The following is a 144,179-nucleotide window of genomic DNA, read 5'->3' on the forward strand; positions in this document are numbered from 1 at the left end:
AGAATCTTTACCATCCATGAAACATTTTCATTCCACTTTTAATTTCCACTTCATTTGGACAAAAAAAATCCCCTTTTGGAACCTTTATTTTTAAGAGTGCAGTCAGTCTCAGCACATCACAACAGGGGCGGTCACCAAAGGAATGACTGTTTGCTATTGGCTGAGGACAGCTGCTAGCTGCTTAATTATTTATTGAGGGAAGGGCCAATTAGGAACCTATCTTGGTAACTGAGTTAATTATTCATGATGTTTGTAGTGACCAGGGCAGGACTCTGACAAAAAAAAAAAAATCGGCCCTAGGATGATGTATTTCACTAGTTACATTCAAGAAGTGAAACTTGTATATTATAATTATCCATTACACACAGACTGATATATTTCAAGTGTTTATTTCTTTTAATTTTGATAATTATATTTGACAACTAAGTAAAATCCCAAATTCAGTATCTCAGAAAATTAGAATATTACTTAAGACCAAAACAAAGAAAGGATTTTTAGAAATCTTGGCCAACTGAAAAGTATGAACATGAAAAGTATGAGCATGTACAGCACTCAATACTTAGTTGGGGCTTCTTTTGCCTGAATTACTGCAGCGATGCGGCGTGGCATGGAGTCGATCAGTCTGTGGCACTGCTCAGGTGTTATGAGAGCCCAGGTTCCTCTTCACAATACTCCATATTTTCCATAGGATTAAGGTCAGGCAAGTTTGCTGGCCAATTAAAAACAGGGATACCATGGTCCTTAAACCAGGTAATGTTTGCTTTGGCAATGTGTGCAGGTACCAAGTCCTGCTGGAAAATGATATCTACATCTCCATTATGTTGGTCAGCAGCGGGAAGTATGAAGTGCTCTAAAACATCCTGGTATACGGCTGCGTTGACCTTGGACCTCAGAAAACACAGCAGATGGCATGGCTCCCCAAACCATCACTGACTGTGGAAACTTTACACAGGACCTCAAGCAACGTGGATTGTGTGCCTCTCCTCTCTTCCTCCAGACTCTGGGACCCTGATTTCCAAAGGAAATGCTAAATTTACTTTCATCAGAGAACATAACTGTGGACCAATCAGCAGCAGTCCAGTCCATTTTGTCTTTAGAAGCTTCTGATGCGGTCTGTTATTCAAGAGTGGCTTGACACAAGGAATGCGACAGCTGAAACCCATGTCTTGTATACGTCTGTGCGCAGTGTTTCCTGAAGCACTGACTCCAGCTGAAGTCCACTCTTTGTGAATCTCCCCCACATTTTTGAATGGGTTTTGTTTCACAATCCTCTCCAGGGTGTGGTTGTCCCTATTGCTTTTACACTTTTTTCTACCACATCTTTTCCTTCCCTTCGTCTCTCTATTAATGTGCTTGGACACAGAGCTCTGTGAACAGCCAGCCTCTTTTGCAATGACATTTTGTGTCTTTCCCTCCTTATTTAAGATGTCAGTGGTCGTCTTTTGGACAACTGTCAAGTCAGCAGTCTTCCCCATGATTGTGTAGCCTACAGAACTAGACTGAGAGACCATTTAAAGGCCTTTGCAGGTGTTTTGAGTTAATTAGCTGGTTAGAGTGTGGCACCAGGTGTCTTCAATATTGAACCTCTTCACAATATTCAAATTTTCTGAGATAGTGAATTTGGCATTTGTCAGTTATAATAATCAAATTGAAAAGAAATAAACATTTGAAATATATCTGACTATGTGTAATACATGAATATAATATACAACTTTCACTTCTTGAATGGAATTAGTGAAATAAATCAGCTTTTTGATGATATTCTAATTATATGACCAGCACCACACACACACACACACACACACACTATACTAGTCTTGAACAATAATATTTTTTTAAGAATTCTCTTCTGCTCACCGAGCCTGCATTTATTTGATCCAAAATACAGCAAAAACAGTTATTTTGTGAAAAATGTACAATATTTAAAATAACTGTTTTCTACTTGAATATATTTTAAAATTTAATTTATTCCTGCGATTTCAAAGCTGAAACTCAGAAGTGTGAAGGAGGAAGGATGCTAAACTGCTGCACTGGCTTAACATGTAATCAGAAATAGATTTACAGTAGTCAGCATTTTTCTTTTCTTCTTATTCATACACATATCTCATAATTAAGAGCACACAAATAGGTCAACACATCAGAGACCGTTTTCAGCGAACCAAATTTTAATCATCAGACCTCCGAAACCAATCCATATGTAATGCTGAATCATAATGCAGTATCTGTTGAAATATTGTATTTACTCATTTTAGTATCATACTCTTAAAACCATAATTAGTCCATGCCAAGTTCACAGGAAAAATGTTGTGCTTCTCTTTTAATGTCGCTTGAGTTTATTTATAGTTTCTTAAAAGAGTAGCATTATGCGCAAATTATCAATACTGGTGACTTTATGAGAAAAGCTTGACTGCTAAACTTGTCTTGTTTACAAATTAAATCTGGGAAAATAGTACAAATGGGACAATCAAAATAGGAAAATAGGAGTGATCCACCTATAAAGAATAAAGGCATTGAAATTCATTAAAATAACATTAAAAAAAATAATCATAATGCAAAACACATCCCTTATAAAATCTTATAAAAACACACACACAAACAAATAATTTAAGGAAATATGTTTGTACATAAAAACTTGCCAAAGAACAGTCATCACTTAACGGTATGCAGCTGACACTGACATTCAATTTACAAAACAAAACACTGAATCTGTATTACTGTTAATTATGTGAGAACATAAAAAAGTGAGGCTGTATGTCATTTGAAACTCAGACATTAGTTAACACACCATCCACCATTTAAGCTTTATTGCACACAAAAGGCAATCACTTGCCACACTCTCTGAGAAAAGATATATATATATATATATATATATTGTACCTTTAGGAGTATAATGGTTTGTCACTGAGGCAGTACCTTAAAAGGCAAACTTCTGCAACTTCTTTACCCCTAAAGGATTCATAATAGTACCATAAGTGTACATATTCCTATATTAAGGGTACGTTACTACTCTAAGATACTGCACAATTTAGGGGCATCTTTACCCCTGAAGGGTGCATGTTAGCACAAGTATGGTACAAAGGTATCCTTTTGAGGGTTCTGTCCCATTGAAAAACCATTGTACCCCCAAAAGTACAAATTTAGCAAAAAAGTTTCTGACAGTTTGAAACAGCAAGCTCTAATCTTTATTGGCTGGCTTGATACACCGTATGAGATTGCAGCTACACATTTGGAATCAGAAATCATGTTTACAAAGTAAGCCACTACAATAAAGGTTCCCACTCTTTCATGAACACCAGATTCAAGGACTTTTTAAGGCACCATTTATTTTATAATCAAGCACCTATTCAAATTTACACCCCAGCATACAGTATGTAGCATCATGAAAGACCTCTTACTCAACATTTAACTAACACTTAAAATTTACATGAAAAAAAATCAGAGTTTTCATAAATTTAGACCATTCTGAGCAGTCGTGTTCAAAGGAATTTAATGAAATCCACTGAAGTCAATGGAGTTCACACTGGTAATATTTAAATACAAGTTCTCAAATATTGATAAATATATATATATATTCTTGAATCAAACTGGTTTTTGCTGTAAGTCTTGTCAAATATGTAAATTTGAAAGAATTTCTAAATTTTTTGAATTAATAAAAAGGGATTAAACAGCGCTCTAACATTTACTTTTCTTTTAAAATGTAGAAAAAATGTGAAACACAGTCAAAAATTTCAGGAGCACCTTCTAATCAATAATCAAAAATCCTGATCAAATATTAGCCTTCGCATTACGATATGATATTTGACTCAAAGTTATTTACAGGAAATTTAGTTTTTTTATTAAAAGTATGTAATCTTTTCTGTCAAAAAAATTTTTTTTTAAGTAAAACTTCCAGTAGATGGCAGCGAATGATTGAGTGTATCGCTGAATCATTAATTTAATTGATTTGTTCAAATGATTAATTCATTCAGGAATGAAACAAGTGATTGGCTTTATGAATGGGTAATTGATTCAGATTTGTTTAAAAACTCAGGTGTTTGAGCAGTGAGTGGAATTTGATTAACACTGTGTTCAACGAATCAATAGATTTGTCTGTGATGCATTACAGATGCAATGCAGCAAAAACACGTTGTAAATAAGTTAAAAACCTTTGAAGCTCCCCTGTGTGCAAACACAAATATGCTGATCGGGTCAGTCGCTGGTGCTCCTAAAAATGTTTTTTTTTCATAGTTGCATGCAGTAGTTTTCAGTAACAAATACACTGCATCTCCATAGGTTAATCCAGTGCAGTTTTTGTCTCGTGATAACCCCATCTCAACCCCAAATCATTAGCGCTGTTTCGTTTTGACTTTGACAGCGCATATAGGACTATTTTTGGAAATAGCACCCTTCTACTAAACAAATTTAATTCAAGCACTTTCAAGAACTTGTATTTGCTTTCAAGTACTTTCCAGGCCTTGAATTCATGTGTCTGATATTCAAGTACTATCAAGAAGCGAGGGAACCCTGTTTGTAGAACTTAATCTGAGATCAGTTCTGAGGCACTTAGAAGCAAGTAAATAGAATGTCATCCCACATTATGTCTGAAGTTCTGGGGAGAGATTCTGAGAATTATCCTCAATCTCATCTTATATTTTGTTTTGTGAACTTCTTTCATGCACAGTGACAGTTATTTTGGTATGACTGATTTTAGACAAAAGCCATGCAAAAACAAAACGTGAAGTGAATCATTTTAAAAGTGGGTCAGATTTCCTCTTCCTGTCTGTTGAGTTTGTGCTTATCAACACAATCTTGAGAAAATGCTCTGTAGATAGGAGTCCAAGGTATTCTGAAGCTGCAGCTCAGACTGGGTGTTATAGAAACATTATGTGACGGAAGTAGATTCGGAGGTGTGAAGTGATCATAATGAAAACAGGAAATTCACTTTTTTGTTGTTTATTGCAAGATCTGTCGAACTTCGAGCTGTTGTTGTATTGATCATTCAACAACTTTGATTAGTCTTTATTCAAAGTCATAAGCAAAAAATATCCAATGCATCTTAGCTTGCAGAGGGACAAGTTGTACTCATTTGACCATCCTTTGTTGGGACGGGGTCTGAATTGCTTTTAGAGCTGTGCATGTTGTGCTGGCTGCTGTGCGTGGAGCGCCGACTCAAGCTGACTTTGTTGCACAGTGACGCCATGCTTTTTCTGATCTCCTGACGGATATTGTTGCTGGAGAACACGTAGAGAATGGGGTTGACGGCGCTGTTGAATGTTGACAATCCTAAAGAGATTTTGTAGGCCATGTAGATGTGCTGTTTAAAGTAACAATCCTCATGCAGCTTGGAGAAGTGGAAGTTGATGGCGCGCAGCAGCAAGATAATGTGGTATGGAGCAAAACAGATCAAAAACAACGCCACCACAGTCACCGCCAGGTAGCGCACCTTCTCTTTCTGATGAGGATTGAGGCCCGTGCTGGCCTGAACGTTGGCAAGAATGGCTCTATTGGTGAAGATCAGGATGGCGAGGGGGATGAAGAAGCCAATGCAAACGCGAGCGAAGCTGAATCCCATTACTATCGCTGATCCCTGGCTGGGCTCAAAGCAACGGCGATTTCCTTCGGCAGCATTGCCTTCGGACATGATGAAGACGGGCACGTGAGCCAAGCCCACCACCATGTAGGTCGAAAACGCCACAAGAGCTGCGACCCTTTTCTGGCGAAGGCCGCGAGACTCAATGGCATAGACCACTGCCACATAGCGGTCTATAGACACACAGCACAGCAGGAAGATGCTGATGTACATGTTGTTGAAGAACACGAAGCCAGTCACTCTGCAGGCCATGGAGCTCCAGGGCCACACGTGGTTTCTACTGACGTACACCGTCCATAAAGGCAGCGTGAAGAGGTAGGTGAGGTCACACACGGACAGACTGAGCAGGTAGATGCCGAGGACGTTGTTACGACACACCTGGTGGAGGGTGAGGTAGACCGTGGCCAGGTTGGCTGGCAAGCCGATGATAAAAACCACAATGTAGAGGACCATAAGAGGAACGCGGTCATCTTCATAAGATATTTCACAGGTCACATTCATACTCTCATTCATGGTCATCAAGATGCTCCGTGCCATAGTGGATGCATTCATCATATCTGGGGGGAAAATAAAGAAAAAAATGAGAATGAGGGGTGAAACACAATTGTGGGAGGTAGAATTCAAATAATAATAATAAAAACTGTGCACATTTTAAAACTTTAAAATAATACCATTTAAATAAGTAAAACAAAAATAACAGAAACAAAAGGTAAATGCCTGTTTCTACACAGTTAAATAGAGTATGTTTTGATTTTTTTTCTAAATTCTAATTCTAATAGTTCCAGGGATGTTCATGTTAAAGCTCAAAGTCACTTTTCTCCACTTTTTCCATTGCTTCTGTTTATTTCAGCACATCCTGATTTTGCCAAGTTCGATGTGTTCCCAGGTCAACATATTTTGTTGACCCTGGAACAACATTTTACTCCAAAAATAGATTCTTGACCATATCCCTACACCTAAACCTAACCTTAACCATGAATAATTCCTAAAATCAGAGGAAATGATAGATGAATGACACTGATGTACAAGCACCAAACACTGATTTTAAGCGTAAACTTCACAAAATCTATAAACTGGTTCTTCAAATCTGATTGGTTAATCACAATGTTGTTTCAGGTACAACAACGATGTTGTCCCAGGAACATGTCTCACTTGGTAAAATCAGGTTAGGCGTTTATTTCACACGTGGATTTTGACAAAAAGGTGATATCTGTCAAAGATCTGACTTTAAATAACATCCACATTCAAAACCATTTTTTTTTTCTACAATAATTTTCTTGGTTTTGGACCTAAAATCTGTATTTGACTTTTGAGGCATCCAACATACACATAATCACAGAATTATACAAAGCTGATAATTTGCCACAGATAAAAGTAATTTCTCTTTGACCTGATCACTGATAAGTAGCAAAAGACTAAAACTTTCCAGTCTAACCACATTACACTGTCTGTGGTGTTTCAGTGATCCTGCCATGTCTTAACCGCAGTAAAACATCCTGTTCCCCTTCATCTCCACACAGCACGTTGTCACACTCCCTACATGTGCCCCAACCAGACAAGACCGCTTCAGAGGGGAAAAACTAGTGCATCAGAATGAAAACATGCTAGTGGAAACCACATTTGTTGCTAAATGAATTATATGAATGACAGTCTCGCACTAGACAAGATGTTTTTAACGTTTAGGGTAAAATAACAGTTAAACCACCCATAGGTTATGCAAACTACAGACTAGCTGACTAACAGTCACTCCCTTTTTTACACTGGGAAAAAACCCTGACCTTGCATTTGAACTCTACAGAGAATTGGTGCAAGTCCTCAATTTGACCTAATGATGCTAACAAGAACAGTTCTGGCATAATGGCATTGATGGAAAGACACAAAGAAGAATACAAACTGTGGGCTCCTTTTAGTCATTAAATCCCTGTACTGGTGTTAAGACAGACACTGTGACTTTTGGATCAGATGAAACCTTTTATTTGCTCGTCCCATATCATTAGTGTCAAGACACTGGCGATGCTCAGTCAAGTGCATGAGACCTTTATTTTCAGACGCTCCAGGCAGATTCAGGGAAACATGATGCTCTACAGCAAGAAGATGCCAGACATACCAATATGTATTATCTGAAATCTATTTTAGTTATTACTAATGCACTCCAAATGTATCAGAACCGAAACATGCGATATTTTTTTGAGTCTAAATCAAACTGACACTTCATTAAATATTCATGACTCCTTTGTTTAATGCTGACACTGAGATCAAACTATACCAGACCTCTCAAGTTAAAAAATTATGTTTGTTAAATATGACATTTAACACTTCAGATCTATGTTTTTAAAACCTCATAAGGTTCCTCGAAGATAGGGTTGAGAGAAGAAATCAACTGATATTTTAATCTCATCTATCAGCCAACTTTCGAACTAACGATCTGCTAAGGATTATCTTTAGTTATTAATATCGTAAGCTATATTAAAGTGTTTCAGTTAAAATTGAACATTCCTGCTTTAGATAATTAAAACACATGGCCAGTGAGGTTACATAGAATGTTACATGTGAAAACACACATCCTGTTTTTAATTGTGCTGCATCTTTAAAAAAAAAAAACAACACTGGTGCATCTCAATATGTAAAAGCATATATTACATTTTCTATTAATCTAACGTATAAAATGGCGTGTCTCTTACCTCTAAATTGTGTTAAGAATGTGTCCACACTTCAGCCATAACCGTTTAAATTACAGTGGAGTAGCGCAGCGCGTGTAATGATGAGGGGCAGCGCGCGCACGCTCACCTCTACCCCACACACGATCATGTGATCACCAAACTTCTGCTTTCTGTGGGAAATAAGGTGTTTTAACTGAACGCAAAAAAAGAAACTATGACGCAAAGAGAGTCGCTTATAGAACGCTTATTTTAGCATCATGGGCGCGGTGTGGGTTTGTGTACGTGAGAGAATCGATGGCACTCAGAGAACACGCATGACGCTCAAAAGATATAATTAAAATTTGAAACAGTCTGGAAACAGTTTCAAAAAATTTCAGACCCACCATCATACTTTGAATTATTGGACATATATTAAATATGTGTATATTAGACCTACAGCTTCGTGTGATAGTAGCTAACTACCTGTATATGAAATTATATAAAAAATTATATAGATCTATACATTTTCTGAATTTAAATTCTGTATTTAATAGAACCCACTGCAAATCATCATAGTGGTGGGCCACCCCTTGTCAGGATTAAATAAAAATATTAGTTTTCTTGTATCACATTAACACAGTATTCAATTCAAGTTTATTTGTATAGCGCTTTTTACAGTACAAATCGTTACAAAGCAACTTTACAGAAAATTATGTTTCTACAATATTTAGTAATAGCTTATAAGTGGTGACTGTCAGTTTGTGCACGTATGACAGAATTTGTAGAAAAATTCATGCAAGACGTAGTCAGCCAGATGATGAACATTATTAATATTATCAATAATTATTATATGATGCAGTCACACTTGTAGCAATATTTGTTAGTTCTGTTTGTTGACTCAGGGTTAGCATCATCTGAGGTCCTCTGAGGGTCAGCATCATCTCTTCTGTGTTCTGGATCCAGACTGCAGCTTGTGTAAATCCTAGTAAACATGGGATGTAAATCCTGTGGCATAACATAGAAACAAAATAGAGACATCATTAGCATAGCTGCTGATCCAACAAAGTAAAATTAATTACTTTAACCCAAGCTAAAGAATAAAAATGCACATTCGATCAGATGCAACTACACTCACAATTTAAGAGATACATTATTCGAATGCTTGGTGAAAGAGAAGTGTTTTTAATCTAGATTTAAACAGAGAGATTGTGTCTGAACCGCGAACATAATCAGGAAGGCTATTCCAGAGTTTGGGAGCCAAATGTGAAAAAGCTCTCCTAGCTATCCTAGGAACTTCCAAAACTCAAGCGTTTTGTGACCTTAGGGAGCGTGATGGATTGTAGCGTGGTAGAAGGCTAGTTAAGTAAGCAGGAGTTAAACCATTTAGGGCCTTAAGTAATGATAATTTGTAACTGATATCACTGATACCTGATAACTTAATAGGTAGCCAGTGCAGAGACTGTAAAATTGGGGTAATATTATCATATTTTCTTGACCATGTAAGGACTCTAGCTGCTGCATCTGGACTACCTGTAGCTTGTTTATTGAAGAAGCAGGACAACCACCTAGAAGTGCATTTCAATAGTCCAGTCTAGAGGTCATAAATGCATGAAATAGCTTTTCTGCATCAGAAACAGATAACATGTTTCGTAGCTTGGCAATGTTTCTAAGATGGAAGAATGCAGTTTTTGTAACATGGGAAATATGATTTTCAAAAGACAAGTTGCTGTCTAATATAACACCCAGATTTTTGACTGTAAAAGAACTAACAGTACACCTGTCTAGTTACAGATTGTAATCTACAAAATTTTTTTAGTGTTTTTTGGTCCAATAATTAATATCTCTGGCTTATCCGAATTTAATTGGAGAAAATTATTGGTCATCCTTTTACAATTTTAACACACTCTGTTAGCTTAGACAATTTAGACGTTTCATCTGGTCTCATTGAGATATATAGCTGAGTATCATCAGCATAACAGTGGAAGCTAATTCCGTATTTTCTAATAATATTACCAAGGGGCAACATGTACAGTATATTGAAAATAGAAGGGGACCTAGGACGGATCCTTGTGGCACTCCATATTTTACTGATGATAAATGAGATGACTCCCCATTTAAGTAAACAAAATGGTAGCGATCGGACAGGTAGGATCTTAACCAACTTAGAGCCTGCCCTTGAATACCTGTATAGTTTTGTAATCGATCTATGAGTATGTCATGATCTATGGTGTCGAATGCAGCACTAAGATCAAGTAAGACTAGAAATGAGATGCAGCCTTGATCTGACGCAAGGAGCAGGTCATTTGTAATTTTAAAAAGTGCAGTTTCTGTGCTATGGTGGGGCCTGAAACCTGACTGAAATTCTTCATACAGATCTTTTTGTGCAGGAAGGTGCTAAATTGAGAAGACACAACTTTTTCTAACATTTTAGACATAAATGGAAGATTTGAAATGGGCCTATAATTTACCAGTTCACTAGGAGCTAGTTTTGGTTTCTTAATAAGAGGCTTGATAACCGCCAGCTTGAATGGTTTTGAGACGTGACCTAAAGATAACAACGAGTTAATAATATCGAGAAGCTCTTCTTCGGCTACAGGTAACAGCTCTTTCAGTAATTTAGTGGGTACAGGATCTGATAAACATGTTGTTGGTTTAGATACAGTGATAAGTTTATTTAGCTCTTCCTGTCCTATGGTTGCACTGCAGTTTATCTTTGGGTGCGATGGATAAAACTGAAGTGTTAGACGCTGTAGAATCTACATTCGCTATTGTATTTCTAATATGATCTATTTTATCAGTGAAGAAATTCATAAAGTCATTACTATTAAATGTTGGTGGAATATTTGAATCAGGTGGCGTCTGGTAATTTGTTAACTTAGCCACTGTGCTAAATAAAAACCTTGGATTGTTTTGGTTTTCTATGAGTTTGTGGATATGCTCTGCCCAAGCAGTTTTTAGAGCCTGTCTATAGCTGGACATACTTCAAGTTAGTTTTTCTCCATTAGCGTTCAAGACTTTGAGTTACTTTCTTGAGAGAGTGAGTATTACTGTTATACCATGGCACAGTACGTTTTTCTCTAACCTTTTTAAATTTGAATGGGGGAACAGCTTCTAATGTATTAGAGAAAATAGTGCTCATGTTGTCAGTCATTTCGTCTAATTCATGTGTATTTTTGGGTACAGATAGCAGTTGAGATAGATCAGGCAGGTTATTTGCTAATCTTTCTTTGGTGGCTGAAACAATAGTTCTGCCCAGACGGTATCGCTGCGACATATAGTTAATATCAGTGATACGCAGCATGCACGATACAAGGAAATGGTCTGTAATATCATTACTTTGAGGTACAATATCTATAGCAGTAAGATCGATTCCATGAGATATAATTAAATCTAGTGTATGATTAAAACGATGAGTGGGCCCGATGACATTTTGCTTGACTCCAAAAGAGTTTATTAGGTCAGTAAACGCAAGTCCTAATGCATCATTTGTATCATCAACGTGAATATTAAAATCTCCCATGATTAGCACCTTATCAACTATAACTAGAAGGTCTGAGAGGAAATCTGTACATTCTTTTAGGAATTCTATATACGGCCCTGGTGGTCTATACACAGTAGCCATAGCAAGAGATACATTAGATTTCTTTTGCATGTCTGACAGTGTAACATTTAGCCGAAGTATTTCGAATGAGTTAAACTTGTATCCTGTTTTCTGGGTAACATTGAGAATATCACTATATATTGTTGCAACACCTCCGCCACGACCAGACGAAATTTATATGAAGAATATTTCAGCTGGTCTAAAAAAAAAATCAGCATTAACACATATACATATTGAAAACAGACAAAACAAACACAGGCCTGATGTTCTAAAAAAGGAAACACGAAGAAAACGAGCCTTGCCCAAATACCCACACGCACCTGACCACTTCTATGACATAAGCTATTTCCTGTATCTGGTTCAAGCAGAGGTGTAGAAGTACTCACAATTTTTCTCAAGTGAAAGTACAGATACTTAGCACATTTTTTATCTGGCCAAAAACATACTTCAATAAAATCTAGGGCACTGCGCATTGGCGGTTGTAAGATTTGGACAGTCTTGTGCACATTCTTCCTGTCGGGGGCACGCGGCCTCAAGTGGCAAAAAAAAAAAAGTAGGTGTGGGTGTTTGGACAAGGCAATAAAGATTAAACCGAACAGCATACTATGAACATTGCCATGAAATGTCTGTGTGTACGGATTTCTAGTAAACGAAAAGTGATCATTATTAATTATTATTAATTATTTTTTTTTCATGATCCCACATTGTTGTAGAAAGACATCTCCACCTTTTCTGGGCACCTTAGTCTATATGAAATTTGTAAGAGTTGTAATTTCATAACCTGATACAAAGGTTTAGAATCTTTAAATACATATTTTTTTTACTATTATTATCAAATGATATTTTTGGATTTAGCTAATAATTTAAAAAGACAATATATAAACATAATGAAATTAAAATGCATTTTGATGAAAAAAAAGAAGTACAAATCAAATAAAATGCATTTTGTTGCAATAAATTGTGCAAAATTGTCTATTTTTGAGACAGGTTTGTACCTGGACAAGTCTTGGGCTGGATCTGGACCTAGTCTTGGTGTTTATAAGAAATATACACTATACCAAGAAAAAGTTTGGGCTTTGTAATTGATTTAATTTTTTTATTGATTTCTTTTTGGAAGAAGTTTAATTTGCTCATCAACTATTTCATCAAAAAATACTGTGAAACATTACCATTTTTAATGAAATTGTGATAATTTGAATATATTTTAAAATGGCGTTTTCTTTTTCTCTTGTGTTTTAAAGCTGTATTTTCAGCATCATTACTGCAGTCTTCTGTGTCACATGATCCTTCAGAAATCAGTCTTATATGCTGATTTGCTGCTCAGGAAACATTTCTTGCCATTAGTAATGTAAAAAAACAGTTGTGCTGCTTAATATTTCTGTGAAAACCTTTTTTTTTTTTCAAGATTCTCTGACATATTTTTTGTAACATTATAAATGTCTTGCAAATGAACTGAAAGTAAGTGTGAATTTGGTAGCGCCAACTTAAAAATGTATAATGGGATGTCAAATCTACTATATTGGTTCATAAATATGACACTTTGACTTCAGTTTCTAAACGTGTTTTCTACTGTTTTTCATTAATACGAGTTTATAGATTTTTTCTGGAAACCATTAATGGCTTCACAAATAGCTCTGAATTTAAGATGTATAGAGTACACACAACGATTCTAGAAGAACCAAAACTTGTGGAAATCCAATGAAAAAGGTTATGTGATGCACAGTTTACATCATGGTTCAAAACGACACAGTGTGGGAACTTCCTGGCTCATTCTGCGGCTGTGCACTCGTTTGTGGTTATTAATCTGCCTCCACTTACAGAAACTGTGAGTTTACCCTGTAATTGTGTCAAATTCTGTACTGTTGAAACAACTTTCACAGCTTTTATCTTCTTCATATCTACAGTCAGATATTTACCAGAAAACCGGTATGCTAATATAAACAGTATTACTGTTATAAACAGTTCAGTATCATATTATTTTTAAACTAAAATAAAAAGAGTGTCAGAAATTTTAAAAATTTCATACACGTGCTAACATAAAGATGTGAGTGGTGAAATAGTACGCTCTTCACGTCAGCCACCAGTAAAAGCCTTCCTTTAGAAATGTTCAGCTGTAGAGTTGGCAGTTTGATCATACAGAACAGATGCATTTGTGAAAGAATCACTCTGAATGACTCGCTCCACTGGTTCTTTGAATTGTTCAATGGCTGTGAGGATCTCATTCCTGTTTGTTCAGGATTAACTCCATATTAAGCAGCTTTCTAGTGTTTTTTGTGTAAGACTGTCAATGAAAGAGCTCTGACACACATCTGCCCACCACTGCCTCGTGTCACTCTTTCCAACTGTCAGTTTTTCCATCTGATTGCTGAAAAAATAAAATAAAGAAAATAAAAAATATTACTTCACACAAGCACAATATTGCATTGCAACAGATGAAGTGACCTGTAGAAGACACTGATAAATTACTGTAAGATGTTTCTCAAGATTTCTCCTCAAACGTACGCATGCAACAATGTGATTCATTCAGAAAATGACTCAAGAGCAGAGGCTCACTTCCTCTTACCGTGTAATTGAGGAGTTCCTGGACCTTCCTGTATTCAGACGAGTCTGGTTCCAGCTTCTCTCTGTACACAACAAGCTGCTGCCGGTCCTTCAGGTCTCTGTATGTCTGAATGAGCAAAACAAATGAGAAACTGAGAAACACTGGCAGAGTGACTGGAGAATGAACTCACATTGATGACGATGTCATGACATTTCTATTTCAGAGCCACGCTGAGCTTGAGCTCTGGGTCATCGATGAGGTTCACGTACTCCTGCAGCACCTGCAGATCATGGGACAAGCACGTGTGAGGAGAATGAGCAGGTTTATTACATCATGGAAACTGGTGTATGTTTACAGGTGCGCTGTTCTTCTGCAGAATGTCCACCACTCTGTGAAAGCCAATGAGATCTTTTCTTGGTGTATCCTAGCCAGTTCTTGGTGTTGAACAGACTATCCACATCAAACCAGGATTTCAACGTGAGAATATACTGCTTTTCTGAAATCTTCCAACATGCAAACGTGAATGGTTTAGAAACTCTTTCCCATAGACTGTCATTACAAACCTGCACACATGCTGTGTAGACACTACTGGTCTAGACACACTTGAATGAATTTGTGTTTCTAATGACTGATGTAGGTGTTTGCACGCAAATATGAAAACTACATGATAAAAGTTATAATCAAGATGAATTTGAAGAATCCAAAATATATGATAGTCCTGTCAGTTGACAATTCCCACATTTCTATTTGTGTTATTATATAGTTTTGATAATTTTATTATTGAAAGAAGTAATATTACAGAATGAGCAAGTGTGTCCAGACTTTTCATGGTGCTTTCATATATATATATATATATATATATATATATATATATATATATATATATATATATATATATATATATATATATAAATAAAATATTTTAATAATATTACTACAATATACATGCATTTTAAATATACAGTGTACACAACAATTGTATGAATTGATTGACAGACCCTAGAATTAGGATATTTTCTTCAGAAAGTCAGTTTTTCATGTCTGATTGAGTACTTAGTCTTGAGGCCTGCTTCACACATCCTGTGGTTGTGCCACACATTCATCTCAGCACTCATAATAAAAGATTTTGAAATTCACACTGCACATGTGAGAGGCGATGCACTGTGTCCCAGATGCAACAAGTCACGTGTCTGAGCTCAGCTTATTGCCAAATATTATAAACAGCAGAAAACACAGTGAAAATTTTCCATTGTTAGAAAAAAAAAATTATAGTCAGTAAACCAGTACATTTTATTATCTACCGAGTGATTAAAACAATCTTTCAATGCAGTAACCTAGAAATCACATTATTTCCTGCACTACACACTACACATCAAGAGTAAAGACCTTGCCTTCTAACAAAATCATATTCACATTATACAGCTGACCGATACAAACTGAAACTCACTTGTTCATGTATGCTATTGAGCTGTAAGAATAAAGTGAGAACAACCTTTGTTTTTTGTTTCATAATAAAGGAAACATCTGCCATGTAACCCAGTTTGAGAGAAGCCCCTCTGTACCAGACCACCCTCAGGAAAGAGGAAGAGGAAGAGTGCGGAGGTGCAGAGGAACAGCATGGTAAGGTGACGAAGAAATCAGCAACCTTTGTGTCATTTTTTGATGTTTAAACAATCTTTGTTTAATATACAGAGAAAAGAAGTCTTTTTCCTTAAGGTGAAATTTGGGATGGGGTCTGGCAATATGTTTCCAATTCCATTTGCTAGCAGTACATAAATTATTGTTCTCCGTTATATTACATATTTTTATTATTTAGTTGTAGAAGATTACAGTGCTACATTAACCAGTAAAGTATTTCAGTTATGCATATACTTACACTTCGAATCAAAGGTTTTCCACACCTTTTGGTTTTCATATTCTCAAAAAACAAACTAAAGCGTCTTGTTCTTTTTTTTTCGGTGATCACTACATCATTTTCATACTTTTATTCAGGGGCACAACTGCAAGTTTGCCGAGGGGTATGCAAGATCAGTATTGGCGCACCTCTGAGTTCTAGTAGCATTTAATAAATCACCAACAAACTCATCAGGAGTGAAAAAAGTGCAAAGGTTTTATATATATATATAAGTACTAGACAGTTTTAGGGCCTAAAACCCTGTGTAAGCACAGTTTCTAGTGCGGTTTATTTAGGAAGTGAACATTTAGATAAAAATGTTACATTACATTATGTTTAATAATTAAGCTTTTGATTATTTATAACGTTTAATTGAAGATTTTCACAGAATGATTTCGGAAAATGGCGCCCCCTCTATATATATATATATATATATATATATATATATATATATAAATATATATATATATATATATATATATATATATATATATATATATATATACTGCATACCCCGTTTTTGCAGCAATGCTTTTATTAGTGCTCTTTCATAATTATTCTAAAATGTGGTAAACATTAGTAAACATTAAACCAGTAAACATTAGTAACATTAGTTAGACTCCCTCACCTCCATGATTATTTGTCTCTCGAGGAGTGTATAGTCAGTGATCTTGAACATGAGAGGCATCATCTTGTGAGAAAGGAAGGCTGAGAACAAACAGAGAGGTCATTAAAGGTCAGCAGCAGATGATTCTGAACTCTCTACTGAATTCCTCTGAAAGATCTGAGGGAACTTTTGAGGAAGTCTCTTCTTCGGCCTTCATCTTTAATATTCAAGTGTTCTTTGTATTGCATCAACTATTTAAAATACAGAAGAAGCCAGTTTAGCATATGTGTGATCAAACAGAAACATTACTACAACTTACAGATTAAAAACAATTGGTAATCTTTTGCATTAACGTTCCACCAGTTAACATTAGTTAACTACTTTAGTTCAAGTGAAAACAATGAAAAATACTTTTAAAGCATTTATTAATCTTGGTAAATGTTAATTCCAACATTTACTAACACGTTACTGAAATCAAAAGCTGCATCTGCTAATATTAATGAATCTGAGCCAACATGAACAGTTGAATTTTATTAACATTAACGAAGATGCATAAATACTATAACTAACCTATTTTTTGTAAATCTAATTATCGTAATGTGTTACCAAATTTTTTTTTTTTTTACTACAAATGTTCAACATCCTCTCTTTTCACTTTCATTTAAGCAGAAAGCTGAAAAGTGTTCATTTGGTAAAGGCTAAGTGAAAATAAAACATTTTCTTAGCGGTAGATACAATTTACAAATGTAATGTTATCTTAATCTACTTTTTTTTTTATGTAGATGAAAAATGTTTGGAACGTCGGTTACAGGTTTACTGTTCACAAGAAAAAATATGGTACTGCTGGACACGTGAACCAGCAAATAGGAAGTGTTTGCATTTCTTTTTGTTAATTCTGGGCTCTCCCCTCCTCTTTTAGAAAGCACTCATGAATTGGGAGGTGCATTTTGTTGGAGCAAGACAAATGTAGTCATATGACCTGGAGATGACATTGCTATAGAGGGTTAATATATATGGTCATGTGTGCACCAGCTGTGAGTATAATGACAGTTGAGTGTCTAAGTGCATTTAGTACCTACCGCCATATCTTCTGTCCTGCCAAGAGCCCTAAAATATAGTCAGGTGACCAACGTGATAAAGACAGTTATTCAAATGAAACACACACAAGCCAACTCTTCAAATCAAATAAGCAATGCTAATATATGGAGAGATGCCAACCGCCTTCAAACAAAGAGACCGTAGACAACTATTTTAACATGTTTTCACTAAAAGAGGAAGTTATATATATATAAATAAACAGCAAACTTACTTCAGCAACTCAACCAAAAGCTTTTGTTGTCCCATTTCTTTTAAATAATGCACGCAATGATGCAAAGCCACATCTCTCGCCATTAACTCTCGAAAGAGAATTTCTGCAAAAATAAAAATACTTTCTAAAAAATATTGTACTTATTGTGAAAACAAGAGAAGGAGAAGGAACTGGTGAGCAATGACAGATCACAGTAAATCTCACTTTTTTAAATATATCAAGACCTGCAGTAGGAAAATGTTAAATGTCAGTTAGTAAGCACAAGCTGTTCCTACTGATATGAACCCTCATAAAGTCATAGCAGTGGCTCAATATAGGGTGTGAGAGAGATGTGCGGCTCACAGCAGTTATGAGGGTGCCATCATAAACTGCCACGGCTTCATCTAGCAGCAGAAGTTTTCTAGAGAACAAAACCTGTGAAAGAATCATTTTAATTAGATGAGAAAAGCATATTTTACCATTTACAGCCATTCAAATGTAGCCATATATTATGACGGAATCCTTTTTGTAAGCAAAATAAAATTATGTGACTGATATTTTGCTATATGACAGCAGATATATTTTAAAAATATAAAATGAAAAAGAAAGGGGCCTGCACCTACTGAAACTGAGAATTAACTAAATGGCTTTATTCAAAGATATTAGATCTCCTGACTTCACCTTTACACTGACCTTCTAGTGTTGTACATCTTGTATTTACAGTATCAGTACTCTCTATATAAAGCTCTTTGCTGCCCCCTACCCGTCCTTTCTGCATTCTTCTCAGGTCACTGACAAGATCCTATGGCATTTAGAAAACAAATAAATAGAAAAAATCTTAAATTACACAGTGGAAACTTTTGGCCAAACACACACACTATCATTCAAAAGTCTGGGCTCAGGAAGTTTATTTTTCTGGGAGAAAATACTTTAATTCACCAAGGATGCATGCAGCTGATAAAAGTGCAATTAAATAATTTTATAATGTTGTACTGTCAAATAAATGCAGTTCTTTTGAACATTCTATACATCAAAGCTTTCTGAATTTTTATTTTTATTTTTTAACTAAGCAGCACACTGTTTTTAACATTGATAATGATAAATGCTCCTTAACAACCAAATCAGGACATTACACTGATTGGATGGATCATGTGACACTGGATACTGGAGTAATGATGCTGAAAATTCAGCTTTGCCATGCCACACAAAACAGTTATTTTAAATAGTAAAAATATTTCACAATATTACTATTCTACTGTACTTTTGCTAAAAAAAAAAAAAAGATTTGAAGAACAAACACATTTAGTCATTTAGCAGATGCTTTCCAAAGTGACTTACAAATGAGGACAATGGTAGCAATCAAAATCAACAAAAGAGCAATGATATGAAAGTGCTATATCAAGTCAACGCAGTACACATAGCAAGGTTTTTTGTTGTTATGTTTTTTTTATTATATAATACATAAAAAATGTAATCAGTATAATAGATAAAGAATAGAGCAGGTTAGTGTTAGAGGTAAATTTGTCTTTTGAAAACATTTTCAGTCATGGGACATTTTTCAAATCAAAGTAAGTGTATGAGTCTCACTAGCGTTTAACAGGCTGGTGTTCTGTGTCTTTCTTCAACATTAGAAATCTTATCCCCAGATGTTTGAATAGTGGCCAATGTGTGTTACCTGTCCATCTGACTTGGGCTTTCTCAACTCAGGTGCATATGTTCTAACAGATGTGTCACTAAAAGCTAGAAAACGGTGAACAAAACACACTTCAATCAAACACGTGAGAAGCATAAATCATTCTAAATGACTTGGACTAACACTCGGAGAAGGACTGGAAACTCTTTGCTGAAGGAATATAAACAGAGTCAGATTGGTGAGTCTAATATGACTGAACTAAAACATACACAAACTCTTCACTGTAGATTACCTTTAAACAGGGAGCTCAGGGAGTATCCAGACCCTGTTTAGACAATGACAGAGAGGTGTCTATTTTGGGAAAGCTCAGCTCGCTGCCTGAGCGGATACTGGAGGCGGTTTCCTTCACCGACCAAGAGATGCCTACACACAAACAAAAACTGATGAGCATCCAGATGAAGGACAGGCAGTAAAGACAGAGAGAGAGAGAGAGAGAGAGAGAGAGAGAGAGAGAGAGAGAGAGAGAGAGAGGAAAGGACTGCATACTTCCAGCAGGTTCCCCACTCCAGCTGACTCTCTCATCATCATCTTCATTATCATTCACCAGGATGCTGTTCACAGCCCGCTTCGACTCTTTCAGCTGGGAAATTAAACTGAGCGCCACAGAGTGGTTCTAGAGAAAATGGCCAGACAATGTGAGATATATATAATAAATATTATACAAAGAATATCGACTGTAAGAATAGGTCTCTAATCTTTCCTTTCTTACTATATAGTGTACATAAAGAAGGTTTAAAATCAGACCTCTGTGAGAGTTTTTCTTTGCCAACGTCTCCTTTAATTTAGACAGTTTAATATACTTCCTTTTATTTACTATTTTCTTTGAAGCTCCCACTTAAAAACATAGAAAAAAAAAAAAACCTGACGTGATTTAAAGAAAAAAAAAAAAAACGTCCCTTATGTTCGAATACAATGTTATTCTCCACTGTCACACTCCTGTCATACTCATCCTCCTCCGGTTTGGCCCGTGACTTCTGAAAAACATAAACGATTTAGACTGATCCCTCAGTGTGATCCATCTGACCAGATCCCTCGGATCCAGGACACTTCTTTTAGGTGAATCTTTATCTACTAATGTGCTGCTGTCATCTTAAACTGCCACTATGGCATTTGAGATTCGCTAAGATTGTCATTTGTAAGAAGTATATATTTCATATGCATTGATTTTATTTTGCTACTTGGACCATGACAAACAAAAACAGCAATAACGTTACTATGGAAATACTACAGGGGAAATCGTCCCATGAAACGTCAGAGTTCTTTTCTACCAACTTACTTCCTGTTTTTAACATGTCGCCAAAATAAAAGTCCTACAAACGTGATATTTCTTTCCTGTTGTATTTTAGATGTGTTATATAGTAATACTAGTATGCATACAAATAGCGAGTTGGTTACATGATAAGTTTTAAAACTAAAGTAAAAACGCAACTTCATGAACAAATATGGTCTATTACATTACACACCATTTTACAGGTATTGTTGCCTGTTTTCTGTCAGCAATTCATGCTCTGTCTTTAAAATTAAATCATTATTCTTTATTTTTAAGTTAATATTTATATAATTTTAAATATACAACTGTATATACGTTATGTGGCACTCCACATTATTTTCCACCCTCTGCATCTGTCTCTATTTTGTATATTCAAATCTAATCTTAATTAAGTATTGTATAGCATTAGATGTTAGTAATTAACTAGACTTTGTATTTGCAGTTAAACTCATACCAATGCATCAAATAGTCATATACTCAAATTCTTGACCAATAATAAAAAGTTATAGCAGTTAGAAAATAAACAGAAGCAGCGTTTTGCATTCTTTAAGAGTTTTTTTAAAACTCTTAATCATTCTCAAATGACTACTTACACAAATTACTTGTATTTAGAATAGAAACTGTCCAAAAATGCAATTGAACAAAGATTTATGAAACCGTTCAGACCACTTAAATCTAACAATGAATAATAATAATAAATAAAAAAAACTGCCAAAAGAAAATTTAAAAAACACAAGTATTTAGCCTTAAGTGTCAGCATTTTCAGTAGTTATACCCCTTAGAAAGTATACACAGCTAATATATTTATATGTATTAATTTAAACTCAATGTCAAAAAAAAAAAAAAAACTTTCCATGTAGATATAAAAGAGCATTTTCCCAAAACACACAAATTCAACAAAAAAGCACAACAGGTACTCTTTTATTGTTCAAATTTATGTGGCTAACAAGTCAATAATTACAAAGATTTTAACCTGTGACTTTTTTTTTCTTTTAAAGTAAAAGCAGTAGTGTTCCGAGGATAAACTTTTGTCTGATGAAGCGGACAAGTGAAGTATGGGGGAGAAAAAGGAGGTACAGGAAAAACCATTCACGCAGAATTATTTCCTCAGACTAAAAACGTGTGCAAGTGTCTTACAGTGTTTCAGAAAGGTCGGGGGGAAACATAATACATTACTGTCAGCCTGGTCTAAACCACTGAAATACTTTAGCGGACAGTTTATGACTGAAACGACAGTTGGCACTGAAGGCACACTCGAGTGATAATGGATATGCCGGCCATGCCTGCGGATCTTAAGCATGTCAACAAACAAACTCACATCAGAGTCCCACAAGGCTGCTCGCATGTGTCAAACATCAGAAACCAGAATCAGAGCATGGCTATGGTGATAACCTTATAACATATATAGATTTTCTTAGCTTTCATTTTTAAATAGAGCACACAACGCAGCAGCAGCAGCAGCAGCATCTTAAGAGGAACTACTGAAATCCTATGAATAGTTGTAGCTGTGTGCCGTTCTCCTTTGTATTTTTATTAAAACACTTATCTATATGTAGTCTTCCTTTGTGTTGCTGTCTTTTTTGTGATAAGATGAACTAGATATCTTTGTGGGGAACATCTAAGTTAAAACATGAATATTATAAAGGCTGGTTTAAATGCAGAACTTAAGAGAGAAAGAGAAATTACATAATAAAAGTGCCCTCTGGTTTGGCTTTAAACCCCCGAAAGTCTCACATCACCGATATATTGCTCATATGAGACGTCTTCACCGGTCCGTGATGAATCGTGTTACTGGTCCAAGAATGTTCTGTATGTTCTCTATATGTTCAAAGTTCTATATCGTCTTCGGTTTCGTTCTTCGGACCCCTTGATGAGTGTTCCTGATAATATACATTTAAAATCAGCATGAGAAGTCTCTTTTCCCATCAATTCAGTACTTTGAAGGGTTGCTAAGAATCCAGAAGCAATTCTGACACAGCAGATGTAATGCATGTTCATTTACTAAAGTAAATATTAATAATTAAAAAAAAAAAAAACTTGCAGGAGCATGGCATGATATTCGGATTTAAAATAAAATAAAAGTCCATCATACTGCTAATCTGACCCAGTTAGTGTAATACCATAACATCTCCACCAGGGGACAGGCTTTTATCTTGTTTTTTGTTTTCTTTTGGTGGCTCGCCCGTGCCGGTCAGCACACACCCTGCACGATGCTCTTGTGGCGATCGAGGTGTCGACCCATAAGCAGGATTTTGGGTAAACCTTTGGCTCTGGTGGTGGATGAGCAGGTGACTTTTTGTAAGAGTCTTGGCACTTCTTATTGAGTTCTAGCAGAGCGGATGGATATGGGAGGGTGTGTCTAAGGTGTGCGCGGGGTGAAAAGAAAGGGAGCTGTCCGTTTTCAGCCGTCCAGGGATTGATCCAGGCTGTCCAGAGTGAGCTGACTGCGGTGGGGAGAGTTGGGGCTCGGGGGGCTGCTGGGGTTCGAGCTGTTGGAGGGGGTGGAATGTTTGGTCGAATCAGAGTCGGGCTGCAAGGATAAAAAAAGAAACAATTAACAGATCATTTGCTTGTTGCACATCATTTTGCACAGTATAAATACATTTGGGCCCAAGTGAATGTTTACAACAGTATTATAGTTAAAACTAAACTGAAATAAAAATTTTATATTGTAAATATTACTGAAAAACTTAGTTTTTAGAAATAGTAAAGCTGAATACTAAGGTAAATACAAAAAATGAGAAGCATATAAAATTATTACATTTTAAACTAAAATTAAGTTTTAGTATTAATATTACTAAAACTGAAAATTTAAAAAGTTACATTAAATAAACATTATATATTAAAATGAACACTAAAAAAACTAAGAAAAGCTCATTTAAAATATTAATACATACAATAATATCATATAAATAAAAAATGAAAGCTAAATAGAAAAATGAAAAACATTAAGCACAAAGTTACCAAATCTTATACCAAACTTCAAATGAAAAAATCTTATAATAGTATAATAAAAAATAACTAGAACATACAATTACTAATGTTATATTAAAATGAAAACTGATATAATTTATACATATTAATAAATGATATCATATACTATGAAATACTAAAATAATAATTTTTATACAACTGAAGTAGCAGGTTTTACTGTGAGATCTGGGGCAGTTCTTACAGACCACAAAATCAGGACACAAGAAAACTCACTGAGCAGCCAAAAGCACCTCAAACCTCCTTAAACCATCCATCATGCACCTCGAGCAGCTTTCAAAATGTGGGGTGAATGAAATAAAAGCATATTTGACATCCCGGGGGAGGTCATTAAGGTATATGATGGATGTATTTACCTCTCTCTCAAAGTCTTGATCTTGATCAGAAATACTGCGAGATGACCCTGCTCCTCCAAAATCCCCTCCTCCTTAAATAAGAAATACATTTCAGGCATTTTGACAGTTTTAGGTGTGTATCAGCTTGTCTGCGTGTACAAGGAGCGGCACCCACCTGAGGCAGTGCGGGTGATGTGGGTCTTACTCCTCTGTTGCCGTGAGATGCTGGACAGAGGCCGGGGCTTGTCTTTAGACAGGTCGTCCTGAGAAGAGGGCATCACACTCTACAGCACAGGAACAAGAAGTCAGACACATATAGAGCACAACAGCTGTGTAATAAGAGGCATGTACACACGAGTTTCTTTTAAACTATTGTTTGAACAAACATTTGGTTTGGGTAATATGTTTCATGCACAAATTATTCATTTATTTGCTTGGTATAAACCTGAGAATACACAACAATACGTCTTTCTTTTCCAAGGAATGTTTTGGATTAATTACATGTCAACCTCAATCAACAGCATTTTAAAGCATTATTTGGAATAGAGATGTCACAATATACTGGTATTGACAATGATCGTGAAGTAAAAAAAAATAATAATAATATATGTATGAGAGTATCACGCAAATAACACACCCGAGAGAAAAAAAAAAAGGACAATGATAAAGTGATTATTGTTAACCTCAAGTAATTTATTAATTTAAATGGGATAAAATACAAATAAAAAATGTGATGTACGAGTTAAAGTACTAAAATGACTACATAAAATTGAAATTTAAAAAGTAAATAAATATAAAAAAACTAAAACAAGTAAAATGACAAAAGCACAAAATTACTAAAATCTCAAATAAAATGATAAATGAAATTTAAAGTATACAAATAAACACAAATTAAACAATATGAATAAATGTGGTAGTATATAGTATATGAACAAAACTAAAATAACACTGTACACACACAATTATGGTTCTCCGCCTCCCTATAATCTTTTGTGTGTGTGTGTGTGTGTGTGTAATTCAGTCAAAAAAAGAAAAAACTAAAGAGTTAGAAATTAATTTTCTGAAATTTTCAATAGATATAATATATAGTTACTGTAAATTATTTTAAACAAAAGAAATGTGTAGTGAAACTCTGATATTGTGACAGCCCTAATATCACACTAGTCTCATGCTGAAGTATGAAGTTTCAGTTTAGTGGCGTATATTTTCATGTTTATTATCATGCCTTACTTTCATGGAAAGAGCCTTGCTAGTTTACTTCAACAGTGTTTGACATTACAACAAGCATAAAATTCAAATCACAACACACAAACATTAGTAAAACTGTTGATGTTACTTGTTTAACATTAAACACTGCATTTATTTTAATATGATCATTTATTTTCAAACAGATTTTAAAAGTTCACCCGAAAATGAGAATTCTGTCATCATTTACATGCCCTCATGTTGTTCCAAACCTGTACGAGATTATTTCTTCTGTTAAAGAGGACAACACAACAGACAATATTTTGACCAATGTAAAGAACAGTCCAATTGGACTTCCAAACTTTTTTTGTTTCTACTAAGGAAGAAAATGGCTACGGCTAAATGATGACACAATTTTCATTCATTCAGTTCATTAATCATTCATTAAATCATTCATTAATATGTTCATCCCCCCCCCCCCTCCACCCAAAAAAAAAAAAAAAAAAAAAAAAAAAGAGTCACTTCACTCAAGCATGAACAAAGAGTTCAGCAGGACAGGGATGGTATAACACAGGGAGGAAAGGAAGTGGAGGGCCTGGAGGGTGTGGTGGGGGAGGGATGGGGAACGGGGAGGAAGTGGGGTGGGGTGTTGCGAGCCTACCCTTCCCAGGGAGGATGTGGAAGGAGAGGAGGAGGAAGAGGAGAACTGAAGTAGGCTCTGCTGGGAGGAAGGCTCTTTCTGCAGATAGAGCCCGGCAGAGACGGGACTCATGTGATAGACGTGCTCAAAGTTGATCGGAGGGGAGATCAGGGCATGGTGGCGAGAGGATGAGGGGGAGGGAGTCTCGCTCTGCTGCTGCCACGACCAGAGGACAGAGCGAATCCACAACCAGAGCGAAAACAGAAGGAGCGACGGGAAGAGGAAAGAGAGACAGAGAAAAGGGTGTGAGGGTGGAAGAGTGGAGCTGGCTGGCTTTGAAGAAGAAGAAACATGCAGAAAGAAGGGAAAGACTTGGCGCTGTGCAGTAAAATGAAAGAAAAGGATGTTAGGATGAGTAATAAAGTCCCGGGAGTCAATCAGTTATTGGAGAGTCCAAACAACACTTCCATAAACCATCCCAAACCCGCATTCAAGACCCAATCTGATTTTAATATCACTCAAGTTGTCAGACTCAGGATTTAAACTGCTCATTTAGCATCTCTTATACAAATCTGAGGGACTAGATTGGATTTAGGTGAAGGACTAAATCTAAATCGATCTAGTTTACCTGGTTTTGCCATTTTGTGCAACAACAGCATAACCAATCTTCCTGGAAATTGTGATATTACATCATTTTGAATTTCAAGGTTTTAGGTGTATTATTTGGTCTTAATTAATACTGAATAATTAATACTACTAAATAATGCTTATCTTAATACAGACAGATAGAGAGACAGGCAGACAGATCAATGGAGATAAACAGAGAGATAGACTGACAGATAGAGACAGACAGACAGACAGAGACATACAGAGAGATAGATAGATAGATAGATAGATAGATAGATAGACAAATAGATATAAACATACAGAAAGACAGATAGAGACAGAGATATAGATAGACAGACAGATAGATATAGATAGACAGACAGACATACAGGCAGAGACAGACAAACAGGCAGGCAGGCATATAGATAGATAGAGACAGAGACAAACAGATAGACAGACGATAGATGATAGACAGACTAATAAGAGCTGACTCATAAGACTTTTTTTTTTTTTTAAATCAGGATTTAGATTGTAATCCTGTATGTCTTATGTTTAATATTTATAACTGTTAAAAAAAGAAGCAAATTAAAATGATGTTCTGTTCCACGGTATGTAAAAAATGAAAAAGGTCTGAATAAAAAGCGGTTCTCGGATCCCTTCCCGTAATTAGACCAGTGTTTCTCAAATTTCTTTTAGAGAGTCTTTTAGTGGATACACCTGCTTCAATAACTGGTTTATTAGTAGCAGCTTTGCGACCTGAATTGGATGTTACAGATTAGTCAGATACTTCCAGTGTGTGGACTGAACTGAGGCAGCAGAGTTCAGAAACACAGCCTTTCTGAAACTCAGGGTCAAGGGTCACAATAGGGACACTGCTATTGGCATGATGGGGATTTCAGAAAAAATCTTCAGCTGATGGGTCGTCCCATCCAGATTTTAAAATGGCAACTGTATGTTACCAAGGTAGGGCCCTTAGCTTTTAGCACCAAGTGTGTGTTTACACATTTAGATAATCTCAAAATAGCTGAAGCTAATCTCCCAATGTCCAGCTCTTAGACATTACCAGAGGAAGATCCATGAGGACCTGCATGCCATCGCCTGGGCCCATGTGAGCCACATGGTTGAAGTTAGTGGGGTTGGAGATCAGCTTGGATCTCATTTCAGGATCCTTCAGCATCTCCCTATTGAAGAAAAGGGAAAGGTCGTCACATGGATTAGGAGCAGCGCAGGAGTGCAGCAGTGTGAGAGATCTACTCCTGAAGCCACCTGACCTTCTCTGCTGCAGCCGCTCCTCCTCTGGTACTTTAAAAAGGAACTTCCTCTTGCTGCGGGTCCTAACCATCAGCTTCTTGCTGTTGTCTGAGGTCTCAGGGATGGCCAGATCATAGCCGTCTGTGGAAACAAGAGTGTGAATGAGGTTGAGAAAGATGGTTGTGGCTCAAACTATGGCAGTCCTGGGTTTATGAGCTCTAAAGCCGCTGTTTCTAAACGTACTGAGGAACTTGTTGGCAGCAGGCCTAGAGGAGGTGTGACAAATGAGCTCATTCCAGTTTAGCAAACAAAAGCATCTTTATCAAGAGGGCAATCTGCCAAAGTGGGCAGGAAGTTAATTGTAAATGGACAACAAGGGTGGAGCTGTACATTTCATTACCTGGGCTGATCTCTAATGAGAGTGGTGTTTTGTCTGTGAACAAATCAGAGCTTTTGAACAAATCCTATAAAATGAACCAATCGTGCACTTTCACTTCTGTGTACTGATTCATTCAGTGCTTTTGAACAAATATTAGTGAACAATTAGTCTTTCCTTTCCATCTACTGACTCATATTTAGTGTTTTTAAACTATTCTTATAAATGTGAAACTGATTCTCACTCACTGATTCATTTCGGGTTTTTGAACAAATCCAATAACTGAACTAGAATATCTTATTTACTTCTGTGTACTGACTCGTATACAAGGTTTCTAAATAAATCTTGCAAATAAAATTTTTACCACTATGCACTGATTCAGTGTTACTGAATAAATCTGGTTTATTAACAGTTATTTCTTATTCATTTCTATCTACTGACTCACATCATTTTCATCCATTTCAATCAACTAACCCATATTTAGTGTTTTTAAACAACTCATTCCCACTCATTGATTCATCTGTTGTGTTTTTGAACAAAGCCCATAAGTGAACAAATAGTTCATTTACTTCTATGCACTGACTTGTATACAATGTTTCTAAACAAATCTTGTAAATGAATCAATTCTCATTTATTATTATACACTGATTGAGTGTTACTGAATTAATCTTGTTATTAATTCCTATCTACTGACTCATTTTCAAACAAATCGTATAAATAAATCATTTTGATTCACTCTTATGCACAGATTCTTTCAGTGTTTTTGAATAAATCTGGTCAATAATTAGTCCCCATTCATTTCCTTCTAATGAATCATATTCAGTGTTTTGAAACAAATCTTGTACATGAACAAATTCTCATTTACTTATTCACACCGACTCATTCAGTGTTTTTGAAGAAAAAAATCTTCCAAGTAATAGGACAGTTTTTCACTGAAGGCAGAAAAATAAGCATGTGAGAGGAGAGATATCAAAATATGACTTTAAAAAGAGCATTCAAGAGCGTGCTGTCAAGAAGCACTGAACGCACTGAACAAATACAACCACTTGCTCAGCTTCGAATAAGAACAGCATACGTCAAATAAAAAAAACATGATCCTTAATACTTTTTAAGAGTTATTCAGTCACGAACAGTGTTTTATAAAAAAATTGTTTTTGAGTGAATAATTAAGTGACTCGTAACATTCATAGTTAACTGTCATCACATACTGGCATAATGATGCAATCTGCCGCAAGGGCCACTGAACGAATCATTGAACGAATCATTCTAGTGAACCGATTCAAAATAAATTCAAGTTGCTGAGATGAATCAAAATCTCCACCATTGCTGAGCTCTTAGCATGTAGGGGCTTGTCTGTATATATATTCACATGTGTGCGTCAGTGTCTGTGTAGCTGCAAGGAAGAAATAATCAGTGCGGTTCAGTGTGTGGGAGATGTGTGTGTTCACATGGTGAAGTGTGTGTGGGCTGCGACCAGACCTGAGGAGTTGTTGCTGAAGTAGATGAGACGGGGCTGCTCGGAGCCAAACAGGTTCAGACTGCCCTCTACATTCAGAGGCCGAATCTACAGACACAGGTGATCAGTTTTAATCATTAATACAAACAGTTAAATATGAAACCGCTTTCAGAAACCCTAAAATTATAATCCTTCACTCACTCCTCTTAATGAGATGGTCTGGACCCATTCTGTGGTGTGGACGTCAAACACATCTACTCCATAATCACTGTACAGCGTCAGGTAGTTCGAGTTTGAGCCTGGAAAGAACGAATATGGCTTTGAGATCTCATGTTCATGATCAGAAGAATGCAGCAGGCAAATCATTCAAGATGCTGTTCTCAAAGGACTGCCTGACGTGCCTTGAAACTGGGTCAGATGCTGGAGAGCTGCTCACTATTCTGACTGAAACATCTGGGGCCCGATTCCCAAAATAGTGCTGAGAAGAATATTCTTCAAGTACTTTTCTTATTGTCTTTCTTGAGAAAAAAGTGAAATAATATCAAATGTTGTTGAAAAGATTTAAGAATAATTGTATTATATTTAATTAACACCGTTTTTTTATATATATAAGTTAGGGGGGCCTCACGCTTGTCTTAAATATCAAGATGTTTCATGCATTGATTGGACTGTTTTATGTATTACACATTACATCATAATAGCTACATTTTCCAATACTGCCCTTATCTGCTCCCTTGACCTTTCTGCTTTGGTTTGTTTACTGCCGCCCATTTGTTCCACTCACAGCCCTAATGGAGCTGGCCACCGCTCTCCCATGGTGGCCTCTTATTTTCCAGCTTGATAAAGCCTTGCCCTAATTTTCTTAATGAGAACAGCAACATTTGCCTACTCAAGTTTTCTTTTCCTCCATGTCAAATTACAAGCTGAAATGGTTACCATCAAATAAATGCACTTATTAAGGCTAAACTCATATTACATCTGTTTTTATATTTTTAGCTCTCTTATCTGTCACTCAAAATTAACCTAAAAAAACACTAATAAATGGAATAACCCTGTTAAATGTAATTCATAAATATCAATTTTCTTAGTGTACATTACAATGATGTGACACCTACATTCACTTGTAGCATTTTAAATCATTGATTTTCCTTTGTTAGCTTTATTACTATTATTATTATTTTTTTTCCTACAAAGCAGTAAAGACCATTTATGGGTCACAACATGAAACTAATTATTGGCTTATCAGTATAGACCAGAATCAATGGATTGCTTCCTGTCATTTAACTTGTAAGATTTTGTAAAGAAACTTGACACTATTAAAAACAATTCAGCAACTACACTTGAAAACACTTTTTTTGGTTGCACCTCTTTTAAACTTCTAGTTCTCATCAGTCTTCTCTACCTCCTCCTTGCTTTGCTATCTCTCCTCTATTCTTTCCTACTCCTCCCTTCCTCCAAGTCCACACATGAAAAACACTGGAATTTCAGGAGGGCTGAAAACATGGAAACACACCGTTGCTTGGATACTTTCGCCAATTATGTGTTACTTCCCACGCAAGCTCTTTAGAGACACTTACTGCAGGCGAGCGGTACGGTGGGCCACATCAGCTCCTGCGTTCGAGAGCGCCGTCCCGTCATGTCCACGTACACCCCCAGCTGACTGAAGCACAGCAGCAGTTCATTGGCCCCCACCTCCATAGCGTGCAGCGCATCCAGTGACAGCTGGGCCAAAAAGGCTAGCGAGGGATCTCCCGGGCTCACCAGACTCACCGGTGATGACTCTCCCTGCATGGCCAGCAGAGCAAAGCCTGACGGGTAACCCACGCACAGCCGATCACGAATAATACCCAGCCACTGGGCGATACCAGGCGCCTGCACCTCCCACATCTTACGGTGATGGGGCTTTACGCGAGTGATTTCGTAGCAGATGACCTGCCGCTTCACACCTGCTAGGAGACACGCTGGACCACCGGGGCGTAAGGAACCTATGGTCATAGTCTGGCAGCCTTTTGTCTCCGTCAACTTGGCCTCGCAATTTACATCGGCACCCTCCAGTCCCGCCCAGGGGTATAAATGGACATGGCGGTTACGGCCAGAAAGAAGGGCCACCATCTTCTCTTTGGGCATGAGCTCAATCTGGCAAACTCTTTTACAGTCAGCAGCACGAACAATAACTGAAAAAAAAAAGGGTCATGGGAAATGAATAATAGTGAAGATTATGCTGAAGAACTGAATCTGTGCTATACGGATTACTCATACCATCTCTGGTGATCTCGACTACAAACAGCCCCTCTTCTGTCCCCAATGCAATGCGTTCTCGATCTGTAGAGACAAAAACAGAACAGATATGATTTGTGAATGGAATATTTGTGAATACAATGCGTGATAGTTCAACCACTAACTTCAAGGTCAGAATTAAACAAGAACTAGAAAAGGTCTTTAAAATATTTTAACTAAATAAAACCGTTTTAAACAATAAATCAAATGTAAGATGAAAATAAAATGTCAAATGTGTAAAGAAATGTTTGTTGCTCTGTTGAAAATGGGGGAAAGTGAATACATATTGATTTGTTTTAATTGACTGATTACTATCAATCTCAGAGAATAAGATCACTGTACTCACCTAAGATGACAGCAGAGAGTGTCGTTTTGATGGCAGGCAGGCTGCTGTCGTAGGCCTCATGCAGGACATGCACCACACGGTTCTTCAGGCAGTTCTTGGCCAGGATGTTCTGCAGGCCCTCTAGGATGCCCACCCACTTCCTCTTCTCTGCCTCACTCTCAGCTAACACCAGCAGAGGCACCGGCCGGACTGGAGAGTTCGAAGCGGATGATGTTACCTGTGCAGTTCAGGGCAAAAATAGTTAATTATCGGGATGCATGATTAGGCAAATGTATATACTATTTAAGGAATATTTTGGAACATACCCTAAATATGCAGGGAATGTCTTTACGACTGGCATGGATCACGTCAGATGCCAACACGGAGCTTACAGAGAACTCTTCATCTCTGAGAGGAAAAGAAGGAAACAATGTCACAAAAATGTAAAATGCCGCTTAATACTTTATTCACCCTGTTTGGGTTGATTTTGAAATACTGACTGTCTGATTGTACATAGTGTATTTACACTAGACGTTTGGGGTAGGTTCAAGTTTATTCTTTTATTTGGCAAGGATGGGTTAAACTGATCAAAAGTGACTGTGAAAAATATGTACATGTTTCAAAAGATTTTGATTTCAAATCAGAGTATCCTGAAAAAAAAAAAATGTTTGTTTGTTTTTTGTTTTTTTTTACATTGACAATGTTTCTTGAGCATCAAATCAGCATCTTCTGAAGAAACGTGTGAGACTGAAGACTAGAGTAATCGCACCTGGAAACTCAGTTTTGCCATCATTTTAAAATGTATTCAAATAGAAAATGGTTGTTTGAAATTATAAGAATATTTCACTATATTACTGATTTCGCTATATTTTTGATCAAATAAATGTAGCCTTGGTGAGCATTATATTTCTTAAACATTTACAGAACCCAAACCTTTGAATAGCATTGTAGCAGATGACATCAATCGATGACTATACATGATTTGAGAATGTGACTAATCCTGACCTCAAGTCGAGGACCTGACTGGCCATCACACCAGGCTGAGTGGACTTCCCTTCTGCCACCTCATAGAGGAAGAGCTTACAGTCACACACTACAGCATATGCCCTCTGCCAGCCCTTCTTCACTCCTGTGGGCTTCGGGATCTGAAAGAGGAGCAAATCAATACTGCAATTCAATGTATATTTATTAAACATCCAATAGGAAATGCAATCAATTTCAATGCAAGTGTTAAAGGGAGATAAAAATAACGGTTGTCCATTTTTGGCTACATTATCATTCTCACCCTGACAAAACCTTTGTACGCTGTGCCAATGCCCCTCTGCACATCAATACCCAGAGGCCTCTTGGCCTGCTCTGGAGGAATGGGGCAAACCTGTGGCGCGTTGTCTTTACAGGACACGTGGCAGATGAAAGAGCATACTAAAAGAGATTCAGGGAGGGAGAGGGAATTACCAAACATTCAGTGAAACTGGCATCAAGAGATCAAAAGCTCCTTATCATTTCCCCAAGCGGATGTCTCTGATCTCATTTATCATTAATACTCCGCTCACCCTCGCAGGCATAACCCTGTCGGATCTGGCCCACCATCAGGGAGGTACAGTGAGTGCACTGGGTCGGGCTGGAGAAAGTCTTAATACTCAGCTGATGAGCTTTAGGCTGTTGATATAAACAAAATATGAAAAGTCATGTTGATGTTAAAAAGCCAATAATGATATGCTGAAAGAACTAAAGGAAACAGGCTAATTATGAGTCAGACACATCAAATGGTGGTTTTACCTTCGGGGCAGTGAGCATGGGCTGATAGACTGGAGAAGGGGCAGCAGGGGTGGTCGCTTGAGGCTTGAGTGGTTCCTAAAGCAGTAATACAACAGTTCCAGAAATAAAAGCTACATAAATTCTATAATAATAATATTTATATATCAAATGTGTAATAGCAGACAAGTATATCTGAGTACTTGTATCTGGGTTTTAATTTTAAGCTTTGTCCTATCCATTACTATTCAGGAAATGACTAAATCAACGGCCAATGTATCAGACAGGAAGTCTGACAGCAGCAGAATGTAGTAGGAAGTGTTAGGTGGACACTCACGTCCTGTTCTAAAGCCGCTGATGGGGAGGAAGTAGGGATGTCTGTCTTCTGGGGTGTGGCGTCCACATCACCGACGGAGCTTGTCTGAGGGAAAAGACCACAGCTGTGGAACAGCTCAAAATGTGTACGCATCATTTGCGGGGGGTTCTTTTTATTCCACTTACATGGTATCTTTATGAGCAGCAGATATACTAACAGATTCAAGTGAGGCAAACCTTGTCACAATGTGACTGAGATGACATTTATGAAATGCATAATAAGTCATAACTACTAAGCATTCACAAGTCATGTGCTCACTCATGAAAGTCATGATCATGAGGTTTATACCTATTAATAAAATGATACATTAACATGGCAAAGCTGAATTTGGTTCTCAAGAAACGTTTCTTATCATCAATGATAAAACGGTGCTGCCTAATATTACTATTGTGAAAACCATGATTCATTTTTTTCAAGATTCTTTCAAATTTATATAAAGTGTGTGTGTGAAAAATCCGAATGAATCCTATGCCAACTATAATTTATCTCAGGAAGCATTTGTAAACTGATACACCATCGTTAGCTAACATTACTTGCAATTAAGCCCAAATTATGCACAAATAATATTACTTACCAAGCATAATACAATACTGTTAAACAAAGTATAATGGTCTAACTGTGTATCTATGCAATATGTGAATGCACAACGCAATCAATTAAGGGTGATAAAAATAAAAATAAAATAAATGCACAAAGACCGGGAGGTAATTAAAAACCATTAAGGAATCAACTGACATCACTTTTTTCTCAGAGAATTAATTTCATGTTCAATTAGCCGACAAACAGATACTTACCATCATCACCTATATTGGTAGGCTATAAATATTCACAAAACAACCCCCACAATGTAATCATCTCTAGTTCATTTTATTTCATTCAATTCATTTTATGGCTGGTTGCCTTAGTCATTCAGTTTAAATTATTGATGTTTATTGCCCTAGCGGGCTCTTAGAGTTAACTAACAGCTTAGTGCATTTGCAGACTTGACACATGGAGAGTGACGTTATTCACATTAGCCGTTTAAGAGGTTAGAAGGAAGTTGGGAGGTGGTTAATACTAACTGCTGGATGCTAAACGTGAGTCTCTAACCTTTAGCACCTACAATTAGACTTAATTGGATCTAGGGTCTGGTTGCAATATGGCAGAGGAACACGGTCAGCAGACAAAATAGATGTAACAAACTGAGGGGCATGCTGGTTAGGCTGAATATAAGTCGTAAGGTCAATGTCTGGCCTTAAATGGTGAGTCAGGCACGATTAACATACAGTAAGTAATGTGAGTGCCATTTTATTTTGGCAAACAAAGCACAAGATGAACTACAATGTGACTTGAGACACTTTGTCTGCTGACAGATCACTCCTGCCAAGGTTAAAGTTCAGAGAAGGAGGAGCTTTGTTCAGCAAACTTACTTCATCCCAAAATGCAAGCAGAGAAGATGCGGATGAGGAGGAGACAGAGTCCTTTTTTTTGATGGGGACAAAAATAAGATGACAGGTAACACAGCTTTCGTTTTTATGAACTTAATTTAGGTCATTCCCTATATTCCCACGAGTCTCGGAAACACAGACTGGCTACATGTGTCAACCTGATCGGACTTTAAAGCACTGCAATAAGGAAGTGGTTTCATTAAACTGAAAGATTTGCAAAATTGTACAGTTGCCTTGGTCTCTGATGAGGCAATCAAAGCATGATGGACCATTTGGCCATGGACTGAACTGACTCAGTGACTGTAGCAAATCCATCGCTCAAGTCTTAGTCGTGAGCTACTGTTCCAAAGTAAGTTGTGATTGAAAGCTACAAACTAACTGTTTGGATTCAGCGATTTCAGGATGAGGCAGGGCAGGAAGACTCCTATCAAACATCTACACCGATAGGATAAAGGGGGGGCTGGTCAACATGAGACTCACTCTTGAGCTCAAATGCAGCAGGAACTGACTGCAGTCAACTTGATATGTAGTTTTTGAGCTTGATACAAAATTTGAAATCAAACCTGGAAACTCCAGATGGGAACAAAAGGAAAACTATTTGTATTTAATAAAACCCATCAATACTCTTTAAATAAAAAAATAAAAAAATGGAATCAACAGCAGCAATAAAGAAAATTCTTAAATAAGAATAGAACTATGTAATATAGCTTTGACAATAACAATGTCTACAGTAACATCCTAAACCATAAAATGACGTAAAAATCTAAAATTTCGGCAATTTCACATTTCAAATAAAACCTTCAGATAATTAAGAAGTCAGAAGTCAAAATGCTAAATTATTATACATTATATTAATCACAATACTTATTTTTCATATTGGTCTGAACTAAAGTGGCAGACGGGCAGAATGAAAACACAAATTCTCTTTCTGACAGTAGGTGGCGCTTGAGAAAAATCAGAGATACATTCATATAATAAAAGAAAACTCTCCTAGGATTTGCACAAACCGCATGAATGGCCCATTTCAACATCAGAGCAGTACATTTTGCTAAGATGACTTTCAATTGAGTTTGTAGGTATGGAAGGCAGCACTCATGGCGAGATGCTGAAAAAAACTGTTTTTGCATTTCAACCCCTTCCAACAAAATAACAATCAAAAAGAAAAAGGAAAAAGTGTAAGAATACAGATGCCTGAGGCAAATGAGTAGATCAGGGACATCAGAACCAGTCTCCAGTATCTGCTAGACATTCATAAACGTGTATATACTCTAATGTTTCAATTTGGACACTACTGACTCCCCTTTTCGCTTTGATAAACCATTAGGTCTATCAGGTCTCTGATTTTCTGAGGCAGAAAGTCATTAGGATGATGAAATGAATGGAGAGAGGCTTGTTAATGCATGTGATGTAGTAGCAGATGGCTAGACACCATCAGAAACACTTACTCTGAATGTCAGGTCATGGGCGAGGGGAGAGGTATTGAAGTACTCAAAGATGGAGTCTTGGAAGTCAGGCAGTTTGAGGCCTACAGTTGAGTAAAAAAAATGGTCAGGAGTAATACATAATTACCGGAAAATCTATTCATTTAACAACTGGCAGAAATTATATAAGGTTCTCTTCAGATGTTCCTTAAAAAGATGCGATAATATGTAACCTCTTGGTTTATAGATGCATCATATAAAGTAAGTCTCGCATATAAAGGGCAAAGTCAAAGTTTATCATCATCATTTTCACCTTTGTCTGATCGTGAACGGCTCTCTTCCATCTCCTTCTTCATATTCTCGAGTTGTTCCTCCAACTCTTTGTTCTTGGCTTCTGTATCCTTCAGTTTGCTGTAAAAAGTGAGAAAGTCCAAAAAGTATGATCATTTTAACAAATAACGTATCCTTTTGTAATGTGCAAAAAAGACTGAACCAGTCCCATGCAACACACACATCGCGCACCAGGCTACCTGCTATTGCCCCCAAAAGCATTAGCTCAGTTTATTTAAATAGAAGAGACTTTGAACAATAAACTAAATAAATAAAAAGGTCACTTATTATATATATATATATATATATATATATATATATATATATATATATATATATATATATATATATATATATATATATATATATATATATATATATATATATATATATATATATATATATTTTTTTTTTTTAAATCAAAGACTTACCTCTCAAAAGAGATGTTGGTAGCCTTGACCTTGCGCAGCTCATCCTGAACCAGTTGCTTGGCCCGGATTTCAGCTTCCAAGGCTGACTGCAGCTCCAGACGGGCAGACATGTCCAACTTTTGACTGCGGCGCACCTTCCATAAAGGATCCTGCCAAGGAAAAGAGATGCGCGTTTTGAAAAGAAGCCAGAATAAGGAGACTTTGCACATTCAATTATGATGCAGCAGGTCTTAAAACTACTTTTGCGATCAATCAAGTGTACTCCATTTTAATTGAAAGCTTTCAAGATAGATCATGTGTTTGTTTAGGGACTTCTGTAGTTGTAGGTGAATATAAAATCCTACCTCTACAATGTCAACAAGCAGTGCAATGACGTATTAACTCAATGTTTTGTGATGATCATAAAAACAAGATGCTCTTCAAAAGCACAGAGAAAGCATCATGCATGGAAAAAATGCACTGCATCACATGACAGATACTGTAAATCCTCTCTAGCACAGGAATGGAATCCCTTAAGATGCATTTCCCATAAATCCGATGGCTCTTGAGGGCTTATCTTAGATCTCCAACAGTTTAATAGCTATTGATCTCAGCTGTCGCCAATGGTCCACTATTTACACGTGTGGCTACAAGACAACATTTGTCTCCATGAGCTATGTGGCGACGAGACAGTGATTTACAAAAAAATAGGCAGTGAATGGCTGAAGGACAGCTGAATATTGAGGAATGAAAGAAGAGGATTACATCCATTTCACTGATTAAGCCCATGAAGTGACTGCACTCCCACAGCTGATGGGAAGTGAGCGGCCGTGAAGGGCATTCATGGGAGTGTTCCTGGCAGAACTCATCAGCTTTACATTTGAGCTGCGTGTATTTTCCAGTGCGGCTCTCAAACACGCTCACAATTAGACCTAATACTGCAGCACTCGCTCTATTGTTTAAGCTTATCGAGTTAATGACTTCTCAGCATGACTGATTTGATGTCATCCAATAGCGTGCAAGCGGAAAGTTAAGGGGTATACACACTTGACCTCATAAGAACAATGGAAGTGAGCTTATCCGAAATGTTTTCCATGTTATATGAATTATGATCAGCAGTGAAGAGAGCTGATGCAGCGTTTTCATTCATCTGTCCTTTGAAATTTCAGATGTAAAAAAAATCTGCTAACCCTATCCTTTAAGTCATCTGGACAGATGAATGACAGATTGAAAACAATCTCTTTGGAACTTCTCCACACTGATTGGAGGTTTGATGGATACACTCACCCGCTTGGTGACCCGAGGTGCCACCATTGACCTCTGGGTTGGCATGCTTACTCCAGGGCCTTGCTGATATAGTCATTCAAATTTACACAAAAGTATATTAATACAGATATATATTGAACTCGCTATATAAAATTTTATAATAAATACTGATTTTAATGTATAATACTCATACATATTTAAATGGATACACTAACAAAGTTTGGGGAAAGTACTTTTTTTATGTTTTTATAAAAGATTATGTTTTTGAAAGAACAAAGTTGCATTTGTAAAATCATAAATGCGCAGTAAATATTGTAAAGTATATAATACTTATATTTAGTATTATTACAAATTTTTGTAATAATTTTCTAGTTGAATTTCATATGTAATTCACTCCTGTAATGCAAAGTTGTATTTTCAGCACCATTACTCCAGTCATCGGTGTCAAATTATCTTTCAGCCATCATTTTAATATGCTGATTTGCTGCTCAAGAAACATTTTGAAACGTACAGAATTATATTGAAAATCAACAAAACCACAACTAAAAACATGGCGTTCTAATGAATTCAATCTGTAAATTTGTTAACTCCATAACCCAAACACAGGACGTTTGTGGCAAACTCCTCCAATAGCCAGAGTCTATTGACTTCTATTTGTACCAGATCCCTCAGCAACCCTGCAATTAAGCCAATTAGTTCAATCTGAGAATAAGCAACGTTGACCACATCTTTGGACAGTGGCTTCAACCCAAAACTTCAGGGTCGTGAATTAATAGTTCTCATCAGCAGATTCCACTACTGCTCTAACAAACAGCACTTTCAAGAGGGAAAGGCACTAATGCCAGTCAGTCTTTAACCTTCTTAGAAAAGGATATTAAATCAAATGTGACCTCCTACACCTACAACATTAACATGTCACTTCCCTTCAATCAATTTCTATTAGATTTGCTATTTAAAGCAAATCTAATGTTACTGTGCTACGACTCCAAGGAGTTCGAGAGAGAACGAGAGCGAGAGCTTTCCACTCACTGACAAAATTAGAAGTCTCACTCCATCATACCAGATGCCCTATAAATCCCTATAAACTAAAACTGGAGCAGCACAGCAAATCAGCTGTTTGACTGGGAGTTCTGTGGAGAAAGCTTGATCATGCAGCTCTGGGAAATATTCCCGATAGCAACGTAACTTCCCTTCTTTAAATATAGAAATTGTAATGTTTACCAGTGTTCTGGATCCCAGACTTGAGCTACGCAGAGACTCCAGCTCTTCCGTCATCTTGGAGGCCAGAGCCTGAAGGTAGCCGCGTGCATCTTTCTCATCGCTCACCCTACAGAATATATACGGTCATAAATTTGGCCACAATCCCACTAATCCAAGACATACACATTTTATTGCTATTCAAGATGTAATTCAGGCAAAAATCTTTTTGTGTACCACTGAAGAGACACAAGAAGGTTTATTTTGGCATTTGTAGTTTTTGATAGCTACAGATGAGCCACATATAAATGAATATGAGGGAGGTCTTTCTCACCATTGGATGATCTCCGCGATCTGTGCTTCCCAGTGTGCTACACTCTCTTTCTTCGAGGCCAGATCCTGGAGCTCATCCTCCAGCTGCCTGTTCTGAGCCGTCAGCTTGTCCACAAAGTTGCAGAGCTGCAGAGGAGGAGATTTCACGATCAGTGTCAAGGACTGAGTATTACTCCAAAACCTGATACTCAAGGTGGCCTCTTGCAATATGAAAGAAGGTGTCCTACCCTGTCTATTTCTGCAGTGAGTTTACGGTTTTCTTCACTCAGAAGGTTGCGTTCCCGATCAAGCTTCTCCTTCAGTGTAGCCATGGCCTCATCCAGCTCGGTTCGCCTGTGTGATGGAAATAGTAATAATATTATTTTTACAGTTTTACAGTATTTTTGCTCAAATAAATGCTGCCTCGATTAGCGTAAGAGACTTCTTTAAAATCTTCGTTTTTTGTTGCATACAATTTCTTCTTAGATTTAAGCCAATGCTGACAACCTTATTGTCATCTATCACTAGCTGGAATCAAATCTTTTGGTGTCAACCCACACCCTGGACAGGTGACAGTGCAGCGTACCGCTCTCTCTTGGTCTTTTCCAGTTTGTCTTTGAGCACCAGCAGCTCTTTGTGCAGTGACAGCTGTTGACCCTCAGAGTCATGGAGCTCCTTCCTCATGTTCTTCAGCTCCGTAGTGTGGCTGGCATCACGTCTCACCAGCTCCTCCTCATAGAACAGCACCTTCTTATCCAGCTCGGACTTCAGCTTGTTGAGCTCCTGCTGGGTCTCTGAACTGGAACCTGAGGCGCGACCCGTTCCCTGCTTGACCTGAAAGAAGAAACAATCTGAGTGAGAGATATCCTAAAACAAAAGAGATTTACAAATACAGTTGAGCTATTAACACTTTCAATTCATTCATCAATTCATTGCTGCAATAAACACAGTCACAGTGAGTAATTTTAAATCAACATCCAGTCCTACAACTAAACACAAACATACACATAATCGAGAGCACAGGAAGAAGAGTGAGCAAGGAGGCAAAGGGGTCTTCTTGATTTTCATGCAAATGAAAAAAAACAAAAAAAAACAAAGAAGGATCATCCTGCTAAAAATAACTCAAGAGGATATCCCACACAAGGCCGGAGGAAAAAGACAGGAGGGAACTCAAGGTGACGTATGAGGTTAACAGGGGGGAAGATAACGGATAAGGAACCTGTCAAGAACATGCCATACTTTGTCCAAAAGGCAGACATAATCATATTCTGCTTGAAATTAGGCATGCATATATCTGCACCATATGGGTTATCTGGGTGATATTGTAGAGTTTTTTTTTTTTTGTAATAGTCGATATCATAAATGTTTCCTTTAATTTTAAATGTAGTTTACCTTTGTTGTCATCTGCCCATTAAAATTAAAACACTAATACTTTAATAACACTATTAAATGTAACTATTTTTTATACCGTAAATAATGATGTGCAGCCTATATATATAAAATAAAAACATTTTAGTATTTAATATTTATAATAAATTATTTATCTTAATTTAAACTGTGTATTTTTTGTTGCAAATTTGTGGTTAAATATGACCCAGATGTGTTATCGTGAGATTCACCCATAAAAAAAATTCATAAGTTGTCTGAAGTCAGCAAAAAGGCAGTGTATGAATGAGTGACCTCTGACCTTGAGCGTCTCCAGCTCGCTCTCCAGTTGTTTAGAGTAGACTTCACTGTGCTCTCTGAGCTTACGCTCCTTAGAGGCTTCGGCACGCGCATCCTCCAGCTGAGACTCCAGCTATCACACACACACATAAGAAAAAAAATCAATATGAAAAAAAAAAAAAAACTTTTTTATAGACATTCTCATAAACCCTTCAATCTTGGCCTAATTTCAACTGCACACACCCCGCGAGACGTTATGTCTTTGAACGCTAAAAACATCCTGACATCTAGAACAACGATTTTGTTCGCCCCGAGATGCTTCCGCCTTGTACATGAGCAAGAAAAAAAACAAAAGAAAGGCGCGTATAAATGGGGAAGAGCCTCAATCCAGCTGCAGTCAGCACTGCGGTCAGTGTCGTCCATCTGGCTCGAGTTAGTCACTGAGGTCCAGAAGAGGTCACTGGGTCCGTGTGGCTGGTCTGCAGGGACGAGAGGGGGCGTGAAGGGGTGTGAAGACATTCCTGCTGTCGTCTAGGGAGATTTGGAGCTGTTGAGTCCGTCTCTCTCTGGAGCGTGACTGATGAACTTCAAAAATGTGGTGCATTCCAAGGCCTTGTTTAACATGATGACGCAGAGTAATAAACACAGCACGGCACCGGTTTGGAATACCAGGATGACTGGTGAATACATCTTCCTGATTGAAAGCCCCTGACAATTCATGTCCATTTACTTAAAAAGCAGACCCAAAGCAGTCATAACATTACAAGAGGAGCTTCGTGACCCCCTTCAATCATGCTGCTCACCTCTTTGCGGGCCTTCTCGGTTTTGCGGATGTCCTGGCGCATGACGTCAATCTTCTGCATCACCACCTCCATCTCCTCCTCTTTGTCCCGCAGCTGCCTCGACAGACGCTGCTTCTGCGAGCGCAGCTCGGCCATGCGCTCGTTCAGCTCCGAGAACTCCTGCATGGCCAGCTTCCTCTGCTGGTGGGCGTCCTTCAGCTCCTTGGTCTGAGACTTCAGGCGATCCAGAGACTCCACCAGTTGCTGCAAAGGGAGAGCAAGAGAAACGGATGAAATGGGATGGAGGGGTGAGATCAGAAGGTGTGAAAACGATAGCACTGAAAGAGTGAGCGCGAAGAGCAGTGGAAGGAGAGAAAGAGGAAAGAGCAGCCGCACCAGGAGAGAAAGGACTGAAAAGAGGCTGAGTGAGAAATAGAAATCATCAAGAGAATTGGGAGTTGTGTGCTAAAAGAATGAGACACACGTTCGTAAGGAGGATATCAACTGGCACACGTGAAATTAACAGAGAGAAATCTTACTGGAAGTATTTTAAATAAACTTAAATAAACAGGCTGGAGTGGTTCTCATCCACCAGCCGTGCAGAGCTTTGGTGGGTACGAGCCAGGTCTCTGGGTCAAGAGTCAAGTGGAAAAGTCCGACAAATTCGATTAGTTAAAAATGTGATACGCGGTGAGAATCTTGACCTGCCCTGTGTGAGGGGTGATGACATTAATCTTAATGAAGAAGGCCAGTGTTTATGAACTTCCTGATTGAATAAAGCTGATGTAGAGGACAAGTAATCTCCAGCACGAGGACAGGAGAACGGTTCTCCTGCAGTTATGTCTGCAGTCACGTAATCTGTTACAGCACGTAACGCGTTTCATGCACAGTATATAACGAAACTTATTCTGAAGGTGCTCAAGAGATTTTTACACCTTGTATCTCTTTTACAACTGTTAGCCTGTTCTTGTTCTGAAAAGCATTCGTTTACTTTTTTCAAATACATTTATTTTAGTGAATTTAAACCATACAGCATGTTCTTTTGCAGTGAAACAAACAAACAAAAGCAGCAAATATTTTCTTTCTTATGGCGACCTACACCTGAGTGTAATGGGTTATTGACAAAACAATAACAGAGTGCACACTTAAATCCAATAGTTAATGACTGGATTTTAAAATCTTAAAAATCCCAAGGTCCAAAAAAAAAAAAAAAAAAAAAAATGCACGAATGCATAATACAAAATTAGATTCAAAATTAGACACATATAATAAGTTGAATAAGGTGCATTTTCATTTCTTTTTAAGGCTTGTGTGACTTAAGTCAGTGTAGTTACTGGATGGTTGTTAATATGTAATATATGTGCATGTACTGCGTATATTAAGTATATTAAGTAAACATACATGTATATACTTATAAAAAATTGTATCTTTATATACTAAATATATTTATATATAAATTATATGAATAAATTGATTAATGTAAATATTTTCTAAATATATACTGCATGTGTGTTTTTATATAAACAAAATAAATATATCAACATAGTACACATATTAAACAAACAAAAAACTTGATTTGAATGCACATAATCATGATTAATCGTTTCTGACGGTACTATTAAAAATGTATTTCAAATGATGTGTGTAAATAACTTTTCCAAGAGTAAATGCATCTCATTTACCAATGAATGACTTTTTCTTCCCAAATATCTGTTCTTCATCATACAGAAACAAACATCAAATGTAACTTTTCAGAAACTAAAACTGTAAACTAAAATCAGAAATTCCTTTCGCTTCCCATGCAGGACTAAAAATGTTTAGGAATATTTACATTTGTGGGGATAATTTCTCATACTACAAGAAAGCAGTTCTTGCATTCAGGAATGACTGGGAACCCAACTCTCCAGTCACTCGTACCTTATGGATATCCTCCTTCTCCTGCTTGAGAGCTTTGACTTGCTTGTCCAGGGCCTTTAGTTTGGTGGAGGAGCTTTCAAAGTCCTGTCTCAGAGTCACCGCCTCCTCCAGCTGGTGCTCCAGCCTATCAGAGTCTGAGGAGAGACAAGTTACTCAGAGTTACCTTGGATGTGACTTATTAGCTGACACAAATGTACAGCCAAATAATCAAATCAAGACCTTCTGACAAGAGGAAGTGGCACTGTCTCGCAATCTTGACACAAAGACTTTTTTCTATGAATGTGTGATCATAGTTAATCTATAATTTAGGCGTGTGTGTGGCGCTTTGACAAGACTCATAACAGACTTTATCATATCATACAGATAAGGATTGGGAGACCCATTACCTGCCAGTTTCTTTTTCAGCCGATCGATTTCCTCATTGAGTTTTTTTATCTCTTTATCACGACCAAGTGTGCCAGCCACTGACAGAACAGCCTGAGTGGATTCTAGGAAATCAAGGGCGGAACAAACCATCAGTATATTCTCAGAATACTTTTCACTGATGGATTTACAAAATGAAACAAAACTACTACACCAGATAGATGATATAATAATGGCTTAGTGATGATTCAACCAAAAATTATTCTTTTGGCAAACGATTCTGCCATCAAAACCACTTTCAGGACAAATGAAGATGTTTTATGAAACCTGAGAGATTTCTGTTTTTGTAGATTCAAAAAGTTCATAAAGAGATTGCTAAAGTAATTCCTATGAACAAAGCAGTTTAATCCAAGTCACTTTATAAGGAACAGACTAATTCAGGCTTTATTCACATATAATTATTTTATATCTATTAGTTACGTTAAAACGCCTTCATTTGTGTTTCAAAGATGAACAAAAGTCTTCTAAGTAACTGATAGCAATTAAAATTTCTGGATGAACCAATCCTGTGAATGCATTCTTCAGATATCAGATGGCGTTTATATTTATTACCCTGCAGCTTGCGGTTGAGCTCCTGTTTCTCCTGTTCCAGACAGCGAATCCTCTTCTCAAAGGCTTCCACCTGCAGACCCCCATCCTGGAGATCCTCCCCGGCGCCTCCATCCACCAGCGCCACCCTCCTCACGCTGCTGCGGTCTGAGAAACAGCTGTCTGTGGTGTAGGTGAAGCCCACGAAGGGCAAGTGCTGGCCGGTGAAACCTGTGTGAGATACTGGCGGAGCGATGTCCTGCAGGGGGAAACAGAAAGAGTCAAAAGTTAAATACAAATGGCACTCCAGAATACTTAAGGTTTTTTTTTTCTCTCCATCAAATGAGTTAAACCTACCGGGTTTTTCAGCACATCGTCGTCTACATCAAAGTTGGAGGTGTCTGAGGGGGAGCTGACGTCAGGGATGTACGGTGCCTCTGTGTTGCGGATGTTCTCCCAGTCAATGCCGGAGAAGAAGGGGTGCTTCTTGAACTCCTCGATGCCCTGCTGACCCAACCGACGCTCTCTACTGCAGATCAGCCGCTGGATCAGATCTTTAGCATCCTCCGACACATCCGTGATGTGAGAGGGGAACTGGAAACGCTCCTAAATAGAGCAAATCAGACCAGATTTTCAACACTGAACCACAACTCGGGGTTAACCAGATATGCCGATAAAATTAGGGCAGTCCTGATTTTATGAACCATGTTATGTATCCCAAAGGAGTTATAGCCGGAACGTTATTTGTCACGATAATTAGCTTACACTTTATTTTTACAGGCTATAAATAAACATTATTGATGGATTCACTGTGGTTCATGCAATTTCTAATTTCTCAAGATGCAAATGTGAGACTGTTAATGTGTGTTTGCTTTTTCAGTAGTGGGGAACATGTAAACTGGACAAACACCAAAAACAAAATGATAGATCATCTCACCTCGTGGTTCATGATCTTCCCGTAGGTCTCCACCAAGGATTCAGCGTAGAAGGGCGTCTCGCCGTAGAGCATCTCATACATGCAGACGCCTAGAGACCACCAGTCACACTCCGGCCCGTACTTCCCCATGCCGTCCTCCATGGCCTGCAGGATCTCAGGGGAGATGTAGTCTGGGGTGCCCACAGCCACTGATGACTGGACCTGCACAGGAGACAACAGGAAGTGAGGTCACAAACAAGGCTGAAGAGCTCTTCATTTCAATTCAAAATTTAAAATGAATGCTTTTCAAAGTGACCAGAAAGATTTCTATAATGTTATAAGATTTAGTTCAAATCACTGCTGTTCTTTTGAACTTTCAATTCAAAGAATCCTGAAAATTATTTCATAGTTTGTTTCCACACAAATATGGAGCAGCATAACTGTTTTCAACATTGATGATAATAATAAGTAATATTTTTCTGAGAAGCAAATCAGCATATTAGAAATGCTTTTTAATGGATCATGTGACACTAAAGACTGGAGTAATAATCCTGGAAATTCAGCTTTGCCATTATAGGGACAAATACAATTTTATTTTAAATTAAGATTTCATTAAAAAAAAAAAAATCTTACAGAGCCTGAACTTCTTGATGCCTTTAAATAAGTGACAACAACTATAGACACATTAACCAGTAGTGCACAAAAACACTACTATCAAGACGTAGATGCATGATATTCACCATGCCAAGTCTTGCTCAGTCTTGCCCATAAAACACGTACCAAACATGTCTTGACCTCCGGTTATTTTTCTAGAATGTTTAATTGCAGTGAAGACGTAAAGACTGTCTAAGATAACACTGAAAGATGTTGAGAAACGCATAAAGATGCCTTCAAGCAACATTACAGACACCATGACAAAAAAAAAATGAAGGCTTTGTGGCTTTTACTTTAATGTTTGCAAAAACTCACCTTTATGTAAGTTTGACTACAATCAGGCAAAATTGACTTCTAGCAGGTACACACATTTAAACTACAGCAGTAAAAAATGGAACAAAACATTGATGACTTGTCCAATACAATGATCTCAAGACCACAATCTTCTATGGCTGAATTATTTGTAAAAAAAAAAATCAAAATTTAATTTTTCTAAAAAAATAAATTGAGTATTATTATTATTTTTTAAAGCCCCAGGTGTCCTGTGCTTATTTTTAGGGCTGCACAATGTAAACAAACATATATGTTACTACTACTAATAATTACTATTATTCGTTTCTAAATTCATTTAAATAATAATATATAATAATAAAAGAAAGAATAATAATTCTTCATTTATATTAAATTTATATATTTTTCTAAAAACAAAAATATTACCAATGCAATATTTTACTATGAAATGAGAAAAAATATATATATATAAAATAACAACAACACCACTAATATTTATTACATGATTTAATGTAATTCATTACATGATTTATTTTTAATTTCTTCATTTTCATGTTCAACCAGCAAGATTTTATTTCCTGTTGAAAACTGTTGGAAGCCTTTAAAGCTTCTCTTATGCTGACAACAGCTGGTTTAGAAGCACTCCTCAAGTTCACATAAGTTTGAATGATCATGATTTTGCTTTTGTTTTGAATAACTGCAAAGATCTCTTGTACTCAACATCTAAATATAGCTGTAACATCTACAAATATGCAGGGATCTGCTCAGTTGAAAACTAAAGTCCCGCTCTGCCCTTCTACATGCTGCTGGCACAGAGAACACACACACACAGAGCAGGAGATGAAAGCTGTTTTGGCCTTGGTCTTATCAGTGCACTATGGTGACTCAGAGGAGTGGGCAGCGATGGGCCTTTCTACTTAGCCCTCCCCTTCTAGAGCAGCAGGGCCAAACGCAGCTCTATGAATGTCAGGAGCAGAAAGAGAAAAGAGGGCAGGGCAGTGCTTTCACCAAACAGATGGAGACCACCCTGTAAGGATGACAAACTGACTCTGGTTTTAGATCGACATTTGAGTTCAAAGTTGAGCCCGTCATCACATACTCACCGTGCCATCTTGCATCATCTTCAGACACGAGCCGAAGTCAGCGAGACGGATGTGACCATTCATGTCCAGTAGCACGTTGTCTGGTTTTATGTCCCTGTTGGAACAGGAAACACGGCATTTAAGCATGAAATAACTCAAGCAGTGGTTCTTAACCGGCTTTGCTTCAGGACTTTACTTTGGACATCAAGTGGTGACCTAAATCCAAATTGTTTAGCACAATTTAATGAGGTAACTATGAATATTAAAATGGACAGCATGGGCCCAATAATATGTAGAATTACTAACATCACTTTGAATGACCAGGAAAATCAACAACTTTGGTTTGTAAATGTCTCTCAAATTTCAGCGGTTTCATGCTCTCAGTATTTAAACACAATGTGGTCAGTGAAACCATGTTTACCCTCATTGCATGTTAACTTGCAATTAATGACGTCTAGGTAGTATCATTATCTTTTTAACCATCTGCAGTTTTGGTTTTTGAGGATGAGGGTATATCACGCAACCACTCCAGGTTGGCATCCACCTTATTTGGCTAGATATAATAAATGGCTGATAAATCTCTTTTTTCACTTTACAAAAGGTTTCATTTGTCTATGTTTATTTGTTTGTAATTTCAACCGATACATTTAAAATAAATCAAATATGTTGGTAACATTTGTTAATATGCTGTGAACAAACAATGAATCGTATTTTATTTACTTACATTAACAAAGACTATAAATGCTAAAGAATCAAAAACAGTGGAAAATTGTGAAAGCTTTTGATCATATTGCCCACCCCAGTAGGTTGCATATTATTATTCACATTTAGCACAGACCTGTGGCTCATTCTTGGGACATGAGCCATCAGTTAAGAACCATCTCTCTAAAGATGGCTTTGACAGAGGCACTCAGCGCCGTTCATCACACAGCTGACGCTGCCCTGCGCTGTGAGGTGTTATTACTCCAGTGGGCAACCCACCCTGCGTCTGCTCTCCAGGGTGGCTGTTTCTCCATGCCCAGCCATGCCTTGCTCTCCATGTAAACAGCCTGCCTTTGTTCACCCTCCCCCATTCACACACACTCAGTCGCTGTCTCTCGACGTCTGGGCCACACACACAGTGCCCTCTGATTCACAGCCCTGGCACCATGGCAAGCACAGCGGGTACAGAGTAAACATGGTATCAAAACTCATCTCACACACACACACCACACCATTCACAACCTCACTGGGTGTCAGTATAAGCACGAAGGGATGTATCCGTGGACACACGCATGTTTATGAGCGCTAGCATGACTTTAGTCAGCGGCTTTGGGCCGGCAAGCTGTTTAACTATAAGTGAGAATGATGCAATGTGTTTAAGAGAACTGTTATTATTGGTTGGGGAATTTTTTATTTTTTATTATTTACCCTCATATCAATACAAACATGTATGACTAATTAAGTTAATGCTGATCTTTTCCGTTAAATGACAACTGATGTTGTTAATCTAAAAAAAAAAAAAGAACCATAGGAACATCAGTTTAAATAATTAATTTTTTTGTTAAATTAATGCACTACAATCCAAATCTTCTGAAGTAATGATAGTTTTTTTGAGAGAAAAAGACTGAAATCCAGGCTGTTATTCGCAAAAAATATTGCTTGACAGCAGTGGCCATTCAAATCCAAAAGCAGTGTGAACATTTTGCTAAGGTCTTAAAAAAAAAAAAAAAAAGATATTGAGTTTTTCTACTAGGACTTGATTTCAATAACATATATTTACTCAACATTATAAATATTGATAGTAGTAGTAGAAGTATTATTACTAATAAAGTAAAATACACAAAATAAGAAATACTCATATCGTAATTTCACTGATTAAAAATGTCGAGAATACGAAAAAAAAAAAATCACAGTAAATTGCGGTAAAATACTTCTATTTTTATCTTAATTTTGCAAATTTTCTAAAATAAGGTGCATTGAGCTTTTATTGGCACATGTTGCATTTTCAAACTGTAAGCTGTTTCCCAAATGTAGAGTTTGTTTGGAGCAGCATTTACTTGTGAAAAAAGTACAACACTGAAAATAGGGGCTCATAAGGTGCTTGTGTGTAAAAGTGCTGTGCCTCGCTATGAAACAAGCAGCGCATGTATTCATTTAATTAAATAACACCTTTTGCAATTCCATAATCACATGCTTACATGCTGCTAAACACCTCTTTATAGGTTGCAAATAAGGTGAAGGTTAGTAAATGTAATTTTTTTTGGCAAACTACCATTTGAATATTGCTACTGCATTAGAGGTGACGCTTCCAAGGAAGGAAGGAAGAGGGGGCTCTGCTGGAACGGATGGCAGTCCAGGACAAGCAGCCAGGAAGAGGCCCCTGAACCTGAACAGATCCACAGCCACCTGCGGTCATTTCATTAAATGCTTCATGTGGGAGTGTACATATAGGTGAGGTGCTGTTGATCTCCAGTGTGCACATTACTCACACAGGGACAATGACCACTCTGCTATGCTTGTGAGTACATGTTCAAACACTTACATTGGGTAAATTCGCAGGGGCATATCGTTTTGTCTGGATCTAGTCTTTAGTGATTAAAAACTTGACTATCAGCATAAAGTTCGGCCCACATTGCAGCATATTCGGGCTTAAAATGGCTCACTTGGACAGGAAGGGGTTATATGATATTTAAAGTGATCAACCACAATTTGCTTTTTACATAAATTTAAGGGAATGGTATAAAACGGCTAGAACAAAGCAAAAACCCTACTGAGAAGACCAGCATGAATGCCCCAGGTTTATATCCTAGTATCCCAACTCCTACGTCATTGGTTCAATTACCAGGAAATGTGTGAGGAGACACTTTGGGTAAAAGTGTACGCTAAATGTATATGTCTGGGCTGGTTTGTGCTAGTTAGGTGCCAGTCTACCAGCATGATCTTTGTGATAAACTAAGTCTTGCTGGTTAAAGCGAACTAAGAATCAAGTCTGCATCTGATTCTCACTTGTGTCACACAGAAACACACGATCATGTCACCTGTGTACGTAGCGCTGCTGATGGATGGAGTGGATAGCGAGCACCATCTCTGCCACATAGAACTTGGCCATGTCCTCCGGGAGTCGGTCCTCGAATTTACTAAGCAAAGTCAGCAGGTCGCCTCCCACGTAATAATCCATCACCAAGTACTGCAGGAGGAGAACATTATCATCCCTTATCACATAACACCATTCAATTACACAAACACTGACTCGGCACTTCATAATATCAACTCAACGACATCAAAGAGTAGTATGATTAACAAATATTTATCACACAACCACAAAGATTGCCCTGTGCCCTAAGCTCCAGTACTCGGTGTTAGCGTGTTTGAGGGCTGCGCTATCAGAGTTTGCTACAAATAATCATCAGTCACTCTGATAAACATGACATTTTCATCATGGCCATCATTACACTGATAATTATTTAAACATCATATAATTACAGATTAATTACCTTAACTAAATATGGCTTTGAGGTTTTATCTAGATAGCTTACACTAAATACACCCAGAATGGGTGCTATGCATTCAGTTTTGTTATTGTTAACTAAAACTATTCAAAATAGCTTTCTTTAATTAAACTAATGCTAAAATAAAGATAAAAATACATAAGTGATTTCAAATTTTTGTTTAAGATATTTAAATGGATAAAACTGAATTAAGATGAAAGCGAAATAGAATTATTAAAAATAATAATAATAAATTATTGAATCATGTAAAGTCACAAACTAACATTTAAAATGAAAGCATTTATTTTTTAAATATTATGTTAACTTTAGTATATAAATAACATAATAACATTGCATTAATGCTAATAATTTAGATTTATATAATGTTCAAGATGTGTAGGTCTAAAAAGATTGCGAGTGTTGAGGTTTTACAACTCACTAAATGACATCAAACATTCAGTTACGTCTTATGAGAATGAGTGTATGCAGAGATGGAGACACACACCAGGTAGTTGTCATCCTGGAAAGCATAATGCAGGGTAGTGATCCACTGGCAGTCTCCGTTCACCAGGACGTTCCTCTCTTCCCGGAAACACGCCGTCTACATTAGATGTGAAGAGACTTCTTACATCAAAACATTCCAAGACTTTTTTTTTTCTACACCTTGCTTTGTCAACCTTATATAAAAAAAAAAACCTGAAACACATTTTCAATTAATTGTGCAGCCCTAGTTTTTGGAGATCAAGAATTGATTAACTCATTCAATACATTAAAGTACATCCACCTGCAGTGATGACTTTCCCATTCTAGATGTTATTCTTGGATCTCATATCTGTTTGAATTGGGACTCTGGACATGTGAGGAGGAATAAAAGGAGCCCAGTGAAGCTCAAAGAGGATTACTGACAAGCCCAAGCGACAAAAGTTCTCCTGACATGCCTCTGGGAGGCACGTGGGCACCGTCAGGACTGATCAGGCTGAAACCGGGGCAAGAAAGAGCTGGAGTAGAAAGGAAAAGGACCTTGCACTTCTATTCACTTCAGTTGAGAGGGTTTGATAGCAGTCATCGAGCCATTAGGAAGAGGCTATTTACTGACTATATGGGAAAATGCTATGGAGATCTTATGGAAAAAACAGGACTAGCAACTCACTGGTTCTTGCAAATAATGCAGCTTTAGTTGCCAAATTACAGAATTGCTCAATTCAGATGGATATTTTTGGCCGTCCAGTTTAGATCATTTCACATTGTCAGATGAACAATAAGTAATATGACTAATATTAAGTCTGACACACCTGAAGTACACAACTATTCATGGTTCATTTTAAGGTTACAGTAATGGATCTAAAATATTCACTGAGTGAGTGAGTCTAATTCAAAGTGCCTTTGAAGTATGACTGTGAATCATTTGGACTAATTCATTAAAGAGAGTCATTTGTTTGTGATTCACATGTCACAGATGGCACAATAGTCATATTTGCTTTCATCTGATGAAACCATTTATGAATGGCAACTTCTTGTTTAAATGCTAGATATATATACTCCAGCCTTCAGTGTCACATGTAACATCCAGTCTATCACATGATCATTTAGAAATCATTCTAATATTCTGATTTATTATGAGTGTTGGAAACAGTTCTGCTGCCTAATATATTTGATGAATAAAAGGTTAAAAAGAACTGCATTTATTCAAAATAAAAATAACAATTCTTAAAATAAATATTCTAATAATATATTTTCTTTACTATCACTTTATCAATTTAACACATCCTTGCTGAATAAAAGTACTGCTTTTATTTAAAAAGAAGAAAAAAAAAATACTGACCCCAAATTACTGACCAGAAGGTTATATTGTTATTACAAAATATTTATATTTTAAAAACATAGCTTTTTTTTTTTTCATCAAAGTATCCTAAAAAAGTATTCCATGTTCTGAAAAAATATTAAATAGCAGAACTTTTTCCAACTTTGATAATGAATCATCATATTAGAATGATTTCTAAAGGATCATGTGATAATGATCCTAAAAATTCAGCTTTGCATCACAGAAATAAATGATAATTTAAAAAGTATAATAAATTTAAAAACAATTATTTTAAATTGTAATGATATTTCACAAGATCACATTTTTTTTCTGTATTTTTGATTAAATAAATGCAGGCTTGATGAGAAGAAACTTCTTTCAAAAACATTAAAAATAGTAATCTTTCCAAACACTAACAAATGATGATGCCATAAACAAAAAATGGTTTACCTCGGCCCTCTTCAGCATCTCCCACTTGTTGAGAATCTTCATGGCGTAAACACGCTCGGTGTGTTTCATCTTCACCACAGCAACCTAGACCGATGAGATGAGGATTTAGCCAATGCATACAAACAATTAAAATCTCAGCATGATTTAGAGGCTGTGGTTTTGAATTTGAGCATTTTTATTTCCCTCATTTATTCATTGCTTGCACTTGCGGCCCACTTAGACCGAAACCCCACTGGGGAAAGAAACTCTCTGAATGAGATGCTTTAGATCTATGATGCCTCTGAAAATCAGAAAAAGGAAAAGCTGAGACATAAGGCTGCTGACTTTATGCATAAAAAAAGAAGAGATGGCATTCAAGAACCAGTTAATGTAGGCCATCCGACTGCAGCACATCAAAAAATGTCAAGGGTGACTAGGATCTTCCCTGCAGGGGGAGTGACTCAATATTAGGACAAGGACAGGTTGGAAAGGAGTGTCTTGTTGGAAGTTCTTCATGTGGGGTGGGGACAGCAAACACCCTGCCTGAAGTAAGACACACCAGTCAAGGAGAATGCAGTAAAAATGCAGTGAGAGTCTGTGAAATTAGGGAATGACATTAGTAAACAACTAACTTGTTACCAAAGATCCGAAACCTAAGCTTTAAATACAGACAGGAGCAATTCATGTTTAAGGACAAGGTCTAGGCTCGTTTAGGAACAGTTTAATCAAAAATGAATTATGATATTGTGTATCTGAGATTTTACAGGCTGAAGATAGGTTGATATGACTATGGAGCATTTCGCCCAACACTATTAGATCTCTTTTGCACACAACACTTATTTCCACACACTGAATATTAGTGACTAAATTACTGTTGTGTCCAATAAAAAAAATTCTAAGACCGTCAATCCAGATGTCTCAAAATGTTTTTGTCTCTTCTGTTCACCAAGACTCAATGTACTAGAAAAAAAAACAGTAAAAACGTGAATTTTGTGAAAGATGAGAATTTTAAATAACTGTTTTCCATTCTTAAAAGGCTGAAATTTCAGCCGTCACTACTCCAGTCTTCACTGTCCCATGATCTTTCAGAAATCATTCGAACATGCTGATTTGCTACTTAATTCTTAAAGTTAATCACAGTTAATATTTCCTGCTTAATATTTTTGTAGAAACTTGTATACATTAGTTTTTAGGAGTCTTAAAGTTCAAAAGAACAGCATTTATTTGAAATAGAATCATCCACAACATGATAAAATCTCTTTGCTGACAATTTCAATCAATTTATTGCATCCTTGTTGTGGAACAGTAGTGTACATGTGGGCCATTTTTATAATAACAACCCCCCCCTCCCCATAAGAGGCCTTACAGCCACTATAAAAAATAAAAACAAATAAATAGCTGCATGAACATTCCTCAAAACATTTTCTTTTAAACAAGTCAAGTTATACGAGTTTGGAACAGAGAATATTTTTTTTTTAAGAAAACAAGCCTTTAAACCAGGCTTCATAAATCTACAATATAAACATCTCTGTGAGATTTCATTGTTTCCCCTATGACTTTCAAACATAAACCTCTGTGCGTGACCAATGTTATTCAGCTATCTTCTGTCCACTGGCTATCTGTGACCGTCCAGTCGGTTAATGTTAAGTGGAATCATGAATTTCCCTGTACTTTGCTGCCCGGGACACATCACATGATGTGTGTTTACCCTCAGCGGAGGAACAGTGTTCCCCCTCACGTGGACCCACACCCGCATACCTGCCCACAGCACAATGTGCTGCATCAGCAAAGAACACGCTGCTAACTTTGCATACTCTAAGGGCAAATTATGAGCCTTGCTGCTGTTTTCTGCTTTTCGACCCCCTTTGATGTCCTTTTGATTGTGTTTTTGCCTGAATCAAAGTATCTGAAAGGTTCACTTTGACGACAAACTCAAACAGAGGCTTAATCACACACATACTTCTTATCTGTAAGGCTCCAAACCGCAGCAGATAACTGACCTCATTACAAAAACAAACCGAACCCTGAGTGCTCAGAAAACCCCCAATTCCTCTTCCCTCGGTCTCCTGTCCTCTTTTCCCCTCTCCTTTTTTTAGACACACATTTTCACAAAGGCAGTCGGCTTGACCTGATTGAAAATGCAGGGGAGGTACATGGAGAATGAGAGGAGTGGGTGACCAAAGTGGACACTGCAATGCAATTGTCACCAAGGCACTCGAGTCCAAAGGAGAGATCATGTACGCAAGCGCTAAGGTCCTAGGGGATCAAAAGGTCAGAGTTCACAGAGAGATTCTGACGGACAGATCTATACAGTGAAACAGGTGCTGAGCAACCGTGAAACCCTGAGGACAAGGAAGGGGTTGCATCACTCTGAACATGCAATGTAAAATTTAAAACTGGCTTTGGGCCTTAATTGTGCAACACAGAGTGTGATACTGGGCTCAATAACACAAATTCAGGATACTGGTCCAGTCGACTGAATAGTTCAGATTTTTACTGGTCACATTTTCACTTAACTGAATGATTAAAATAATAAATAAATAAATAAATAAATAAATAATAACAATTAAAATAATATATAATTATAAAATCAAAACAAAAACCTTTACCAGAAAATTACTGCATATGGGGAAGATGATCATTAAATTGGTTTCAAATTTTCTATTCTATCAGATAATTCTGCTAGATAACTTTACTCACCATCAGTAAAATTCAATCAATGAATAAAAGAAAGAAAGAATAAATGTTAGATGTTTAAAAAAATGAATACAACATCTTTAAAATAAGTGTAAACGATGACACAATAAGGCAAGTGAGAGTCCTATGAATCATACCAAGACCCTCTTAAACCAGTCCTGAGCCATCAGACCATCCCAACCAAACAATGCTGGCAGCCATCGACTTATAGTATGAAAGAAAAAAGAAAGAAAAAAAACTATGGAAGTCAATGACAAAAGTTCAGTTACCAACATGCTTCAAAGTATCATCTTGTGTTTTCAACAATACTCATGCACATTTTTTATAATATTAGGGTGAGTAAATGACAGAATTAAAATTTTTTTGGTGAACTGTCAGCCCTTTGAAAGCCAGAAAACACTGATATAAACAATCTCATAGCTTTCAACTAGAGATGCACGATATTGGATTTTTGCCGATATTTGATTAGGGCTGAACGATATATCTTACGATATGATACGCAATATCGGGTTCGTTATCAATGGCGATTCATCTACGATAGTGTACGCGATATTGCGTAGCTTGTCAGTGATCTACGGCTCTGTCTATTAAATGCCTCTCCATTTAAAAGCAGGTGATGGCAATTTAGCGGTAATCACGGAACTGGATTTACTGACTAGGTGCGCATGATCATGTCGTTAGATATATCGCCTATCCCCCTATATTTGATATGGCATTATTTTTCAACTCATTTTCGTCAATACTGATATATTTCCTTTAAATCGGAAACAACACCAATTCTCTCCTGTGGAGAAATATTTTACAATTTTCGTTCATTTTTAACAAGAACTTAATTGTTAGAATTAAACAATAATGAAGGTTTTTTTTGACTGTACATGGAAGCTTTGAAAATAACAATAAATTAACTATATATTAAATCACTATTTTTTTCCCCCAGAAAAGTGTTATCCCTAACATTTTATTTTAAGACTTAACATTTGTAGAAGGTCTAAAGCAAAAGAGTTGTACAAATTCTGAAAATCTTTTAGAGCTTATGTTAGAATATATTACACATGAATACATTAGTATATATAAAATTATTTAGTTGACAAGTGTCATGTTTGTAATTTTTTTCCATGTAAGCTGTAGATTCTGACCTGTTTATTTATTTATTTATTTTATTTATTAAATTATTTTAGGACATCAATAACTGACTATGTAAAGCCATTATCGGCTGATTCCGATATCAGTCCGATAATATTGTGCAACCCTACTTTCAATCCAATAAAAGTTCAGAATCAGTATCCATAGACTCTTTGAGATAAATACATTTCTCTTTGTGTAATATATACCAGATTTGATACTGGCCAAGCCAATGCCAAATAATAACACTATTCAATATGTTTTAGGAACATCAGAAGCCCTGCAACAATAAAACACTAGACTTCTGCCAGATAAATACCAGCGTGTGGAGCTGAATCTTAATTAACAATCCTAATTTTGTTAGTATACCTTTAGAGAACAGAAGCCACTGTCTTCTCTAAATCAACACTGAGGACAGGGTTTGTCATGTACTTTGACCTAATCATTCTTTACATGAGTGATTCAATCAATACAACAGATAAAGAGATCAGCACTCATACTCACGTAGAACTCTCACTCTGTAGCAGTTATTACAGGTGGTTATGTCTGGACTGTAGTGACTCAATGTGAAATTATATATAAAAAAGTCTGCTTCAATCTAGTTCTCCTTGATTCTCCTTGTTCCATGTTTTTCTTTCGTTTTCTATTTAACAGAATAATTATTTAGAGTCTCAGGTGAGGCACAAAGGAGTGCCATTTAAGAATGCGTCAAACACTAGACTCTTTCAAGGGACAGTCAAAATAAAAATGCAGTCATCTAATACACTCAAACATGTCATTACAAACCCAGATATTTACTTTTCCAAGATGACCAGTCAAGCTAAAAGTAGTAACAAAAGTAGCTATATGACTTAAGAGCTTTATTTACAGTCTCTTAAAAATCAAACATTATCAAATCTCCTACACTCAAGAACACATTAGATTCTTAAATGTAGCACTTAATTCAGTTTTCCTTGGTTTCAATTATTTAGAAAACATTTAAAAAATGCCGCTTATGCTACAAGTCATCTGCTGGAATGGCACTCTCTCTACAACAATAGTAACGCTCTACATTGCGATAAAATCATTTGAATATGCGACTAAATCTTCACTGTCTAATATTAGCCAATGGCTAATAAATTCTCAGATTTCACCTGCCAGTGTGTGAGTTGGAGGCTAAGTATAAGTTTAGCACACATATTTTTTCAAACACTCTGACTGAGCACTCAAACGATCTGTGCTATTTTTTTATTCATTTTAGGCCGTGTCCCAAATGGAACACTTCTTATGCACTTGTGGTCTTATGGACTTACAATGGCTGCCACGTGTGTGTGTCCGTTGAGTCCACGAGACTAGAGGTCGACCGGTATATCGGGCCGATATTTGTAATTTTTTAATATATCGGCATTGGCCGATATCAGTGTTTAGTAGCGCCGATTTAAAGTCAGGCACGTCGGCGGGCAGCCCCGCGTTATTGGCGCGGTGGAAAGTGCTGCTGCTGCCACTGCATGTGAAGCACCCCAAGCCAAAACTTTTGGAAGATTCAACAACAGACCTGGGAGATAAAGGTAGTCAGAGAATTTCACTCTGTAAATGGGGTGGAGAAGTTGGCAGCTCTCACAAACACTGCAGCATAAATGAGGGCTCCGTTACTCCGCCCCGCTCACAGACAGCACCGTGCTCTGAGAGACAGCTGTCCTGGAGCTGCCCAGAATGGTGAATGACATTTGTTCGGAAGCATGGTTTGATGCAGACAATAACCAGTTTTCCATCCAACTCATTTGTATTTAGGGATGTCAATATTTGATAATTTCCATGATCATCGTTTAAATTAACGATCAATTAATAACCTTAATGCTGCAAAATGCGTCTGCAGTGGTATTATTCTTGTGCAAAAGCCACTTGGAAAAAAAGCGTTCTCACCCGAATTAAAGGGGTTTAGTATGAATAAAATGCTAGTAGCAGGACTGTAAAATGAATAAATGTGATTATGATCATTTGATAAAATGAAGAGAGCGCGCCATACGTTAGAGATCATTTTACTTTGCTGAATGTTTCCTGTCAAGGAGACCGCTGAATGCGCCTCTTTAAATGGTGTCGTGGTGCTCATTGTTGTATTTTAAAACACAACTGCAATGTTTTCAAATGACACTATAGTAGTGGTGCAACGGATCATCATTGATCCGTGATCCGTTCGGATCAATATCTTCAGTTCGGCACACACGTGATCCGCGGATTGATTTATGATAAGAAAAAAAAAAGTTGCGCATGTTCAGTCCACACTCAGTGATAATGCCGAGCGGAGGAGCTTGAACGCCCCGCGCATTTTGGCTTCCCTGTCAGATAAAATGATGAAGGAAAGAGGTTAGAGTGAAAAGATTGTGCCAGATCTTTGGAGGTTATTGCTCACGTCTTGTTCTGCACACGTCTTGTTTCCATATTCGCAATGTATCTGAATGTTAAACTATAATATTTTTTATTTTATGTAAATAGACGGAAAAAATCATCCTCTTCACATGAGCAAAAACGTCCTTGGCATAACAGCAGAGAGGACCGGTATACGGTGTATTTAAACTGACCAGTGTAACTTTTTAAAATGTTTGGTTGACTGTACTTTATTTTAATAATGAACAGACTGCGATACAAGTTTGAAATTAGAATGCACTTTAGATGTTCTGTGTCAAATGTTGCTAGTGTGTTTGCAGCACTACTGTTATTTATTTTTTATATATTTATTTTTATATATTTTTCAGTTTAATTGATTTTTATTTCTAAAATTGTATTTATTTAAATGTATATTTAAATTGACATTAATGTTCCAACAAACTTGAAAAATTCTACTGGATAAATGTAAACGCTCTAAAACTTTTATGTAAATGATTGACATACATATATACACATACACACATACACATATATACGCTAAACCCGTTTTATATATTTAATACTTGGTCAGTTTATTGATTTGTTTGGTTAACTTTGGATAATTTTTTTTATTTTAATACAGTGCAGTGCACTAAATTAAGATGAATGAAGAGATGGTTCAAGTCAGTGCTCAATAAATGATGATAGGTTTAGAAAAAATGTGTTGTTCCCACGTTGCATCCACTTATTATTAGGGTGACATTTATGCATGCAAATCAAGGGGAAAACTCCAAGATATCGGCCCTAAAAATCGGCAGCGCATATCGGCCATCGGCTGACCCTGACCTCTAAACATCGGCAATAGAAAACCCATATCAGTCGATCTCTACATGAGACCATACATGCAGAATTGACGCGCTACATGTAAATTATATTCTTTGTTGTATTTTCCTCTTAAAATAATGGAGTTCCTTCGGATTTTTTTTTTTTTCAGCTTTAAAGAACTGCCGGGTTTTCCGGTAGTGGTGCACAAACGGCAATCTCACTGGCTGGAAATCAGTTCGAGCAAACACACACAACCTGATTAATATACAGTACAGACCAAAAGTTTAGACACACCTTCTCATCCAAAGAGTTTTCTTTATTTTCATGACTATGAAAATTGTAGAGTCACACTGAAGGCATCAAGGGCTATTTAACCAAGAAAGAGAGTGATGGGGTGCTGCGCCAGATGACCTGGCCTCCACAGTCACCGGACCTGAACCCAATTGAGATGGTTTAGGTGTGAGCTGGACCGCAGACAGAAGGCAAAAGGGCCAACAAGTGCCTTCAAGGGAACTCCTTCAAGACAGTTGGAAGACCTTTTCAGGTGACTACCTCTTGAAGCTCATCAAGAGAATGCCAAGAGTGTGCAAAGCAGTAATCAAAGCAAAAGGTGGCTACTTTGAAGAACCTAGAATATTACATATTTTCAGTTGTTTCACACTTTTTTGTTATGTACATAATTCCATATATAATTCCACATGTGTTAATTCATAGTTTTGATGCCTTCAGTGTGAAACTACAATTTTCATAGTCATGAAAATAAAGAAAACTCTCTGAATGATAAGTTGTGTCCAAACTTTTGGTCTGTACTGCAAGTAATTAATATTAAAATTATTAGAGTAATATAATATTAATAGATTAATTTGTAGAGTTCATATTATTATCATCATCATCATCTTATCAGTATTATTGCTAGTGCCCCCCCCCCCTTTTTTTACAGAAACACTAAATGACCAACAAAGCACCATTACCAGTCCTAAATTCAGTTAAAATGTCTATGCATTCATACATGGTTACAAAGTTTTTATTATAATTAATAAAGATCTATTATTAAATAATACTTGATTATCCAGATATCATATTTTAATGCTTGACTGACTGATGTTAAGAGTGTACTTTCAGGTATTTAAAAAGTGGTGTCATTTTAAAAACATACAGTATTTGATGAGTAGACAGGATGTGAAGAGATTTCGTGGTACGAGAACTCTCGAGATCCGGTGTGTCTCACGATATCGCACCGGTCTCACGAAAATGTGCCGATATCCTTTCTAAACAATTAGCAGTTTACATTAGAGCGGAACTCATGTCCTTACAGGAAATCCCTTATATGGACAAAGGCATTGCTATAACAGCTGTAACGGAGTAAACAGAACATATAAACGTTTTGAATGATAAAACAAAGACAAACCCTTGACTGAGACAATATAGTTTGACTGTTTTTCAAGTCATCTTTGGTATTTTCATAATTATCGAGTATATTTATAATCTGTTGCTAATTGATGTATTCTTTTTAAAGTAGCCTATGGAACATATTTTCTGCCTCATTCTGTGACAACTCACATCAGATCACAAAAGGAAGCATATGACTGGTGTTAGAGTAAAAAGGTTATAATTTTCTCTTATGTTGGACAACAGGTTTAGAAATGTGAAAACAAGCTTGTTTAGCAAGTGTAAATACTGCATTCAAGCAGTCCACAGATGCTCTCATTTCCCAAGTTGGAATGTGAAAACAACATGGACACTCTTTACTACAAAGATTTGTTGGATTTGTATTATCAGAGTTTTCCGACTTGAGTTCACATGCAATTTCTCAGTTGGGAAATTATTTTTCACGTGCGGTGCCAGAGATGATGCTTCTTGGGCTCAGGGTATCGGCCGATACAGAGTACTGATCTGATACCTGGGTGTGTATCTGTTCAGCTGTATATACTACAAGCCCTGTATAAATTGCTAGAATTATTTTATGGTGTGCTTCAGACTGATCCCTTAATAAAACATGAACAAATACATGGTGAACTACTGTATTCATTACAGTATTTTTATTATCTGACATGAATTTGACAGTATTTATTTTCTTAAGCGAAAAAGAACTTCAGATGCAGCCAAAAATTTAACACCGCAAACTAAAAAAGGTATTTTAGTTTTACAATATAACTGTGTAAAAAATTTGCAACAAATAAGTCTAGGAATATATATAAAAAAAGATATATTAATCAGATAATCTCTTGACAATAAAACAAGTAAAAAAACAAGCAACCGTCTAGGCATAATTATTATTATTAATACATAGAGACATAGCTAAATCTACTGTAGGCTACAACAGTAGCTTAATATATTGTCAATTTACCCATGTTAAACCAAACATTTATTTTAATGGGCTGCCATGAAGATCTTTGATTGTCTGGGTTTATGATATGACGTGTCCTCATATGGTGACACACGGCAGAGTTTACAAAACAGCGAGCTCCCGCGCATCTGCGCCCGTCACCCACAGAAATGTAGAATTTGCAGGAGTAATATTTAAATAGTATTTTGCAGTTTAATATTCACAGACACTAGTATATATTCGGCTACTGTCTGGAGCCCTGCGCTTTGACTAACATGGGAGCTACTGAACGCAGCTGCGGGTACCGAATATACTCAGGAGTCGGTAACTACCGGTACTACAGAGACATACTGCTAACCACTGATCTATAATATAGAAGCGGCTTCATTGTCTGTTGGCAGTTTAGAATGCGACGAGCGATACAGTCATATATAGATCAGTGCTGCTAAAGCGTCTTCATTTCTTCTTCTCTGATCTAAACAGGGGTTGCTTGTGGCAACACAGCACAACTTCCTGTGTTTGCAATGCATTCTGAGCAGTGAAGAAGAACCGTGCAGCGGTTAGGCAAAGCTAGCGGTCATAACTAGGTCTTGTTTAAGAAAATGGTATCGGATCGGTATATGGGTTCACGTACTCACCGATGCCAGAATTTGTTGTGGTATCAGAGATATTTCCTATAGCAGTATCGGAATCGGAACAACTCTAATATCCATATTGAAAATTTTATAAACCATAATCTCTAGTTTCCACTAATTGTTGTGTACCGCAACCCAGTACAGTTAGTGGAAACTAGAGATTATGGTTTATAAAATTTTCTATATGGATATTGTTCTTACACAAATGCATCGATCTGCTTCAAAAGGTCTTTATTAACCTGCCGGAGCTGTGCAGAGCACTTTTTATGATTGATGGATGGATGCACTTTTTTGGGCTTCAATAATCTCAGCCCCCATTATAAAGCTTGGAAGAGCCATGGCATTTTTTTTATATTAGTTTGCTTGTATTCATCTGAAAGAAGAAAGTCATATACACCTAGCATGGCTTAAGGATGTGTAAATCATGGGGTAATTTTTTTTTTGGGTGAACTATACCTTTAAAAATTTTCAGCTATTCATCAACAGCTATTTTATGGCTTCAGTAAACTTGGAATATAGTGTAAGAGTTGTACGGACCAGTTTGTACTTTTATGGTCAGAAAATAATGCTTGTATACACAAGAGCAGCCTGGACACTGTGCTGAGCATCTGATTTGCCATTTCCCAGAAGTTAGAAAGTCAAGCTTGCAGTGACATTATATTTTTTTCTAGATTTTTTTTTTGAGTTAACTATTCCTTTAAGTAGTCCCAAATTTCAGCCTTTAAGCTGGGATCATGCCATCAATCATAAACAGGAAATGCAAGAGATTTATCTGGAAGAACATCCTGTAACGTTAGAACCACAGGAAACGGCTGGGAGAGGGAACAAAACAGCAGCACCATGTGTCCGAGTGCTCTGAAACCGACACAAGCAGCAGCACACTAACAATAGCCTGGCTTGATGATAACAGAAAGACTGCAAAACCCCCCAAAGAACTGACTCATCATAAGAACCACGTGACGCTCACAAAAAAAAAGCCAAGGGACTGAGAAGGAAGGGTTATTGAGGTCTCATGGCTGAGGAAGGGACAATGAACAACACAAATTGCATGCGGAGTGAAACACTATTTTTACGAAAGTCACTCCTTGGAGAAGGTTCTGGTTTCCTGAGCCTTTCCTGGAAGCTGCACCGTCCTGCCCTGCTTCCTGTGCCACAAGTGACATTCCTGACAGGAATCTATGGTAAGGAGGAGAACTTGGTTGTACAGAGCATTTAGACGAACACTTCATCTGTTCCCATGCACATCCTCTTCACTGTTTTTGTCATCAACTAAGAGACTGTAAGCATTAAGTGGTATCCAAGCAAAACCTAATGATAAACAAGCAGTTTAACCACAGACCTCAAAAGTGATGCATCCTATATTCTTTTGTTTAAGCCGAGTTAACTTCCTTTGATTTGAAGAAAAAGCAGAAGTTTTACTTTGGATGCATTTTCCCAGGGAAATGAGTCAAAGACACAACATACATTTACGAAAGAGGTATAACGAAACATCAGAAATATGTGACACAGCAAAATTTTCTCTCATAATTGAGAAATATCTGATAATCTGTCTATTTTCCACACAATAGTTTATCTTACTGTGAATTTCAGAAATTTGAGTTTCATGCTAAATCTATAATTGATCTTTATAAAATGAATAATTGGTCATTTTAAAGCCGAAATTGTCCTTTTTTTGTTAAGTCAGACTTACAGACCTATATAATGTGAGTTTGGCTTCATTTAGCAAGTACACTCATTAATCCGACTATATCTAGCTAAGCATTGTGTGATTAATGTAGTATACATTTCATTCTTCAAATATCTGACCACACATGGTGTTATACATAATCGGACAGTCAGATGGAGATTGTAGAGTGCAACAGAATAACCGTCCACTTCTTTAGCAGTCTTGATTCCACGAGTCCTTTCCCCTTTAATTTCCAATAGGGATGTTTCTAAGTCATTTACGAGTTACAAACCATGAACCAAACCAACCAGCTATGAGGTAAATCACAACTAATAACTTGGTTTTGAGGCAAAAAAGTATTTGAAAAGACAAAAGGTAAAAGACTGTATTTAAAAGGACAATTCAAAAAAATTAAATAATGCAATTTAATTAGCCTAATTACTCATCCTCATGTCATTACAAAGCTGTAAGATATTTATCTTCGGAACACAAATTCAGAAATTTTTGATGAAATCCAAGAGTTTTCTGAACCTGCATAGGCAGCAACAAAAACGACCATGTTTAAGGCCCAGAAAGGTAGTAAGGAAATCTTTAAAATAGACCATGTGACATCAGTGGTTTAATCTTCATGGAGCTACGAGAATACTTTTTGCGCACAAAGAAAACAAAAATAATTACTTTATTCAACAATTTATTCTCTTCTGCATCAGTCTTAGATGCACGTAAGGGGTGCACAATATATCTCCATTGTTAACTGACAAGCTGCGCAAATCCAAGCTTATAATGAACGTGGATTTGCGCAGATTGTCAGTTAACAACGGCTCTTTGTAGTAACAGCTGCTCTATGTGAAATCACACACCTGATAGAAATTTACTGGCTTTACTGACGAGATGCGCATTAATCATCGGCTGATATATATTGTGCACACCTAATGCACGTTTAAGAAAGTATCATAACGCATGGGTGTGATGCTGCTGATGCAGAAACTGGCATTCTGACATAGAAACCGGATGTAAATGCGCATGCTATACAGTATTCGTAAACATCATAAGCAGCACCACGCACGTGTCGAAAAAAAGGCCCACGGTAGTAGAGGCGTGGTTGTCTGCTTTGAGAGTTGGCGTGCTAACGCGCCTGAGGGTTCAGTGGCAGGTCACAGCCTCACAGGAGTCGCACTCTCTGGCACAGCATCACTGCTGAAAGTTGACGCGTCTTCATGGAAGATGCCAGCAAGTGCAGAGCCCAACTCGACCGCAGCAGAGAAAATGAGGTAAAATTGTGTGAGGTAAAATACCATTCGACCAATAGCAACATGAGGTCACATCCCAAAAATGTGCACCCAAATGAGCATGGCATAATGTGTGGAACTCCAGCTAAACAGTCACGTCTTTACACTTAACGTTACTTTGCATCGCCTGCCGCAAGCTCTTTGTCTGCAACACGACAAGAGGCCATAACATTCATTTGTAAGGACATGAGACCAATCAGTATCGCGGAGTTCTGTCAAGCAATGGATCCGAGGTTTGATTATTTATCATTTCATGTCAAGGAATATTTCATGTTTACCACAGCACAGCTCGCTCTGAGCATTCAATGTCAGTTCTATATGCTGTAAAACTTCAATTAATATTAATAATATTTGTTTCGATCACTGAATGAAGCCTACTATATTTGGGACAACAGTCACAACCTTAAATTGCTTGCACAAAAATTAGTTTGTTCATTTAAACCGTTATGCGCAGAGAACGTGAGGGTGAGAGAGCGTAAGGTCTGCAGTCTTGGACAGTTGATTTCCTTGTTTTTGTGTAGTTAATACGTTGTCATATATGTTTAAACTTAAATAGACCATCTATACAAGTAGTTATGTCTCTTTGTATTATTTTGGCCTGTTATTGACGTAATGCATTGTAACGCATTGACAACATGTGCAACCAGATGTTCGAATAGTTTGAATATTCGTGTATTTTTTAGAGGGAATATTCGAACGTCATTTTTGAGCAATTTTGACAGCCCTAGTCCTTACTACCTTTTCTGGGCCTTGAACGTGGTAAATGCATTGCTGTCTATGCAGAGTCAGAAAGCTCTCGTATTTCATCATATTAAAAATATCTTCAATATATTCAAAATATCTTCATTTGTGTTTTGAAGATGAAGAAAGGTCTTACAGGTTTGGAATGACATGAGGATGAATAATTGATTACAGAATTGTAATTTAGGGGTAAACTATCCCTTTAATGTATTTAACGGCAGCAAGAACTACAATTCCTTGAAGTATTGTGAATGACTACTGATTTGAAAACAACAGAGAAAACAAAACAAATGATTTAAAGATATCCATTATATATTGTGACTACGACTGAAACGATTAGTCTGCATCATCGACAATAAAAAATTGACGACAAATATTTTTGTTGTGGAGTAGTCGTTTGATCTCATATGACCTAAAGGCGCTGTAATGCAAGACTGTAAATCAGCCCTCCCAGATGTAATTCAAGAGTAGACAGCGCTTCAGTTCAGAGTAAATGCAGCCTAACCTGAAGCTGCTGAGCGGCGTTTGGATGAATTTGTTAATATATGCTGCGTGAGTTCCTCTCAATAACAAAATAAACAACAGAAACTGACCATGGTGTGAAAGCAGCACTCAAGAACACATTTGATTACAGCAATGTGGATGTAACTTAGGCACTCTAGTAAAGTCCAGTCACATCTCGTTTATTTATATAACAGTACTTCATGCAATAGATAGCCTTAAATCAAGCAACTTTACAGTACTGAACATGAGAAACCAGATTCAATGTCATTAGAATCACAACTTGATTTTCTGTTATAAAGCAGAAATCTCCAGTGTGGAGCTAGCTAATCCTTAAATCTTCATTTTTTGTGGGTTTTTTTTCATTAAAGTTTTAGTTTGGTTTGATCTAGCTCAGGACTTTTGTTTTGATTACCATAACCCTTTGAGGTATTTTAAGAGAGATTATGTTACGAGATTATGCTAATTAAATAGTTCCTCCACAAAGAAAACGTCCTTTCACTTACCTTTATTGTTTTTTTAAAATATGACTTACAAAAAGAGATGCTAGGCAGAATGAAGCGCATTTAGTTACTTTTTCATATAGCTGATTAAATGGTGAATAAGAGAGTCATCAATTTCTCGGTCATCTCATTTTATGTGCCAAATATATTTGTATAAATTAACAGTAAAAACTTAATACGACTTTCAAAAGCTCAATTAATTAACCTTAATTTATTTGTTAGAATGTGTGTAAATATTTTAATTGCAAAAGCTGAATAATCAATAAATGTCTAATAACTAATCAGTTAAATAATCGATGATTAGTCGATTAATCGTTCTAATAATCATTAGATTAATCAAATATCAAAATAAACGTTTGTTGCAGCCCTAATAAGCCCCTTTCACACTGCCATTCCAGCAAATACAGGGGTAAAGTGTTCCTGTAATTGTTCCCTGGTCACTCGATTTGGCACTTTCACACTGCCAGTGATGACCCGGTATATGTGCGTGCTTTCACACACAACCCTTGAAGATCCCGTAACGACACGTGACATCAGCGCGTGACATGTAATGCACGAGTTGACAATGCTTGGCACGTTATACTTTAACTGAAGCAAGCAAACGATCTCTGAGTCAGCGCGGAAAGTGAGGAACTAACTGATCTCTGCTTCATTACAGTTTGCACATATGTTTTCGTCGCGAATGTTGATCTTCCTTAAAAACAGCCGGTAAAAGAGTCGCGCGATAACGCACGTCATCACTTCGATACGGAATTAGATCTGGCTTTTGTTCACACAGCGCACGTTCCGGATCGATTACCGCAATGTTACTATGTCCCCGACCCGGGTTCGATTCGGTAATCAATTCCGGGACGTGGTTGCTTTCACGCAGAAGGCGACCAGGCAATGTTACGGGAATATTGCGGGTCTGACGTGCAGTGTGAAAGGGGCTATAGTGACTCAGTTATGTCATCTGCAGTGCTTCACAGAAGTGGATGGCACTAAAGAGCTGATTTGCATGTCTCTGATTGGTGGTGATTTGGGAGAATCATGAGGAACAGACTGTCACCAGGAAATCCAGTGTTAAACAAATATATACCATCAATTCAAACCAAGTAGTTCACAGTAGATTTTTTTTAACCGTTTATAAGTTCTCTTTAAAAATTAATATACCTACGGAGACAATTCATAGAATTTTTACTTCCAGAGCCCGACTGTTGCACTCTGTACTTCAATTATAACCATACATGTAAACATACTTAATGATGCAAAAAAATACAAGTGGAATAGTATTAAAATGTTGGTTTTGAGTGTACTGAAGCTTAAAAACACTACATAAGGGACTAAATAACATGTTTTTTCATAACACGGGACAGGTTTTTCCACTGAGAGCAATCTAATTCCATTGTGGTGAAAAGGAGGAAGAGGAAAAAGCAAAAAAGGAAAATGTAGCAGTGATAGAAGACAGAGTGGTAGGGGAAAAGAAAAGTGCAGTGTGTGAAAAGGGAATAGTCCAAGTGTTTTACTGCAGGAACGAGTAGCACATTCCCCTGTAAAACAAACGAGCAGTCTAAAATGCCTAGATTTGTGCCGGCCCAAGAATAGCAGTCCAACGCCAGGCCGAGATCCCCAGGGAGTTGTCAGGGGGAGAGAAGGGAAACTCGGATGAGATGAAGGGGTTTGGTTTGTGGCTGCTGATAAGATGCTTGAGGGGGACATGAATACTATGCTGATAGTTTGGGGTTTTCATTGGACACACAAAATGGGTCATGAAAACAAAGCTTTGAAATAACGAAATACACACAATATGGCAAAGGCTGCCATGATTCAGAGGGGATTTCCCTGCAATTTTACACATGCCATAATAGCAGCGAGGGTTCGCAGAGTACCTTACCTCTCCGAAGGCTCCCCTGCCGATCACTTTGAGCATCTCGAAGTCGTCTCTGTGAAGACGCATCTCCTTCACAGTGGTTGTGAATGGCTTCACTGTGAAGAGAGATGGAGAGAATTAGTTATGATTAATGGTTGGAAATAAATAAATAAAAAACTTTGAAATGGCCAATAGAGAAAGATCCTGAAATTGATCCTTGAAATTGATGCACCAATATTAAAACTTTGGCAGATACAAATAAGCCGATAATGATAATATATAATTACGATTTAGAGTTATGGCCAAATAGTGCTGTCAAATGATTAAATCACATCCAAGATAAAATTTTAGGCTATATAATATAAATGTGTAATGTTTATATTTGTTACACACACACACACACACACACACACAGTCTGGTCAGCTATCCTTGTGGGGACTCTCCATAGGCGTAATAGTTTTTTTACTGTACAGACCATAATTTCTATCGCCCTACACCAACCCTACCCCTAAACCTAACCCTCACAGGAAACTTTCTGCATTTTTAGATTTTCAAGAAACTTCATTCTGTGTTATTAGCTTGTTTACCCGTGGGGACCTCAATTTAGGTCCCCACCGTGACACAAGTCCCCATGAGTCTGTGTGTATTCAGGTTTAAGTCCCCACCAGAATAGAAAAACAAGTACATATATACACACACAAAACACACACACAAGTACATATACACACATACATACATATTTATGTTTAATGTCTGTATTCATGTATGAAAAACTGAAATGATGTATTTTGATCTAAATGTCACCACAATCTGTATACAGGCGGAGCTCCAACAAAGTGAATCGGAGTGAATCCATCAAATGCAGCCGTCAGGAGATTAAAGAAACAATGTAACCTAAACAGTGTGCGTTAAATTTCATGTTGTCAGACTGTCAACCCTTCTGCTTTACGAGGCACCGCTGGGGGCCTGGCAAGCACCCAAGACACAGCTAAGTCAGCCCGAACGCCTCGCCATATGAGGACATACGCTGAGTCTCATGTAGTTACAAAAGACATTTATCACTCATAAGAGTTTTAAACTCTAAACACACGGCAGGCCTGCGCCTCAGCCGTTCAGACAGAGCCACATGCTTGGAGCTGCATGGAAAGAACATCATCTGCTGCAGGGCTTGAATTTCGGTGCGGGAATGCGGGGATTGCGCATAATTTAAACCATTCCCGCAAGGTTAGCTTTTATAGTGCGAGAAATTCCCGCACAAATATATTTGCTTCATCTCAGAGCAAATTATTAAAAAATAAATTCACAGATGCGAGAAACAATATGTCAAATTGTCTAGTCAAATTGTCTTTTATTTTCGAATTTAATTCCTCAATCAGCGCTGGACCGGCATTTTCTGTCTCAGCGCTGAGCTCATAGACAGTAAACGGCGGAGCCCTGGCTGCTGTAGACAGATCATGTTTCACGCTGTCAATACAGCGGTCTGCGTTGCGCTGATCTTATTCACACTATCAAGTGTAGGAGCAGCATTCTAACATTTTGAGTCAAAATGAGCTGTTTGTGAAGAAATTATCCGCTTCCAAATTGTCGTTGTAATAACGAAACTGAAACATTAAAAAACATTTTGCTCTTTATGGTGTGCGAGTGATAGAGCGCAGCAGCAACGAACCAACTGATCAGCTTACAGCGTCAGAACATTGAATGCTCGGCCGAACAGCTGATCATAGCTGTACAGGGCGCCTTTATTATTTTTCATCTCCATAAATATATCTATAAATATATCTAGTAATAAAGTTAACGCAAGGGCTAGAAATCAATTAATATTTTGCTGATCCTTCTTGTCATCATGGAGAGCGCAGTTGGTTGCATGGCAACGACAGACGCCACGAGAGTGCAAGCGCTTGTGGAAATGAGACTGCGGCGCGCGCGCCCGAGCTTTCCACTTGTTTGAGCATGTGACTGTGCGTTTCCCCTTGTTTTCTATTCATTATGCGCAGCATATTTCCCGCGCGCACAAACACGGCCACAGACAATGAATTGTTTGGTTAGCGTAGCGTAGTTTAAATATGGACCGTTGGCTGAAGCGAAAGACAAGTTCGGATGATGCAGATCACGATCCAAAGAAAAAAGTGCTTACACATATAGTGCTTCTTTCTAAGCATTTTCAAAGGGAAGACTTGGACTTTTCCACCGTCCAACCAATGACCCAGGGTACCAAAGAAGCACTGAGACAATTAATAGCTCATCCTGGTCCAGCAGAACAAGAATTCTTCAGCTGTCTTGAGGGAAACAAATTTAAAGGAGACAAACTTTTTGAATTCCATACTCAAAAGCCAGCCTTTGATAACTTGAAGAGCAGGTATGTTGGATCCTTGATTGATGAAATCGACAGAATATTCCCTGCTGACACAATCAGTCTTCTTTCATGGTTCACCATTTTGGAGCCAAAAAAAGGCCACCGCTGCCAAACAGTCTTCAGAGAATTTCAGTCTCTATGGTGTTGAGAAATTAAACAATCTGCTGAAACACTTCTCGTCCAATGTGAAAATGCAAGAAGCTCATCAGGAGTTCACAAACCTGAAGCAAGTCATGGTCTCCTGTGATTCATATTCTTCATTGTCCTTTCAGCAGTTTGCAGAGACTGTGTTAAGTGAACATAGTCAGGTTTTCACTGAAATGGAGAAACTCATTCAGACAGCCATGGTCATACCAGTAACGAGTGTGTCGTGTGAATGTGGATTCAGCACACAAAACAGGATCAAAACTAAATTCAGAAATTCACTAAATAATACAAGTCTCACAAATCTAATGATCATTTCAGAGCTTGGACCTTCCCTTGAGCAGTTTGACTTCAACAGAGCCATCATCAAATGGAAAGAAATGAAGATGAGGAGACAGATGAGAAACTTAGAATAAGTCACATGAAAAAAAGAAATGGAAAAAAATGACTGAAATAGAACTGAAATGTATGAAAGACATAAATACTTATAGTTTAAACTGAGTTCTTAATATCAATTTACGATATCAATATCAAAAGTAAAAAAAAAAAGCAAAGAATTGAACTGAACTGAAACACATGAACTGAAATAGACATTAATATATAGCATAGGCCTAGTTTAAACAGAGGTCTTAATGTCAATTTGAAGAGAATGATGTATTTTGTATAGTTTTTTTTTGTTTTTTTGTTAACTGATTTGAGAACTGGAAATGCACAATTCATGCATACAAATCTGTAGATATTAATAAATTAACATGATTAAATTAGACCGATGTATCAAAAGTTATTCTCCCCCCCATAATCTTTAGATCCCCCCCATGTGACCCATGTAAGGGGGGAATTCCCCCCCAGTTTAAAAAACGAAATTCAGGCCCTGTGCTTTTAATGAGGAGATCCCTCAAAGTGGCCCAGCATCTACAGACAGCTGTAAAGCCCAGCACGCACGAGGCCAGCGAACTGGTATGTCACTCCCAAGACAGCAGCAACAAAAAGAAAAGTAGTATGATATTATCGTTCATTTAGGAAGCTTCTAGTATTAACAGCACCACTGACAACATAAGTTTATAATGTTGAGTCATAAACTGGTGGTGCACCACTGTGTATCTTAAGCCACTGATCACGCAAAGCGGTTCTTCCTGTCACCTACTCTCAGCCTCAGACGGGACGACGTGGGCCATTCAGGGAATGTGTGATGCAAGTTATGTCGTCTTCTGAGAATTAGGATGCATAACTTCCCAGCTTACGGAAATAGGAACCATGATGCATTTCGCTGTTGATTACTAATCTTAGAGGAGTTTGACACAACTCCATTTAACTTTCAACCACTGCAACCATTAAATCCTCAGGGGCACCCACAAATCTGAAAAATCATTTATGTTCCAGAAAAAAACTTAATAATACATTAAGTTGAAATAAAACTATGTGTGTTAATAATAATAAAAATTACCTACACAGGCCCCAAAAAACAATAGACTAGCATACACACAGTACTTTTAATATAACTCCTTGGGGACAAAAACTGCCTTTCATATTTAAAATTGCATGTTTTTTTTTGTTTGTTTGTTTTTGCCATGCATGTAATATGAAAATCCTCTCAGCCCCTAAATATAATGAGGCATTTCTCTAAGTCTCCAGGATCATATTCTCAATTACAATAAACTCTCATCGCTCACATACTAAACGATTATGGCAACATCAGAACACCAGCTGCAGGACTGAAAATATGAAAACAAGCTGCTAGAAAAGTTCCTGCGGCCAACAGAAACAAAAGGCAAAAGTGAAACTCCAAAGTCTGGAGTCGTTTTAATTAATACTTGTATTCAGCAAGGACACATTACATTGATCTACAGGGACGGCAGAGACATTTATAATGTTACACAAGATTTCTATTTCAAATAAATGCTGTTCTTTTAAACTTTCGATTCAGCAAAGCATCCTGAAAAAAAGAATCTATCACGGTTTCCACAAAAATATTTTACATTGATAAGAAGAAATATTACTTGAGCAGCAAATCAACATTTTAGAATGATTTCTTAAGTATCGTGTGACACTGAAGACTGGAGTAATGGCTGCTGAAAATACAGCTTTGACACAGAAATAGATTATATTAGAATTATATATATACATAAATGTAAATATAAATATATATATATTTAAATAGAAAAATATATTAGAGATGAAAGACAGCAAAATATATAAATGACTATTTTGGCCCATCCCTAAGTGTCTCTCTGCCTGACACGCTGCATCACTTCTGCATCAAGCTGAGTTTTGCGGTTAGCATGCACGCTCCATTAGACATGACACTGGAGCCCTGTGCACAAAGATTAGACTGTAGGCATGGGCTGGTATGAGATTTTGACAGTATGACAACCTTCAGCAAAAATACCACTTTGTATTGTTACAGCTCTAAAATGTGTTAATTAATTAATTAAATAAAAAATCCACTGAACACATGTCCTGAAATATAAAAGCTCCAGCTTAAAAATGAGTTTAAAATATACTGCATTATTCCATGAGTGTCAGTACAGAGCATCTCCAATCAATATTACACAATTAAATATTTAACAAGGATGATGGGTCACAGCAAATCTAAAGCAAAATGAAAATGCTCTGCCCTATTTTGTCAAGTTTCTATTGGTAACTACATTAGTTAACATGACAACAAAGAATACTTCTAAGGTATTTAGTAACCTTAGTTTGTTTGTTTAAAAATTTACTAATACAATATTACCAGATGTCGACTGATAAGTGGATTTCGCCGATATCGATAGATAGGTTGGACCACACAGGCCAATACAGATTAATTAACCGATAGTTGTTAAAATGCATACTGAACAAAAAGTAAAATAATACTTTATAAAAAAAAAAAAAATTTGTTTTTAAAGAATTAATTTTTTTTAGAGTTGTTCCGATTCCGATACTAGTATCGGAAATATCTCCGATACCACAAGAAATTGTGACATCGGTGAGTACATGAACCCATATACCGATTTGATACCATTTTCTTAAACAAGACCTAGTTATGACCGCTAGCTTTGCCTAACCGCTGCACGGTTCTTCGCTGCTCAGAATGCATTGCAAACACAGGAAGTTGCAAACACAGAAACTGCAAAATACTGTTTAAATATTACTCCTGCAAATTCTACACCTCTGTGGGTGACGGGCGCAGATGTGCGGGAGCTCGCTGTTTTGTATTCTCTGCCGTGTGTCACTATATGAGGACACGAACGCATAAACCGTCACTTCATGAGAATTTACCGTTTCAGTTAAGAAAACTGTCATATCATAAACACAGACACTCAAAGATCTTCATGGCAGCCCATTAAAATAAATGTTTGGTTTAACATGAGTAAATTGACAATATATTAAGCTACTGTTGTAGCCTAATTTAGCTATGTCTCTATGTAGTAATAATAATACGTCTATTAATAATAATAATTTTGTCTAGACGGTTGATTGTTTTTTACTTGTTTTGTTGTAAAGAGATGATCATTTTTTATATTATTTATATTATATTATTTTATATATTGTTGCAGTTTTTTTATACAGTTATATTGTAAAACTAAAATACCTTTTTTAGTTTGCGGTGTTCGATTTTTGGCTGCATTTGAAGTTCTTTTTCGCTTAAGAAAATAAATAATACTGTCAAATTCATGTCAGATAATAAAAATACTGTAATGAATACAGTAGTTCACCATGTATTTGTTCATGTTTTATTAAGGGATCAGTCTGAAGCACACCATAAAATAATTCTAGCAATTTACACAGGGCTTGTAGTATATACAGCTGTATATACAGATACACACCCAGGTATCGGATCAGTACTCCGTATCGGCCGATACCCTGAGCCCAGGTATCGTATCGGGAAGAGAAAAAGGGTATTGGAAAATCTCTTAAAAAAATTCACTCATAAATTGTGTTCCTGTAGCTCAACTGGTAGAGCACTGCGCTAGCAAGCAGGCAAGCACAAGGTTGGGGGTTCGATTCCCCGGGAACACATGATATGTAAAAATTGATAGACTGAATGCACTGTAAGTCGCTTTGGATAAAAGCGTATGCTAAATGCATAAATTTAAATTTAATTTTTAATTTAAATTGCTACATAATTTCACAATTACAAAGAAATGGCAATAACACATTGCGAAATGTGAAATTTTAAATTAGAAAACCTGAAATAGAAGTATTTTCTTGCAAAACATACTGAAATAATATGCTTTATTTACAACTTTTTTTCCTCACATGTACAATTACTTGTTTTAAGTTAGGTTTTACTGTCATTAAAGTATCACACTTTTCTCCTCCTACAAATAACAGCAATAGTTTCCACAAAAAGATGCTTCTAGCACCAAGGACCACTCAATGTTGGCGTACTGTAGAGCCACTAGCCTCCAAACAAACAGCAATTTGAATGACTGTGGCTCTCTGAATGGAAATTTACCCAACAGCACGCCTCTGTAAGCCTATAAACGTATGATTCCATCGGAACAGATGACCAACAGGACAATATTAGTTTTACATTCATCCTAACGGAGTCATTCATCGAAGTGATTTTTTGCAACTGACAAGATGAGAAGGCTATTGTTCAGAGTGAGCCATAGGGAGTGGGACGCTTTCCTCCAGTTTGGGATAACACAGCCCACACTGTTCTGCCCTGCCCACCAGGTCACAACACAGAGCTAGAGAGGCCACACTACGATCAGGGGATGAGAAAATGTTTATTACCAAGCCGTTTGTTTGTAGTCATGAAAAATGCCATTATGTATCAAATAAGTGCATCAGGATGAGAGAGAAGAGAAAACGGCAGAATCAAGAATAAATTGCATGAAATAAATTGAGTTCTTGGATGCAATGAAAGAGATATTTTCTACATGTGTTCAGAGATATAAAATAATGAATGCTTTGTAAAGTGAAGATGCTTTCAGTCTATATTTGGGTTTCATTTACCTGGTTTTAAACATCCACACACTCTTCACTGAACCAGACACTTGAAAATGACAGACTCTGAGACCCTGATCAGCTCTGGAGCTCAAAGTGCTGCTCTAGACATGGATTCTCCCTAGTAACACATCTTTTATTTATTAATTAGCCTGGTGAGCAAGCGTGCTATAGATTAGCATACATAAAACATGGTTAGATCGAAGATGCTCACCAATACTGCAAATTATAACTAATATCTATAGGTTGGTGTTCAAATAAAATAATCCAGCATCTCATTTAAATGTCAGATCGGGTATTTCTAAGCAGGTGGGTAGCATTTAAAAGCAGTGCACCAGTCTGTGAGCATGCATAATGCATTCCATACAACCCCTAAGCCTATACACCACAGCACTGCTGGGCATCCAGTGGCTGCTTAAGATGAAACTTTATCCAGTGAGTAACAAGCATATTCACCCAGAGACCGCAGACAGGAGCTGGGGAGCAGAAAATGGAGGCTGCCAATGCCATCATCGTGAGGCACAAGTCCACAAGAACACAGCTCTTCTGAGCTACAGCCATAGCTACAGATGATCAGTGCTAAGCGAACTCATCTTTCAGTCAAAGAAAATCTAGGTCGAATACTTAAAATGCAAGAGCAAGTCTGTGCCGTAGCTTTGACCAAGCATTTAAGGAATGATCACCGGGGGACACATTAAAAATCCAAACTAGACTTTAATGGAACACAATTACAGCCTGGAAGGGAGAAAAACCACTGGCACAACAGGGATTTTTCAAGTGGGTTCATGACTTTAACCCTGATCAATTGGACTGAATGAGAGACATTAGCAGTAATCTTCTGCTCAAGTCACTTAGCCAAGGATAAGTCTGAACTTCAAAGACCTTTCCTGGATCGTGCTCTGGCATAATCAAGAAACCACCAGTTAAAAAGGCACTGAAAAATCATGGAAAGTAATGTGTATGGGACACTAGGGAATGGGATGCCAAATATTACAGAGAAGACAAAATAATTATTTTCATATCATAGCTGATTAATGGCTGACATTAAAATGCTGTAGTTTTTAAACAAATTAAAAAAAATACTAAAAGCTAAAATAAAGTGAATTTTTTCGTGACATGCGAGTTGCTATTAGACATAACTATCACTATCATATAGAAGTCTCATGCTCACCAAGTCATTGTATTTTTTAAAGATAAATCAGTAATACAATTTGAAGTATTATAGCTATTATCTATTTTAATATAACAAATGCCATTTATTCCTGTGCTTTTCGGCATCATTACTCCAGTCTTCAGTGTCACATGATCATTCAGAAATCATTCCAAGATCCAGATTTTCTGCTCAAGAAACATTAATCTATGTTTCAATCCACCTATTTTTATGTGCATTTTGGGATATTGGATAAAGAAATGCTAGATGGAAACGCAAAGATTTGCATAAATTCTAAATATGCACATTAAAGAAACGTATTTCCTCAACTAAGTCAAATAAAGAAAAAATTATCCAGTAAGAAACCATACTCAAACTACACTGTAAACACTTTTACTGAAATAAAATTCATTAATGCACATCAAAAAAGACAAGACTTTGCAATGGGACACAATAAAACTAGACCAACCAAATGACCCATGTCATGGCGCAGCATCCGAAATGCTAGTTTTGTCATTATAAATTGCTTGAGCAAGGTCCCATCAAAGAGCTTCGTTATAATTAACTCCCAGAACTATGTTGACAAACACTGGCTCCTAAAATAAGATAACATGACCGCATTTTTGTTGTCTTCCAACTCGCTGGATTGAAACAGTGCTTTATTCGCAAATGTTTTATGCAATACTCCAATTTTGCAACAAGTGCATTTCGTAACTTTGAATGGAAACATGGCTAATGTTGAATACAGTTGTGCTGCTTAACATTTGTGGGAATTGTGATACATTTTCACAAGAATTCTTTGAAATCTTTTGCCGCATTATGTACATGTTTACTGGAGCTTTACATTTACGTAACGTGATAAGTCAAATAAAAATGGTGTAAAAGTCCAATAAGAGCTTGATCAAAAACACATCTTAACTTTTCACTAAAAGCACAAAGTCTGAAGACATAACGAACCACACGAAGACCAACAAATGATCTCAGACAATTCTTGGAGAACTGGCTGTGGTATGGTCAATATCATGAAGAGTGCCCTATTGATGGGCTCATTCAGTGAGCAAGCCTGACCGCCACTAAATGGCCTATTAAACATTGATGAGGAAGTCATCCTGAGACAGTCGCAGAGGGACTGATGGCTGCTGGACAGTTTGGCTGGTTGCAGGAGGTAAAAGCATCAGGGCCTCGCCCCGGGATAATCCATTATCCCGCACCAGCTGCCACACACTCCCAGCCCCCACCATAACAGCCATTTACTGGCAGCTTCCTGCTGAGAGACTCACCGCCCTGGCCGGCCGCACAGACCGGTGCCGGCTCACCTAGCTTTGAGGTGGGCTGGGGTGATGTTTCACATCTAGATATGGAGTTAGACGGCAGAGAGGTTAACATGAGTTTACCATCAACATCTCCTTCAAGACTCCTTCAGGGGAATCATATTCCTCATATAATAACATCTGAAAAAACACTTAATATTAGACTTGTCTTTCAGGTTCAGATTTTCTCTGAAAATGACACAAAAACACGTTCAGAGTAGAGGTTTCCAGCAGAAGCCTTTCACTAAGACCGCCTGTCTTTTATCCCACATTGTTCTGTAGTTTGAGATAAAACAAGGGAGGAAAGGTTTAGAAAACAGTTTTAATAATTTCATTTAAAAAAATCTAAGAGATAAGTAATTTCTTTTCACCAAATCATTTAAAAACAGTAAAATATATGCAAGCATTTCCTTAATTTAACCCAAACAGGCAGGAAGACTTAAGTGTTTAGAAAATGCTTGTATAGCCGTTTAAAATATGTATATTTCTATATGAGTATTTATATTTTTTATGGTTCACACAGATTTGTGTTTTTTACCCATCATATGCTTCCTCCAGTAAAGCGGAGTGAAATCTTACTTTTGTGGTAACAGGTTGATGTTTATCCAAAATTCACACTTGATCTGAAACATTTAACATCTCTGTCTTCAGCTCAGCTCAGATTTCTGCAGGACCAACCCCAAAATAACTTCCCCTTATCATGACCCTGTCCACAACTTCTCCTTTTGTGGGTTAAAATAAGCTAATATGACCCTGAGAAAGCTCAATATAACAACGCTTCCCATCATCCTTCCTCAGAGGAGCTGCCAGATGCGTGTACACTACAGTACAAAGAGTCATAAAGCTAAAAGAGTAACTTTAACCAGATGTATTGATGTCACTGTAGGGTGTATTGAATATACATTAAAGACAGATTTATTCAGTGCAGATGTGTGAATCACAGCAATAAGACAAAGCATTTTGATCCAAAAGTTCATAATGCATATATTATCAATTAATGTATTATCAATTAATGAAAGCACATTTTACACTGTATACTTTATATTTTAATATATTTTTTAAAAATATAACATTATGTAGACTTCGTTATGCACAAATATAATGATTTTAAATTTGAAGTTTTTGGATGGCAAAATAAAAAGCATCACAAATGCATAGTGAATTCTAAAAAATAATTGTAGTTTTCTTCAACAGTCATTATTAATGGATTATGTAATAATTACACCAGGCCTAGCACTACTATTAATACAAAAGGTAGAGATTTATCAGGATTACACAATACAGCTCTTGATTTAATCAGTGTGAACTGAGGGCAAATAACTACCCACAAACATTATCATCATCCAACAGAAGAAAACCAGAATAGCTGATGATACTAAGATTGTTTGATGCAAAGTTATTTATTTTAGCACTACTGAAAGTTAAAACAACACTGTCATTGAGATTACAACATTTATTGTCGTAACTGATCCAGCAAAAGCCGCTGAAATCCTTATATGGACATTGAACCAGAATTCAGCTGGTGTTACACAATAATAAAGATGTTGAAGGGGGGGAAAAAATGTGGCCTCCCACCACAATTGGACTGATGGTAACAGTCACCACCATTGGCATGAATGGGTCAGTGACTTTCCAAACAGACAATGCAGTGCATCTCAGGGACGGAGCCTCTGTGTCATTCTTTACTTGCGTCTTCAGCTGTTGAGCCAGACATTTACACAAGTCACATCCATCAAGCAAGACTAGGTGCGTTGCTTGAAAGTCTTGCCCAGACTTTATGGTGTATGTATGCAAATTTCCAATGGACAAATCAATTAAATATTCTCTTCAGTCTTAGCAAAACTCTACCGTAAAAACTGATCAAACAGTCTAAACTGAAAACTGATACAGAGAGGTGAAACCTGAGAATGAGGGAACGATGACTGTATTGAAACATTTTGAGGTCAAGTTTTCAATGGAGCAGCTCTTATTCTCCTGAAACGCAACGCTGACAGGAACAGTGCATCTGCAACATGTCAGAAAGAGCAGGAATAGAAGACAAACATTCATCTGGAGGATGTCCTCAGGAGGTTGGCACTTCAACTGATGAGGATCCTGTCCATGCCATATTATTGCGAAATTCGGAGAGAGAGTGCGAGAATGCACTTTGAGGTTACGACAAAAACAGCCCATCGTCTCTCTGGGCGGGTCAAAAAACCTTGAAGGAGGTGACAAGGAGAAAACATTTATTGGAGTTGTTCGGGCATGACAGATCTATTTCTGGAAAAAGAGAAAACCGTGCCTTCTATTCACCTTCACCCTAAATCAGAAAGCAAAAAAAGGAAAAAATCAGCTGATGTTCCAGAAAAGTTTGTGCCACTCTTCCAATAAATGCAATTGTACGGTATGTCACAACATGACGTAAAGGCCTCGTGCCTATAGACCAGGCTTTACAGGCTAATCTGTGTCATGCTTGCGCCCCTCAGCCCAAAAGCGGAGGAGGGGGAGGGGAGATCGCCCACACATGCCTTGTGTTGGGGGAGGATATTAGCAGGAATGACTGGAATTCTCTTCAGTCCAGCCACTGCTTTGGGTCAGGTGACTTCAAGTCCTAAGGGGACAGCGATGATGTACCACCCTTTAAAATGTTCCTCCTGCAGTCAGTGAGGTGGATTATGATGCGTTCAAATCCCTGGCGTCACGGTCTACACATCTATAAAGATCAGGAGGCATTCCTGACACAAGCCCTGTCCTGACTCTGCCGAGTGTTGTGCAGTGATTCAGGGTGGCCTGTGCTGTGAAAAGAGAGATGCCTCACACAGTAAAGACCATTTGGCCAGTTCACAGGCGGCAAAAGGACTCGTTCTGGACAGGAGACATTCCAGACATTTCCAATGTAATGGGAGTTGCAGCTTGCTCATTTCCTCCTGTTAAGAGTGAAGCAGATCCCAGGGCTGGACGAACTTGTCCGTTTGACCCAATTAATGAGGTTGTGTCTTTACAGAATTCAAGAGGGTGAAATCCACTGAGATGCCTCACAGACAGAGTAAGAAACTGGACCATGAAAGGGTTACCTTTTGCTTTCCCGTGTCAGTGCGTTTAGCCTTTTTAAATGAAAACCAGACTGGTGATTTCAAATATACACTACTGTTCAAAAGTTTCGGTACTCTAAATTAATACTTCTATTCAGCAAGGACAAATAAATTTGACCAAAAGGAAGAGTAAAGCCATTTACGATGTTACAAAATATTTCTATTTCATATAAATGCTGTTCAAATGTTGCTACTTTTGACTTTTCTAATCAAAAGAGAAAAAAAAATGTGCATCCCAGTTTCCACAAATATATTAAGCATCACAACGGTTTAACATTGATAATATAAAATGATTGAGCAACAAATCATCTTATTAGAATAAATTCTGAAGGATCATGTGACATTAAATTCAGCTTTACCGTCACTGTAAGAAGTTACGTTTTACAATATGTTCAAATAATAAACATTTAATTTTAATGCTCACAAAATGTTAACTATTTTTCCTTAAGTATTAAATCTTACCAAAAGCAAACTTTTCAGTAGCATTGTTTGAAAGACACATAAAATGTGTGATTTAAATGTGCACTTCGTTTCAGCAACCTCCTGTGAACATCTGTGAGCATGAACAATAAAATTAACCATCTCAAACGATGAACAGTTTACTAGTCTGCCTAATTAGCATATAATTTCTAATCTTGCTGTGAAGAGTAGCAGTTTAATGTTCGACATTATGAGGGTCTAAATTAGGCAACACTATAGAGAGTACCAAAAAAAGATCAACAAACTTTACAGTTGAGCTCCACTCGAGGATATTTCCATTAATGAGGGCGATAATGATAATTAACATATAATAAAAGCAAAGAAAAATGCATGGCAAGGCCTTTAAAATGGTGTGTGTGTCAGGACGGCAACCAGGAATGAGGCAGAGAGAAAATCTCAGCAGGTGCAAGACTTAAAGCATTGCAAAGCTGCAGAGAGCGCCTGTAAACAGAGCACAGGGCCAGAACCCAAGCTTACACGGCTCGATCCATGCTTAAATGACAGGGTCCACAGCTTTCCACCTTCTCTCTTGCTAGCAGTTTCAAACGGTCTCTCCAGTCACAGTTTTTTATTAGGTTATTTGCTGCTTGCTGTGAAAGTAGGCTAGTCAAAAACCTGCGGGAATAAGAGGCAGCAGCTGCTGTAAATAAGAACAAGTGCACGTCTGCTGAACACAGCAACAAACAAGACGATTCCTTCACAAGAGGGCACAATTAGCCCTGGTGCCATGATGAAGACACTTTTGATGAAGACCCTCTTTTTGAAACCCAGACTCATGAGGGGAATATCGTCTGTTTAAAGCCCCTGTTGGGACATAGTATACTTGACTTCAAGAGTCTATGATGCTTGAGGCGAGAGGAACAGTGCTGATCCCACGAGCAGATGCCATTAGTGAAGCCAGTACCGTTTACAAGCCCCACTCCCTATTTTAAAGAGGTGAAATACAATAGAGAGGCATAACCTGCTCTGCAGCTTGATTTTAGGACAGTAGGGTGAACACGCAGGGCTGTTTGTGTACAAACACTGGGAGTAGACACAGGCTCTGGGCGTTTCCTGTAGCTCAACTACAGCATTACTGGCATTGCCAAGGCCACAAGTTCATCTCCCAGACAGCACAGTGAGCACACAGATACATTTTTTCTGTAATATTGGTAGGTATGCTGGTAATTATTTTTATTGTACAACAGATAAACATTAAATGGTTGATATTAAAATGTAAAATTTTTCCACATATTTAGACAAAATAAAAAGCTAAAAACGAATATCAACACACTCATAAGTAGGAATAATTTTGCATTTATGTATTTGGCAGATTTTTTTTATTCAAAGCAATGGGAGATATTAAAATTCAGTACTTTTTGTCTGATGAATGAAAAATATATATAAAAAATTAAAACCAATCATTTAAATTCCACAAGTGAATTTCAACTAGGGCTTGACGATATGGCCAAAATTTATATCACAATATATATTTCTTAATTTCAGTCGATACGATACAATTCCGAGATCCAATATATGAACACTATTTTAAAAAGCCTCATAAAAACTGCCAGGAATGCCCACAAAAGATGACTGTGCATACAAACTTATGAAAAATTTATTTGCCAAGTCCATGACATCTCAAATATAACCTTATAATATTTTTGAAAAAAAAAAAAACCTAACACTACAAGTTAAAAGATTGGTAATGTTTTTAAAGATTTCTCTTCTGCCCACCAAGCCTGCATTTATTTGTTCCAAAATACTGCAAAAATAGTAACATTCTAGGGCTGTGCATAAAATCGAATGCGATTTTCATGCACAACTCGTCAGTAAAGGCACTCCTGTGATTAGGAGTATATCTCCAGCAGGCGCGTTCAGATCAGGGTTGCCAGGTTTTCAAAACAAATCCTGCCCATTTGCTTCTCAAAACTAGTCCAAAAATAGCCTAATCGTGTTTCCAGTAGGTTCCCTGATAAAAATTGCCTCTCGGGGTTAAAATACACGTTTTTTTGGCACCTATGCCTTGGTAAAATTTGCATTTTAGGGGCTAAAGATCACATTATTGGTATTTGGGTTTATCCAGTAACAGCTGTAATCAAAGCGGCTCCATTCATGAATGCTTCTTTATCAGATAAAATCAAAACGCTATCAAACATTTTTCTGAAGACAATCCTTTCCCTTCAGAGTTACATTCACATATAAATCACCCACGACTGGTTTTGATTTTGAAACGTGCAGTGCATATGTATATTCAACCAAGTGAAACGGCACAAATAAATCAATGAATGGGAAACACTGGTAATGTATATCGAAATTCCGGAAACGTGTTTAAAAATCATATCACCGTTATTGAAAAAAAAAAATCATATCACCGTTATTGAAAAAAAAAAATCATATCACGATACATATTGATATTGAATTATTGTCCAGCCCTAATTTCAACATTATAATGTACTGTTTATGGAAATCGATATTCATTGTGAGATTTCCTAAATAGCCTACTTATGTTATAGATTGTGTTATAATGCAATTTTTGGCAGCAATTGTAATTCTAATATAGAAATTATATATACAATACAAGTCAATTAACTCATTGCATTTAAACAAATGATTTAAGCTTTTATTTTTCATTTATTAAGATTAATTAGTATTTAATTTTGAAAAACATTCATAACTTTAGATCAGTGCATTCCTACTTTACATAAAAGCATTTTCTTTAATTTAGAAAATTACACTTCAAATTTGTGCTCTTCCAAATTTGGCCCAAATTTTGGCCCTTTTTATGTGCCTCAAGCATACATGTCTTTCATTTGTAACAAAGCAGGCAAATACAATACAGAATATCAAATTGCATGCTAGCAACACTGTGGGAGTTGGAGCAGTGCAAGCCTGTGCATCTACCAACAGCAGCAACATTGAAACTTCATGCCAAAACCTGCCAAGGAGGGTAAATACTAGCCAATGTGTTTATTCTGCTTAATCCTCTCCTTTAATTAGTCTTCAGTCTGCTGTCAAGGAGGAAGTCAGGCATAAACACCTGCATACCGCTCTCTGTCACCACTGACCTTGGTAAGCCAGCTCATAGTGCTGCGCTGCATTGGAGAGCTCTCATGCACAGGAATCGAGCAATGGAGAAAGACATCGAAAAGATTAATAAGTGCTCTGCTGCTCATATGTCTGGCAAGAGACTTATAAACTAGGAGAATGCGATAAATTCAAGAACTAGCCAGGCTTGACTTCCTGTCAGGCTCTTACCAAAATGGATTCATATGCATTAATTCAGGTTCATTAGCATTTCTTGTGCAACACTGAGGAGGAATTTCTCCAGTAAGAGTTCGTCCTCTCTTGGAAAAGTGCCCCAGTGAGACAAGATGGACTGTGAACTAACAGATCCGGTCAATAGCAGAATGTGAGGCGCGGTCAATATGTCTGTCAGCGATAATGAGGTGCGGATCCTGTAGGGATCCCGGACACAAAAATGTTGTGGAAGTTATAAGCATGCTACTTATTCTGGGGGGTGGGGTTTACGCCTGTGAAACGCTGCCTAAACGCTTTCAAGAGAGTGATGAATAATATTCATATTCATAATCCGCTTTCGCGGCTTCAAATTATTTGTTGTTGGTTAAGTATGCCATGACTCCAAGCTGGCATAAAGCGCAAACTGTCATCTTTTCTTTCCAATTGTAACTATTTCTGAGTGAAACAACTTCTCGGCTGAGAAAATAAAGTAGTGCATGACTATTTAATCCAGCGGTAATTGATTGTATGGTTGTAGTTTGCGAATTGAGTGCATTATAAAAAAATGTTTTTTTAAAAAGAGCGATGCACATGGATGAGTCATTGATAATAAACACTGCAATATTCTGACTTCATGGTGTTTTGAACCGCAAATATTCTCAAAATGGCTAAATATTGTCTTATCACTAATAATACCTAAAGAAAGATTCTGTATTCAAGCTACAAATGACAAATTCTGTAAGCAGCCATAAAATGATGCATTCGAGCACAAATAAGGTCAGGACACTCTTAAACAAGCAGTCTGAAGTCAGAGCGTTTCAGTCAATCAGAAAGTTTTGAAGGAGCTGATGCAATTACACTATTTTGGCAGAAGTTTAAAAAAAAACTTGATTGTGTTAATGCCACCAAATTGGATGCTGAAATTAAGCTTCTCTCGATCAGCGGATGATGAACTCAGTCAACAGACTACAGTTAAAGCTTCTCTTATCGTACTATATATTTCCAACAAAGCTGTTTATCATTCACTTCCAGCAAACAACATCAGAGATTTAACACTATTTCGGAGTTGACATGTCAGCAGTAGAAATACAAAGCCGATAAAAGTTAAAAGACAGAAAACCATGTGCGGAAGGCAGATATGGTACATCTACCAGAAAAGGTCAACTCCACAGCAATTCCACATTTAAAAGTGCCTGCTAAGATCTTCACTTGAGCAGCACTTTATTAAATGGAAAGCACGTATAGAGAGCTACCACTCTGCCAGTATTGTACTTTCCAATGACGTTAGTGCACTGCTCGTGTTTAACCGGCGCCAGCATAACATCCGCCACGTAAATCATTAACCTCCACAATCAAGGGCGCCATAAGAAAGCAAGTGGCCAGCCAGTGTTAAAGTAAGACAAGAACGGAGGAGTTCATGACTCCTGTAAATTGGGTCATACTATGGTTCACTCACAGTGATGGGATGTGAGGTGGCACCTGCTAGTGACGGGTTGCACGAGGACAGTGGCGCTCTTTAGAGGAGCAGACACACTGGGGTGTAATCTCATTACTGACGTCAACCCAACACCAAGAACAGAGAATCCACTCACTGTGAAGGCCAACCTTAATCAACAGGACCAGGAAGAGCCCAAAAGGGGCATCCCACCCACTGCTGTCCTGTTTAAATTTTAAACTGAACTCTACTAGAAAGCAACAGACTCTTAAAGATCACACTGACTCAAAGACAATCCTGTCAGACTGATTAATGAGCATCACCCACATGCAAACGGTAATGGAAATAGCAAAAGCTAATGTAGCATGAATGCAAGAACATCAACAGGAATCAACGTCCCCAGACTTTATGAAGGGAAACATTTACACTGCCCTTGAAAACAAAGTCCAACTTGTTTGACATTTATCAGCAATATCTGATTAACTCTATAAAGCCTACTGGGTCACACTTGATGAATTTCTATAGTCTCTTTATCATCAACATGACCAAAACTTGTTGTACACAATCTGCTACAAGTCTTTCATTGTCTGATTAATAGTTACTAAAAGGTATAATGCCTTTCAGTATAATGGTAATGAAAATATTATTGTAAAAATTTTAAAAACTGGTTGTGCTTCATATCTTTCTGCTGTGAAACCTTTTTTTAATGAAGTAAACATAAGAATAATAACCTATACTGATACGAATACATTTTAAGATGAACATTTACTGGACTGAAGCAATTTAGGTTTACTTGTTTATCAGTAGTTTTTTTTTTAGAAAAGTAATTGTAAAATGTATGTATGTATCAAATGTGATACATCGGGCATTTGAGGAACATTAATTTTTACATCTCTCAATCATCGTTGTATTGCAGTGCGTTGTTTTATGTTCTGCCTCATACTTTTAATAATGGAACTGAGCATTAACATATCTTATTAATTCATATTTTTCGAAGATATATTGTAACAACAGATATTTAAATGCATTTATGTAAGCAGTAATTACAAGTAGCCTACATTTCAAGCTATCAGAATTTCATCTTATTTTTTGACTACAAAAAAAAAAAAATCAGCAAAAATCTGCATATTTATTCTCGGTTTGGGCTTAAAATCGAATAAAATTTATGCACGATTTTCCACTTTAAGGGTGACCTCCATGCTCTCACTATATCATACTATGTAGGCCATGAATGTATTAAATATGTATAAACTAAATCTGATGCAACACGTAATTTTCTGATTATCTATCTATCTATCTGTATTCGTCTAAAAAGTTAGAGCTGAATAGAACTCAAAAGCAGCATCAACTGTGCACTATTTTCCCTATACTATCTATAAACATGTATAAATAAATATTAAAGATGAAACAACTACATGACAAGGCGTATTGTCCAAACAACGATGCCAGGAATCCTAAGACAAATATCACGGCAGCAATTTTGACAATAGCCTGAAGTCATCTGGGTGATTAAGGCAAATGTAATAACAGACAGACAGGTCTTAAAGGGACACGCACTGATTTATATTCCCTAAAGCAGCCAGTACACTCAAAAACATCAACTTACCCCATTCCAAAAAGTCCGTCACGTGTTTTTCCCGTTTTAAGGGCGAGTTGCTGCACTCGTTGTATAAACATATGAGGATATCCAGCAGCGTCTCCACACTCAATGACTTGTCGTTTTTTTGATGGCCATCCAGCAGCAACTGCTCCAACTTCTTCAGGCGCACCTTCGCAGACATCTTCTACCAGTTTAGCGGCCTGGCTACCACTCCCAGAGCCAGAGAGGATAAAACAACTTTTGTCGAAATTAATAAAACGGGGAATGGCGTTATAAATGTATACAAATAGTATTTATCTGACTTATATGTGTGGAGCTCGGAAGTCCCAGACTCCAACTGCTAGCCAGCCATCCAGCTAGCCAGCTAGCAAAATGTGCCCAACATTGTGCTCTGATAAACGCAGCCCTAATGCGCCTAACCCCGTTGTTGTCCGCTGGCTTCCAGCGCCTCCACCCCCTCCTCACTCCCGAGGCCCTGTCGGCTCCATTTGCCTTAATCCGGGCAAATCTGTACTTTCCACTTTGCGGGATGTGTCGGTCTTTTTCTCCCTCCCGTCGAATCTCAGGATGACCGGACGCTCATTCCGCTCAACAGGAAATCTTCAGTTATAAACTCCCAGATGAACTACACACGCGTTTAATAACTACATATGCCCTCCAAAAGCCGGGGCTGGGCGCTTTTTCTGAGTAGGCGAATCGTTACGTGTAAGCCTGCGCTACCGGTGTGCTTCTCGGTGAAGCCGAATATGGCTGCATTCGCGTTCAACTCGTCTCGCGCTCCCGAGTGAAGAATCCAGACCGGGATCGCGGAGCCCCGCCCACTGGCACCGGAAGCGCTGGGGATATATGACGCCATTGTTTGATTGACATCGGGAGGCAGCTAGCGCTGACCTCATCAGGAGTTTTATGTAGTTTATTTTAAGTAAAGTTGTTTTCAGATGATAATGTCAAATTTCATGGCAGGATATACAGACGTGTTTAATTTAACATTAGGATTACTAATAATATTTATTTGAATATGGTATACATTCTACAATATTTTAACATTGTTACCTGTTGAAATATATAATATTTATAATATTTTGTTATATTTTATTGTTCCATAAATGTAACTGCTGTTCTCACGTAGCATTCTTGTGTATTGTATTTTTTTTTCTTCTTCATAACTTTCATAACTTTTTATTAATGAACATGTTTGCAATATAATTTCATTTTTGTGTGTGTGTATATATATATATGTGTGTGTGTATGTGTGTATATATATATGTGTGTATATATATATATATATATACACACACACACACACACACACATATATATACACACACACACATATATATATATATATATATATATATATATATATATATATATATATATATTTATGCAGTTGTATATTGTGTATAAATATATTTATTATTTAAAAAAATCCTAAATAATTTCACAACTTTATCATTTCAACAAAGTCGTTTGCACTGTGGTCTTCCATCACTAATATTATGTTTTGGTGTGTCGATCTATAAGATTACTTAGCACATGAGACCATGATCTGCAAACTATTATTCATTTTGACATTTATTTTACATTCAGCACCCATGTCAATTGTTTGATTTATAGTTACGATCGTTCTGACATTGATGATGAATTTAAAATAATAATAAATATATAAATACAATAATAACAAATTGCATTAGGTGCTCATATCTGGATATACTACAGAGAATGCAAATAACTCTCACCTTGATTTACAAATATATTCACAATTAGGACTTTCTTAGAGATAGTTTCTTGATGCCTAACTTCTGAAGCTCAAGTACCTTTTTTCACCTACAGTACAAGTTGGTGTCATCTCATAGAAATATATGCCAAATTCAACTTTTCAAAAACAAAGCACTGTAAAAGTCAACTGGGGTTAAATGAAACAAAAAGGGCAAAAAGTGGTGGATTGGTTATGCAAATAACGCATTCAAACCCAGCTGTTGCAGATCCATCACATGTGAATGCTTTGAAAGCATTGACCTCTGCTGGTGAGAACGAGTAGACATTTTATCATTCCCTGCAGTCTTTGCACCCCCTGTTGGGCTTTTTTTTCCTGAGATGAATTGCAGACATCTCTGGGAGACAGAATTGTGTTAGTAGCTGTTCAATATTTTATAAGCTGAGAGATTCAAATCTCTGTGGGAGCGTGTAAGTGTCAGGAGGGATTATTTTTACCGCCTCAACCGTAATTTCTGCCTTTTACCTACATTTTGGTGCCCTGGGGTGTTTTTGGGGACACATGAATTAGGAGAAAAGGACACCCTGTAGAGTTTATTTGAACACTGCATTTTTCACTTTTCTGGTGCAATGTTTTCCCAATCCGTTCTGACTGATGGAAGGTGGGGGGAACGGAATCATTCACTGCTTCTTGAAAGTCACGCTTTACCTTTGCGTTCCTCTCCTCCAATCACCCTCAAGCCTAACAGCTTCTGTTGCCAAGCGATAAGGATTCACAGAGGAAAGCCCTTCTAATATATAAATGCATCAGACAGCCGAAGTAAGTTGCAGTTGTTTTTGTGTCACACTGGAACTCTGGATCTGTATGTCTGAGGGTTATATAAAAAAGGCCCGTTCATGTTTAGAATATCACATTAAACTCTTGTCATATTGCATTTCACATTCAAGTCAAGCATACATTCTTTTTTATGTTTCTATACATGTATTGTGCAGCAGAGGGAGCACCAGGCCTTCATCTGCTTCTGCACAAGCAGTGTGACAGATTCATTTACGATTCATGTACGCATGTCGTGGGATTGCCCACTGCTGCTGAGTAAGTTTGGGAAACATTAAAAAATGCTAGAAACTTGCTTTTAAAATCATGAGATGATTTAATGCTTTAGATATTTACCATCACTTTTTCTCCTAAACAGTGTAAACTGCATTTGTGAGCATGGATTCATTATAAAAGCACGATTATTGATAAAATCAAGAATTCAGTAAAGTAACTGTTTTCTATTTCAATATATTTTATTGAATGTAATTTATTCCTGTGATGCAAAGCTGAATGAATACATTTAAGTGTCACATGATCCTTCAGAAATCATTCTAATAGGCTAATTTGATCTTGATGATCTTGGCACAATGTTCTATCTGTTGAACTACAGGAAAACCAGTGTTGGCAAATAATTTTCAGGGGAAGTTGCTAAAGGGAGATCGATTTGTTGCTAAAAGTTGCTAAATGACGTTGTGATGTCATTGCGTGATGACGTCATTGCATTACCATGACACAAAACAGCTTTTTTACATAGAACACTGTGACGAGTGGGGCGGGGCCGAGAGCCGTGGGAACGGTGCGAGGCCAGTGGAGTGATTGGAAATCAGCGACACCTGCTACACTCACCGGTCTCGAGACCCACGGAGGAGATAAAACAGGAGCGACGACAGTGAAGAACGAGAGAAGACCAGGCTTGGATTTATTTTGTGTTTTGGTTTTGTTTGTGCGCGGCAGTCGTCCATGAGGGGCTGCCGCGCTGTTTTTGTCTTTACTTTATTATTAAAGTGATTTGATTGTCCGCCGGTTCCCGCCTCCTTCTTCCCACGAAAGAACATTGTTACAAACACACAATGAGATTACTCAGATCTCAGCAAAACAATATATTTTTAAAAATGTTATTTGTTCATAAAAATATTATAAACATAAAATATTTTAATTTGTAAAAGTAACATAAGTCGCTTTTTCTTTTTGGCTTTTTCTTTATGATTGGAAAGTGTGCTACACAAAAGTCTGTACAAATAGGGCACAATGTGCTGTTTATTTGAAGGAAACAATACATATTTATTTTTCACAGATGTTTTACCTGTGTTTTAAATTCCGCATTGCATTTTGTGTTTTAAAGTTACAGGGTTACAGCGTAACATCCTGGCAGTCATAAGTCTTTCTACATATTTTTTCTTGCAGTATACCTAACTGAACAACAATTATATATACAAGCTAATAACATGCTATATCATAAATGTGCATTTATTATTGACAAAAGGAACTAGCAACTTAATGCACACTTGATGTCTGTACTGTTGATGTACTGCTTGGATGCCTAGCTGTTCAATGGTTTCCCCTTTTTGTGTAATTTAGATGAAAATATGTGCCTTTTTATCATTTGAGTAACTTTATAAAAGTTGCTAAAAGTTGCCCAAGAAAAAAGAAATAGCTAGGGTAGTCTAAAAAGTTACTTTATCAACAAAATTACCAAGTTGGCAGCACTGCAGACATTCAATATCACTTAAAATATGATTCCTTTAGAGATGTCTTTCAGAGTCCTTGTTTTATTAAATTAATTGAAATTATAATATTTAATATTTTCCACATTTTAGAATATTAAAAAATTTAATTTCTTCAATTGAACAATTGCTTTTTGAACAGTACTGGAGGAATTTATGTAAGCTGTAACCTTAAGCTCTTGTGGACTTCATTATCCAGTGCAACTCATTCTTTTCAAACAAGTTTTAGATTTATAATGACATTCATTTGGCTTAAGCTTAAATGCTTGAAATTAGTTTCTAGTCTTTAGATCAAAGTATTAACACCACACAAAATACAGTGAATTCAGTAAAGTGCTTTTAAATGTTTGACTGGTCTAATGTATGTAGTGCTTTATGAAAATGATGCAGAGTGAATAATTATTCCAATTTTATAATTTGTTTTAAAGCCGAGTGCACACTATCAGTAAGATTTAAATTCATACTTGAATCAAACTTAACATTGCGGCCTGATGTTAGAGATATCTCTTCAGCCAGAGGACATCAGGATATTGAAAGAAATTTCAGTTAATTTCTTATTTTCCTCAGAGAAGCTTTCAATCTGAGACTTCCTCAAAAGCTGAGAGAGAGTAGGCAGATGCATGAAGTGCTAATTGGTTGAATGAACAGAGAATGTCAGAAAACAGGCCTGAAGTGAATTTATACGAGATGGCAAAATTACCGAAAGGTCAGTCTATTACACTCCTCCACACACGCAGAGTTCAGAGCTCTTCATTCAAAGAGACACAGCAGTTTTATAAAGTGAAGAGGTAAGAAGAGGAGAGGGGGAGCTCTACATTTCAATTACACTGCTAGTCGGCAAAGTCTGCAAGTCGGTTTCTCGGTCCTGAGCCTGAACCTCTTGAACTCTCTGTGGAAATTGCATTTCAGTTTGCATCTGATGTGAGACTAAAGAAACTAGTCTGGTCTTTTTAATGAAAAATAAATGTCAGCACATACAGTGGCTCAAGTATCTGAATACTTAAAACTGAATGTCTAGAGAGATAAATCACTAGCACAATTCTGAAGCAAAAAGCAAATCCTGTCCAATCTTAGATCAACATTTTTCCTTGTTAATCAGTATTAAAGAAATAGTTCACCCAAACATAAAGATTTGCTGAAAATACTCACACTCAGGCCAAGATGAGTTTGTTTCTTCGTCAGAATAGATTTTGAGAATTTTAGCATTACAACAAACAGCTGCACTTAATGATCTACAAGTAATCCACACCACTCCTTCAAGGTGTTTTAAGTTTAAACTACAATTCATGTCCCCTGTCTATAATATTGGTTTCTTAGAGCTGACAGTTTAAAGTTGTTTAAATGCTGCAATGATGGATTTGTTTCTTACAAACTTAGTTTTTCACTCCACAAGTTGTGTAATTGACTAATGTGTGTATTACTTGTGGATATGTTTTTATCAGCTGTCTGGACTCTCTTTCTGACGGCACCCATTCACTGCAAAGGATCCATTATTGGTGAGCAAGTGATGTAATTTAATGAAGCACTCATCTTAACCTTGGATGGAATGAAGCTGATTAAAATTTCACAAAATGTAAATTTTTGGGTGCACTCTTCATATAGGGTCGACTTCATACACTGACTAAAAATCATATTAACACCAATCACTTTAATTGTGAAAAGTGAAAAGTGATATTAGTTCTGTTTCAAGTTGAAAATGTGTTGATATATTTTTAAAACACAACATTTTTGGTAATCATCAAAAAAACAAAACCAAATATTTTCTTATCTTTGACGCAGTAATACATGATTATTCCACTGAACTGACACTGACTCTGTGTTTAAAAATTAACATGCACAGAGGTATATGTGTCAAAATGGATACCTTTCCTTGTCAAGTTACAGAGCCACTGGAAAAATCTGCCTGCCAAGACACTGAGGTCTGGGTTTTGCTGGATCCGGTTGTGAGATGATCTCTATATGAACGACAGCATCTCCTTTCACTCATTACTTGCTGTGCCTGTGACATCATCATCAGAATCAGGGCTGAGCCAATAGGAGGGTGAGATCCTGTAACCTCTGACTTTCGACTTCTCGCCCTGTTTTCCATCACGCTGTGCGTTCCATCACACTGTGTAATTTGACACAGAAATGTCAGTGTAAGATACCAGCCTAATAGTTAAGAGATTGAGTGAACTCCACAGGTCGTGACTTTTTACATCACAATCACCTGCAAACTTATACTTATACAGCAAACTACTAAAAATACTACAAACTACTAAATAGCCCAGACATTGCATCTCTCACAGTCAATTCTCACATAAATGACAGTTATATCTTGCTGATAAGGGTTTATTTATTTATTTATTTTTTTAAAGTATACATTCTATTATGGTCTGGTTAGCCTGCAATTCTAACTAATAACCATTATGGTGCTAAATATACATAGTATTTGACTACTTATGTTCAACAGTACAATCATGTAGATTAATGACTGAGAAGATAAAACAAGAAAAAGTATCATGATAAGACGACGTTTTGAATTTGGCAGCTGTGGTCATTTAAGGCCAGTTAACTTGATTCTTATCCTTTTTTAAGTACTTATTCACAATTTGTCATTCTCCATGTGTTTTAGTCTTACTAGAAATGTCCATTAAATTACCGGATAATGTCCTGGCAGAATTTCTTTTTCTTTTCTTTTTTTTTTATCAGAATTCCAGATTTCATTAACAATTTTAACTGAATTCAAGAGACAGAAGAGATTTTTGTTTGTTAAGGCAAATTTGATGTGCACAATTTGTAATGCAACCTATGTTGTGATCATATAACCCCCCTGAAACTGTTAAACATTAAAGTGATAGTTCACCCAAAAATGAAAATTCTGTCATTATACTCTTCCAAACACATAAGACCTTTCATTCATCTTTAAAATACAAATTAAGATATTTTTGATGGAATCTGGAAGCTCTCTGACCCTCCCATAGACAGCAAGGGTCCTTACACGATCAAGGTCCTACAATTCTCGTAACTTCATAAAATTACAGTAGGATCCCTGATTTTACCAATCTTCTTGCTAGGTTTCTGGACCTTGATCATGTAAGGACCCTTACTGTCAATAGGAGGATAAGAGAGCTCTCAGATTCCATCAGAAATATCTAAACTTGTGTTCTGAAGATGAACGAAGGTCTTACATGTTTGGAACAACATGAGGGTGATTAATGACAAAATTTTCATTTTTGGGTGAACTAACCCTTTAAATTCATCAACAGTTAATTTTATAGATGTTAGATTTCTGAATTAAATGATTTAGAAACGAAGTCCTGTTTGTCCACTTTCAGTGAAGCATTGCTTTTGGGTCGGTGTTTTGACTAATATAAAATTGTAAGGAGAAATTCCATTAGAATTTAATTACAGTACAAATTCTCAATTTATAATATTGAAAAACTATTCTATAAAAATAATATTTTACTTGATCTATGTCTCTTATTAATAAATGTATTAATAATTGTGTAAATAGAAACAGTTAATTTAACACATTTACAGTATGCTATATTTTAATACTGTTTTGTATAAGTAGTTTACAGTGCTGATAACATGATTGAAACATACTATATTATTATTATAAAATGCATGGTTTATAATAAATCTTTGCGCTAAACTATTTGCATCTAAAAACCATCGAGAAGAGAGGTGTGTCGCTGTCTCTCTCTCTCACAAACACACACACACAGTCGTGCTCTTGTGACTCGGGTGAGTGCGCATGAAATTACAGTCGCTCTCTGAAGTAACAGTAGCAGGGCTCCAGTCTGCGAGAATCTGACTCGAGTCTAGCACTCACTCACTCACTCACTCACATCTTCTGGAGAGAGCAGCAGTCACGAGCTTTACGCGGAGAGACAGCACTTCCGACGGCTACAGGTATGGGCACTTTACACACCAGCCGTGCAAATTCCGTGATCAGTGCGCGCTAGAGTTTGAAGCAAGCTGCCTGAGGCACACTGAGAGGATTCATCAGCATTTAGTGCACGGAGTGTCAGATATTGTCATGCTTTTGAGAAAGATGCATCGCATTGCAACTGGTTAAGTAAGTTCGAATAGGTTTATCGCATGTAAATTAGACTCCAAGTTTCTGGCAATAAGGCAAAATTTTAGAAAATAAAACGGAAATTCAAGATTACTCCGATTACTAGATTTTTTGATGCCGTGACCAATTATGTGCAATAATTAAAATAACAGTCAAGTGTAGAATAGCCTACTATTCCTATTTCTGTTACCATTAGCATTATTTAAGTTCTTATTAAAGTATTACATCATTTAGATTTTAAAGGAATAGTTCTGTCATTTACTCACCCTCATGCCTTCCTAAACTCATTCTTTCTCCCGTGCTACGTAAATTATTTCTGAAATGTAACCTGGCACTGATTAGGCTACAAGTTACAGGAGTATCCCTGAAATCAGTAACATAATCTTTGTACCTGACACTTTTTAGGTAGCCTAATCTTAACTAATTATTTGTTGGAAAAAGTGATATAACAACAACGAATAGTTCCGGTCTGCATGCTGATTGGTCAATACCTGTGCAGGATATCACTGCGCTTCACCCATAGTGGATCGTTATTTTGTTGCATAACAACCTTCTGATGATACGCGAGGGGCTATATTCTGGCGGAGGAATTGGATTCATAGAAAAGGTAGGCTAATACGAGTAAAAAAAATAGTAAAATACATATAACGGTGTTATTAATATTTTTATATTTTAAATAACATTAAAAGATACTCTAGCCCTACTATAGCCAAATTTGTGCATAACAATACTCTTTCAGAAAACTAGTTAAGATAATAAATTAGAATTAAGCTATTTAAGTTATAATAAGAAATAATAACTTGAAGGTCAGTACATTTTGTCAGACGTTACATTTGTAGGTGAAAAAGAAAACGTGAAGCTCATTTTATAGCTACATTATGCAATTCTTAGAGGCAGATAAGCAGATTTATAATGTCTTTTTAATGTTTGATCATTTCTATTGGCAGTTTTCTAGCAATGGCTTTTCAGCGCTTTATTCATGGGTCTATTTTTCCAATTTTGCATGTGATGGTATGTTTTTGTTCAACATAATGACTTGTTTTGCAGTCATGCTCTGGCTTTTGCTGTTGTATTGTTCTCAGCAGTCAATAATTATAAAGATAGCATGTTTTGAAGTGTGTTTTGCACACGGTTTGTGATGGTAACATGTAGTTATGAGAGTTTTGCTATTGCTTCATGCTGACCGCATGTAGCCACCAGTCAGTTCAGTATCGGTCATTTGCCTAGATTTGAGTAAGATTTTCCATGTCACCAGGAAGGGGGTGAGGTCTGTCGTTGCACCCAGTCATATTAAATTATTCAGATACCATCTCTATTTTTCACTGAAACACAGAGCCATGCACAGCGTGACACCTTTAAATGGTAGAAAAGTAGAAAATAGCATTTGTAATGAACCACCATGCTCTCCACCAGGAGTTTACTGAGCATGGGTTTCTTTAAAATAACAGATACTCAAAAGTGCAATGGCCAACAATAACACCTGCACTGTTTTTCAGGGTTGCCCGTCTGAAAATATTTTGATGAGCAAATGTAGTCTTTGTGTGGCCGCCTACAAAGCCAGTCTTCCACAGTGCTTTGTCTCTCTATAAATGGCACCAAGCACACGCACAGCCCTTTGATCCCTCACTCAAGCCCCTTTTGTCTTTGCCACTCACTTTCACCAATGAAAGCCTGTATGCTAACAAGGGTCTGGGGAGTGAGCTGTATTTGTGCTGGTCACCGTCAACATAATAGCGACTAGCGAGCATGAATAATCAGTCCATTTCCAACCAACATTAAAGGCAGAGAACATAAACCGCTTAGTTTCTTTATCTGCCTGCCATCCAGCATCTGTGTGCTGCTAATTAATCTGAATGGCGCTTTTAGTAAAAAAAAGTTTTGGGGAAGATTTTTCATGGTCTGTCTTTGAACTGCTGTGATCTTTGATGGCAGTGTGTAAGATTGTAGCTTGTGGGTCTGTTTTTTAGTGCGTATAGGTGTCGTTCTTTTGTTCAAATGGTTTAGTTCTTCATCGTTTCATTTGTACCGTCCTTTAATCATTTTCTTTTATAGTACTGCATATTTCTACTTTCTTTCATCTGCTCACCCCCCAGTTTTTCCGGTGTATCCCTCGTCCTTTGATGCAGTTGAGCCATCCAGTTCCCAAATGGTATCAAGGGTAAACTACAATGATAATGACAGTATGATATCCTGTCTACCAAGACCTTTGGTTTCAAAAACATCTTTAAAGTGGCTGTTCTGTAGTAAATGACTCTCTCATTTTACCTGTCACCTGTCTTTAGAGCTTTTCTGTTTCTCACTACATCAAAGCATAAGAAGCGTCATTGTGGTCTCTTCATAGCCTTATCTCAGATCAGCTAAACCTGGATACTGGTTTTATCCATGCAAATGATCAGGTGATAATATGCATTCAGATGAATTAAATCATCAGATTAAAAAAAGCAGTTTTGTTGTGTGAATGTGCAGTGTAGTGAATGAGCAGCATTTGTATGCATGAATGCAAGCATGTATGCCTTTTATGCAGTATATAATAATAATGCTACAACTAAATTCCAAAATCCGATTCTTTATCAAACAAATACCATGTGTTGTAATACACGTTTTCACGGTAAAGGGCCGTATTAGTCACCCAGCCTTCATCATCACAGAGCACGGTGTGCATATGTGGCAAGCGGAGGGCTGAGGAATCAGCCTTCAGGACCACCAGCTGCTCCACGTCACATTAGACAGATCATGCGGCAGATAGATTATGCAAGCCAACCGTACTCATGTGAGCTTCATGTAAATGTATCCAGTCTGTCCTGTGTATTATTTAAGCAGTATCGCACGAGTGAGAGTGTTGGCTTAATACTGCTCAATAAAGTATACTCAGTATCTTACATTTTAGGGTACATTTATGTGACAACGATGTACTAAAAGCATTTTGCGTTTTTAAAAAGTTTAGTGTACAGTCAACAATGTTGTTAAATTGACCCCCTTAGATGCAGCATTGACAGTTACTTTAGCCATTTTTGTTTCATCAATCAAAATGTTTTCCCAAACAAAGCTTCTTTGAGCAAAACACACTGGTTTTTTTTTTTTTGCTCCTGAATAAAAGTGTTTTTGAACAAATTGTTTGACTCATTAATAAAGACAGCTAGTTGTTTCATTCCTAAATGAATCAGTGTTTCACAGAAATCATTTGAGTGAATGATAAATGGCTTACTCATAAATACATTGTCTTGTCGCCATCTACTGGCATATTGATGTAACCTGTAGAAAGAATCAATGAAAAATCCCCACTACAGTGAGTCCATAAAGTGTCATTGTTAAAAAACTCAATTTAAACTATTGAATAAAGCTTAAATATATAAATAATTTAAAGTTACATATGAAGGTAAAATAATGCCTAAAAGATTTGCATACACAGGGTAAAAGTTGTGGAAGTGTAGAAAACACTGTAAGTGTAAATTAACCTTGCATGTGCAAGCAAAGCTTTGTAAAGGTGTAAATCGCATTCAAGGTAAGAAAAAATGATGTGCAGCATTTTACTGTTAATTGTTAGTGTAATTAATTTATTATGAAACTGCAGCTTCTTGCTAACGCAAAATAAATATGATCTGCATTCTTCTGACTTCCATTTTTCCACGCTTGCACTTTTGGCAAGTTGTTTTTCGCTAAAATACGGTCAAAAGTACTGCAAGCCTGTGAATAGTGATTTGCAAGTGAAAACAATAGTTTATAGCAGTACCATTCAATTAATTTCATCTGAGGGCCGGATTATAGAATCGAAAATTTGAAGGGGGCCAAGGGGGTTGAGGGCCATCCCAATCTCTTTAAAAAAATTAATCGTTAATCTTGCAGAGACGGCGAGCTTGAGCGGGGAGTTCTTTGGCGTGAGTGAGCAGGAGTAAGTATTCTGGTTAATTATTTTGTATAGTATTTTAAAATGTGACGCCAGTATGCCATATTTAGTTAATTGCCTGCGAGCTTCTCCTCCTGTCTGTACGGTAATTTCTCTACTGTGCGACAGAGAGTCGAGTGGTTATGACGCAATCGTTAGCCTATTTTTACAAAAACTGTTTCTATGGATAAATGTCGTGTTATTGAGTCGCTTAATTGCGCGGATATGAAAAACGACCTCCGGCAACAGTGTTAAAGTAGCCCATTTCCGCGGAAAAACCGCTGACTTGACAACATTGCGTCTTTTCCTTTTCTGGCCCGGGCCAGTATTGCTGCCTAGTGGACAAACTGACTTAGTGCAAACACAATTCAAGACATATATGCAATCTGCACATGCTCTTCTGGGCCGGATGAAGATGATTGGCGGGCTACCAATTGAATAGCCCTGGTTTAAAAAACTGCAGAATGGATTGACTGCAAAGAAGCAATCTTTATGCGTAAAAACAAAAAAAAAAACACTGTTGTAAAATGTCTTAAGCATGTGGGGCAAAATGTTTGATTTGCTTACTCTTTCAAGCGTGAGAGGGAGGGCGGTCCACCACCTTCTTGTAGCCAATCAAATGAGGCTCTCACTGACTCTCCATTTACTCTTATCTGATTGGTTCAATAAGTACATCACATGCCAAAACATTAATCTTCATTTAGTTCAGGATTGTTTTTCATGCCAGAATGGTACTCTTAACATGCATATACACTAAAAATAAATAAACAATTACACTTATGAGTAAACGTAAAATACTGCAAATAATTTTTTCTTGTGCTTAAAATGCGATTTACACCTTTACAAAGCTTCTCTTATGCATGCAAATTTTATTTATGCTTACAGTCTTATGTACACTTCCACAACTATTATCTTTTATTTGCAAATTTAGGCATTATTTTACCTTCATACTGCAAATCTTTTTTTCTTACACTTGAAACGTGATTTACACTAATTTACAGATATTTTCTTGCTGAATGCAAAATTAATTTATGCTTGCTATCTTATGTACACTTTCACAAATAGTACCCTGAAAATCTTTAAGGCATTATTTTATCTCCATAAACTTACTAAAACTGAAATAAAAATGTAATTAAAGCTAAAATAATAAATATTTTAAAACATACAACAAAAATTATATATAACAATATATAGACAAAAACTAATAAAAATGGCATAATGACACAACAAATTACCTTAAACTAAATTTAGAATTAAAGCATAAAAATATATATAAAAAAGAAAAGCTAATTCATACAATTAATAAATAGTATAGTAGTATATAAATACTAAATAACACTGTCTGGAATGCTGCTCTACCAGATTTAAGGATATGAATGTTCTTGTATAGATTGTTATACTGTAAAAAAAAAAAAATTGTCAGATAACTTCATAATGTACTGTATGTGCTTACATCTTCATTAACTGATTTTACTGAAGTCAGAGATATCATTTAATATGTCTGAACCAACTTACAACTTAGGTTACACACCAACAAAAGTTATATTTAAGATTGATATTATGTATAAGATATTATGTTGTTGCAGTGTTAGATGTGTAAAGTGACATTTGTTCAGGTTTACCTTAAGAATTAAATATTTATTGGTTCTTTAATCATAAGGAACGCTGTTTATCTGAGTTTTTAATATGGGAACAAAATTTCATAATCTTTTCAAATTTCATATACTTCACACAACTGCATGCTCTGCACCATTTAATTTTCATCTCCTAGATGAATTTTGCATTTAGAATGAATTGGAGAACTGCCTTGATATTATTGGGACCCACTGAATGTATCCTCGCTCTTGATTTTAGCTGATGAGTGTGAAAGTAATTTCCTTCGAAAATGGGGGAAGAGCTGATTTGAATAACAAACTATGTAAAGACTTGCTCTGCATAAAATCATGGTAGGTGTGCATGGATTGGCTGGATGGTTTTGGCAGGATCTTTCATAGATGAGAAAATAACCCAGCTGTGGTTATTGCAGGTGGCTCATCTGAATTAGTCTCTCCCACATTCATTGGCAAATGAGTGGACCGAGCAACGCTGTGACTATCAGATTGTAAATGCACTTCCTCCTGACTTGTTGTAGGTTTAATTGTGTCACTGGGCAGCATGACGGAGGTGATGAACAGCTGTGACTCTGCGGTGGGAGACTTCAGCGTGAGCGGCGCATCTGAGGAGCAGAACATCTCTTTACAGGTGGGTTGTGCTTCACTCGGTCAGCTGGCTGGATGCTGTCTTGAAATTCATATCAGTGATTTATTCAAGAGGAACGAGGCTAATGAAACACTAAAACAATTAAAAGATTATATATATATATATATATATATATATATATATATATATATATATATATATATATATATATATATAACAGTCGCTTGTCATTTCGAGAGTAATACAGGGATTTAATACAGATAATGATCATCTGAATACATGAAATTGCTATTTGCCAAAAAAAAGAGAGAAAGAAAGAAAAAGGGAATGCATGGACATGAAATATTATTCAAATATTGTTTGTTTGTTTTTTATGAATTTGTATGTAATAGTTTATTTCAAATATTATAGAAACAACAACATATTTAAAGCTACAAAGTAACATGCCTACTTCTAGTTTAACTTCTCACTTATCCAGTTTTAAAATGTTATGATTCACTGTTCTTGACATTGCTTGGCGATGTTTTCATTTTCTAGGTGTTCATAACAAGAATGATAACTATTAACTGGGTCAGATTTGAGGATCCCTGCTTGAGGTGGGGTGGTCACCCCTTGGGAGAAATCACCACGCACCACTCCAGCATTTTATATAGAAAATGAATCAAAGAGCAAAGCAATGAAATGTGAACGATCCCCTATCAGTTTTATTACCTTTTGTCCATTATAGTTGTAATATGTAATATTTTGTCATCCTTCTTGTTGACTGTCCATTAAAGGTGCCATCTGTCATGTCTGGCAAAAAAAATCAAGTCATACTCCACATTCCATACCAGATGGGGGCAGTATGCCTCAATAAAGTGAATTGGTCTACTCTAGAGTAACAAACGAGAAACGGCATAGTCTCTATGCTCCGCCCCTACCTTCACAACAACACTACAGCCATAGCCGAAGCCTAAGAGGACGTTTTGCCTCCAGAGGAACGTGGGGTGATGTCAAGTGATATTAAAACATGACATCTTCAAGCTACTCCCTTTCACCTTTACCAGTCAATATGTTCCTATTCGTTTTGTTCATATTACATTTTGAGTTATTATTATTTGAATTAAATTAATTTGACAGACAGCATTCTGTCAACATCATTGGTAAACATCAGACAGCTGATCAAAGCTAGCGGCAACCAACGTAACCAGAGCTGCCAACTCTCAAGCATTCACCGTGAGACACACGCAATTGACTCTTTTCACACGCTGTTCTCACTAGGCTACTACCTTAAAGTAATGAGTAATTTCTTATGACTTCCTATGATAAGCAAGCATACTAAATCACATAATATTTAAGTTTCCATTCTGTTTTATTTCAGACCTTAAATAACACATGGCTCAAACTTACAAAACATTGATTCAAACAAGTTCTCTAGCTTTACAAAAGGAATATTCAACAACTTCTGTAAAAATGAATACAAATAAAATATACACACAAATATACAAATGCTGTTTTACAGGAATTGCAAAGTGCAATCTCTTACTGCAACATAAATTATTTTACATACTACTAATATACTTACAACTGTAAGGTTTTGGTACTATTCTGTAACAAAAAAGTACAATCTTACAACTGTAGAGGAGCATCAACTTCTGAATGAAACTACAACAGTCCACTGTGAAAATGAAAACTAACTGCGTAGCCTTTAACACTGGCCTATCATTCGCCATCCTCATCCTCATCCCTCTCTCAAAATAATTTGCCCCCACGGTCATGTAACTCACCGGGTAACTGCTTCGCGCGGTCTTTTGCGTTTATTTTTGTTGGCAGATGAGAATGATTTGCATCCTTCACCCTGGTTTCACCACGGGCTTCACAGATGATGTTCACGTCGCGCAATTACGTCACTTCATAAGGTTCCCATTGGAAAATAATGGCGATTTACTTGTGTGAAGTAAACGCAACATTTTTCAACTTTCTGCTAAGATAAATGTGACGCTGTCTTCCCTGAACTGAAATGAAGTAGTGGGTTGTACCTTCCACACGATTGACATCAGGTTCAAGTACACGCCCACAAGCCGTGCGAGTTATTCGTGTATTGCAGGTTGGCTGGTGGTTATGTTGCCCGCATACCGCCTCCCATGGCCGAAACTGGTATTACGACACCTGTCGGGCCAGGGCTAATAATGCTAATGCTAATTAAGGTTGATATCTCTGCAGCACTATAACTTGACATTTTTTTAATGACATCATCGCCCTTATTTCTTCTCATTCTTTTGATGCGTGTAGGTCATGTTATGGATATTTTTACCTCAATTTTTGCATATGGCACCTTTAAGGGGCATTTTCCAAAACTATTTGAGCACTCAGTGCCAAAACTGACCAATCAAATTCGACTAGAGGGCAGGGTAAGGATAGGTTACATTTTAAGTGAAAGTCACACATGCATGCTGAGTGATTTTCTGGTTACCTGATGGATGACTGCATTGGGTCTCCTCCATGATCTATTTGGAGCTTTTCCTCCATCATTTCAGCCTGATTGGAGTCCGTTTCATTTTGCTCACATCGCTACGAAAACCCAATCAGATGCCTGCTCGTTCATACAGCCTGCCGGATGAATTCAGATTCCTCTCAGACACTCAAGAGAGACTTGAAAGGTCACAATCTTTTCAAGGAACGATCATCAGTAACATTTCTTTACAACAGGATGAGCAGTGTCATTATATGCTAGCTGACTGAACCCTGTCTGAATCTGTCATTCACCCTGTCATGCATGCTCTTTCTGTGCTTTTTAAACCTACATGCAGTGCACACCCTTTTCTGCTGTTGGCGGTACAGATGCTTTTAGAAAATGCATGTCTCACTTGATAGCCCACATGTTGTAAACACACGGACACACTCAAGATGCTCTTGTTCACACTTCAGTGCAATTGTGGAGAAATAATCATACACAACGTGAGTCACATCCTGCTCTCATGAACTCTAAACAAGGCAACAGGACTCACACAAGAAGTGAGGTGAATGCCAAACACATCATTAATAAAACCCCATCAAGGAGTTTTTGATGGAGCCGCTGGAGGGGAGCTTTTGTAAACATATATTTACTCACAAGTGATTGCACACAAGAATAATACTAGTAGTAATTATCTCTGATTTCTTATAATGGAAATGCACTAAAATTTTCAAGTAGGCTTTAGTGCTGAATGCTTCCAAGTTTAAAACAGACTGACCTGACAACAGCATGCCTTAAAAATTCTTTTTAATTGGCATTTTTGTTTTCCAGTAAATAATTCTAAGCATAGTAAAAACATATGATAAATGTATCATGACATATTTAATTTTTCTTTACTTTTTTGTGTTAAGCACAAATCAAACAAAGTTTTGTGAGGTAAAATGCTAAAATTAAAACTACTACTTCCAATTTTTATGGTTTGATGAGGTCCTTAGATCTTTAATGGATGAAGTCAAGGTCAAATCATGCTGTAACTTGAAAGCTGTCAGGGCATTTTGAGAACTTTTCAGACTTTAAGGTACATTTTAGCTCACCGAATTGTCATGTACTGTGACCTGTCTTGACCCCTGTGTTACAGATCTTCCCAGACTCCCATGAACGGATCCCAAAGCTTTCCAAACGCTTGCCGTCCATCGTGGTTGAACCCACTGAGAGCGGTGAGGTGGAGAGCGGGGAACTGCGCTGGCCTCCTGATGATCTGAGCCCTACAGACGACCCCAGAGACAAACAGGCCCAGGCTGCAAGTAAGTTCATGTCAGCCATTATAAGAAGTTTACTGTTATTCTCTTTAACAACATAATTAATTTGTTTTTCTAAAAATATTATCTTTAATTTTTCCTATAGCTACTACTTGTCTTTATTCTCAAAACACTGGCTTACTATCATCATGTCTTTATTTTTGCAATGCTATTTTTTAGATCTTTTAAATTAGATTTAGATTTAGTTCATTTTAAATGACAGAAACTTTGTCATACTTTATGCAATACTCAAAACGTTTAAATGAATTTATGCACAACACCGAAAAAACGTTAACCTAAAAATGTTAACATCTAAGTTAGCTGGTTTTATTCTTTACTCTGGTTTTATATCACTGAATCCACCTAAATGCTAACAAACAAAACGTTTTTGATGGGGATAAATTGGGTAGGAATAGCTCTGATAACAGATGCAAGTTACTTTTTAAAGTGTACAGTTACATTTTTTTACATTTTTTTTGTAAGTATCTTATGCTCATCAAGGCTGCATTTCTTTGATCAAAATGTAAATATTATTACAATAAAATTTAAATTGTAATATATCTTAAAATGCAATTTATTCCTTTGAAGGCAAAGCCGACTTTTCGCATCATTACTCCTTTCTTGAGCGTCACATGATCCTTCAGAACTCAATCTAATATGCTGATTTGATGCTAAAGAAACACTTCTTATCAATGCTGTTGTTACTGCTTATTATTTTTATGGAAACCATAATACATTTTAAAGGATTCTTTGATAAATAGAAAACTCTAAAGAACAGCATTTATCTTAAACAGAATTTTTACTGTCAATATATATTTTTTGGTGTGTTTTTTACTGCATTTTGATCAATGTAATGTGCCCATGCTGACTAAATGTATTAATTTCTTTAATAAATAAATAAATAAACCTTATTGACCTGAAACTTTGGAATGGTAGTGTCCATAAAAATGTTGGACAATTTATTATTTCATTTCAAATACAGTTTAAACCATTTTTTTATTGATTTTTATTGCTTATAGAGTGGTTATTTTACCCCTTAGTCAATTTCAGTCTTGTAGCATCAGATGCAATGCATTTAAGGAAAGCCTATTTATGGGATGTTTGATTAGATTGTGTTTTGTATTTCAGTTGACAAGCTCACAGAGGACAGCCAAGAGGCCGCAGCAGGGATGGAAAACTAATGGGCGATGGTTGGCACCAATCCAGCCAATCACTGTGAATGTCTTCATTATGGACAGGAGTGACCGGGAGACTCCACCAGTTAGGTCTGCCTATCATCCACACTAGAGCCGCCCACCTGCTGACCTCCACTCCCCTAGGTGGAGCCGAGGCCTGAGAGACTGTCTCAACTGAACTAGCTCATGTGCCAAACTCTAGTGGTAGTCAGCTGCTGTGATTGAGTTGTAAATGATCTCCAATAACACCGTGATACCCATTAGAAGTCACCTATGCCTGCTAAATTATAAATTGGCTTTCATTTATGTATTGAATTGCTTTCGACCAAAGTCTTTCATTCCTTCAATTAAAAGAACATAGCTTCAGGATGTTAATTTGATGTATTATATCAGCACACATTAAGTGAAAATGGATTTCAGATAATATGTAAACGATCTACAGTGCAATATGGCTCTTAGTGTAGATTTCAAACTCTACGCTATGTACAGTAGATCTCAGTTTGTTTTCATGCCCCGCACACTACTAATAGGGGTTTCTTTTTAACACACTTTCCAAATTTGCACATATTCCTTGCAACTTGCATTTATTCTCTGTTATTCATCACTGCTGCTTATTTATTAGTGTTCATCAGAGCTGCTGTAAATGTAGCTTTCTTTGCCTTAGACATTTATTTGTAATGACATTATATGTACGTCATAATTTGAATGAAGTTACTGTTTGTATATATGTTCAGACGGTCGTTATTCCACCCATCACATGTATCTGTCACCTTCCCAAGGCGAAAATCTTTGGTCCTTCAAAGTCTGTTGAATATCACTGTATTCTGTTAAAAATCTACTGCTCATTTGATGTTTGAGTATTGGTCTTAAAATATTAATAATCTGTCTGAGAATGGGAACGAATGCAACTTATCACTTAGCATTAAAGGCAGTTATTTCTACATCCATGCTCTGTTGATTCATCAAATGAATGTATGTAGGATCCAGCCTCGACACATCACTGATTTCTTGTGGGTAGATGTCAAGTACTAGCCAAAGGCACTTCTAGTTGAATATGGTGTTGTAGTTATTCTAGCTCAGCAGCATCAGCAGCTCTGAGCATTTGATGTTTTCCAGCCACAGGCAATCCTTGAGCAGGTTTAGGGGCTTCAGCAGCCCCCTCGTCTTTATTCTCAGCCCTCCTAAAACTTTTCAGATTACCTCTGTCAACTGTGGGTTCTCAGTAAAATCTGTTATAATCTTCAGCAGTAAAGCCTTAAAAACTTTTTTTTACTTCCAGGCAATAATAGCAAGTTCACATTCAGTTTTTGCCTGCATAAACTTTACTTTTTATTGTTAAAAATGATATTTGGGGGTATTTTAATTATTTGAGTTTCAGTTCATTTTAATTGTAGATATTTCTTCTGTGGAATACAAAACTCTTAGTGCCATACATGAACAAAAAAAAATCCTATAAATTGTTTTGATATATTCAGAATTGGTAAACCTCTAAGATGCACGGTGAGTTATGAAGTTGTTAATGGATATGGTTTGTTGAAAATATGTTTTTATAGGCTATATATACAATCTTGTTAAATCAATAGTTTTATATTCATCCGCCATCATTGTCATTGTCACACTGATTGTAGTTCTTTCCATCGTTAAAGCTATTAAAGGCATAAAGCCCTATTCACATCAATAACTATAAAGCCCTAAACACACTGCACAATTTTCCGGCTGTCCCAGATGAAAAAATTTATATACAGTATAGACCTATATTTAAATTGTTTGACTAACAGGTGTGGTATACTAAACATCAGAAAGTGCAGTATTCCACTGTATTGCATAGATAGGTATAATATATAACTGAATAAGTAAAAAACAAGTCTTCATGATCTCTCTCACACACACACCTGTTTACTGTACACACACAAAATTTTGCTGTTTGCATTTCTAGTACAGCCCTCGTTCTTTAGCTCATTAATGCAAATCCCTTTGCCACATGCATTGGAATATGTATCATATAGTTTTTTTTTTTTAATGAAAATGGCAACATGATAGTTTTATAAAGTGCTTCATATGTGCTTCATTTTCACTGGAGGAAACAGCTGTGGTGTGATGATGGGTGAATGCAGTGAAAAGTTAGGCTACAGCAGATGGGGAACCGACTGCTTCCCTATGGTATTTTGTAAACTGGATTTATTACAAAGAACAGAACTACAAAGATCGATAAACATACACCTTGTCCTCTATTTCTCACTCTGTGACGCAGCGATCAGCGGATTGAAAAAGAACCCGCTGAAAGACGGGGGGAGCCAGGCGGGAAGGAAGTCGACCGGAAGTTGAAGTCGGCCGCGTGCCGCCATCTTGTAGCAGAACTTCACTTGCGTTAGCATTCCCATTGACTCCCATTCATTTTGGCGTCACTTTGACAGTGAATAACTTTAAATCTGAGGCATTTAAAGACTCCATTTGTCCATTATTTATTTCTAAAGATACGCGACAATGTATAAAGGGCTCCATTACCTTCTATGTTACATTATGGCCCCGTAGAAACAGTTTTTGTAAAAATAGGCTAACGATTGCGTCATAACCACTCGACTCTCTGTCGCACAGTAGAGAAATTACCGTACAGACAGGAGGAGAAGCTCGCAGGCAATTAACTTAATATGGCGTACTGGCGTTACATTTTAAAATACTATACAAAATAATTAATTAGAATACTTACTCCTGCTCACTCACGACAAAGAACTCCCCGCTCAAGCTCGCCGTCTCTGCAAGATTAACGATGGCAGTTTGCACGCACAGCCACTAGAAGATTTACATCTGTCAAACAGGTTGCTGACGTCATCAAGCTTAGTTTGAGTCTGCGCGTCAGAAACAGAAGTGCTAAAAATAGCTAAAAATGGGCTTCACTTGTCTCAATTGAGTTCCAATGGGGTCGCTGTGTCCATTTCTTTTACTGTCTATGGGGGGAGCCAATCGAAGTCTCCCGATGTTTTCATATGAAATTTAAAGGGGACTGCAGAGGCGACCACAAATTTGTGTTCAGTTTATGGAGCTAAACGCAAAATGTAAATTTTAGCTATAGTCCCACTAAAAATGTCCTAGCGATGCCTATGGCTGGTATGATTGACACTTACTGAGCAACCAATAAAAATGCGAAATGAAATCAACACTACATTGCGCTAAAACATAAAATTGCTTACCTTTCCCAAAGGCAGAAATCCCAGGGTTTAGGAGGGACAGGACCCCCATGACTAAACTAATATGACTAAAATCCATGCTGTTTATTGTAAATAACAATGTTTTATACTTTAAATAACTTTGTAAGTAGTAAAACAATAGGCAAAATGTGTTTTAAGTTTAGAAACATTTTGTGTCTCCCCCTCCCTTGCCTCATAGTGCTTGCCTGCTTACCTCTTTAACATCACCTCAGTTGCTGAGTCTGTGGTTCTCCCACAGAAATGGACTACTTTAACACTGTTGCCGCTTTGTTTACAGACATTTTTCTAATTATCTTTTTATGTGTTCATTAGAAAAAAGAAATGCATACAGTTTTGGAACAGCTTGTTGCATGTTGGGACATTTCTGAGTGCTGGTCCTTTTAAAATCCCCTAAAATGCCAGAGTAAAATGACAGAATTTTCACTTTTGGGTTAACTATACCATTTTGTCTTTCTGTTTGATCAAACACTTTTTTGCTTTTTAATTGAATTTTGGAGTATTTTGATTCACCTTGTAAATGATTGGTTGTTTCATGGTTAAAAACACTTTTTCAAAACCCCTTTTGGAAAAATTAATAATTAGAAAAAATTCTTCTGGAACCAAGGCCTCTGAAAAATGGGCGGACACTACTGGTATCCGGAAAGAAAAAAAAAACCCAGATCTTTAAAAAAATATTTTTATGTTCCATAGAAGAAAGAAAGTCATTCAAGTTTGGAACTACATGAAGGGTGAACAATACCTTTAAAATGATCTATTTTGACTTCATTCAAAGATCGGCTCGTTCAAAGCTTTCCTAAAATGCACAATCCTGCCCTTCCGAGTTTCAAGTTTGCTACTTCCTTTCTAAATGAAGCCGAGCACCATGTGTGTTCAGGTTGAGAGAGCTGTCACGTTGCGATTGTGCTCTCCAGTGAGACGCTCTCCTGACGGTGCGCTAAAAGCACATCGTCAGGTGGCTCCTGGGAAATGAACCCACTGTAAAGTTCAGCCACCTCGGCGAGAGCAGCGATCTGACAGGCCGGAGATGATTTTCACTCATTTTCTGCCACTGAATGCTGCTGGCAGAGTGACCTTGTTTGGAGACGCAGGTTTCCGAAAATACACATGTCACTCTCAAAGGATCTCGAAGATACCAAAGCTCGCTCGAGTGCAGAGATATTACAGTTCCCCGTCACGGAAGCTGCCGGTATGAGTCGGCTCTGATTTATAAGTGTTCCTACGCATGCTCATGCACCCACACACACATGCAGAAATACACAACTACAGTGCAGCCAACACACTTGAACAATCTTAAAGGCTTTTTTTCCCCAGGCCTCTCTGTGAATAATGGAGATTGGAACCGTAGGTGGACCAAACACGTCGTGTTATTTTGAAGACTAAAGCTTTCTGGCGCACTTCTCAGAGAGTTCTTGCAGTGTTTTAAATATGTGAAGCTACCTCTAGCCTCCATTAGTGCCTAAATTAGCCTAGTATTTCACAGTCTCAGGCTTTCAGATTAATAGAGCCCCTTTGACTCGGTGTTAAAAAGGAGTTGCAAGCCCACGCCGCTGCAGTCCATGGCTCCACTTCATAATATGTCAATCGACGCCGACAGTGGGATGAGAAGCATGTATCAGCGGCAGCAGGACGCAATGCATCTATCTATTATAAAGTGAGCGATGCACACCTGCCCCATTACTCACTCCCACACCACCCACCTCCATTTCCAACCTTCTTTTATCATTTTATCATTTCATCCCCTCCCTCTCTTCCTCTCTCGTTCTGCTGGAGAGCTCTTCTGATGTGCTTGTCCTTTGGGACTTTGAGCTGTGGTGTTACTATAGCAACCACCTTGTCAAGCAGGCATCAGAATCATGTCTTTCTCCAGCGGCAGCGTGTTGCTGTGTGCTCCTCCCCACTGAACCACTCACATCGCTTGACTTTATCATAATACATTGTTCTATATTAGTGCTGCTATTAATCAGAGATGATGCAAAAAAATAGTATGTTTGTTGGATGGGCTTTTTTGATTGGTTCGGTGTGAGAAGCCTTTATGTGGTGCGCACTGAAATGTGTTTACTTGAAGGTGTCTGCACGAGCCTGCAGCCCGTGTGGACAGGCAAATGCATCAAGTTATTTAGAAACAGCTTTCATATGAGCGTGCATGCTTACATACATATTCCTGGCCACTTCAGCTCACTCATACTCCTCTTTCAACCTTTTGAAGACCATCATATGTCGGTTTTTGGATGCTAAACCAAGCGTCTCTTGGTCATCCAGCTTCATCAGAAAGACCATGCTGGTTGTTTATGGTGCGCCAGCTGTGACATCAAACCAGCAATAATCCTGCTTGGGCCAGCATGGAAATTCAGGTTATTTAAGTTTGTTTGGGTCTTATCACGTTCATTTAAATATCTGTGCATTGTTCTCCAAAAGCTGAGTATAGTATGGCCATACTGATATATAAGCTACTCTTTACAATAAGGTCCCATTAGTTAATGTTAGTTAAAGTAGTTAACCCAAAAATTAGCATTACATCACTTGCTCACCAATGGATTATCTGCAGTGAATGTGAATCTCCAATCCCTCAATTAACGTCTTGTGAAGTGAAAAGGTACATGTTTGCAAGAAGCAAATTCATCATTAAGGTGCAAATCTGTTCCAATGAAGAAACAAACTGGATACTTTTTCAGTTTTGCATTAAAGGCATAGTTCACCCCAAAATAAATCCAGTGTCATAATTTACACTCATGTTGTTCCAAACCTGTATTTCTTTGAATGCTAAAGAAGATATTTTGAAGAATGTGGGTAACCAATACCATATATCCCTAGTTTTATTTCATACTAAGTATAGTAAAAGCAACTATTTGGTTACCCACATTCTTCAAAAAATATATTTAGGTGTTTATCTCAAATTATGAGCAATACATTTGTTAAAGTATTTATTTCCTTTTTGTTCATTTTAATTAATAAAAAATACATCTGTTCATTGTTAGATCATGTTAGCTCAGGTCCATGAAATAAATGAAGTATAAAAGTTTTGATATTAATATGCATTTTTGATAATATGGATTAATACATGTAAAAATGAACTTTAAATAAGATTAATAAATTCTTAAGTTCATGTTAATGTAGTTAACTAGCCTATTGTACAAAAGGACCCTTATTGTAAAGTTCTTAATGTATTATTAAAGTATAACATAATATATTAACATATAAAAAATATCAGTGTATAATGTGTACTTGGCATTGTTTGAAAACCCCTAAGCACCAACCACCCAGCATAAACTGAATTTCACAAACATTAAACATTCTGGTTATATGTAGGCTGATTTAAAGTTCATTTAAAGTTTTTCAGAAGTGCAGTCATGTGTGGAAGTGAACCAGGCTTTTTCCAGCAGTCGGCAAATGCAGATGCTCACACCACTGATCTGCCATGGACCCTTTTTTAAAACACAGAAGCCAGTGTTTGCGGTTCTGGAGAATGAACTTATATTAGTGATTTGGACAGCGTAATACAATCCTCCGTTTTCAAGCAGGGACCCACTGATGGCACAGAGGGGCAATTCTGAGAGGAATTTAAAGGGGAAAGCTTACAAGCCAAGCTGTGGAACCAGGATTTGCAGAGAGAGAGAGAGAGAGAGAGATAGGTGAGATTGGATGAGAGAAAGTTCAAAAACATAGAAAGAGAGCTGATGATGTTCTTTGTTCTGTCTCCTGAGCTGCAGAAATAAATAGCCGGAGGTGAAATGTCAGCATGTGAAATTACTTCACATTTTTTGCTCCTTGTGCATGTGGCTTGGTTTTCTATTGTAAATGCAGCGAGCTGCTATTGTGCCGCGCTCCTTGATTTGTCTGCTGAGGTCAGACAGCAGATGAACAATAAGAAAATGAGAGAAGATGTCAGAGCAATTCAGGTGCCAATGAATCTGAAATGTGTTCCATATTCACACCCACGCACACAAGTGAACAGAGCCGTGAGAAGGGGTTTGTGAGTGGTTCAGGGTGGAGGTTCTCAGGCGGTTCCTCTCCTCCGTGGTGAGCAGCCCAGCTGGGATCAGAGCGCTCACACTGATGCAAAGTTCACCCTGCTACCTGCCAGCCACCCAGATGCCACACTAAAATAACAGCTGATATTTACGGTGGAAATGTCAAGCCCAGTTGTTCTTCCAGCTGAGCTGAGCACTGGCTGGCTTCCTTACAAACATGCACACAATTCCAATTATGTAACTTGATTTTATGCTTACTGAGGTACATTATGGCATCGTCCCATTTGTTAAATTATAGGCTATATATAAATAAGATGAAAGTAGCCACAGTGTGATATATGCTTGAAACATAAGTGATTTGACTGGTTTCTTTCCAGGTCAAAGGAAGATCTATTGAGCAGTGCAGCTGCTCAGAGGACATCAAGTGTGTAAACAAGAACATGCAAAGAAATGGCAAAACCTCACAATTAACACAGGTTAAATATTGTATAGATAGAAACGTTTTTAATAATAGTCGTTTATTGTCAAGTGACAAATGTGTAGGTTAACAATTAAGCAGAGCCTAAAACAAAGAGGGGACAAAATGCACACATTATGAGTTACAAAATACTACACTACAATAAAATATCATATTAATTATTATTATTATTATTATTATTATTATTATTATTATTATTATTATTATTATTATATAATAATAAAATAGTAGTAGTAGTAGGTGAAGTAGTAGAAGTATTAATTTTTGATCCAATAAGTAAATAATCACTGGACAAAAATAAAACATAATATTCATGATTAACTTGTTGCTGTTATTGGACTACTACAATAAAATAAAATATTGATGATGATGATGATTATAAACTGATTCAGAGGATCTTAATGTTTAGAATATATGCAAAAAATATTTTTTATTATTCTTTTTATTTCTTGATATTGTAAGCAAACAATCATTGGACTACTACAATTACACATAATAAATATTATGATAATTATTCTGAATATTATTGTTGATAGGGCTACTACAATAAAATATACTGAATATTATATTTTATTATTATAGTAGTAGTAGTATAATCTAATGATAAGTTAATATATTGTATCAAAAAAGCAAAAATTAAATAATAATCATTAATTTAGGTTCTGCTTCTACTTTGGTTCTTACACTAAACAAATATAATCTACATCAGTATTGGTCAAAATGAGGTATTATTAGTCAACGTCTATTACTGTATATGGTGCATGTGGCTAAATAAATTCATTATACTACTATGGTCCATATTCAAAAATAAATCAATAAAAAGCATGATACTATATTTTCATACAGAGCAACATGTGGATTTAATCACTGCATTGTCATTTGGATGGTTACATGCACCAGAACTTAATGGGATCACTTATCATTACATCAAACTGGCGATACGCGTGGTTAGAGTCAAATCTGGATGAATGCTCAAAGGAGATTTCAGAAACAAGAGGACACACATACACACACACAAACACACACTAACTCTCATCACTTCTCAATCCTTCACACCTGAGTGGTCAGCTGCGTCTCGGCAGGATATCAAACCTCTTTCCATGAATAAACAGAGATGTCCATTGCTGAGCAATTTCTCCTCTGAGTATTACAAATCCAATTACCACCGAACAGCAGCACTCCTTTAGTCACGATCATTTTGCTCTCACTTCCTCTCTGTCTTTCAGTTATTCTCTGCTCAGCAGCTCTCTCCTGGACTAGACCTCGAGCCAATAGTGGTCATAGCCTGCGCTTCCAGCCTCTCACGGTAAAACTGCCTGCCATTTTCAGGAGATGAAGATAAAGAGGCGGTTCAGAGTGGATTCAAGTAAAGGCCAGAACATGCTTAGTCACTTGCCCTGACATGTTTGTGTTGTGTATATTTAAGAAGTGCCACTGTTTCCACTGTGTAGCATATTGGAAGTCCACTCAAGACAAGTCTGTTGACTTAGTTGCCATGTTGGGAAGATATCAACTACCTGTGAAGCAATAAGCATACAAGTACAGCTCCTAAAGATCTCCAAAAACATATTACAAATCAGCAATAAAATCTGAAAAGCAAAAGTATCTTTAGCTCAGATCATGCTAAATACAATATAAGATTTAATCTATTTTAAATATTTTCTTGGTCTTCTGTTATCCTTACTTTTCTATTACTATTAATCAATCAATCAATAAATGCTATTTCAAAAATAGTGTTTGGTAAAAACAAAAAGTGTTTGGTAGATGAAAGACACATGAAAAGACACTGGTTGAAAATGTATACCTTAAATCTTTTTAATTATTATTATTCTTTTTTTTAATTTATTTAATTTTAATCAAAAAATCTATATCATAATGATAAATTTATGGCGTTAATAAGTCGTTGCAGTCTCTCAGCCATACAATGCATGGCAAATGGTAATAATGGCCGAAGAAGAAAAATGCCTCATGAGCTTGCTGCTGTAAAGCGCGTTCACATGAACAGTTCAGACATTGCATGAATCAGTGGTAAAAAAAAAAAAAAACTAAAATACTGTTCATTGTCACGAGCCACAGGGTTTAATTTGGATTTGTCTGTGCATGTTTTTTACTCTCATATTGTGTTACCATTTGCCATGCATTGTACGGCTAAGAGACTGCAACGACTGAAGCTAAAAATCATAATTTGTGTTCAACTGAAGAAACAAAGTCACCTACATCTTGGATGCACTGGGGGTAAGCAGATGAACATAAAATGTTCATTTTTGGGTGAACTCTCCATTTAAATAAAATGCCACTTTGGTGTAGTTAAAGAGAGTGCACTTTCAGTTTTAAAAAAAGCACCCTTATGTTTATTTTATTTAACACAAATGAACTATATTACATTTTCATGTAATTATAAATAACATTACATTTAATTGGCACTTAAGTTTATTCTTTATTTCTGTAAGAAGCTCTTTTTTGCTATATTGTACTATTTTTCAGATGTTCCTGCTTCTGTTGAAGCTCTTTATATTCTCAGATCATGGGTATATCATATGAACCGTACAAGAAAGTTTTCAGCATTGTCAAATGTATTCTTTATATCAGTGAGAGGACCTTCGTGTGGATGAATGGTTGGACATGGTTAAATATTCAGTCCCTTCTTTCAGGATGTCTGTCTCCTCACACTATTTCATCCTGGGTGTCTGACCCATGAAATGGAGAGAATAGATGGACTGGCCTCAATTAGTGGCTGTCTGCAGGCATCATCTCTGATGGTCATATTCAGCAGCCAGTCAGCCGGAGCCAGCAGAAAAGCACATTTATCCAAAATTCACACATCTACTGCTTGAGAAAGCTGCTTGGAAATAATTTTTGCAATTCTGCTGGGTGCCACTAATCAGTAGTTTTGTTGAGGTCTTATACATGTAAATGGCATATGTTCATCTATTTTTCCTAAGGATTTTGACTATGAGGTGGGGATAAAAAGAAGAAGAAGAAGTGACGTATAAACCAATTCTCTGTAAATGCACAACAGCTCAATGGAAAACAATATAAAAATATACATTTTTCATCCATATAACTGTGTGATACATTAATGGAAATTTAAGCATAAACATGATTAAATTATAGATAATAACCAATATTAATTAAAAATATTCTTCAAGTCATATTTTTTCTTATAATGTCTGCAAATTAAAGAAATGTAAATTAAATAAATGTATGTAAATTAATATAACGTTCCAACTTTATATTACTGACGTTTATTTTATTACAAATTATATAAGTTTACTTGAACTTTGTAGTATAGTTATGAGAAATATTACTCATACTACTGAAGAACAAACTAGAATAAATATATTCAATAATTATATTATATTATATTATATTATATTATATTATATTATATTATATTATATTATATTATATTATATTATATTATATTATAAAACCTAAAATTCGATATTTTTAGTATGTATTTTAATAACCCTGAATAATAATATATTACAACTGGGTGGTACATAAAATTACTGAAAATGTGAGCAGACAGTTAAATTAAATTATCACATAACACATATCCAATATTAATATACATTAATAACAAACATTCTTCAATACGTAATTCATGGGTATTTATCATACTTTTAAATATTGACTGACAATAAAAATACATACAATGTGATCACATTTTAATGTAATTTAATGTACATTTTTTACTAAAAATTACTAAAAATGACATTTTATATTAATGCTATTTATTTTATTATACGAGTGTACTTAAAATTATAAGAAGTTAACATTTACATTTATAAGAAAAAGCTTTAAATAATATAATATAATATAATATAATATAATATAATATAATATAATATAATATAATATAATATAATATAATATAATATTTTTATTCTATTCAATTATAATATCATTCTGTACATTCATTCAGGTGGATCCCACATGCCCACAATTTCAGTCAGCACTACATCACTGCTGCTAATAACAAACAAATTGATCACTTCACCTTGGATTTCCACATTATTCTCTGATTTAATTAGTATTTATCCTCCATGATGTAACTTGCTGCAGAGGAGGATACCCAAAACCCACGGATGTCCTTCTCGCTGCCAGTGAAACGATTTGTGACAGTTTAAATCTTTTAGGTGACAACTTAAATCTTGTGGAGGTGTGCGGTGATTCAACATGAGTTTCCAGAGAAGTCCACCTGTTAACCGAGGAGGCAAATCAACTCATTGCAACCTCTGGGTCATGCTTCTGAGCCACCATCTACGCTCGATGAATATGCAGTCACAATCATCCTCATCCATTACAATCTCATCAAGGAAGAGAGAGATGGAGAGAGCTGAGGGCCCCACCTGAGTCACATTCAAATCAGCTCTATCCCCTCTTATCATTATAACCTCAGGCACATATGTACAGACAGATAGAGAGAGACCAGGAGAAAGAGCAGCCTGGTTAGCAGAGGGGAGCGAGAGAGATAGATGGAGTGGTAGAGAGAGGGGGGAAAAGACAGGATCAGGAAGAATGAGATTGGGTGAGCGGAGGGGTGCTGTTGAGCCTTTGTCAGCGGCAGATTAAAATTCATACAGTCTAATCAGCCGCTAAATTTAACCTTGTCAGCCAGAACTCTATTCTGTTCTCTCTCTCTCTCACACACACACACACTCCACCTTGCCCTGCTATCGTTCACAGTAAAGAGTGAATTCAGCAGCGCTACACATATGAGCGAGACCTCACAGAAATAATATTAGGCATTCATATGTCTTGACCACGGCTGATTGAATTCATATCACATGTGCACTTGCAGACTATATGCTGTTTCTTCATTCCTCCTGCTCACACAGATTTCTTTTATACCAAAGACGTGATATGGAAACTTAAAGCATCATGATTTGATAGAAATATATTCTTGAAATTAAAGGTTCTTTATTGGCAACTTTGATTCCAAGAAGAACCTTTAGCATCCATGGAAGATTTTCAAAATGTTCTTTATAGTGGAAAAAGGGTCTTTAGATCATTAAAATGTCCTGCAGACTGCAGACAGTTTGGACTATTCAGTGAAAGGTCCAGAATATTTTTTCTTTTGCATTACTGGAATCTTTATTTTAAAAGTGCATGAATGTGTGGGAGGTTAAAACATACTTTAAAACAAATCTTTTCTATAAAACATGTATATTACAAAGCTGTCCAATGCGGTAACAGAAGGTAACAACATTTACAATTGAAAATAAAAGTTTAAAGGGGTGAGAACTGAGAAATAAAATTCCCTTAATCTTTTGACATATGTGACCATGGACCACAAAACTTAAGTATTAGTCTTAGTCTTAGTCTTAAGTATTAATATTGAATTTCTAAAGGCTGAATAAATACACTTTCCATTGATGTATGGTTTGTTATGATAGGACAATATTTGGCCAAGATACAACTATTTGAAAATCTGGAATCTGAGGGTGCAAAAAACCCTAACCCAAATGAAGTTCTTAGCGATGCATATTACTAATCAAATATTACGTTTTTATATATTCACAAAATAGCTTCATGGAACATGATCTTTACCTAATATCCTAATGATTTTCAGCATAAAAAACAATAATTTTGACCCATACAATGACTATTGTGTAAAATATACCCTTGCGCCTTAAGACTGGTTTTGTGGTCCAGGGTCACACATAAGAGATCATTGTGCCTATATGAAACATCCTGTAAGTTTCAGAACTAAAAAAAAAACTTTACATTGAATCTTACATTGAAACCAATCTGCCCAAACCAAAGGGTGTGGAATGTATGACTCTGTGTTGTAATTGTGCGGCTAAACACCATCTCCGCAGAAGATCAACATCTGCTACTACAGCACTGCCTGTTCATCCCCACAATTCGAAACAGGATTTTCAGAAAGACTGAAACTGATAAATGATGCTTTGCTGACTATATTGGATCCGACAATAATATCTCAACACAATTGTGAGTAAGTGTTTTTATTATGTGGTCACTATTGCTTTGTCTGTTATTACAGATCGCTTGATATGTACTGAGTATTTACGCATTTTTAACCTAAGTCACAACATCTATGGCCCTGTCCTAAATGGCACAATTCATAAATGCAATTCAATTCATAAATGCACTTGCAGTCAAAGTGGCATTGCCTCACAAAAGTGTGGAAGAATGCTTTGACTGTCAGGTAGAAGTTTGCTGCAGAGCTCACCTCAGGCTCGGCAGAAGTGCACATTGAGGGCGTATAGTGACCGCAAAGGGGATGCTCACAACCAACCCTCTGAAAGCTAAAATGATGAATGGGACACCCTATGGTTTTGTGGACTTAAAGGGTTAGTTCACCACAAAATGATTTTTTGATATTTTTGATGAAATGTGAGAGCTCTTAGACCCCGCATAGACAGCAACGCAACTGTTATGTTCCCAGGTCCAGACACATGGTAGGACATCAGTAAAACAGTCCAGGTGACATAAGGCGGTCAACTTCTGTTTTGTGAGGCTGCAATAATACTTTATGAGCACAAAGAAAACAAAAATATAAATTTATTCAACAATTCTTCTCCCCAGAGTTACGTCTTCTGCCATTTTGGACCCAAGAATGTAATCAACGTAATCAGTATTGTTTACGTTCGGTGAAGAAAGCGCGCACATAAACATAATCTGCGTAATCAGCGTTGTTTGCGATTAGAGGAAAGCGTGCATATACATTGTAGGGGTGTAACGGTTCACAAAATTCACAGTTCGGTTCGATATGATACACTGATGTCACGGTTCGGTTCGGTACGTTTTAGATACAGCATAATGTAAAAACATCTCAACTTTTCAGAATGCCGCAAGCGCACCGCGGGTCATGTGACAAGAACTAACCAATCAGTTTCATCCTTTCCCGTAACAACGTTGAAAGCTCAGCCAAGATGAAGGAACAGCTGATCATAGTTGTATATGGATTGCAATTTTGAAATAAATTTAGTAGCAGAGCTACTGCAAGCGATTTTTAGAGCTGCAAATCCATTTATCCTTTGCTGAAATTTCCGCGTCTCATGGAGAGAGCACGTCATTGTTGCTTAGCAAAGACAGACACCTCATGAGCGCTTCTGCCCGAGCACTTTGGAAAGGAGGAGAAAGCGGTGCGACTAGCGTTTTCCACGCGTTTTTAGGCACGATATGTGAACGGCCCTTCAGTACGTGCTGAGTGAGCGAGCGCCTGACTGAGTAGCCTAACATAAACATATAACTATAATAAGTTGGTGTTTTTTCTTCTTCGGGAGTGTCAGGGGCATTGCCTGTTACGTCGTTTGGGTTATTGGGCTACCTTGTTGAACGCATATCATTTTTTATATATATATATATATATAATTAATTAGTTCAACGAACCGTTCGGTATACATAATGCGTACCGCGTACTGAACCGAAAGCCTCGTACCGCATGGTTCAATACGAATACGCAGAAAATGTCTCTCGGAGGAGAAGAATTGTTGGATACATTTATATTTTAGTTTTCTTCGTGCTCAAAAAGAATTCTCGCAACTTCGCAAAACTAAAGTTGACCCACTGTTGTCACATGGACTGTTTTACCGATGTTCTTACTATGTTTCTGGACCTGGGAACATTACAGTTGCATTGCTGTCTATGTGGGGTCTAAAAGCTCTCACATTTCATCAAAAATATCTTAATTTGTGTTTCGAAGATGAACGAAGGTCTTATGGGTTTGGAACGACATGAGGGTGAGTAATTAATGACAGAATTTTCATTTTGGGGTAAACTAACCCTTTAACAGACACACACATGCGGAGGCCATTATAAGTCCACAAGACCGCAAATGCACATGAAGTGTGCTATTTGGGATCAGGCCTCTGAAGAATTTAAGCTGTCAAACATACACAACTGCTAGCCAATCATTAGAAGAGGGCATTTGCTTCGAAGTCTACAATCCACCAGCCCTATTCAAACATTTCGATGAGGGGGTTAAAAACAGGACAGAATTTTTAAATTATATATATTTTTTTTTGTTTGTTTGTTTTTACATTATGTGTTAATAAAATATTCTGTTCCTGACCCCTTTAAAATAACAAATAAGCTACAGCACCACAGAAATGCTCCCAACCACAAGTTCACATATAAAAAATTTGTTTAGCTGTGAATCATTTACATATCTTGAAAGTGGCCATTGATTTCAGTAAAAACCTCAGGTTGCTTTATGATTTATAGAAAATAACATAGAAGATACAAGTGCATCTCAATAAATTATAATGTCATGGAAAATTTCATTTATTTCAGTAATTAAACTCAAATTGTGAAACTTGTATTAAATAAATTAAATGCACACGGACTGAAGTTGTTTAAGTTTTTGGTTCTTTTAATTGTGATGATTTTGGCTCACATTTAACATAAATTAGAATACAAATTAGAATACTTCATAAGACCAATAATAAAATAAAAACATTTTAGTGAATTGTTGGCCTTCTGGAGACTGTTCATTACTGTTTATGTACTCAATACCTGGTAGAGGCTGCTGATCAGTTTGTGGCTCTGCTGAGGTGGTATGGAAGCCCAGGTTTCTTTGACAGTGACCTTCAGCTCATCTGCATTTTTTTGGTCTCTTGTTTCTCATCTTCCTCTTGACAATAGTCCATAGATTCTCTCTGGGGTTCAGGTCTGGTGCGTTGTTGGCCAGTCAAGCACACAAACACCATGGTCATTAACCAACTTTTGGTGCTTTTGGAAGTGTGGGCAGGTGCCAAATCCTGCTGGAAAATGAAATCAGCATCTTCAAAAAGCTGTTCAACAGAAGGAAGTGAATGGAATGAAGTGCTCCAAAATTTCTTGGTAAACGGGTGCAGTGAATTTGGTTTTCAAAAAACACAATGGATCAACACCTGCAGATGACATTGCATCATCACAGACTGTGGGAACTTAACACTGGACTTCAAGCAACTTGGGCTAAGAGCTTCTCCACCCTTCCTCCTGACTCTAGGACCTTGGTTTGCAAATGAAATACAAAACTTGCTCTCATCTGAAAAGAGCACTCTGGACCACTGGCCAATAGTCCAGTTCTTCTTCTCCTTATCCCAGGTAAGACGCCTCTGATGTTGTCTGTGGTACAGGAGTGGCTTAACAAGAGGAATACGACATCTCTTGCCAAAATCCTTGACAAGTCTGTGTGTGGTGGCTCTTGATACCTTGACCCCAGCCTCAGTTCATTCCTCTTGAAGTTCACTCAAATTCTTGAATCTATTTTGCTTGACAATCCTCATAAGGCTGCGGTTCTCTCTGTTGGTTGTGTATCTTTTTCTTCCACACTTTTTCATTCCACTAAACTTTCAATTAACATGCTTGGATACAGCACTCTGTGAACAGCCAGCTTCTTTGTGAATGAATGTTTGTGGCTTACCCTTGTGAAGGGTGTCAATGATTGTCTTCTGGAAAACTGTTAGATCAGCAGTCTTCCCCATGATTGTGTAGCCTAGTGAACCAAACTGAGAGACCATTTTGAAGGCTCAGGAAACCTTTGCAGGTGTTTTGAATTGATTAGCTGAGTGGCATGTCACCATATTCTAATTTGTTTAGATAGCGAATTAGTGGGTTTTTGGTAAATGTTTTGCCAAATCGTCACAATTAAAAGAACTAAAGACTTAAACTACTTCAGTCTGTGTACACTTAATTTAAAAAAAAAATATATATATGAGTTTCACAATTTGAGTTGAATTACTGACATAAAATAATTTTTCCTCAACATTCTATTTTATTGAGATGCACCTATATAACATGTAATTATGTAATTAACATGTAATCTTTTGTTCAAATGCTAAAACAGGGATGGGGAGAAGAGGGGCTTTAGTATTATTTGTTTCTTCTGACAACAAAATACTAACAATGCATTTTAAAAACATGCACACTGCTAAACATCTCTTTGGCTTGAAACATTTTAGGAAACTAATTATGTGGTAAAGCTGAACTCTCATTTTCTGCCTCTTTCACTCCTCTCAAAAGTGACCTCTTATTGTCACAGAAGTAATATGAAGCACACTAGGAAGTTTTTTTTTTTTCTGTCAGAAAGACGATACTTTTATCAAAAGTGTTTCATGTCAGACATGTCAAAGGCTAAGAGTCCCTGGATAATTTTCTCTAAATGATAATAGATCTTGATGTTCATTCAAATAGTCAAGATTGTAAGTAGTTCATTTCAATAGGGGTTGCTTTGTGTTAACTTTAATTTCCTTTTGATGAAATTACTAAGAAGTCATGCTGACCTCAATTTCTTCTTCCAAATAACCTGTATTGGACATTCCTTTAACTTTCATCACAATGACTACATAGGGAAGCACGCTTTAATTTCAGGCTTAATTCTCTCGCTTTATTTTTTTTTTCAGTTTTTTCCAAATACTTATTTTTTGTTAAGAAAAATCATCCTTCAACCATATTACAATCATGTTATGCAAGTAGCACATGCTATGCAAACATACTAACAAAACTAGTTTAAGAAGTATCCTGAGGGGAAAAAAACTTTGCTTGCTTAATATTATTGTGCCATTTGGACAGAATGAGTGACTGAAGGTGACAGAGGAGGGATAATGAGCACATTTACATTACAGGCTTGAAGATCAGCCTAGGGGAGCCTGATTAGGAATTGCCCTCTGGTTACAAAGGTGATTATTATTCTTATTGAGTCGCAGGATTTGCAAATACAGACTCCCGGGTTCTTTTGGAAGAGTTGTACAGTCTGTGGAGAGACAGAATCCGTGGGGCAATAACAGCTAACGAGGCACAGAGCGCCCTGAGTGAATCTAAAAGTCCCAAGAGACCCAGCCATTGCCAACGTCCAGTACTTATTCAAACAAGGAGCTCTATATTACTTGGGGGGAAGCTAGCCGTTACATAACCGTTAGCATTCCCAGTTCAGTGCTTTTAAGAGCCCTCCGAAAAAGAAAAAAAAAGACACACACAACTGTTTGAAAAGTTTGGGGTCACTACAATTTCTTTAAAAGGGTCATCGGAAGCGACATGCACTTTTACAAGTTGTATGAACTTAAATATGTCTTGGCATTGTGTGTATACATCAACCCTATAATCATAAAGATCCACCCAGTGTTTTTTTTTTAATCTCATTAAATCATTTCCCCTTTCTCATATCAAGCCATTCTCAGATCCCTCTCTGTGTGATGTCACATAAACCCAGGCCCCTCCCATGATTGTTGATTGACACAATGTCAGCATTGACCCAAGTTCAAGCTCAAAATGGAAACTGTAACAAAACGGTACACACCAGTTTGAGCTTGAACTTGGGTCAATGCTGACATTGTGTTTCCTGGAAACAGTGTGCAACGGGTTTAAGATACGTTTTCTCTTGTTTGGTGGGTTTGTCAAACATGTCAGCCCAATCAGCAGCTACATGTATATAAACCATGTGGTATTAAAGATACAGCTTGCACAGTGTAATTAACATCAAAATAAATTCACGAGCAGGTATATTGTTTGCACGTTTGTTTACAGTAAAGGCAAAATAACTAAGATAATAAGAGCACAATTATAGATCTGGAACTTCAAGTCCGTCTAAATATCATTTAGTAATTGCAGTGTCTTCTGGGAAGACACTGATTAATGTAAGATAAAATTACGATACATATTTATATATTTTGCTATTGTATTGTGGAGTGACACTTTCATAAACTTTTCTATACTCATATGATTATATAATGGTATATATTACAATAACATAGCACAACAACAGTGATCAGCAATAATGATACGCCTAATACTCACAATAAAAATAATAATCTCATATAGATCATAACACAGTCTCACAGGTAAGAAGTTGATTATTCTTCACCTAAAATGTTTGCGAGGCAAATGTTGGATCACAATAATTAGAAACCACAGTTTCCACAATTCCCTTCACTCGATTGGGATATTCTCCTTTATTCTGGACAGCAAGGGCAGTGACTGTAACATCAATTTTGCATTATAATCACATACAGTATTTATACCAATCATATTAGGCTCTGAAAATTCTTCAAAAAGAACACAAACAATGGCCTTTTCAGCTCCTCAGCACCACCATTTTCGTTTAAAAAACAGTTTGCACTGTTTTTGTCGAGGCTGAACGCAGCCCAGTTCTCCATTGTTTCGATGCTGGAGCAGATGTAGACAAGAATGTCTCCTAAGGGACTGAGGTGTTCTGTTGTTGGATGTAATAATTGAACATACTGTAGCAGTCATCTCCCAACATCTGAACCTCACCTACTGTAGAAGTGTGTACAAGGTTCTTGTATGAATCTTTGCAAAAAGCTTTTTATAATAACGTGCTAGTTACCAAGTTCAGCGGCTGTAAACAGTATCATGAGAATGGCTCATCACGGAAGAGAGGGGCGGGGTCAGCAGAGCTCATTAGTATTTAAAGAAACATGCACTAAAACGGCTTGCTGAAACAGAGCTGATTTTGACAGGATAAAAAGGAAAAGGGGTATTGTTTTACACTACCATTGAGAAATTTTAACCAAAGTATGCTATAGACTTTTCATTAAGACCCTAAAGAATCATAACAACTTGTGGAAAATGGGCATCCGATGACCCCTTTAAAGAAATTGGTGTGTTGCTTTTCAGCAAGGATGCATTAAATTGATTCAAAAGTGACAGTAAAGACATTTATAATGTTAGGCTACATAAGATTTATGTTTATCGTGGGCTAAATGCTGTTCTTTAGTACTTTCTATTCATCAAAGAATCTTAGGACAAACGGATCCCAGTTTCCACAAAAACATGGAGCAGCACAGCTGTGACCATTGATAAAAATATATGTTTCTTGAACAGCAAATCAGCATGTTAGTATGATTTTTGAAGGATCATGTGTCACTAAAGACTGAAAAGCCAATCTCATGAATATGCATTTCAGCGTATTTCACAATTTATTTGGGGTACTATTCATACGCAAAAATTTACTTTGGCGTGCATATGATATGCAACTGGTAGGTTAAGCGGTGTAGAGTAGGTGCATATTATATGTACGCCAAAATGCTTATTATATGCAAGCCAACAAAGTGCATATCATATGCATGCAAACACCTAAAAAAAGTGTATATCATATGCATGCCAAAGTCTTTTCCTGCATATAAATAGCACATATACAAAAACAAATTGTGCTATTGATATCCATTTTCATGAGACTGGACTATGATGCTTTGCCGGTCCTTTGCTTTTCCATTACAGGAATGTATTACATTTTAAAATATTTTTAAAAAGAATTTGGATTTGGAGTTCTGATGTTAATTCAGTATCATGTGTGTGAAGGCAGCATGGTGGTCACCAAGAGATACGTGCAGAATAAAATAGCCTTTTCTTAGTGATTAAGCTTTCTGGGCTTTGGATCAATTGGACAAATTACTTCACAGAATAGACTTACATTTAATGCCAACATTAGATGGTCAATATAATTGTTATGGACTGTTCTTGAAATTTCAATCCACTAGCCTATAGTAATTTGTGTTTTCACTAATACCTGCCTTGCTAAGTGCCTGCATTTTATTGTTAGTTACTGTAATTGCCGTACTCTCTAGTTTGGCAAGAAAGCTATAATAGCCTGAATAGTCTATAATTATGGAAGTCCATTATTGTCACAGAAGAAAAAATTAACTATAGTAAATCCTAATTATGACATAAAAACATATATGACATATCCATTACCATGCTAAAATATTTATTGAGTTGTCATAATAGAAATGTCTTAATTTAGATTTTATTTGATCTCATATTCATAATTTAACATTAATCCTAATTATGATTAACCATCATCATGGATAAAGAATTATGTAATCATTTTGAACTTCCATGTCAATTTTGACTTTTTACCCCATAATTATGACAAAGTACGACATAATTTTGAATTTTATTTCATCTTCATGAGTTAGCATCTTATAATTTTGACTTTTTTTTTTTTTTTTTTTACTTTTAATCTCATAATTATGACTTGGTTTCTAGTAATCTAATCGTTTTACTTCAGAAATTTGAATTTCTGTGTTATATTTTTTTCTTACACATTTTTGGGTTTCCATATGTAATAGTTCAAACTGTTAATACTGCAATAAAACTGCCCTTATTTTCCAATGCAGCATAAAGAAAGATCGGGATGAGCCTTAAGTGACCAGATCCAACAACTAAACATCTCTCTCTCTCTAACTTCCTCAGTGTCTGAGCTGACAGTGACACCACCATCCTCCACTCTGAGAGAAAGAGAGGCATTGTACCCAGCCATTATCAATGAGCATGATGCATCGTAAACATCATGACCTCTCATGTGAGGACTGTTATCATGCGGGTATTACAGCTTATTGTTTATTATGTGCTGATTAACTTTGCACTTGTAAATATTCTATTTTTTAAAAGCTGAACTTGCAGAAAATAAAATACTAATAAAATAAAAGGCTTAAATACGTATACGTACTACAGCTTAAATACGTAATACAGCATGTATAAAGCACCTTTCAGTACATTATTTCTGTGATGAGTACTGTTTTAAGAAGTGAGCTAAATTATGTACTTTTTGACAAGGATCTGCAAAACAATTAATGTGTTGACTATGACTAGATCATCATCATCCTCCAAACATTAATTTTATTCATCAAGCACCAACTGTAATGGGTGCCCTTAAATATCATTCTGTTTCATTCTGGAAGCTGCTACTGTTGTTGGCGTGTTTGCTGGTGAACGTGAATGAACAGATGATGAGAACAAATGCAGATTAGCCCCCGCTAGCTAACATGTGCAGCAGCCTTCGAGAGGCCAAAACGATTCGTCACTGGTTGTGAGCGAGGTCTTTGGATGACTGTGAGCAGGGTGATCCACATGAAGGTGACATGCACGTGTCATGTTCGCTCACGACAGATTCCAGAGGCACCCCATTCATGCAGGGCCGGTTCTAGGGAGAATGAATAAAAAACTTACTATACTTACTTATTGTGACTGTTTAAAAGTGTTACAGTGTCTTTTTGTCATGCGGAAACCACCTGAAAGCAGAGTCATTCAAATCTCACATTATGTACACTATATTACACAATGCAAGTGACAAATACAAAAATGACAAACACTTTGACATGACTTGTTTTACTAAAGCACTTCAACACTGTTTATGCTAACTTGTTTTGATCGTAAAATTCATGTCATATTATTTTGAAGTGAAATAGTGACCTCATGTGGTATAATAAAATAAAAATAAAAATACACTTTTTATCCACTAGATGTCACTTTTTCATTTAAACTGTGGAGTTTGGTTACAGTTTTTCTCAGTCACTTTGGTGCATTTCTCAAAACAGAAATGAAATTCTCAAAACTACCTGTACAACCTCCACATCACCTAGTCATTTATACACATCATAAAACCAGTTTCTCATTCTTTTGAACAAGTTGCGATTGCTTTTGTACATTCATGCAATTGATTACACACATTTATCTGCGGTTTACTACATTATCAGTTGCTGATGTCATGTTGCTCAAAATGTATTACATAGTTTTCTGTGCAATAGTCTTACCCCTCAAAACATCTGGTCTTTAGTTCATCGTATAAATAATTAAATGCAAAATGGTTAACCTAGTTGTCATAAGATGCAAAGCACATTTCTTTTTTAACACAATATTATGAGACTTTTTTGTAAATTTAGCATGAATTGTGCAAGTGAATCTTGACCAATGAAGAGAATGTAGATCAACCAATGATCAACCATGTCTCTGAAATAGCTCAAATGTTCATCTCTCTTCAGTTGGAAAGTTTACTGTTTTTCTCAGTCGCTTTGGTAAATTCCTCGAATCATCCTTGAGATTTGCAAAACAGTAAGTGCATTTCTCAAAACAACTCGTACAAAGAGCAAAACACCATGAATTACCTGCAAAAGCCAGTCTCTTGCTCAAAATCCTTAGTTCATCTCTCAAAAATAAATATCTGTCAATGAACATGTCAGTGCCATCAGAATTTTTTTTTTGTGTGTGTAAAATGTATGCAAAATTGCAAATTAGCGCATTTTAATGAATTAATGCCTGATTTGCATATCAATGTAATTATTCTGATGACGTTATTAATTTAATTGTTTTCAGTTTATTGCCCATGTTTATTGCCTTAGCTTAATTTGAGCTAATTTATTATATGGTAGTTTATGAGTCATGGATGTTGGCAAGAAGAATTAACTATGTTTTTTGTCTTTTGGTTAGTCTATTGTCCATCACCACTCACCTCCACACCAAGACAAACACAACTGGAAATGGAGCGAGGGCTTCACTTGCCTGTCCGTGATGTGCCGATCAATGTGTGCTACACAAGCTCCAATTGAACTTGTATTCTGCATTTCCTCTATGGTCACTAAAAGAAAAGATGACAAAGATTATTTTTTTGTCATTCATCTTGAGCTAAATTCCCTTGACGTCATGCATGAAGAGTAACACTGTATAGTTTCCCACTAAACATGCATGCTTTATATTTACATTTTGACTGTACAAAATGGGTCAGAAATCTTTCTTTCATCATTATTGTCTCTTATAATATAGTTGTCATGTTGTGAAGTGGAGGAGTCGGAAACTATTGTAAAAAGAAATACTGTGACATTATTGCTATGCAAACAGCAGGGTACCCTCAACTTCACTCCTTTAAAAACTGATAGGCTTATGTTTTTATCTGTTCAACGTAAATAAATAACAACACGTTAATTCCACTAGATGTCACTGTCCATCTGATGCAATATTTAATAGAGCGCATTCATTAACAACTGGCCATCACATTTATTTACTTTTCTGAATACAGTCCAGAGCTGCAAAGAAATAACTCTACCTGACATATTCAGGATAAATGACAATTCAGATGGACAAATAATTCAATGCCAAATGTAAAGTCTGAATGTTTAAGTACAAAAATAGTTTTTAGCAGCATTAGCTCTTTATATTCTTTTGAGCCTTATGTGACACATATGTTACCCTTTTGGATGTATACATTAATTTCATAATCAGTATCCCCCATTGTAGTTACTACAGAATGTAAAGTGTTATCCATATTTGAATCAACTTAGAGAACATCTGGAGGCAGCAGTGAGAGGATTTCTGGAGAAACAATGAGGATTCCTAGAAACTGCGATGCTGGAGGATTGGGCAATGACACAGAAATGGGGGAAATCAGAACACACTTGATTTCATTGTTCAGTCTGAAGCTGGAGGATCAGCTGATCTGTTCCAGTGAGCTAAAGAGAAAGCATGTGGCTTATAAGAAAACACAGTGGCCGAAGATAGCTCCATAAGTCAAGGCAATTATTCAAATGTTCTGACGTAAAGCACTTTTGCTTCACTATGCGGCATATGGTAGGCTAATTAGTAGCTTGCAATTTTTTTTATTAAATTCACATTAAATACAAAGTCAGTCGTATTAAAAATATCTTATGGTACAAGACCCATAGTTGGTTCTCAAGTAAAAATACAGAGTTTCTATGCAAAGTTAAAAGATTACACTATTAAGCTACTTTGCCTGTGGCCCAATATAGATCAACTAACATAATCTATAAAGGTGCCAAATGCATTAACTTACACATACTGGAGAATCGAGATATTTCATGATATAGTTTGGGAATATTTTGAATAAAAATAAAATAAAATAAAATAAAACATAAGCCTATATCAGTTATACAGTGTGTCACATGACAAGTATGAGAATCCTCTAAAAATGTATATGTTTGCATATGTCCACGTTTAAAATAAAACGTAAATAAATAACAACACGTTAATTCCACTAGATGTCACTGTCCAGCTGATGCAATATTTAATAGAGTGCATTTATTAACAACTGGCTATCACATTTATTTACTTTTCTGAATACAGTCCAGAACTGCCAAGAAATAACTGTACATGACATGTTCAGGATAAATGGCAATTCAGATGGACAAATAATGCAATGCCAAATGTACAAGTCTGAATGTTTATTTTTTTTAATTAAAAAAATAGTTTTTAGCAGCATTAGCTCTTTATATTATACACCCTCTTGGATTTATACATTAATTTCATAATCATAATCCCCCATTATAAGCTACTGCAGAATGTAAAGTGTTACCCACATTTGAATGTAGATCCACTTGGAAAACAGTGAGGCAGCAGTGAGAGAGGATTTTTGGAGAAACCATGAGGTTTCCGGGAAACTGTGATGCTACAGGCATACCAATGAGACATAAATGGGGAAACCAGGACACACTTCATTTGATTGATGTGGCACTTATGCTTCACTATGCAGCAGGGCTTCCTTCACAATAACAATCTGTCACTGTAAGCCATAAATACAAACGCGTAAACTTTTAAAAAGAACTCCTACTGTAGGAGTTAGATCTATTTGGCTTGTAAATGTCATTTTAAACCAAAGAAAATAAGGGCTGAGAATCTAGCCTTTGCTGACAATGTCCTTTCCCTATACAGTAACTAAATATAATGAGTTGCAATTTATCAAAGATAACCTTATTGCAACTAGAGATTGCATTGTATCCATATAACCAAAACTAAAATACGAGTAAACTTACTATATCGATTCAGTCACACAGCTAAAATTACACATGCAATAAAATGTGATCTCATTCAATTCTCCTTCTCTGACTATTGAAAGTTTGCTATTATGTTTTCGATTGTTGGGGATGTCAACAAAATGATGTTTACATTAGATTGCAACACAACTCACAGTAACCTACATTTGTGGTATAATTGTAATGCTTCTTACAATGCAGCAACCCACAGACTCCAAAGTCTGAACAAAATCCACTGCACACACACACACACACACACACACACACACACACACTAAACGCCTGAGTTAAAAACAACCTAGTTTCCGTAAATTAGCCAACCCAGTGCTGATTCAAAAGGGGACATTTTGTATCAATCCCTATGCTTGATGCCTAAACAAGAATATCTAAATGGCATCATTAGACTCATACTGGACCTCTGATCTCCACAAATCAGACATGGGTCATGTCAGACGAATTATCATTATTATCAACATTCATTATAGGTTAGCTCTAGCAATCAAGATATAAACATTAAAGCTGTTTGTTTGCAACAGAAACATTAGGAGTAGATTCTTTCCACTAGATCACGTGATGCAGCATGATGTCTGGACTACATCATCATCCTGCTATAAAAGCAGCTGTGAGGGACTATAGTCTCTCGCACAACTGAATGAGAGGACTTGGGACACACTTGGGCATTTTAAATTCTGGATGATGTCCTTTAGCAAAGGGAGAAAAGGTAAGACAATCTATATTTACCATTTACCATTTACCAATCTATAGCAGGACATACATTGTCTTGTTCTGCAAATGTTTACTACACTCTAATAGCCTGGCTGTTTAAAGTCTGAGATGAAAAGCTTTTGATTTTAAATGTAAACAACATATTTTGTGTTCTTAAGATGTTTTTGTCTATCCTATTAAAGTTAGTTAAACTAAACCCAACTTAATGTATCTGCAAATAATTCACGTATTCTATACATAGACGTCAGCACTAAGTCTGAAAATATGGACAACAGACAGTTAACCCTCTATGCCATTTTGCCCACATATTAACTCTGCCATTAACGACCGAAATGTGGCACGCGACCAAACATAAACTACGAAGGCTTAAATTCCGTATAGAGAATTAATTTTTAGTGTTCTGTATTCTTTCACATATTTAAATAGCAGCATGCAGCTTTGCCTCAAAAGCGCCATCTCATCGTCATTACCATACCAACCAGAAAGAGAATAACGGTTTAACATTCAGACCGGTTACTGCAACAAAAAAGCTAATGGTCCTGTAACTGCACTGCAGTTAAAATATGTTGTACAGTCCAATGCGACTGTGGGCTATTTAAGGTAAACATGTAATGATATCTGACAGTGAACGGGGGTGTCGCGAGCTGTTACACGATAATCAATCCCACCCGAGCGGTCTGTACAAGCTGCAAAAGATAAACAAGGAGACAAAGGAGAAGATAGGAGCTGTCATTGGGACCATAGTCTCGGGTAGAAAACCAGGGGATACAAATAAAACGACGTATGTAGCATTCGGTTAAAGGGCAAGGAACATTATGTCCATTCTGTAGAGCAAAATCAACTAATGTGTGTGTGTGTGTGTGTGTGTGTGTGTGTGAGTACGTGCTTGAATAGAATAGCCTAAGGTGAAAAAACTGTAGGGCTAAGGTTATAGAAACAAGTTACAACGTAAACATGATTCACTGGGACACTTCATGTGTCCTATTTTAAAAGTATTTAAGCCTAATAATAATTACCCTACATTTTAAACAGTGTAATTCGATTACTGTACTAAGTACTTTCACTAAAAAGTACTGCATATTATTATCTAGCCTAATTATTTTTAACATCCTGTATAAACCTCGAACAGTTAAAGAGTAGGCTACAAAGACAGACATGAACTGCTCTTGGCCGGGTTTGGTTTCCTGATCATGATTGATCTTAGTCTTAAGAGCTTTTTTTTTAGTCATTGCACTTAAAGCTATCTCACATAGCTGTGCTTTAAAAGGATACTCCACCCTAAAATGAAAATGTTGTCATTAATCACCTACCCTCATGTCATTCCAACCCGAAAAAGCTCTGTTTGTCTTCTGAACACAATTAAAGATATTCTGGATGAAAACCTGGAGACTTGAGACTGTCCCATAGACTGCAAAGTAAGTTAAATAAATCAAGGTCCATAAAAGGTATGAAAAGTCACAAGGATGCGCTGTTTTATTTTAAATCAAAGCTAAATACACATAGAAACAGCACATCCAATTGTGCGTATCTTAAATTGTGTTCAGAAGACGAACAGAGCTTTTATGGAATGATTAATGACAAAATTTTTATTTTGGGTTGAAGTAACCCTTTAAGTGCTACTTAGGAGTCGCTATCCGTTTGTCAAGTTCTGAAATGTTACCTATAGAGTGGCTTGTAATTGCAGTAACGATTGTTTATTGAAATGTTAACCTAATGCTTGTTTCCAGACAGCTTTGATATAATAACTATAATACAACACAGTATTATAATATATTATTTTATTTTATATAATATTATACTTTACAAAATAATATATAATATACTTTACAGTATATATATATATATATATATATATATATATATATATATATATATATATATATATATATATATATATATATGGAGAGAGAGAGAGAGACGTTTTTCCGTGTCCAATAGTCCATATGTGGTTTTGTGCACATCACCAAGTCATTGACAGATTTTTTCCCCCAATCTTTGAAGCATATTTCCTACATTACTTCTTTTATTAATTTTTTATTGTCAGTTATTTAATTTAGATGTATATTTATATTTTTCTGCCCTTTTTAATTATTTCATTTATAAATGAATAAAGAATAAATAAGGAAAACTAGTAATAAAGTGTACAATAAAGCACAATCAAATCCTTATAATCACATTGTACTTGAATAAAATGAAAGGTACAATCTTCCGATTGTCCTGCAGGTGACCGCATCTTCTTACAATGCACTTAGGGCTTTACAATTACTCCAGAGCACTCATAGATCTACGATGATTTTCAAGTGCTTCTTAACTAACGAAGCTTTAGGGAAATGCAGCCCAGTTAATTCTTCTAAATAAATAATATAACATTGTTAAATCCTTCTTGAACTGAGCAAAGTATAGGAGGTAGAATGTTACATTAAAATATACTTTCTGGCCAAAAGAAGTTTAAATAAATGTATTTAAATAAATAAAAAAGAGTTTAGGATTTGTTATAGCAGATAATGATATAACTAAATTCTAGGATGACAAAGCCAAGAATCGTTGGGTTTAAATTGTGAAAGAGCGATTCACGAGCATGAGGAATCATTTTCACACATTCATTTGGTTGCAATAAAATCTTGATCTCAACCCTAATAAAAGTTTTTTTCAATGTACTGGAGTCGATTTTATTAGTTCAAGATCTTGTCCAAAAATCTGTGCAACTCTTGATGGAAATAAAAGTTAAACAAAAAAGTGACGTTGCATAACGTTGTTGAAACAATTATAAAACAAATTCACAATAGTGTCGAAGCTAAATGCAGCCCAAAAATAAATAAATAAATAAACTCCAGGTAGCACAATTACTTAGTAATGCATTACACCCCACACTGGTCCTCATAAACCTGATGGCTTAAAAAACTTACTACCTCCAGTAGATTCAGGTGATGTCAGTCACAGCTGATTGTTTACATAATGTTAAAACAAATACTTACTCCTAATCCACCCCCCCCCCCACATCCCAATATTCAGATATGAGGATTTGTTTATTTTATAAGATTAGAATTTTAAATGATATGTTTTGAATTACTTTCTGCTTTCAGAAGACATTTGCCGAATCATTCACACTGAAGGCACAGCTGATGAAGAGCCCAATGAACAGTGTCAGAAACAGAAGCACAAAATGAAGATGCCAAAAACTATGGAAAAAATGAAAAGCCTTAGAAAACACAGAAAGAATTCAAAATCTGAAGCTGCTCTCACCCCCGAAACACTCTTAGGTAAAATAGCACAATGGGTTGTACATTTTAATGCTTGTAAATGAAAGAAAACAAGTTTCTTATAATCTTCTAATTTCTGATTTATACTTTAGAAGTGGACCTTGATGCCATTGAAAGCATAGCAGATTCCCCCGGTGATCCTCAAGCGGAAGGTCAGAAACAAAAAAACAGAAGCAGAATATCAGAAAAGATAAAAATTCCTGACTTCAAGAAAAGGCAGAAGAGTTTAAAATCCCCTCGAACTCCAACAGGTATAGTAGAATCAGAAAAGAAATGCACTGTAAGCATAATACAAAGTGTAAATAGTATCCAGATATTATTGTAATCATTCGTTTTACCATTAGAACAATGACAATATGAATGCAATTCATACATTTAGTCTTTATTTCAGGCTTGCTATTCAAAGATTACATGAAAATGTACACAGTGATACAAATGTTTAATGCAGCTGCTATATATATATATTTTATTATGGGTCTCTCGCAATATGATCACTATATTAGACGATCGTTGGAATCAAAAGTTAAAACTCCTTCTATACCATACACATGAGAATTAGCACAATCTAAAGGGTTCATTTTCAGAAGTTAATGTAATGCAATTGTCCTCTCATATAATGCAGTGGAGTTAAATTTCAGTGGGAACCTTGAGCAGAACCGTTTGGCTGAAGCACAGCAGCAGCTCTTGGAAGCAGAGGAATGTCTCTTCAGTTCAAATGATTTGACCAAGGCAAAAGATGAGGGAGACAAGCTGAATATGGACTATGAGATCTTTATTTTGCGACTGAGATTGGTCATCCAGGACTCTTTCAGTGAGGACAACCAGGAGACACTCAAGAGTGCTTTGACTTCAATACTTCAAGAGGAAGCACAAGACAGACGCTGGGCAGAAGTGGCCGTGGATCAGCGACCAGTATGGAGGCCCACAAGATGCAGACAGTTGCATGACACATTACTCCAGATTATTGTGGAGCAACGAATGAAGAATGCAGATGAAGAGGAGAATAAAGCAGACAACCTGTCTACTTCCTTGAAGAGAGAGGTGTTCCGACTGGGCAAACAAGTGAAGAAAGACCTGCTCAGAGTGGTCCGAAATCTGAAAGAGTGTTACCCACCAGACTTTGACATCTGCCAAATGTATGCTCGGCTCTACCATCAAGCCTTTTCCACCAGACTCCAAGAGCTTTCCAGATCCAATATCAGTTTAGAAGAATGCCTCTATATATTGAATTGGATTGTGGAGTACTACCCAAAGTAAGGGCTTGTAAACAACACTTACATTTACTTACATTTTCAGTTTCAGAAATGTTAATGTTCTTTGATGATTTTTCTTAGAGATGTACTGAAGCACAAAGAATTAGAGGGGCACATCAACAGTTCATCACTTGGACCTCTGTTACCTGAAGAGGATCTTCAGAGATTAGGGAAGCAGTGCCTCTCTCACAAAGAGGTGATTCAGAACATGACGTTATATCATCTGTAGCATGTTAGGATTCAAACGAGTCCCATTTGCTGAATTTGATTTTATTCTGCAAATAAAATGTTGATTTTTTTGCTTTCAACTGGACATGCTACTCATATCTGGTGTAGATAGTGTTAGTTAATGTTCCTCTCTCTATCTCTCTCTCATATCAGTTATTCCTACATGTTATAGTTTATAATTCCTGTTGCTTATTTTCTCTCATCAGAATGAGATCAGAAAGTGGTTATCCAATGCTTTAGAGAAAGAAGTAAAAAAATGGAGTGATGACATCGAACCAGAGCTGATGGATGGATATTACTTCAGTAACTTTGCAGTAGATGTTTTACCAGTAGGTTATGCGCTCTACTGACACTAAAATCATCTTACTTTAATTATACATGTTGGGATACTTAAACTGAATCAACATTTTTATAGCTTTTAGATGGGGCTGTAAAAGATGTCAACAGACTTTTGAACAGTGAAGATAAAGCCTGGAGTCTTCTGAACCAGCTGGACAGCTTTCTTCTGTGGTAAATAACTAGTTCATTGTCACGTTCTCACTTACGTAAAATCATAAGATTGACATGCTTTCTCCTTTTTTTCAACTGCAGCTATAAGACAGATATGGAGAAACTTATCAAAAGAAAACCAGAAAACATTAAAAAAACTCTCAGTGCTAATCTGGATAATATTTACCAGTTTAGGTGAGTTTGAATGATTGACTGAGAAATCTGTTTTCTACCTTGTTACAGCAGTTCCAATACGTTTTTTAATTGTTTAAATATGCTGTTACAATACAATGTAATTATTTAAAGAATGATTATATAATACAATAGTGTATTTTGTTGTTCATATTTGAATTGAGTTCATTCAAATATACTTTTACATTATAAAAAATTACAGCTCTCTCTTAACTGTTAACATGTGAACAAGTCTACTTTCGTTATTATAAAAAAAAAAGTTCTAACCATTCTTACTCTATATCTTCAGGGATTATGTACAAAAACCAGAGCGTCTTTTCTCAGAGGAAACCAGGAACAGCTTGCCTGTCCACATTAGCAGATCTCAAAATCATTTGTCACAAATACTTCCTCAGTCGAATTCACTCAGAACTAAAGGTAAAAAAAAAAAAAAATCATGTGTGGTTACAATAATTATTAACCAGGAGATACTGCCCCAATCAACATTTTGCATCTCAGTTTTATGTTAGATGACCAATGAAGAAGTGATTAGTATACAGTACTTTAGCCAGGTATCAGAATGAAGAGGTCAGCATTTGATAGATACTTCATCAATTTAACAAACTTGGGTTTAGCCAAGTAGTTATGGTATCAACATGTTGGACAGCAGATCAGTTAATGGTTATGTTGAAATGTTAACTTGAAAAGGTCTGACATGTTTAGGCTCAACCAGTGGCGGAGAGGTGGTCAATGAGAAATTACACACTTTTTTTTTGTAAACCTTTAACTTAAAATTTCAGATCTCATATTTTTAGAGGTAGGTTGTGGAAAGGGTTAAGAAATGGCTTGGCTTTTGATTTTATTGTAGGATTGTTGTTCCAGGACTAACAAAGAAGTCCTCACTTAGGAAAAACCACATAATGTGCTTTACTTCCAAGATAACTTCTTAAATTATATCTTACCTTTTGGAAATAACAATAATGTTTGTTTACACAGCCGCTGTACCGTAATCTGTGGAATAAAGTCTGGTTTGCTGGACATTGTGAGGCTGTGGAGGAGCTGGTAAAGGCGCTTGAGAATATCATGGACAATTTCCAAGAGCTGAAGCCTGTCTGCAGAGAGGTCAGGACCAATTTTGCAGCAAATATCATTTTCTGACTGAACTGTAACATATTGTAAATCAGTGGTTCTCAACCAAGGGGGCAGGGGCTCACTGGAGGGCCTCAGCAAACTTACAAGGGTGTCTCAATATGATATATTTAAATAAATATATAAATATATAATATATATATATAAATAAGTTTATATATAAATAAAGAAAAACATTCAAATAAGCTGAAAAAATAACTTGCTGTGCCTTCGAATATTGTTCAATTGGGGCCCT

General features: G+C 36.7%; 3 protein-coding genes, 1 long non-coding RNA gene and 1 pseudogene across 14 annotated transcripts; 2 read left to right on the top strand and 3 right to left on the bottom strand.

The window, feature by feature from the left end:
• Positions 1-2,015: 2,015 nt before the first annotated feature.
• Positions 2,016-8,473, bottom strand: LOC113037767 (probable G-protein coupled receptor 132). Its single transcript, XM_026195118.1, has 2 exons — positions 8,251-8,473; positions 2,016-6,126 (listed from the first exon to the last, which is right to left on the bottom strand). The coding sequence occupies exon 2, from the start codon at positions 6,122-6,124 to the stop codon at positions 5,036-5,038; it is 1,089 nt and encodes a 362-aa protein (XP_026050903.1). The 5' UTR covers positions 6,125-6,126; positions 8,251-8,473; the 3' UTR covers positions 2,016-5,035.
• A 3,457-nt stretch (positions 8,474-11,930) lies between these two features.
• On the bottom strand, positions 11,931-21,358 carry LOC113037779 (uncharacterized). Of its 7 annotated transcripts, none has more exons than XR_003274673.1 (9): positions 20,320-21,358; positions 20,066-20,196; positions 19,728-19,880; positions 18,504-18,942; positions 18,162-18,264; positions 17,932-17,959; positions 16,874-16,953; positions 14,373-14,477; positions 11,931-14,174 (listed from the first exon to the last, which is right to left on the bottom strand). It is a non-coding gene; the product is annotated as an uncharacterized LOC113037779 (long non-coding RNA). The 7 variants fall into 7 exon arrangements; XR_003274676.1 differs by adding an exon at positions 14,542-14,740 and having other exon boundaries at positions 16,874-17,103; positions 19,728-20,196; XR_003274674.1 differs by having other exon boundaries at positions 13,112-14,174; positions 19,816-19,880.
• A 637-nt stretch (positions 21,359-21,995) lies between these two features.
• On the bottom strand, positions 21,996-92,025 carry LOC113037741 (serine/threonine-protein kinase MRCK beta-like). Of its 4 annotated transcripts, XM_026195084.1 has the most exons (38): positions 91,199-92,025; positions 71,519-71,610; positions 55,019-55,102; positions 53,273-53,368; positions 52,318-52,466; positions 49,319-49,412; positions 47,292-47,492; positions 46,712-46,960; positions 46,379-46,613; positions 45,790-45,891; positions 45,404-45,537; positions 43,508-43,750; positions 42,727-42,837; positions 41,626-41,873; positions 41,288-41,393; positions 41,062-41,186; positions 40,752-40,857; positions 38,286-38,434; positions 37,838-37,935; positions 37,549-37,628; positions 36,086-36,136; positions 34,638-34,721; positions 34,325-34,399; positions 34,099-34,204; positions 33,831-33,967; positions 33,551-33,690; positions 32,872-32,953; positions 32,567-32,783; positions 32,203-32,265; positions 31,521-32,117; positions 30,145-30,242; positions 29,967-30,051; positions 28,132-28,252; positions 27,924-28,041; positions 26,276-26,467; positions 24,605-24,713; positions 24,451-24,521; positions 21,996-23,633 (listed from the first exon to the last, which is right to left on the bottom strand). In XM_026195084.1, the coding sequence occupies exons 1-38, from the start codon at positions 91,371-91,373 to the stop codon at positions 23,505-23,507; spliced, it is 5,352 nt and encodes a 1,783-aa protein (XP_026050869.1). In that variant the 5' UTR covers positions 91,374-92,025; the 3' UTR covers positions 21,996-23,504. The 4 variants fall into 4 exon arrangements, with proteins under 4 accessions (XP_026050869.1, XP_026050870.1, XP_026050871.1 ...); XM_026195085.1 differs by lacking the exon at positions 36,086-36,136 and having other exon boundaries at positions 91,199-92,023; XM_026195086.1 differs by lacking the exon at positions 26,276-26,467 and having other exon boundaries at positions 91,199-92,022.
• Positions 92,026-99,159: 7,134 nt separating this feature from the next.
• si:dkeyp-72h1.1 (protein LBH) lies at positions 99,160-111,441 on the top strand. Of its 2 annotated transcripts, none has more exons than XM_026195131.1 (4): positions 99,160-99,346; positions 105,527-105,636; positions 109,167-109,332; positions 110,455-111,441. In XM_026195131.1, the coding sequence occupies exons 2-4, from the start codon at positions 105,550-105,552 to the stop codon at positions 110,505-110,507; spliced, it is 306 nt and encodes a 101-aa protein (XP_026050916.1). In that variant the 5' UTR covers positions 99,160-99,346; positions 105,527-105,549; the 3' UTR covers positions 110,508-111,441. The 2 variants fall into 2 exon arrangements, with proteins under 2 accessions (XP_026050916.1, XP_026050917.1); XM_026195132.1 differs by lacking the exon at positions 99,160-99,346 and adding an exon at positions 100,050-100,119.
• A 25,840-nt stretch (positions 111,442-137,281) lies between these two features.
• Positions 137,282-144,179, top strand: part of LOC113037751 (tumor necrosis factor alpha-induced protein 2-like) — a 9,383-nt pseudogene continuing 2,485 nt past the window's right edge.

The sequence above is a fragment of the Carassius auratus genome, chromosome 20 (assembly GCF_003368295.1).
Source record: "Carassius auratus strain Wakin chromosome 20, ASM336829v1, whole genome shotgun sequence".
NCBI lineage: Eukaryota > Metazoa > Chordata > Actinopteri > Cypriniformes > Cyprinidae > Carassius > Carassius auratus.

Excerpts from the sequence above, each read along its gene's own strand:
- LOC113037767 (XM_026195118.1), bottom strand. The coding sequence starts at position 6,124 with ATGATGAATGCATCCACTATGGCACGGAGCATCTTGATGACCATGAAT.
- LOC113037741 (XM_026195084.1), bottom strand. The coding sequence starts at position 91,373 with ATGTCTGCGAAGGTGCGCCTGAAGAAGTTGGAGCAGTTGCTGCTGGAT. Across the intron at positions 33,691-33,830 it reads CGTACAAAGGTTTTGTCAGG|ATCCCGAAGCCCACAGGAGT; the intron begins GTGAGAATGATA and ends CTCCTCTTTCAG. Across the intron at positions 28,253-29,966 it reads CTTCAGCAACAACTCCTCAG|ACGGCTATGATCTGGCCATC; the intron begins GTCTGGTCGCAG and ends TTGTTTCCACAG.
- si:dkeyp-72h1.1 (XM_026195131.1), top strand. The coding sequence starts at position 105,550 with ATGACGGAGGTGATGAACAGCTGTGACTCTGCGGTGGGAGACTTCAGC. Across the intron at positions 105,637-109,166 it reads AGCAGAACATCTCTTTACAG|ATCTTCCCAGACTCCCATGA; the intron begins GTGGGTTGTGCT and ends CCTGTGTTACAG. Across the intron at positions 109,333-110,454 it reads CAAACAGGCCCAGGCTGCAA|TTGACAAGCTCACAGAGGAC; the intron begins GTAAGTTCATGT and ends TTTGTATTTCAG.